At 39.1% G+C, this 144179-nt stretch overlaps 5 protein-coding genes across 19 annotated transcripts; 3 read left to right on the top strand and 2 right to left on the bottom strand.

Moving 5' to 3' along the window:
* Positions 1-34215: 34215 nt before the first annotated feature.
* Positions 34216-38537, top strand: LOC106498903 (pulmonary surfactant-associated protein A-like). The gene is made up of 4 exons (XM_013960229.2): positions 34216-34411; positions 35415-35534; positions 36405-36482; positions 38161-38537. The coding sequence occupies exons 1-4, from the start codon at positions 34243-34245 to the stop codon at positions 38535-38537; spliced, it is 744 nt and encodes a 247-aa protein (XP_013815683.1). The 5' UTR covers positions 34216-34242.
* A 7800-nt stretch (positions 38538-46337) lies between these two features.
* LOC106498890 (pulmonary surfactant-associated protein A-like) lies at positions 46338-48381 on the top strand. The gene is made up of 3 exons (XM_013960216.2): positions 46338-46532; positions 47070-47147; positions 47918-48381. The coding sequence occupies exons 1-3, from the start codon at positions 46385-46387 to the stop codon at positions 48292-48294; spliced, it is 603 nt and encodes a 200-aa protein (XP_013815670.2). The 5' UTR covers positions 46338-46384; the 3' UTR covers positions 48295-48381.
* Positions 48382-70941: 22560 nt separating this feature from the next.
* On the bottom strand, positions 70942-91042 carry MAT1A (methionine adenosyltransferase 1A). The gene is made up of 9 exons (XM_013953418.2): positions 90742-91042; positions 83466-83543; positions 82439-82561; positions 80459-80571; positions 78732-78875; positions 77982-78200; positions 74783-74965; positions 74172-74305; positions 70942-73498 (listed from the first exon to the last, which is right to left on the bottom strand). The coding sequence occupies exons 1-9, from the start codon at positions 90833-90835 to the stop codon at positions 73396-73398; spliced, it is 1191 nt and encodes a 396-aa protein (XP_013808872.1). The 5' UTR covers positions 90836-91042; the 3' UTR covers positions 70942-73395.
* Positions 91043-108108: 17066 nt separating this feature from the next.
* Positions 108109-118892, bottom strand: DYDC1 (DPY30 domain containing 1). 8 transcript variants are annotated; one of them, XM_067299838.1, is made up of 6 exons: positions 118489-118892; positions 113673-113828; positions 113424-113546; positions 111588-111680; positions 110650-110742; positions 108109-109002 (listed from the first exon to the last, which is right to left on the bottom strand). In XM_067299838.1, the coding sequence occupies exons 2-6, from the start codon at positions 113817-113819 to the stop codon at positions 108949-108951; spliced, it is 510 nt and encodes a 169-aa protein (XP_067155939.1). In that variant the 5' UTR covers positions 113820-113828; positions 118489-118892; the 3' UTR covers positions 108109-108948. The 8 variants fall into 8 exon arrangements, with proteins under 8 accessions (XP_067155939.1, XP_013808880.1, XP_067155940.1 ...); XM_013953426.2 differs by having other exon boundaries at positions 113673-113825; XM_067299839.1 differs by having other exon boundaries at positions 118561-118892.
* An 84-nt stretch (positions 118893-118976) lies between these two features.
* Positions 118977-143827, top strand: PRXL2A (peroxiredoxin like 2A). Of its 8 annotated transcripts, none has more exons than XM_013953423.2 (6): positions 119573-119650; positions 137383-137562; positions 138064-138155; positions 141869-142009; positions 143040-143204; positions 143355-143827. In XM_013953423.2, exons 2-6 carry the CDS (start codon positions 137385-137387, stop codon positions 143451-143453), a joined length of 675 nt encoding a protein of 224 aa, XP_013808877.1. In that variant the 5' UTR covers positions 119573-119650; positions 137383-137384; the 3' UTR covers positions 143454-143827. The 8 variants fall into 8 exon arrangements, 5 of the variants coding, with proteins under 5 accessions (XP_067155938.1, XP_067155935.1, XP_013808877.1 ...); XM_067299836.1 differs by lacking the exon at positions 119573-119650 and adding an exon at positions 131682-131749; XM_013953422.2 differs by lacking the exon at positions 119573-119650 and adding an exon at positions 134514-134602.
* The last annotated feature ends 352 nt before the right edge of the window (positions 143828-144179 follow it).

The following is a 144179-nucleotide window of genomic DNA, read 5'->3' as shown; positions in this document are numbered from 1 at the left end:
GCCAAAAGAAAGACTTAAAAAGCCACTCTGGCAATTATCGGAATTTATTCAAGAAGTATATAAATGCAAGTGTCTGAAATTTTTGAATATATTCATCTCTGGAATTCCAGTTAAGGTCCACAAAGATCAAATTTTGTCCTCTGCATCTGTTGTAGGGATGAAGCGAAAGATTAGGGTTTGCTTTAAATTGTGGCTAGTGGTTTCAAGAGCAATCTGCAAATGTTTACAGTGCTATGAAACTGAAGTAACGATTTGCTTCATTTGTACTGATTCTCTTCGTTCAGCTCATTGGATCGTGAAAGGTTAAGGATCATTTTAGATGATGTGGGCTGTTTGGGCCAAAAAGGACAATGTTCAAAGACTTTAGAAGGACTGAGCACAGTTGAGCCTTTTCTTAAAGTAAACAAAAGGCACATAAAAGTAGTAGCCTACAATTATAGAAAGAAATCTTGTATGATCAAAAAAAATTTCTTTAAGTAGGAAAAAAGTGCACGTTCTCTTTTCTGGATGAGAGAGACACATATATGGTCCTTGTTTAGATAGGAGAAGCTGGCACAGCATGGGTATGGCAGCTTCTGTTAGTCACTTCCCTCCTATAGATAGATACACTTTGGAAGATGAATCAGATGCAGAGTTTTGGTTTGCAAGTGATTTGGGCAGCTGAGAAATCACAGTTCTGCTTTATAAACAGCTGAGCCGTGCAGCCAAGCTCTTGCATGCCTGGTGGTGATGGGGACTGATGGCATAAACCAGGGCCAATTACTGCATGCAGGTAAACTCCTCCAAGAAATAACACTTCCAGAGTTACTGCAGTTTCCTCATTACACCTTTCTCAGAGATCAGAGTGAAGTCATTCACCAGGTTTGTAGTAACAACAGTGCAACGTAAAGGCCATCCCAAAGGGTTTCTGGTTCAGGACCCCTTTGATCCTGACTCTAGATCTTCCAGAGAAGAAGTACAGAGTTGGAAACACATTTAAACTTTTTGTTTGAAGATAGCAGTACTCAGCTGAATGGATATCAAAGTAAATTGGCAAATTAGCTATGCATTTGTATGCAGTGCTCTCACATTCAGGTCACTTAGGGAGATAGTGTGGCCTTGCTCAGCAGGCTCCTAAAAGCTGCTACTCTGCTGTGCTGTGCTGAAAATAATTTAGATATATTGTGTTCCTGGGTCCTCTTCATTCTCCTGTTCCCAAGAGGCTTGATTGATGGGGGAGAAATATTCAAAACTGATATTTGTGAAGGTGACTTAAGACTTCAGAAGCTCTTCATTGCCAAGTTCTGGGCTGCTGACTTCTCTGAGGGAGTCAGCAGAGAGCAGTGCCATAGAATAAGTAGCAACTAGGCATAAGAAGAGACCATTCCCTGAAATGAATGATATACAGGCAGAAATGTTTAGGCATGTAAGGAGTGAAATACAGAACCTCAAACTGGGAATCAATAGAAGCAAACGAGTCGTAGAAAAGAACAGTGGGCAAATGCATAAGTGAAAGGATGCATCCTGTTAATAATTTGTGACTCTAATCTATCTGTCCCAGGGTTATATGTCACTTGGTATAAATGTGCATCTTGCTTTATATGTGGTCAGTGTTTCAGATTTAAGTAACATTTTGGACCGTGTTGTATAAATGATGTTCCCATTATATTTGTACTGTATCACAGTAACAAACGTAGTGTTTTAACATTCCTGCTTGGATTTCGTACTGCAGTTTCTCAGCCACATGACTTTCTTCCTTCACTCGTTTCGTTATCAGTGAAAATTAATATTCTTGTATTCTGCCCTCCTTATCACTTTTAGAGAAACAGAATCCATCTGCTCTATGTAGTTACTCACTGAAAATAAATGAACATTCCTTCTTAGTGCAAGGTGATAATAGTGACAATAAATCTTCTCCTAACCTTATTTATCTTGCATGTACCAGTCTATTCACAGCTGTTTGTGAAGAGCTGTGAAGTATCCTGTGATTATCTAAACACAGGTTAGAAAATATTGGCAGAAAAAAGTGGTTAAGAGCTTCACCTGTATGCATGAAGCTGTTGCGACCTATTTCATATCCCTCAGAATATGTCTGTATTGACATGCCATTTAAACCAATATGTTAAAATTAGGCTTCTAAAAAGATGGATAGGTTTTCAGAAGTTCTGGAAACCTAACAGCTCTCACTGAGGTCCGTGAAGACTTGGAGGGTCCAGATTTTTCAAAAAGGAGACAGTCATCTGTGGGTTCTAGTGAAAGGGGCTATAGACACTGGTGGCTGTAATCATGTAGACAGTGGGTATAATAACGTAGACATTGCTCAGACTGGAGGAATTGCCAGCTTACTCCAGAGAAAAGTCTGTGCCAGAAGTTCGTAAGGAGTATCTTTCCTGGTCTAATGTAATACTTTGCATTAAAGATTATATTCAAATTAGTGGTCACACAGAAATTGCTCAGACTGGTAGTCATTCTTATTGCACCAGAGCTGCGAACCTCCCACTCGATGGGGCATGACTGAGAGGCAACTGAGAGCTAAGGAGCTCTGTCTTAACACATTGACAAATCCTTTCTTACATTTATCTCATCATATCAAGATATCTTTGGCTCAGTCTCATCGGAAAGATCTAGTGTTTCAAAATCCTGGTTTTGAAAAATCTTGACAACTTCTATATTTTTGGCAACTATCTTTTAAGAGCAGTAAGGATTCATTCCCTGCTATTTTTTTTAAGTAACAAGAGACATTATGCTGTGAGATATTATACAAATGCAATAACTTTGATTTCTAATGAGTAATAATGCTATCAAAGGTTAACGACAACAACTAATTGTGCCATAGATAAGCCAAATTGATTTTTTTTTTTAATGACAATTTTGGTTGTACATAATGTCGGGAAACTGTGCATGACATGTACGAAAGGCAAAACTTCATCTGCCTCTGCCTTCTCCGGAGGAGACACTAGGGAGAAATTGCTTGTTCTGCGTTACTGGCCATCCTTAATCTAAGAGCGTACAGATGTGTCTCAAAGAGCCAGTAAAGTTCTGAGCATTTGTCTAAGCAGGCTAAACCTGCAGCAGCATCTGCCTCCTGACCAAGCTGTGAAAATATTCCAAAACCTTTAAGAACCTTAAAAGTATTAATGAAATAAAGAGGATGAATAAGTGAAAACATAACAAGAAATTATCTGTACAGTTCATGTTTCTGTGTGCCAAAGTGAATACAAGAGAGCAGGTAAAATCTTAGTGGAAAGCAGGTGATGTGAGCTACTGTATTGCAGCAGCTATTGTAAGTCTTTCATTTCTGTGCAAATTTTGGGTGTTTGATTTGTTGTTTAGTTCAATATTATCTCTGACATATGCTTATATCCCCAAAAGTCAATGGGAAACTTTACAGTGCCTTAACTTTTGTCCAAGCCCCACATGTGCTTTAATTAACTCCATTTTCAAAAAGTCAGTTAACTGCTAAAGCCAGACTAGCTCTTCCCTCTGTTTGGGTAATAATTATTTTAGGTAATAATTATTGGCAGCAATAATTTGGGGGTTTTTTTCTTCATTTTTAGACATTCCCCTAATAATACCACCATTATCTCCAACAGTTCAAAAGCATCTGGTTTACAGTGTTAAACAAGCTGTAAACAAGCTAATACTCCCATTTACCAGATGGATAATTAACCAGGCTTCCTGTTACTTAATTTAAGTATTGAGCTAAATTGGAGCTAAATTATTCATCTTAAGGCTTTTGAGCTGTATCAGAAATTACATAATAACCGGATAGCATCTTGTAGAACACCAGAAAATAGTGAGTGATTACTGGAATGGCATGGAAATGGATTTGGCATGGCAATACACATATTTGAAAAGTACCTTAAAGTTTACAGATGTGGATTATTTGGTAACTTCTGTAAAGGTCATGCAATTCAATTTCAGTGCAAGAGTTAGCAAGGTCGCACATCATTGTGAGTGATGCTAGCTATTGTTTTATTGTATTGATTTTATTCAGGATTCATAAATACGGATTAGTTATTCACTAAATAAATCTTGTGTACTCTCAGCACAGCTTGTTTGTGTTTGACCTAATAATCTCCATAAATATACAAGCTTAGTCCAGAGTTAGTGCAGTTAGTGCAAATCAAGCCCAATCTTCATGCTTTTCTGCTAGCACTGAGTTCAGAGAAGCTGTGCATTGAGATGCAAGCACAGTTGCTTAGAGACCTGGGTACATGGGCACTCTTTTTCTGTGCCCGTACTGGAGATGGCTTGTCAGGCAGGAATGGGAAGGAGGAATCCAGAAGAAAAGGAGATCCTAGGTGCAGAAAAAAATTCCTTCTTTTGTACTTGTTCACATATCCATCTGACTGGTAATAATACCTAACTGTTTTCTTGTTAAAAAAAAATTTATTGAAAATTCCATTGTTCTGGTAGATCACATAGAAGAAGTTTTTGAGACAGATGACTAAAAGACCTGTGAAATCTGAAGTTCCCAATCGCTTATAGATAGTTACAGAAAGGCTTGATAAATAAAGCTGCCAGTATCGTACATCAACTTAAAATGAGCAGATACGCAACATTACTTTGCAGTGCTTCATAACTTGAGATGTCCATTTCTAAATCTGATGTCCAAAGAGTGCAGCAATGGAAGTGGCCTTGGTAGAGATGAAGTGCATTTCTCCTTCTCTTAATCTGTTGACTAAAAATTCTGAAAATATTGGTCCTAGAGAAGAAATGTAGTTGTTTAGAGTAAATATGCAGTTAGGTCATGTTGCTGCTGAACCTCAAACATTTTAAGAACTTCTCAAAAACAATACTTTTTGTATACTTTCCCCTTCCTCCAACCAGTCCTGTGTAGCAAGAGATTCATCAGGCTTAAACTGTTCGTTAGTATCCCAGCTATACAGCACTTAACTGTTAATAGAAATCTTGGAATGTGTGCTAAAGGAAACATATGTCTTTGCAAATCAGGGAGGGATTTATTTAGTATAAGAATTTTATTTAGAGATTGCTCATTAATTCTTTAAATCAGCGTTTGGTTACAAGTGTTTACTTAAGTTTATGCAATATAAATTGCGTAACTACAACTACTACTCAAATTATTCATTATGAATAATGTATTTCAACAAATATAGGCCTTTTATGTGTTTGCAGCTGATTTGCAATCAGTTCATAATTTTTATGTCTAAGCTCATTTTTTCAAGTTGTTTACTACTTTAGGTTATATGAAGTGGGATTTTACATATCTCCAAGTATTTATTATGCAATTTTCAGGGTCTGTGATTTATTGCCTGAGATGCTTTTTCCCCTCCTTGAAAGTCTCTGGGAGTCTACCTGTTGAACAGCCTTCTGAAATGTTTATTATGTTTGAGTTTACTGTGCAAGTAATGGAAAGAGAAGTGTAAACTGATGGCAAGCATTTTCTACTTCAAATCTTCTTGTGTAAATATTAATACATGCAATTGTTGTGCTATCTTCTAATAATTTTTTTTTCGTTCCTTCTAAATGAAAATGCACGAGTCCAAATATTCATGACCACATTAATAATAGTATGTGTAGATTGGCATCTTTTATATGAAAGAAGTAGAAAAAACTGTGAGAAAATAAGTTTATCGAAAAGCCACATTTTCTGAAACAGGAATGCTTCTTTCAGGTCAGATCAATTTCTGACAACCTGCTGAAAATCAGCTTTTTCAGAGCCAGATATTCTGATGCAGCCCTGCTCACACTGGCCCTTCTGAGCCTGTATGGACTCATATATTTGTCTTGTTTTTTCTAGCTGCCCGATTTCACATTGTGGCTGTTGGTTAAGTTTCTGCTCGTCACTGGTTTGATGTTCGTTCTTCAGTTGCCCAGAGTCTCCTGTCACATACGCCCTTTGCAAGAGACAGTTCGGGAATAACGATGACGTGGAAATGAAATGGCTGTTTTCTGTTTCGTTCCTTTGCCCGGGAGGTAGGATTTCCTGGCAGCGCAGGCTGAGGGCCCTCTGGGGAAGGCCAGAGCTGCAGCCGAAGGGAGAAGGGCTGCTCATCTTCCTCGTGAAGGAGCGGTAGCAATCCCTGCAGGCCCTGTCCTGGAACGGGCAGCGACTGCGTTTGTGTCGAAGTGAGGCCCATCTTGTGGAAGACTTCAGAAATTTCCAAAAGGCTTTGAGGCACACTGTTCTTGAGTCCCACAAAGGTGGGAGCATCATGAAAGAGCAGCACAGGAGGCTTTGTGCCCAGCATGCAGGTGGTCAAAATGGGATGTTTTGACTCCTGCATTGCTATCCATTTTAATCAGTGAGCGCCAGGCGTATGCTGTGCAGGGGAAGGAGCAGCAATTAATGTAGCATGTAATTTGTCCTGAAGTGACATTGATTTGTAGTAATGCTACTTAGCAGAAAGAGCAATCAAGTTGTTGCACAGAGTCAGGGAAAGCTGAACAGGGAACATTGTCCAAGGCAAAAAGTCGCAGTTCAAGCTCCCTGATGTATGCCGCAGGGTTCATTTAGCCTCAGGTCTGGGACTGCACCTTTACAAGTGCACGCACAGCCTTCTTGGAGCAGTACTGGCCCTGATGAATGCCTGTGTCGCCCTTATGTAAGATATGAAATTGAAAGCTGTACAGCTCTTCGAAGCTTTCACTCACCATCTTCTGAAGAGCTACTTAGACAGAAATATGCTATGCCATTTTTATCTGTGCTCTGCCTAGTACTGTCATGGCTGTGTTGACTTAAATTCTGATGTGATTTTCCGGTACAGTTTTCCTCTCCTGATAAAATGTCCTTAATGTGACTAGCTAAAATAAGTGTCTGTAAGGAGGCTACCTATTAATATGCCTTGTAATTAATATGTCCTAAATCTGTGTTCAGGAGGCAGAATTTCAGTTAGCCTCTCTGGCTCTTGGGAGTTCCCTTTTACCGTGAGCTAGGACAAAAGGCCAAATAGTCGGGGGCTCTGCATCTCTCTTCCGTAGCCCTCCAGTCTCTAAAAAAAATGACTCATGGATTGGTTTCCACAGATCGATGGCCATGATCCTGTGTGGGGAGACTTTGTTGCCAAGACAACTGTTGCCAAGACAGGCTAGTTTTCCTTGGGAACAATTTCCCTGTGTTATTTTTGTAGAGCGAACTATCTCCTTGGGTCTGTTGTTAGACCCCTGCAAGGAATTTCCCTGCTGGAATTTTAGCTCCAGTAGGCAGGCAGGAGCCAGAAGGAAGGGCAAGCAAGCCCCATGATCCAAAGGGAGTTTGCAGGCTTGCATGGATCCGCACAAATTCGTGATCTCTAAGACCAGACGCACTGTGCAGACATGGGCCCCAACACCTAGTGTGGTAAGCCTTTTCAGGCCATGAGATCAAAATGAGCTCTGAAGCTTACAGTTCTTTTCAAAGACATACAGTTGAGAATAGGATGAGGTCCGTAGGGATATTCTGTGTTTTAGTACGTTGCTATAAAGGTTCTTATGATTTAGTACGGGGGCTGATCAACAGCTTGTGTATGCTGAAAGCACTGGATTCCACCACCTCCCCCTATCTGCAATGAGCTTGTGCTTTTGGGGGTGACGGATAGGTGCTCAAAGGACCACTGTATTCCCTTTGAAATTGCTTGTGGGTTTTATATCACCTGACAAATTGAATTTCTTTCACTTTATTAATGGCATAATGTTAATACATGTAACGGTCAAGAATCTCTCATGTTACAAAGCCTTCTAAAGTTTATGATTCAACAACACATTACCATTCCCTTATTAGTTTCCAATCTTTGCATTAAAAAATCTGGTTCAGTGAAAATTTGCTTTGATTATTGTATAATATTAGATAAAAATTCAACTGAATGGATGTAAAGCATTTAATTGCTAAGCTACTCTCCTAAGAAATATAAAGCAAACAAATTTGACACTCTTCTTCTTGTCCACCAGAGGTCACTTACAGGCCACTTGATTCATTATCGACTGTGCTTTGACTTGCGTAGTTAGCATATTTCCCCTGTTGAGTACTTCTGGACCAGCGGTGCATGGTCCTGAAGACTCTATTGTTGACTTTGAATCTTGTCTTAGAATCATTAATATTCAATGCAGAAAGGCAAAATCCCACTGAAACATAAGGAAAATCATTAAAAAAAAGTTGGTATTTTATTGGCCCCATAATTTGAGTAGTTAATCTCAGTAACTACCCCATGCTTTGCAAGCTTCACTGAGTATATTAAAGAATTTTCAGAGCACAAAGACTCTATCTCGTATTACCAAATCTATGCAGGATTCTTATCAGGGTGCTTATCTGTTCAGTCTTCATAAAGTTTCTCCATGTGCGCTTTAATTGAGAAGCAAAGTGTCTTCTGATATTCTCATACTTCAACTATATGTGAATGTCAGCTTTTGCATGCTTGAGGAGGCCTGTACTTTACAAATTTATGTTGCAACATGAATAAAACTGTCTAGAATTCTTTAGTGACTGATCAATAAACAAACATGAACAATTCGTCCTATTTTGGCAAAAATGGCATTCTACATTTTCTTCCCTAGCTAAAGCAAAAAGCTTGAAATCAGAGATGGTGTTTTATGAGCCCCTAAGTATCAAGAAAAGACCTGTGTGTGAAGCACTCTGAACAGAAAATAAGCATAGAGTTATTTTGATTCTCTGCTGAACCAAAACCCCTTTCAGTACATGTTTCATTTAGGAGTGGCTGAAGGGAAAGCAAAAGAAAAGAGCAAGGAACGTTCCTGGTCCTCCCAGATGAATGAAGGGCAGGAATCCCACTTTGTTCAGTAGCCCAATAGTTAGCTTGTATGCTCTGAACTTGGCGTGGCTGACATTTATTTTTGTTTTGTGACTTTTTGATGGCAGGACTTAACCACTTCTTGCACAGAGCAAGATAGCACCAAACAGTTTGAAAGCCTATGCCCATGTAAGTACCTGATCTTAACAGTTTTAGTATGATGCAATTGATTTCTAGCAAATATCAGGATGTAAACTGTGGTTTTGCATGAAACACTGTAATTTTCTTTGTATGTGGGTGGGCTGGAGCAGAAGAAAAATGTGAAGTCTTGTGGTTCTCTGTCTTTCTAGCTCCCTCAGTCTTCTGATACTTGGGACAAGGTTGTAGCTGCTCTCTAATATTAAGATTTTTTAATATGCCATGGTTTTACACTGTTCTTAGTTTTCCAGTTTCACTAAGTAATGCATTTTTTTCAGAAGTCAAACAAAGTTGGGTAAAAAGTGGCCTGCTAGCTATATAAAAACTTTTCCTGAGCGATGGATCACCCACACGCAGACACATTACAAATGTATAAGGTGAGCCCCCTTACATCTCTGTGAGGGTGAAGACAGAAGTTGTTTGACTTTATTGTAAAATGTTATAATATAGGTAAAGCACAACAGCTGATTACAGAAATGCCAATCATTTTTCTCACATAGATAAACTTTTAGAGATGTGAATGAAGAAGTCCAACAGGTTTAACAGCGGAGGAGGAGACTGAGTAAGGGAGATGCAAACTTCCAAAGAGTATCTGGATGAAGAACAGAGAGATCGCTCAGTACATTCACCTTTCACCTCTGTCTGTCTCACTGCACATACATGTTTTTAGATTTCTAAAATATAATTAAATATTTAAAGACAACATTCCTTGGGTATAACAAAGTATTACAACTTATTGATAGTTTACCACTTCTATCAAAGTTGTGACAGGGGGTATTCATTTGAAATTAGATATCAAATCCTCTCTGGACACTCAGAAGTCAGAATTACTATCACTGCTATTAAGTCACAAAGGAGGTATTATTGGCTTGAGAGATGGAATTTTGCCTTTTTTAGCTCAGGATTGTTAATTGTTCTTATCTGATTCTCTTCTGTAAAGACTATATGCTCAGGCTTGCAAACTTCAAAGTATAGACTGGCACCTCTGCAGAGTCCATTTTTAATAATGAACAGAAAGAGCTGTTGGTTAATAAGCTTAAGTCCAGACTAGAGTGCAATCATTTAAAGTTTGCAGGAGAGGTAGGTGGTATAAAATAGCCTGAGCATATAGTCTTTATAGAAGCAGTAAGAGAGCTGTCTGGCATATGACAGAAAAATAAATAAAAGAATATCTGATTCTGATCTCATTAATGCACACTAGGAACTATTGCTGGAATCTGCTTGTTTAGATTGTAATTATATTTATAGATATACTCCAACAAAATGAGCTCAGAGTATTATACATGCTGATGCTTATGCTGTCATATCTGCCTTCTGCCGTGAAAAAAGGGTGAGACTGCATATTACAGTGCTATTCCTATTTATCTGTGTTATTGCTATGGCATTGCTCCTAGTGTGTCCTGCTGTATAAATCCTCTACTCCCTAATGAGCAGATGATACTCTCACCTTGCTCCTAACACATACAGTGGGCACAGGAGATCCAAAGTTACTTTTTATCATTAATGAGTATTGAATCAAGCTATCAGCCCAACACAGGAAGCAACTATTCAGCCACATAGTCTCTGGGGCAGGTTGACAAGTGAAAAGAAATAGATGAAGAGCTTCAGCTCTGCTCTATACTTGCTGTGCAGAAGGATGGATGCATGGTAGGTTACACAGGCAAGGAATAAATTACTACTCATTCAGAAGAAAAAGATCCTTCACAGGACAGCATCCGTGTCTGGCTATGGGCTCTAATTAAACTCACTATATGAACGCCTATTAACAATGTTGCCCCATAATGCCTGGTCTGAGATTTTTCTGAAACAAAGTTATTCCTAGGGTTTTGTTCTTCAAAGCTCTTTAATCCAACCTCTACTCGTCTCAATGAAAAGTCTGAAATACTTTTTAAACTCCTGGTTTGGAGATAAGAGCGCTCTGTTGATCTGACATCAAAGAGAATCCATGAGCTTGCTGTGCATCTCAATCCACTGCTTTAGCCATATATTCTTTTGCAAGCTTCTAGAAGCTGTCACCCTGCTATGCTGTGATGAAAATAATTGGATGTGGTTCCCACTTCTGTTTTTCACGTATGATATTGCTGCTGGTGAAGAATACTCAAAGCTGATGTCTCCAAAGGCAATGCTGACTTCAAAAGCCAAGTGTTCTCACGTGTTGGGCTACTCACTTCTCCGAGGGATTCTTCAGAGAGCTACACCATATAACAAAGAGCAGCCAGATGTAAGAAAAGACCGTTCCTCAGAATGAGTGGTGTGTAGACCGAAGGTATATTTAAAAATCTAAATAATGAGGAACTAAATACTCAAACTGGGAATAAGGAGAACCAAATAATTCTGGAGGAAGGGAAGGCTGCAATAAGGAGGTAGAAGATGGAATTACAAATCCAGTGAAGGGAAACATTTAATAATTTCTGAATACTATGCCACCTGCCCTTATGATTTTTATTTGTCATTTGATTCAGGAATTTACAGGAGCCCTGTGGTTTTAGATACTACATATAAACATGCTGCTTTAGCACAGATGAGTAAAATTTCTACCATGTGATAAACTACATTTCAATAAAATGCTTCCCACAATACTGTTTCATGTCTTGAGCTAGTGAGAACTAGGGACATGGAAATTGCTGATGTCCCCATATATTTTGTGCTTCCACATTTAAAGGCAAAGTACCTTCAGAGAAGTTCAGGAAGGAAATATAGACCAGACATTTTTGTGGGTTGCAAGGTTATAAGATGAGCCCTGCATGCCATGTGTTGACAACATATTGATACCATGTTCTGGTTCTTGGCCAAAATAGCAAGGGTCAGGTTCCTATTTAAAGAAATAGATCTCTAATTCTAAATCTGTATTTAATGATCTTGGCTCTACAATGTTTTTATCAAATCATGGCTGACAAATAATAACTGTTCTGAGCTGATTTTTTAATTTTATTTTACTGAGGTTAAACTCATTCTGTCTCCTGAAGGGAAGAGGTGTAGAGGCAGCCTGACCAGCTATAGCATCTCAGTCTGATTCCAAGTCAGAGAACAACAGCCCCAGAAGTAGGATGTTGGGAACAAAATCAGTCTTGCCTCTGCCACAGGGATGGAGAATTTGGATTGATTTTTGCAGCTGGAGCTGTCTAGCAGAGCTTTCTCTGGGTAAGAAAGTTTCCTGCTGGCAGAATTGTCAGAGTCACCTTCCTCAGCATTAAATTTTGTTATTCATTTCACAGAGCTACCCATGGCAATTTTCCCACACACACACTATTCCCGCCACTGTACTTTTTGTGTCCACACGATGGTACCTTAACCAGCTGTACAATACAAGCTGCACTGGAAAGTCTAGTCTAATCAGTAGCTGTGTGGCTAGCATTATAGGAAGACAAGCATTAAAAAATTTACTTAAAGGTTTAAAGTTTTATTCCTTCACCCCATGTTGTTTCTTTAAATCTCACCTCCTATTTTTAAAGATAAATGGGTAGGTTTGAGTTGGCCAAGGGTTTTCCAGGGATAATTCAGAGCACATTGCAGGGAAGGCAGTCACTGGGGTCAAGCAGGACCCCAGTCAAATAGCCTTCCCTCTCCTAGGTTATTCAAAAACGGATCCATTGACTGAATAAAGGGGAAGAATCTTACAGTCAAAATGTTCAGTGCCTGCAGGTGTTCTGATTTTTTGGTTGTTCAGTTATACTGTAACATAGCTAACATCTGTCCAAGGCTAGTCAAAGATCAAAGGGCTTTCTCCCAGAATGCCATATGCACATACCCATAAATAGTGGTGACAAGTTTGAGTTAGGCAATAGTTAGGATTGCGTAAGATAGAGAGAGATAAGGCAGTAAACCACCTCTTCCCAAAATAAAGCAGAGAATTACAAATTTTAGTAGAAATGTGGTCAGTTTGGTCTTTTTTTTTAATTTCTTCCCTTTTTGGGGAGGGGTCTCAGCAGGCTTGTCCTCAAGGTAAAAATCCAGCAAGTTTACATTTGTTTTCTACTACATTCTGTTATGCTGGCTGTCAGGAAAGCCAGTGGTGCAATGGAGTTTCTCTGTGTACTGATCAAGTAAAGGTGTTGGTAAGTAGTACTGTCTTTTGCAGTGTTAAGTATTTGACCATACTGAGGCCATGCAACTCTTTCAGGTGCAGATAAACAGGTTAGAAAGGACTTTTGATAGTTGCCCTACTGGAGCATTGCAAGTTTACAAGGAGGAATGCTAGCAAGATGTGATCTGTCAGTCTAATGGCATTCTGCCCCCTGGTATTCTCTGTATAAACATAATAATTGCTTTTGAGGAGCAGTCTCCCTAGTATTTGAATTTAGCAGGGTTGCCCTGTCCTGTCAGCTTCTTGGTCTCCAGGGTTAATGACTCAGAGCTGTCACCTCTAAGACTAGGTTTGGAACGAAGACTGCCTGATGCCCCTTCCAGGAGCCCTTCCCTGTTGTAATCTGCATTGGGTGAATCATGTCCTACAGCACTTTTTGTGGAGGAACAAAAGAAATTTGTGAGATTTATGTCTTGAAATAATAGCTCCTACATCACTTTCAGAACTAGCTACCTCCTAAATATAAAAGAAGTTTCATTGCATCTTTTAGAGTCTAATTCTGATCTCTCTGTTGATAAACTCCACAACTGTGTTAGTCTTGGGACACAAGGACTCTGTCATTGCATCTACAGTAATTCTCCATGTAGGTTTCTCAATCTCCTCTAAATATGCATATAGATTGCAAAATCTTTTTTTATATATTTCAGCTCCCTAAGATTTTGAGAAATTTGGAATATTTTGCTTTTTTATCAAAAACCATTGTTGTTGAAAATTATCATTGATCTCTTTGGAGAGTCATTTTGCTACTAGGAAACCCTGCTGCAAAATGTAATTGCAAAAAGTAATTTGCAAAAGGCAAACAGGCGGTTCACCTCTCCTAGAATAAAGGACTGGGGTGGTCAAGTTGGAAAACTTTGGAGGTACTTGCATATTACCCCCTGGAGGAGAGGAATGCAGGCAAAAACAAAGGTATGTGTGAAGGGGAATCTCTCCAGTGAGATGACTTCTCTGAGAGTTTAACATTTAGTTTTCAGGTTTTCTTTTATTGGGCCAATATTATGAGCGTTGTTTAGCTGCCTTCATGGGAGAGAGCAGAGACATCAACTTTCCTGCTACTCGGTAATTAGCATAATATTTTAAAAAATCCAGCAAAAAGAAACCATCAGAGGGATGGGAAGAACTGGCTTGAGTCCATAAAACTGAATAAGAAATATAAACTTGGATTCAGGTTTGTATTCAGGTTAATCTGGTTAGCTAAAAACCTTTCCTTATTTTATTTTACTATATACAGTTGATTTTGATGTGAATTTAAAGGAAGCAGCACAGAGAAGTATATAGAGAAGTGGCACTTTTTAAACTCTGCTTTTTAATGATAATGTTCTCCCAGTAATATGCTAGTGATTATACTTTTTATTGTACTTTATCAAATGGAACATGACAGGACAGGCTACTGTCCATGGGTAATCTTTTGTGAGGCTTAAAACAAAAAGAAGTAATTGAAGGGAGTTTCAAAATTCATGCTGGATTTGGTTTTCTCTCCTTACTCCAATGGACTCCTTGGACTTGTTTTTGATTTTAATTTGACTGGTGGAACTGGGAGAACATCAGGCCAATTGACTTAAGTGTGTGCCTCATTAACGCTAAAAATTTATGTCAGCTGATGTTTGTGGTAGTTTAATTTTGGTTTTTTTTTCAGTTAAACACAAGCTACATTAGACACGATTGTCTCAAATTTGACCCTCATATTAAAATCAAGGATAATTACTATGGTGCAAATTGTCAACATGTTGTACAGAGCTTTTACCTTGTGATGTTATTGCCTGTTATTGTTCTCCCGCTCAGAGAGGGCAGCAAAGTATTGCAGTTCTGGGATCCAAGAGTAATTCAGCTCCGAGGTGTAATACTGAGGAAGAAATGTATCTTATTAATATACAAGCTCTGAAAGGAATGGGAATGGGAAGCAGTCAGATCATGACTACTTAAAAGCACTTAAATCTTTTGTAATTCAAGATATGAGTGTTTGCTGCTAGTGGAGATGCTATCTTGAGAAATACTTTATCTAATTTTAGATACTCAGTAATCCTGATAGCTGTGGAGAGAAGAGTCCCAAGAGAGATGCAATAGCTGGAGGGTTTAGGATTTGTCTCAAACTGGAATTCTGTATGGTTCTTTCAGCATAAAGAGAAATCCTTTAAATTTCAACATACAAGGAAGAAAGCATTAAAATGGTTTTGCAGCATGATGAGGTAGATGACTGTTTCTGTTAGGTATTTTCATTACACCTTGAGATTTTCAAGTTCTTATAAGCTTGGTTGGTTCTCTTCTGATTTTCATACATCAGATGTACATGAGATACAGTCAGAGGCTGGATGAAGCTGTTCAGGCACTACTCCTTGTTCTTGCTGTTTTGACTGAAGAGAGGAGTGTATTTCACAAAAGAAGAGGAAATCTTTTTTGACAATCTATAAACATTGTTTGAAATACAGGAGATGCAGATAAGGATTTAAATGCAACACAAAAGAGAAATTAAACCCAAGAACCTGATGGTGAAATTTACTCCATGTACAATTTAGCTTATGCGAAAAAACAGCAAAAGGCCTTATTCATAGAAATAGGTCCTAAATGTGAGAGAAGTGATACCATAGGCTTTTATGATTTTCTTGATGGGAGCTACTTTCAACTAAAATGAACTACAAAGAGGTGAACTACGGATTGGATTAAGAAGGAACAGATGAATACCATGATAGTGATGCCAAATACCAGGATTTTTGTCTACATTCAAATTGCAAAGTTTGGCAACTGAGAAAGGTTTTCATGCAAACTTTAAGGTTTTGACTAGAGAACGACAAAAGATTTTCCATTCCTCTTTCACTTAGTTTAAGATGACTTTAAAGCTAAGCACCCCAACAGAGAGAAGGACTGTGTCTGCATTGGCAAGTAGTGTGGACTGATGGGAATATATCTGTACAGCAAAGCACTTGGTGCTGAGGACCTCATGTCTGCATTATACACTTCTTAAGCATATCACCCTGACAGGGTGCCAACCAGCATTTGAAATGTGTCTTCCTGTTCATGTGACCTAGTGCATGGTCTGGCCTATTGGCTTAAACTATAGTTCATGAGCTGTTGAAGTTAAAATATGAACCAAAGTAAATTTTATGCATTTAAAAACATGGAAATGTTTACTGAAGATAGGGCATTTTGAAATTAGTTTATGTAATATAATAGATAATTTTTAATAAATAAATACAGGCTGGGGGCCGACTGGCTGGAGAGCAGCTTTGCAGAAAAGGCCCTGGGGATCCTGGTGGACACCAAATTGACCATGAGGCAGCAATGTGCCCTTGCGACAAAGAAGGCCAATGGCATCCTGGTCTGCATTAGGAAGAGCATTGCTGGGAGGTCGAGGGAGGTGATCTTTCCCGTCTGCTTGGCACAGGTGAGACATGTCTGGAGTGCTGGGTCCAGTTCTGGGCTCCCCAGTAAAAGAAAGAGATGGAGGTACTGGAGCAAGTCCAGCAAAGGGCTGCTAAGATGATGAAGGCACTGGAGCATCTCTCATATGAGGAAAGGCCGAGAGAGCTGAGATTGCTTAGCCTGGAGAAGAAAACTCTCGGGGATCTTATCAATGTGTTTAAATATCTGAAGGGAGGGTGTAAGAAGGGCAGGGCCAAACTCTTTTCAGTGGTGCCCAGTGACAGGAGAAGAGGCTACAGGCACAAACTGAAACATAGGAAGGTCCATCTGAATCTAACTTTTCCACTCTTCGTGCTCCTGTGAGAGGTAGGTTGTGAGCCCCTCCTTCTCCTGAAGTGTTTCTGGAAGGCCTTGGCTGTGCTTCCAGCACACCTGCAAGTACACAAGCACAGGTAAGAGGCAAGTCGTCTTCTCATCCTTTTTCTCTTTCTTTGAGGCAAAGCTAAATGCTGTTGTATAAAATATCTAGACTACGTGATCAACTTCACAGCTAAAATAGAAAGGACACTGGCAGCATATTTGATGGTTGTCATGTCTGCTCACAATAAACAGTAGGGTTTTTACGTTTGGCCAGAGAGTAAGCTCTCACCTAACTCTACAAAGAGGCTGCATATGCAATGTGAAGAAACTGAGCCTTCGGTATATTCTCCAGGAGTAGTGTAAAGTGTAAAATGAAGTGTAAAATACAGTCTTGTCTTAGTTTAGTTTAAGACAGCTCTGAAGTTACAACAGTTTAATGCCATGTCACGAAAGAGACGTTTTAGGCAGTATCCATCTGCTTCATCTGCCCAACTTATCTGTTTTATAGCTGTTATTTTCACTGCCTAATACTGTGTCTACCTGTGTAAGTAATGACATTTCTTTTCTATACAGCAGGTCATACAGGTACAGTAGAAAAGTAATTATTGGAGTTGGTGGAGGGTATGAATTTTCTAGAGTATGATACATCTGCTGATCTGCATCATATTTACCTTGTCATTACTGGAAACACATCTGCAATTCTCAAGTGAACTGTATGCCTTTTCTTCAAAAATTGGTGTCCTGCAGCTATGAAAACAAGAGGTTTTAAAAGTTTGCCTGAGAGTTTTTAATGAATATTTATTATATGAAAATGCAGGATATGCTGCAATATTTAAAAGACAGATTTGGGTTGATTTAGGACATGAAAGAGACACTCTAGAGAGTAAGTACAGTCCTGTTGTGCTTCCAGGTTTAGGACTCAGTGGTAATTTAGTCTCCCGTACATTCATTTTGAATGAATGAAAACTTTAACTCTACTTTGAGACTGTCTCCAAAAACACTGTGCTATTTTTTGTGACCATTTAATTTGGAGCTGGACTAAGAGTGGTGATGTATTATGCCCACAGTGGGTCAGCCAGTAGATTGCAGTGACCTAGTTGCTGATTTGAACATGATTTGGAATAATATTTTGCAGATGTGAATGGTTCTGTTTCCCACTGTCAATCACCTGAACCATCCAGTTGTCCTGCATGAAGATCAGCTCAGCAGCACCCAATGACTGATGTTCAAAGGCCTTCACAGTGAGAAAAAAATTAGTATGTGCAAATTACATGTCCAGAACCACTACGCAAAGGAGCAGTGCCAGAATCTCTGAGCTCCAGCAACTCATTGCAGAAGGGCAAGCTGATCCTCTCAGACTGGACAAAAGTCCACAAGGCAGAAACAAAACCTGAAAGTAGGAAATTAATAAGTATTGCTACTTGAAACTTTTAAACTCAGACAGTGAGGTGCTATCAGATGTGCCCTAAGTTCTGACCTTCCTCACCACATGTTAGGGACGCGTTTCTTCTTCTTTGGAAGTGTTTTCTATTTGCTTCCAAGAGGCTTAAATCAGCTTCTCTGATGACCACTTCATTTTGCATGAACTACAAATTAATCTGTATTTGCTGTTATACCACTGATTAGAACTATCTCATTTGGTGCTAATATGACCTCCACAGAGCTTCGGAGTAATTCAGGGTGAGGGCAGCATTTGTTAATCAGCTGCTGGATTTATCTTTCTAAGACACAGCACAATTTCAGGCTTAGGAACAGCTATTCTGTCACATCCGAAAAAGCAGAATTCCTGAAAAGCTCTTTTCCTTCTCTTTATTTTTCATGTGGCATTTTTTATTTGGAACTACAAGGAGGAGACAGGAAGTGATTTCATTCAGTAGCAACTTCTGCTTGCTGCTTTACTTTTTATATGTTACATAAATATGGGGGGAAGGGGTGGTCAACTTATGCTCAGAGCAGAGGAGAAATGTGTCCTGTGTTCTGGCATGCTTCCTGCTTGTGGAAGGAGGCACTGCTTTCTTGGGTCTGTACTCCGGTCTCGTGTGAAGCGTGCAAGGGAAAAGTGTTACGCAAGGAAGTCTGTGGCTTCAGCACAACTACAGTGGCTGTACCCTCTGGCCCAGCACCTGGTGACATAAGGGAAGAAAAGTAATTCCCAGATTATAGCTTGGCCGGTAATCTCCAGGAAGAGAAAGGGTGCAGGAGAGCCTGGAAGCCTAAGTGCGGTCCCATGTCTCTTTTAAGCTCTCTGGCAAACCTCTGAGCATTTGCAGCATGACTGGATCCTCTGTATTAGCTCTAGGGAATGATTTTATCCTGAGGCACTTGCAGTTAATGTCGCTTGTTATGGTCTGTAACCCCAGTGGTGCTTCAGACATCAGTAGTTTGAGTTGTTCAGATCAGTGCTTCAGGGTAGACAGTGCGAGAGCTGTTTCCGGGCTGGCTCTTCGCTCTGTTTGGTTTGTGCATTCAGCTCGTGGCACAGTTCATCCTGTGGAGCTGAGCGTGCGCGTTAATCCTGCAAGAGGCTTCTGGCAGCGCTACAGTGGGAGGAAGATACTACTGCCTGTAACTGGCTGGCATCCTCTCCCAGCCCTGAAGAGTGTTTAAATAGAGATAAAACTTTAAGCAGCTGGAGTGTACTTGGGACTAAGTATACAAAATGTGAGAGAAATAGTCAACCCACATTTAGATGTCTGATTTCAGAGAGCCTGAACATGTTAACATTTTTTGGCTTCTTGGAAACGGGCTTGCATCAGCTCAGCAGTGCAGCAGAGACTGAATCTCTGTGTGTTTCATTGCAGCCTTAACAGAAATCAGTAGTACAGAGCTGCAAAAAACGTGTGAGTATATAAATTCTCTCACAGCATTCAAATCCCTGAAGCTGCCCTCTGTTCCTGGGTTGCTTTGCCTTTGGTCTCTCATTTGCCCAGTCATTTGGATTCGCCAAGCAACTTGGTCATGGTAGGTCTCAGTTATTTACATCCCTAATTCTCCCACTCCATCTTGCGGCTTGTATTTGAAAAAAAGTTCCAGAGACACTCAAAAGGGAGTGAGAAGGGGAAGGAGGGATTAAACTATCTGGTCCTGCAGCCACCTTCTCCATCTGCAGTGAAAAATGCTGAGCCATTCCTTTGCTTAAATCTTAGTTTTGGGGTAAAGTTCAATTTTAGGCACAAACCAATATGAGAGACTGGGGATCTCGTTTTGGCAGCTTTCGCTGTCAGGCTTGCCCAGCTGTCTTGGGGAAGATGTCTGGGCTGCATCCCTCCCCTTTCTGCCATCTGCACCACTGGACAATAACTTTTGGCCACCTTTGCCTTGTACTTGCAAATAGGCACAGGAAAAGGCTCTGTGCAGCCTTCACCCACCCCAAGAATTATTCCCAAGCATATTTTTTACGCTGAGACAGATGCCTGAGGATTATAAAAGAACAGAGGCTGCACTACTACAAGCCTATTTAGCTGAGATGGGCACGGCACTTCACCAAATTTAATTGGAAGTCCTGAAACCTCTTACGAAGCATCATAATTTCTAATAAATACTTTGGTCTTGATTATCTCCTACCTTGCACTTTAAGGGTTCAGTGATACCTGTGCAAGGGTGTCCCACTCAAAAGTAGTTGGGTCAATGCAGCTTTGCTTGTAGATCACAACCTTTTAACCCTTCTATCCTCCTCACACCCTCTCCATCCTCCCTGCACAGATATATGCATACATAGAAGCAAGATAAAGAGGGTAAATTTAGGAAGGAGAAAGGCAGGAGGAAGAAATTATGTATTTGCTTAAACCTTTTTACCTCTTTGACCTCTGTTTGTTTAGGGCCACCTGGCAGCTAAGTTGAAAAAGGGAGTACTAGCAGTGCTTCCTAAGCATGCTAAATAGATCTTATGTTTGTGCACCAAAGACTAGTAGAGCAAATATTACCCTGAAGCCTCAGGTTACCCTCTGTGTGCTGTCATTTTCTAATACCCAGTATTTAGCTTAAAAGTGCAATTGCCAGCATTTGGAGAATCTCAGCTTTCATTTTCAAGACCAAAGTGCATTTTGAGCTTTCATGATGAAGGTGGAAAAAAGCTTAAAAGGCTCTCAACTGAAAAGTCCTATACAAACAAATGGTTAGTTTCTTTTTTATCTCATGTTTTGAAGTCTATCTTAAGGCAGGACCTGTATTTTTTAACAAATGAGGATCAAGTGTCAGGAACAGTGCAGCAGGAGTCTGTATAGCAAGAAAAGTTGCAAGCTCATCACACAATAGCAGTTGTAAAAGCTATTTAAGAAATGTTTCAAATGTTGTCTACAATGCTTAAGTGTATTATATGTCAGTTCACTTAAAATCATATTCTGCCCTCTGTCTCATGTTACAGGCAGCTTTTTCAGTGCTTCTGAATACTGCTGCCCTGATGTTTATCTTTGTCTAATGCTGTTGGAAGAGTTCTGAATTTGGCCTTTATTCTAGCAAATTGTCTGAGTCGTTGGAAAGTATAATAGTTTACATCATTCATCTCTGTTATTTTGGCACAGTATGCTTACTTTGGGAAGGTAAAAGAAGAATAAAAAGTGGAAGTTTTTAGAGACTTGGGCCCTGTTTGTGTGGAAACATAGCTGGAAAAAATAGATGCTAGAGAAACAGGTTCTTGGGGAGATCAGTATTAAAAGCCCAAAAGAAAAGCAGAGTGGGAGAGCAGGGCTGAGTCACGTGATTTCATATACGTATTACAGCAATACACCATTTGTGGTAACACTAGTACTGCAACAGTCAGGAGCTTGATTATTTTCTGTAGGTTTTGAAAACTAATTTTTAAAAGTTAACACTTAAAATCCACTTCAGCTTTAGATGATTACCCAAGATAACTGGAAATGGGCTGACATTGCGAAAGGGGCGCTCTGTGCACTCAGCAGGCTGGGCTCTGTGCAGAGCTGAATCACAGGGAGGCAGCTAAACCCGTGCAAAGTGCCATTGAACCCTAACACTCATGGGCTGCACCCTCTCTTCACTCCTGAGGCATTTCTTCCATTGTGCAACTTGCACACAACTGCAGTTGCACAGTTCGGCCCTGTGGGCGGATGAAGACACTTCTGAAAGGGCACAGCTATGAAAGACCAGACCTGTGCTGTACTTATTTTCTGGCTTGAATCCCTGGGACACTCTGGTAAGACAGACAAGCCATGAGGCTACTTTAAGAACATTTGAAGCTCTCCTGTAAAGGCTGGCTCCCACTCGGCAGCAACACCTGACAAACAAGCATATTACCTCCTGTGAACCACTGGTGATCCAGATGTGAATCTCTGTCGCAGTTCATTCCCTCTGTGAACTGGGCATGGCAAGATACCATAGCTTTGATAGAGGCAGTGCTATGGCCTGTCTCCCTCCCATGAATGTAGGCAAGAATATTCAGGGAACAGGCAAGTATATGACTGGTGACAGACATGAGGAGCCACTGAAAGCTTCAGGAGACAGGAGAGAGGCAGAAAAAGTCAAAAGAATTGAGAAGATCATTAGCTTGGCAACAGCTACTCCTGTGACAGCATACTTATCTGAAACTATAGGTCTATGCCTTTAGATAAACCTAAGTGTACTTGTGGCACTTGAGCTACACCAGTGTGGTTTAGTTTGGTACTTGTTTGGAATCTCATGTGTCTGCTGAAGTGAATGAAAATACAGCAGTCAATACAATAAGGTATCTGTAATTGTGCTGTTGCTTATATTCCCAGGACAGCAGAGATAGGCCATCAGACTGTAATAGCTTCCTTAGGCACTGCTGCAGAGATAACACTGAGCAGAGGTAATGGGTATGCAGCTGCATGATGCATACGTATTTTGGGATCTGAGAGAAACTGGAAGGAAATTCCCATTTGTGCATTTGTGATGGAAAAAGTATGGAGATACACATAGTCTATCATACTGGTATGCATATAGTTATCATGGTTGTGCTTAGCAGAATGGATCTGAAATCTGTAGGCCAGGCTGTGGTTCAAATTGCCCCACTAACAGCAGAACAGATGTTCCTTAACCAGGCAGTGAGCTGCTTAGATATGCAAGGGCTGGGGTTTTGTGTGCCAAACTCATAAAATGATTGCTAAAATCAGAGCAGTGAATGCCAAACCAAAATACAAGCAAATCAAATCCAGCAGGGTAGTTGAAATGATTATTAATAATTTTCTAGTTTCTCTTGTCTTACTAAGGAAAAGAATTTTTAAGCTTCAAAACAGCATATAAAACCACTAGAAAGGCTATAAGGAGTGACCCCCATGGAATAATAAAATCATATTTTACTAGTTAAGTAGTTGGCATCCATGGTTATTAAATTTCTCAGGGTTATTAAACATTCTCTCTGATTTGTCATGCAATTCAAAATCAGTCTGCTGTGCTTTAATAACCTACTAAACAGTTTTATTTTGGATTGTACTGGCCTTAAGCAATATTCAAGATCTCCCGATTCTCTCCAGAGGGAATTTGAGGTTCTAGGGCTCTGTTTGTTCCCTTTTGTTTTCTTTCTATTTCTTTGGGTCTTTATCTGTCCCTTGCTTTTATCTGCTAGATGAACTCTAAGGGGTTTTAATCAGCTAGCTAAAAAAAGAAAATACACTGCAGAGTGGAAAGAAAACAGTTGGAAATGTTTCCTAATGCAGCTTGAACTAGAGGTTGCAATGGGCTGTGCCTCAGCATAAAGAAAGTATCAGTGTCTGTTATCCTGCTCCGAGAGTGGCTAGCCCACCTTTTCCCTTCTCAATATCTGATTAGAGAAAAGAACCTCTTCCCACTGGTTCCTCAGACCTTCTTCCTCTGAGTTTTCCCTTTCCTTATTCTCTTTTATCTTTCTTCTCAGCAGCTAAGGTGGTTTCCAAAGGACAGTTAAGTATCCAGTTCCCTTTGAAGGTCAGTTGAAATTAGAAGATTTGAGAGGCGCTGCTGTTACTTTTTAGACTTAAAGGAAGTTACATATTCCTGTCTTATGATATAGCATTCCCTGAATCATTCTCTTCAGCAAAAAAGTGTTCTAATGTTTTTAAAAAAAGTCCAAGAATTTGCCACTGTTTTGTTCTGTTTCCCGTGGATATTTTCCTGAAATACTCAAAGTAACAAACAAGGAAGACATGCTATCTGATGTAGCAGTGCTATTTAAAATGCCATAGTTTCAGCTGCTTGAATTTCAGTTATGTTGCAGCAGTCTTCTAATCCTCACAAATGAATGAAAATATATGGTACTTAGGTTCATTGTGTTAATCTTTCTGATTCAAGGTATCAATTTTCACATTTTATTATCAGAACAAAAGACATCAGTATAGCCCAGACTGGAACAGTAATAACGGTATAATAATACATATAATAAATATATATAATAATGTATAATAAAATAATAATGGAGTGTAGTTGTAGCAATGATGATCTAAGGAGATAAGCATAGCAAATGTTTGTGGGAGAGGTCATACTTTTTATTAGGGCACCAGGCATAGGCCCTAAGCTTCTGTTTTGGGCGTGAAGAATTTCTTTGCTCAAATATTGCCCTATTTACTATGTCAAGACGGTAGAAATATGAGTCCTTATTCTTCAATGAGCATCTCAAAATATAAGCTTGAAGCAATACATGGATTGCAAACAAAGCTACTTTGGTTTGAAATAGGCTGTACCTGTAATGAGGGAATTTTCTCACTTTTAACCTATTTAATTACCTGTGTGCTCACTATGAAATAAACTTTTTTCCAATTATATCCTCTGTATTATCTCTGTTAAGAGATGAGTAGCTTTGGTTCAATATTACTATTAACCATAAAGGAAAATACAAAAAATTTCAACAAGTCACGTGTATTTTCATTAAGAGTTTGGCTTGCAAAGTCTTTCAGAGAACTCAGTGAGGGAGTTGGCTTGTAATTGAAGAGTATAAGTATCATGACCTTTCAGAATATCGATAACCGTTTGAGTCTAAGGCTTTTGAAAACTTAGTTATTAGCAAAATTACAGCAATGCCCCACTTAGCTAGTTTGAAGCTCCCAGAAATTTATGCTCGGAAGCTGCAGATGCTTTTCATGGTGACTGAAAATAACAAAAAAAACATAATATCTTCCTAGTACCTGAAAGATCTAAAGTTCACCTCTATATTTGTGCACTAATTAGAATCTAAAATATGCCATTACAGAAGAAACAGATTCAGTATAATAAATACTATATTCTTCAACAGCATAATTAGCTAAAGCATACAGAATTCTGGTGTTCAATCTGCTGAAATGTTCTGTGCAAAATGAAAATCTATAATACCTATTTTGTCTTAATTTTCAGCTTATAACAGCAATAACAATCATAATATGTGGCGTTTCCTGGGAATTCATTACCAGTTGGGGTCCCTACAGTAAGATGCAAAGCAGCTTCATTTTATTGTGACCATCAGACCTGAACAGCAGCTTGGTGAGTTTATTATTTTGCTGTATAACTCTATTTTGTGCCATGTGTTTTCAATAATGAGTTTTTCCGAAGGACTTTGAATTTCAATCACAAATAAAATAAATGTTGACAATGCTTTTGGATATAAATGTTATAACACTTATCAGTGAGACATTAGATGGGCCATTTCCCAGCAATAATAACATAATAACAGCTTAGAAGGGTTTTTTGCTCTCTGCAGGCTAGATTATCTTTATTTTAAATTGACAGCAAGGGCCAGGTGGCTGTCTATAAGGGGAAAGATATGAATTACAAGCATATGTTTCCAAGGTAATTTTGGCCAGTGGCTGTTCAAGCATAAATTGCTTCCTGTTACCACTTTCAATAGGAGGGACACTGTACAGTTCATCTCCATGGGAACTACAACACAGCAGGATACCTCTGTAGTTACCCTTTGCATTATTTCTGGTAAAAAAGACAGCATTTGCCCCATTATGACACTACTCATTGACTTTGCAATGGGTGTTTTTGTTGTGTTGTTGAACAAGTTCCAGCAACTACCTCTATACTGTTGTGCAGTATTCCCATACCGGGTCTACATGCCTAGCAAGAAAGACAGAGGAAGAAATTTAAAAGTGGATAATATGGCCTACAGGATAGAAAACTGAACTGATGCTTTGGAAACCACCAGCTTCCTCAATGATCTTAGGAAAGCACTTTTCTAAGCTTTCATTTCCCTGGCTGTGAAACTAAGATACAGGTACAGACCTTTTGGAAATCATTTTGAGATTAATTAATTAAAAAGAGATCAAAATCCATAGGTTGTGAAGTTAGAATGAGATTGTTTCTGGATTTCTATTTGTTTCTTTCTAAAAGGATGAGACAGAAGCTGAATACAATTCAGTTTTTTGGGTTTTTTTCCCCTAAACCTGGAGACAGAATAGGGGAAGGGGGAGGGGAAGAGTAACTGTCCTGCCAGTCTTTAATGACACCATTTTGTCATAGTAACTGCAAAAGCTGAACCAAGTGATCACAAGTAAGGAAGGTGAGGCTGTGGCACAAAGGTGAGCAATGGCATTGTGGCAGGCTCTTTGCCTAGTCTATGTGCAGGACTTTAGATTTAACCATAAGGAGCTGTTGCTTCATTATTCTCCAGTTGTAAAATCTACATGCAAAAAAAAAAGTTATCCTCTGCTATTTAGATATGTGCTCCTTATAATATTTAATTACCTAAGTGTTAATGCTGGAGATTTTATATGTATCGATACGTTTCCACAAGCAATTTTTCAGAAAGTCAGGAGAGAAAATCAGTTTGGGATTCAAACACTTTTCTAACTAGAACACATCTCCAGGGGAGCTTGAGCTGTGATTTTTATGCTGGAAACATGAAGAGTAAAAGCACTGACAAGACATCTTGAAAAACAACCCATTCCCTTCCCCATTACATTTCCTTACCCCCATTTTTTTTAAATCCCTGATAATAACATGACACTTTAGAAATATTTGGAAAATTCTGTTTAATGAATTTTGTTCTATGAAATATATAATTTATAAAGTGTGTTTGACCTGCCTCGAACTGCAGGGAAAAGCTCAGAATGAAGGTCAGCCCTGCCATGCTAAGGAATTGCAGCAGCAACTATGGCCTGTAGTATGGCAGGTTATTTTAGAAACTCTGTAAGAAGACCAGGTTTTAAAACCTGCCATGTTACGCCGGAGCAGAGAGAGTGAAGGCAAGAAGAGCTTGCTGCTGTTGTAATGTGCTCTATTTGATTTCCTTTCATTGTTTTTTAAGGCATAGAAAAAAGGGTTCGGTTAAAGTGACTTGTCTGACAACATGCCTACCATTTTCATGTAATTCAAGAGATCACTCTGCAGTTTCACCTTTTTAGTCCAGACACTGAATGCAGGAGTGTTTGTGGTAGATCTTTGCTAAACAGTTCTAGGCCAGAAACAACATCAGAAAGGTCTCATATTTCAGGAGCTGGAAAAAAGAAGGAAATCCCACCTGTCAGGTTGAGCAGCAGGGCTATTTTTTCTAAATTCATTTTAACTGCACCTTTGACTTATGCCAATAAGTGGTCAATGAGGTTTCAGGATTTTTCATGCCAGTGATGATGGAGCTTAACATACCTTTTGCTCTGAACACTGTAGTTTAATTACTGATGGGGAAGGCTGAGCAGAAATTAAAGCAAAGTCACTATTCACATTCCCTTCTTTTTTCTTTCAGGCTGTCTTTGTGACAGGCCTTCCTTACATCTCACGTTCTTTCTGAATGTATGTCCCACAGTTTGGCTGCAGGAGGCTGCAAAAAGGATGTATGTGAGGTTGCAGTGAGCATGTATTCAGCATTCAAATATTATATTCTAAAACATAAGTCTGTACCTACTATGGACCTCTGCTTTTTCCTCAGGGAGATTCCTGTTGATGCCTATAGGAATTTGTCCAATTATAAGTCCTCAGGATCAGGATTGCTGTTCCACGAGTGGGGCTCCTCTCCAACCTTATCTAACGCCTTGATGGTAGGGACCTGTACTAACAGAGCTCAGCCTCACTGCCCTTGGTTCTTCATGATTTAGCTTTTTTGATCATCTCTTTAGTCTTGCACCTGGTTTCTTGGCACCTCAATCTCTACCATGTCAGATATGGTATCTGCTGTGGATTGAAATAAGAGGAATGCCTGCCACTCCCTCATTATTCTTAAATATTCTTTAACTATTCTTTCCAGTTCCACTAGCTAAAAAGCTGTAACTTTTGACCCATGTTATCTACCGCAGGTGTAAACTCAGTCAGTACTTTTCAACTTCTGCATTGACAGGAGCCTTTAGATATGTTCCTTCTAGAGACACAGGCAGTGTTAACTATCATCTCCCGTGTCACAAACTAAGAAATAAGCTCTAATAACACTGCAATATTCCTTTCCCTTAAACGATTCATTTTTTCAGTTGTTCAGCCCAGTTATTGTAACTTACAGAGACAATAAGCTCCTCAAGTTCTGTAGCATGCCACTATGTGAATCTGTGGTTTACAATAATTACTTCAAGTATATGAGAAAAAAGGAAACAGATATAATCTGAAAACAAAGGGCAAGTAGTTCTTCTGTTAAAATAGTTTTAAGGTTACGTATTTTTGGCAGGACAAAACCATACCTGCTCCTTTCACAAAAGCTCTGAAAAACATTGCCCCTCCTTTTCTTGATGAGTATAGTTGGAATTTGCCTTTCCTGTCACAGAAAATAGGAACAGAAAAAGAAAAAAAATTTTAATTGAATTGCTTAAAGGCTTCCTCTTCTTTTTTTCTCTTAAGCTTAAGTTTTCTGTTCTTTGCAAGCACAATGCTAGGCGAGGACAGTTCAGTATGGTCTGGTGGAACCAACCCTTAAAATCAGCTCCTCCAAACTCCGTTTCCTATCACTGCTGTCCTCTCTTTGGGAGTCTCATCACCTGTATTCAGCAGTTCCTCCTCCTCCTCCATCCACCTGCTTACACTTGGACCTAGAAGTCTCTGCCCTGGGATCCATCCCCAAAACTGACAGTGTATTAGTAAGCTGACAGCACCTCACTGGTACAGCGTTTGTTCATAAACATAAATATAGCTCAGTAGCCATTACATTCTCCCTGTTAGATGCTTATCCTCAAGTTAAAGTGGTATGAGTCTAGAAATTCATAGCAATAATGCATGTTTTAAGCCCTGCCCACAGCATAACTTGTATTCTTTCATTATTAACAGCATAAATAATGTGCTATCATCCCTACTTTTTTCACTCTATCAATGCACTTTAACTAGTATAAAAGTGATTTTATCAGTGTTTCGTATTTTCTAAAGGCAGAGAGACTGTTTACCTGCCCATGTGTTTTATTTTGATTTCTCTCAATAAAATTAACCCGGGGTGGTGAAGGGGGAGCACTCACCCATTTGATTGCTTCATTACTTAATAGGAGACAAAGTTTAGTTCCCTATGTTTCAGACAAAGGCTTAAGCTGGTGCTAATGAGTCTTTTTAAAACTGACTATAGGCCCCTAAATCTGGACTATTTTAATGCCAGTAGCAGCAGAGCAGATAGGTTACAGTGGAGATATTAGGCAAATATTGGAAATTACTGTCATTTTGAACAGGCAAACATGGAGAATCAACCATGCCTGCTTACCACACAAGTGCTGTGTCAAGGACAAACCTAGATAGCTGATATCAGGAACTTGCAGCAAAGTGACACATTTAAGATTAATGTCTCACAGACAGCTAAACTAAACTAGTGTGGCTATATAGCACTCTATTTTATGTGAAAGAGTACTATATAGCTTTATGCAGATTGGGTTATGATAAAGTTGTTAGTAATCAGCTTTTTCAAAACGGTGAGCTGAAGAAAATGGAGAGCTCACCTTGTTTTCAGAAAATTAGAGATTTGAAGGCTATATAAAAGAAATTGATTCCGGTTTTGAAACTACCTTGACAGTTATTAGTATTCAAACTACTTTTCTGAGGGCAGCATGCACAGCTGCTATTTAAAGAAGCAGTCTTTCTGGTACACTGAGTCTTTGAAAATCAGGTTCCATTTTTCCAAAATTCTCCTTTGCTCCTAGTTGAGGAGGCCATGGTGGGGTTTGGGTTTGGTTTGCTGGCACTGACAAAACAGTGTAATTCATGCTTTCTAGGTCATCAGAAGGAATCTTATTGTTCTACTTAATGGCCTTCCCACAAAAAGAAGGATCTGGATCCTGATGAAACACTGAAGTACCCTGGATGGTTTCTGCTGGTGCTGCCCCTCCCTAAAGGTCTTCAGGCGTTACCACAAAGGACTTACCTATAAATTTCAGAACATTGAGCCTCAGAGCTATTTAACAGTGATGCCAGCCTACAGAAAAAATATTTGCTTTTTTTCTTCCTCACTCTTTAGTATATTTGTTTCTCCTTAAACCTCTGCCACTTCACAAAGGAAAGTAAATCTAATGAATAAGTAATCTCTGATGTTGGATGATGTTTTAGATCTCTTATCAGCTTCTATTGTTCAAGTATAATCTGACTCATGGTAGAAAAATTGTGCTGAAATGTATGTTTCTTTGAAGGTTTGGATAAAAGATAATAATTTATAAAGCTTTTACACATCTTAAGCCATTACGGGCCATGTTTTCCTCATGCCACACTTCCCTGAATGGACAGAGATATGTAGCTGGTGGGGTTTTAGTAATTTCCCTGCTTAATGTTTGCAATACTTATATAATTTTTTTGAAGTATAAACTGTGTTAGCTGAAAGAAATAGTATAATTTACAAAGATATATAAAGTTGTTTGCATATTAAAGTTGCATGTATATGCATGAATTTATATATAAACAATGATATAACAAAATAGTATTAACCATTACAACTATTACAGACTTGTGTAGAAACTGGATCTATAGGACATCCTGTTCTGATAAGCTAAATTCACAAAAACTCGGACTACTAATCACTTAAAATACTCCTTCCTGAAATCTAGATTCATTAAGTTCATCTTGAAACGGCAGAAACTTCTCAGAACTGTAGACACCCTGGAGCTCTGCTGCCATTCAGAAACAGAATTACCTGTTTATTGATTGTGCTGAATTGTTTGGTGTCTGTGCCATTCCATAAGACGCAGCAAGATTCAGAACCAAGGTAGGGTACCTGCAGGGTACTATCTAACCCACATCTTGCATACTTAACACCAGTTCTTTTCATCTACTTCATCTGGACTGTAAAAGTAGATGTTTCAGCTGGTGTGATTAGAGGTTTTATAAAATGACTTAACCTTCATTAAAATCCTTGTTGCACATCAGGTGGAGGAATGATTTGAATCTATATCTTTTATAACAATTGTTAGAGCTAATCATTTGGTTAAAGGGACACTCAATTTGCTTACCCTGTTTTTTGTGACGAAGGACTGACCAGGCTGGGCACTTTTAACTCCAGCAAGAGGCTCACACTTGTGAATGGAAATGGAATTAGGTGACCAAGTTTAGGGGATCCTAAGCATACCTCTTTCTTTGGTAACTTCTCTTAGCTAGATCAGCCAGTTGATTTTAATTTATTGAACTAGGAGCCCAAAGATGTTTGCTTGCAGCTGTGAATTCTGCTAGGTAGAAAGAAACCATATAGTTAGGGGTCACGACACAAATTTATGTAGTTTCAGTCAAATGCAAATGAGTAGTATCTCCAAAATGACCACAGTGTAAATTGGCCAAACAGACAAAAACTGTGAAGTAGGAGCAGCAGTATTTCTATCTTGCAGGTGAGGGACTGATATGCTGACTTGCTGAAGTTCACAAAACAAACCTAGGCTAGAATCAAACCTGAATCCTTATGGCAGATGGCACAGGATCCAGAAGGGAATTAGTCACCTCATCCCAGTCTTTATCACTGGGAAACCAGAGGACCAAAGCATACGTCAGTCCTCTTTTTTCACTTGAAAATGTTGTCCATTTGAGGATTTTGTGCATATATCCAAATTTTCCTGGGATTTGTCTCTGAGCAAGTGAGTGCTACGCACAAAAGAGACCAGATGCTCGCAAAAACATCAGGCATACATACAGCTCTCTTTCTGGGAAATCATGGTAAGATAAGGCAACTAGGCTGGCTATAGAGATGGGAAGCAAAGTTTAGAATTCTGATTATCAGATCAGACTTTATCCAGAAGGCAACAGTGCTTTCCCTGATTTACAAGAGTACCTTTCCTTCTATGAAAGTCACTGGTGAGCACATGTCGTTTTTGCTCTTTTAAAACAAGAAAAATGTAGTTATAATATCAGTTAGATTTATTGATAGCATCTTTAAAATTCTGTATCTTTTGTGTGAGTATATAAACCTGGACTTGTGTGTTCTGTTCAAGATTGTTTTTTCTCCATTAAGAACAGAAATTAGAAATTTGGCTTTCTGTTCTTATAAAAGAAAAAAGAAATGTCTCAGCTCTTAATATTGTTCTCAGTATTTGCATAACAAGTGTGTAAGCAAATCAAATAGGACTCATTCCTGCCCTACTTATCCAGTTTCCATTTCAGCACAGTGGCATTTAACAAGTAGCACACTATGTAAAGAGGACTTCTGAGAACTTCTCTTTCATTTCACTTTGAAGCCGAAAGGTAAGTTGAATTTGCTTTTTATAAATAATGAGGAACTTCAGCTAGATGGCAAACCTGTTCCTTTTCATTTCGGCGGTCATATCTGCATTTTTTAATTACATTTTCTTTTATTACTGTTTTTTTTTACTTTGCTTATATTAATAATTTTACTAGATGAGGAGATGCCTGAAGGACACCAGACTGCAATGACTGATGAAGGTCATTAAAACTGGATTAAAACTGAAGAGCTGTTTTTCCATCTTACTATATGACCGATCAGGACTCTGACTCTGCATCATGATCCAATTATGAGTTGCATGCAGTAGTCATTCAAATGTAATCCACTGAATGATCAGCATCAGAGGAAGAGTACCTGATGTAATTGCATTTCCTTATCTCAGGGACACAAGTATTCCTAGCCACCTAAAGTAGGTTTCTGTTGGAGACTTTAATAGTCTGTTCTCTGGAGTCAGTGGCCAGCATTGTCAGATGCTTCAGGTTCAACACACAAAACTCCTTGATGCTTTCAGTACAGCATGTGTGTTCTGAGGTGTTTTTTATGTTCTCATAAAAAGTGAACATTCCTGACAATAGGGACAGAAATCGCTACTGCTTAAACAGATTCTATACACAGCTTACTGCTGAAATTTATGGCATAATTGAATAGTTTCATGTTCAAGAGTATTTCTGCTGAGTTCATTTCACTGAGACAAAACACAAGTGAACTTTGCCCTTACAAACAGTCAGTTTTAAGGCAGATTTAGAATGAAGCTAAAAGCCTTCTACAGTAGAGTCAATCTGGAAGATGAAACCACACTTCAATTTGTAAAGCACTGTCCAGTGTTAATGTATCCATGTAATAAATGGTGCTAATTATAAATATATGTTTAGATTCTGCTTGTCATATACGCTTTGAAACAAATTTCTTGTGTGTATTGGTGAACACCCATCTGTTAATAATCTTGCAGCATTCAAGCCAACCAACGTTTTATCCTGAACTTCAAGTGGAGCTGGATTTTGAACGTATTATGTGTCAATAAAAGTGATCTTGTCGATTCTGAATTTTATAAGGGTAGAAGTTTTAAAAGTTGGTATAGTACATGGTCATCTCTAATTCAGGCTAAAAGAAAAATGAAGTCTTGGGTATTAAGTCGTATGCTTTGTATGAGGGTCAACCCATCAGGGTCATCTCATTAAAATGAAATACTCATTCTGGCATCTTGAACCTGTCTTTCTTGGGGTTTTTTTAGCTGAATGATGCTAATAACTGGATATCTCCATGCACAGTGTCTTATAGTCCATCAGTTCAGGTTTTATAACAATGCAGCATTAGCTAATGCTTCATACTCACCAGCTTCATTGTGAACCCATGATCTACACCTTCAGAGTGCTTTTTACTCATGATATGTTGGCACCAAGGTTATAACCCAACTTAATATTATACCTGAAAGGATAAAATAAAATGGATGAGTCTATTGCCATTCAGCAAAAACGCTTTTTTTCTACAAGCCTAACTCTGATTTCAAGCTTGTGGAATTTGTTCAAAACAAGATAGGAATGTCAATTGATCTATAGAATTTTGGCCCTCATCAGTCTGCTTATTTCACATAAATGTGCTTAAATGGTAGTGCATTTAAAGAAATTGCTAACTAGCTCCATACCATCACAACAACTGCTGTAACAGATTGTGCCTTTTAGGTTGGTGGCATATACATCTGTGTTTCATTGAGTGATTATAGCCCTTAAAGTCATGTAATGGCTTAAGCTTTATCAGTTTTACACCTGAGCCTATTTCTCAGAGATTAAATCAACAAATGGTGATAGCATAAAGGATGATTTATCTCCCTTGCTCCCAAATGTGTAGTTGTCAGTCTGAAACAAGTATACCAATCTGTATTAGTCTGGAAACTTCTTTATGTATCAGCTGTGCAGCAGTGGCAAAAACAAAACTGGAAATATCTTATATCTAAACTATAGACTTAATTTGAACTAGGAAAGAATGTAATTTCAGAAAGGGAAGAATGAAAAAAAAAAAATTCAATTATTATCAGCCAATACCTACATTTCTTAGGGAATCATTTCCTGACAAGTATGTGGGTTGTGTTTTTTTTTTTACAGCTGCCCTGAGCAATCATGTTGTCCTATTCATTCTACATGGTCGCAGCAGTAGCTGCTTTTCTCGGGTCTTGCCATGCACAGGATAAGTGCACAGGAATACCTGGGCTACCTGGTAGTCCCGGAGCTAATGGGCTGCCTGGAAGGGATGGAAGGGACGGTCTAAGAGGAGAACCGGGTCCACCAGGTAACTGCAGTGATAATCTTCATTCTACTGCCCATGTCCTAATCATAAGTAAGACTACAGTAAGGAAACAAATGTCTTGTTGTACATTGTCTTTTCATTTAGACAAAATAAGGCAATAGTAGGTTTATTTAAATGTCTAGTGGTTGCCAGTTCCAGTAAATTCACACAGAGTGATTTTTTGCTCTGGAATCAATTGACCCATAGTTTCAGCCCACAGTGAACTTCCTTTTTTGCAACAAATCCTTGTCATGAAGGCTGCAAGAGGAAAAGATGTTAACATAGAGGAACAGGTGCCCTCTAGGAAGCTGCTGTGTTGAGCAAAAGAGGGAAGAACTGAATGGAGGAAGTGGTCAGCTTAATTTTTCTTTCTGAAAGATAAGCCTCTCTTCTTTTCTGGGAAAAGAGGGGAAATGAACAGTTTATCAATACTTAAATATATATATGTATGTATGTATGTGTGTATGTATGTGTATATATACACACACACACTTAAACTTATATACTTAGATATATACACTATATATTATAGTGTGTATATGTGCTATATATACATTATATATAAAGTGTGCATGTGTGTGTATACACACACACGTGTGTGTATATATATGTGTGTGCATATATATATATATATATATATACACACACACAGTGCTTTTCTATTCTTTCACAGCAGAAGGATTTTTTTTTTTAAGTATGAAGGTAATGTTATTCCAATAAGTATGAGTGTAATTAAAAGGCTTCTGATATGTTTCTCCAGTATTGGAAGGTAGTATGTGTGAAGGTAGTCTGGTAAGGAACACACTTTGCATTGTATAATTTTCTTTCTAGTAGAAGTGCTTTTTCCAGGTCCAGTATAAGGGCTAAAGCACTATCAAAATTGTTCATAGATATAACAATTTACAGTTTGAGATTAAGTTCTGTTGTGTCCTGAAGGTCCAAGAATATGCATTGATTGGAAAGAAAATTATATAAATCATTTTATTTTCATGCTTCTCTTGTCCAGGTCCCATAGGACCCTCTGGAGGTCTGATGGGGCCTCCTGGAAGAGATGGGCTTCCTGGACCTCAAGGACTCAAGGGAGAGCGAGGCGAGAAAGGAGAAAAAGGAGACATTGGACCACCAGGTGAAAAAGGCTGATCTGCATGTAAAGTTCTGTCAGTTGAATGCACTGTTTTTATTGGGTCAAATATGTTGTTTCTCACTGACAGTGAAGTGCAGTAAGTCAGAGTTGCAACACTGCAGCTCTGAGAGAGGGAGATGGAACAACATTTTGGGCATCTACATTCCCATCCATTTTAGTTATGAGTAGTGGCAACACAATCACGTGAGCACACTAGTAACTTCCTTCAACATGTAAGTCTGTTGTTACCAGTGGCAGTTTGTATGAAAAAAGTGTCTACCTTGGCAGTCAGTGCTGGATTAGCTGAGCATGTTTCACACAACCTATGTGGAAACCCTCCTATACCAGTGTTTACAGTTCACATTAAAGTAGGATCCCACTGTAAAAGCACAAAGGATCCATTTAGCTGACTAAAAGAAAATGGTATGAGCTGAATTCTGTTTGATGCCATAACACAAGTTCCCTCCCCAAAATCTCCTTTGCGCCTGTTCAGTAACAATCACTAGAATGAAACAAATTCTCTTTGTCAATAGGCAAATACACTGTCTTAGGATCTTTACACTTTCACAGGCATGACAGAAATGTAAGCCTTCAACCTAGAAATATGCATCCTATTTCTCTTACAGTTTTTCCTAGGCCTCTTCTACACAGAGGTGAATTATCAGCATTTTGGGGGTGGAGGGTGTTAGGCGTATAGATTAACTACAAGGTGAAAAAATAATGGGAAAATAATTACTTTACCCTAGGTGATGTAAGAGAAGTACATCATGCATCAGTTAATTTTGTAAAGTGATTAGTTTTATCCAATGAATTGTTCCTGTCAGCAGAGCCTGGTTTTGCTTGATTGTATAACTTATATTTTTATCTGTGTAGGTCTACCTGCTTCACTTGACACTGAATTACGAAATGTTTTAGTAAGTTTAAAACGTCGACTTGCCAGACTTGAAGGCGGTAATTTTTCTCTTTTTACTTTTTCAGCTCATAAACAATTTTAAATGCAATGAAAAAAAAACCTATTAGAGAATCATGACTTGCAAAATAAAATACCACTTGAAACCTAGTACTACATTTCAAAACTAGAGCTTTCTGTTAAACATCAGCAAGGTATCTTAGGAATTTTGTTGGATGTTAGCAGAAGAGGAAAAGTGGGCTAGTGCTTTTTCAGCAGGGGAAGGGGGTTGTTGGAAAAGAGCCTCTGTTTGTTTCCTGTACTGCCACAGACTGATTTTTGTCCTCAAATAAGTCAGCTAGACTAGATCTTCAAAGATAAGTAGGTGCATTATTCCCACTAATTTCAGTGGGAAATAAGACTTTGTTTGCTTCTCTATCATCCTTAAAGTGGAAATAATGCACTTACTTATCTATGTCTTAAAGCTGTTAAGAATTAATTAATTGAATTCACTTAGATGCTATAGTAATATTCAGTATAAATAGATGCCCAGTAAGTAATACAAAGGCTACTCCAACCTGGAGTGATGCTTTGCACTTTGCAAAGTCATGGATGTTTTAACTGTAAGGGAGGTTATACTTAGATATACTTCATTAGTGATCATGAGATAAGAACCAGAGTAAAGAAGAGTACTCTAAGGAGAGAATAAAATGGACTTGAGTATTTACAGGGAAGCTGCAATTTAAAAAACCTTGCTAAGGATAGGGAAGAGACTTGCTGATTGTTATGCTCAGCATACTGCTTTTGCAAAGGAAGTTTTCCCCCCCATTTTCATCTAATGAGTGTGAACTCTTACTCTATTTAATAGCGTCAGCAAGTCTAATTATTGCAGAAAATGTATCTCTCTAGTGACCAACTTCAGATGTGTTTCCTTGTGAGAAGTAAAATATGCCCCTGGTGGTCTGGATAGCCCCCTCTCTTGGACCACAGATCCTCTTGAGAGGATGGAGCAAGGACTGGAGAACTGTGGGTCTCTCATGAGAGGCAGCGCAAGGCCCATTGCGCCAGCAAGAAGTCATCTGTCTATAAGAGGTTACCCTATTTTCTCCTCCAAAGCAGAGGACATCACACAGGACTTGCCTTGCCTGGAGAAGCAGGTTTCTCAGGAACATTGAATGCATTTATTCAAATTTAATTTATATTTAAAAAAAAATCTCAGTTGATGTTGCATGTTCCACATTGATTCATGGAAATCCCTTGGCCACACACTTGTACATTGCTGGTATTTACATCTACCAGCAATGTAGTCATTAAAGGTGGTGGAAAGAATTGTTGGGTACTGAGAAGGACTTCACAAAACATTTATAATTTCTCTGTTTCCTTTGCTCAAAGTTGAAGCAAAACTGACACTCTTAGGAAGTACACACAGTAAAATAGGGCTGATATTGTAAGTAGCAAATGCTGGCAGGGCATCCTTGTCTTGGAGGAGGTGATGACAGATGGTTGCGTGCGACATAACAATGTACTTACTGAATAACGAGTGAATTCATAAAATTTTGAACAGCTTCATTCCTCTTCATCCTTTCTTTAACTCTCATTTTCTTGCCCTCATCCCTTTCCTCCTCCTTTCCTCTCACCAATTTTAATTTTCTCCTCTTCTCTTGATTTTTCTTGTTTCACTTTCCCATCAATATGCCAGAGGAAATAAAAAAAACTAACTCTTTCCTTTTTGTGTTTTAGTGCTTGCTTTGAATGCGAAAATAACAGAAGTAGGAGAGAAAATACTTGCCAGCAATGGGAAGGAAGTTAATTTTGCATCTGCACTAAAATACTGTGAAGAGGCTGGAGGAACTCTTGCAACTCCCATGAATGAGGAGGAGAATAAAGCTATTTTGGGTATTGTGAAACAGTATAACCGATATGCTTACTTAGGCATTAAAGAGAGTGAGATTTCAGGTCAGTTCAGCTATATGAATGGCATACCTCTGAATTATACCAAGTGGCGCCAATATGAGCCAAATGGCAAAGGGACAGAAAAATGTGTAGAGATGTACACAGATGGAAGCTGGAATGATAAAAAATGCAACCTATATCGCCTCACAATCTGTGAATTTTAAAGAATGGCCTTTCAGCCACCTGAGAATATGGAGACCATGAAATATTGTGTCTCAGCCTTAATACGGTATAATTTCTGCAATTTTTCTATGCCAGAAAATCTAAAATGAATCATATTATGGTATTTTTTATCCTTTAGAAAATTCCAAGTGTAGTAGATGATTAACTTAATTAAAATGTGCCTAATCTGATGCATTTATCTCTGTTTTAGAGGGTTAGAAATAACTCAGAATTGATTGTTCATGACAGACACTGTCTCAGTGCGCTGTGCCTATATAGAGATTAGAGGAAAATTCCAGGGTTTGACTTGGGATATTAGGAAAGTCAGAAGTTAAAATACTCTTTGGATTCATAGTGGAAATATTTCCAAGTATTTAATTATTTCTGCCTTAAGAGAGATGCACAGCAGTTGACTTCACTGTAGCAATTATGGGCTTGGGATTTGAACATCTCTGAAGTATAGGGCTTGTGTTATGTCGTATCGAAGTGTACATTAATAAATTCAGCATCCATATAGTAAAAGCACCAATTACAGTTCATTTTCTTAGTTAAATCAGAAGCTACTGTCTATAAAACATTAAGATAAACATTGCATTTTATCTATGTAAACATATGAACATGTATATAACATATTAAACATTGCATTTTGTCACTAAAACATCACATTCCCCTGTAAAAATATGACCTGTAGAACTTTGTGGTGTTAGAAAGGCCACTTTCATCTCACAAACCACCAAATAAGCACATACTGTTTTAGTGGAGCAGCTAAAGTTGAAAGTACTAATTCAAACACAAGCTAGTTCTCTACTGGTGTCATGCCAGCAACCACAAAGTCAGGCCACGATTCAAATCCACCAGGATCCAGAAGAGTCATTTCACTAAATCAGAAATATTTCTCACCCTGATTCAGTTTGAGTAGCTGGCTTGGGCTGTGAGAACTCAGGTAAGGACCACAAGTAGCAAATTCACACAATTACCCCGCATCAGGGAAGCCCTGTTAAATCCATTATTTTCCCACCAACTCAGGGAGAAAAGAAAGTACTGGAATTTAAACACATGGGTAGACACTTTTACTCCATTTTCCCCTTTTTCTTCTCCTCTTCTGCTGCATGTGTATGCATGGCTCTGTGCAGGGAGCCCATATAAAGTTAGACATCACTCTGAGCAGCGGGGGAACTCCAGGCAACCTAAGCCTGCATAGTGGAAAAGGTGGGATCTGTCCCCATGGCCGTTTCAAGCCCTGCTGAGCATGAAAGCTTTTGTGTGTTCAGACTGAGGAGGTGAGGGATGCTTTTGACAACAGAGGATTCATGTTCAGCATCACCCCCAGCACTTCAGTTTGTCTAGGATTGGGCAAAACTTGGAAAGACTATTCCCAGACCCACACATTGGACAGATTTCAAAGTGTGAAACTTCTTTACAAAATAGCTATCTTGAAGACCTATGACCATGATGCTGCTTTGCCACAAAATTACAAATGGAAAGGGGATAGATCATGCTGTGGCTGAAATTCTGACTCTCAGGTTACTTTGAGAGAAGATAAGGTTTAACTAATGCTTTTTGACTTTTCCTACATTTAGTTCTAACAAGTTGCATTACAGCTGCTAGAGAAAATTGCAAGTTTGCTTAAAACTACCTCTACCTCTTGAGTTTTAATTATTTAGTAACATCTAACAATCAAACCTTTTTTAATCAGTATTTATGTCTTTCAAACATACAGCCTCTTTGTTAGAGCAAGATGATTAACTAGTATAAGAAGGTATCATGTTGTAGAAAAAGCCCCAAAATTGCTATACTAACATGGCCTTTTATCATCCAAACCATTTTCATGTATTCATTTATGTAGATATCCAACAACATTTGGGGTATCCTGTTCAAGTGACTAAACACTGATGTATTTCAGTCACATCTGTGCTTACAAGATGACTATACAAATCTTTTATTAAAATCTTCAGTGTTTAAAATCTCACAAATGACTTATCAGAATATATCACCCATCTTTAAAAGGATTAACACTTCAAAACGCTTTGGTGCTTTTTACCCCATTAAGAAAAATCATGTTCTTTTTGAGTCAAAAGCTAATCTTTTATTACATCAGCAAGCAAAGGTCCTAAGCTAGGTCTCCAAGTCCAATTCTTTCTTCTTAAGCCATTACAATTAGAAAAAAACAAACCAAACACACACACACACTCCTTAAAAAATAAAAACTCCACAGTCCTCTTATACAGTCAAAGAACTTCTAGACAGCAATTTCATCTGTATGGTTCTCAGTGTGATTGGTAACATTTCAGGTAATGCAACTAAACTCCTCAGTTATTTTCATAAAATATCTCTCCTTATAGCATCATACTCATTTCTTCTTTTTCTATGCTTTAGCATTCCCCTTACACCATTCTGAAGTGGGCTTCCTTGTTCTGTGTCCAAATTCTTGACTATATCTCATGTATAAAACAGAAGAGATCAAAAGAATATCGATCAGTTCCCTGCCTTCTCTTCAAACAACTGTGCCAACTTTTTTTTTTTTTTTTTGGCATGGTCTTTTATCTCCTAACTTCAACAGGCTTCAGAAAAAAAGAAGTCCAGACTCAACTGTCATACATGGAAGAAATAAGTAATATTCCTAATAAAAGATACAGTACAGATACACTTGGAATTCATTTATATTTCATGGGATTTGTGTATGCTGTGACAATTAAGATCCTGGTGAGGATATAACAATTTTTAACTACCTGTGTACATACTGAGTACAATGCTATGTGCTTATTCTTTTCAGTTCCACAGAGGAGCAGCAAAAGTATCCTGAAATCATTATACATGAGAAAAATGCTAGCTAAAAGAATAACATAACTCAGTTTAAATGCTTAAATGCTGTTTAAAATACTTACTTGTAAGTATTCCAGTCTATTTTTTGTGAAAGAAAAAACTAACTTCTGAGTTTATACATTAATGAAGCCCTTTTTTGAAATGGAAAAAAAAAGGGCAGGTCAAATAGAAGCAGAACAAATTGTGTTTTTAAAGGCTAAATGAATTTGATAAAATCTTTCCTTAAAAATACAGCAAGCAAAAATAATTGCTGGTGCATAATGACCAGGCCAGGCAAAAGTCAATTTAGTCTTTTTTTTTTTTAATTTATAATACTTTGCTACAGAAAAACAACCTAACAGCAAGACCTTTCAATTCAAACAATAACTTCTCTTCTCAAATGTTATAGAAACAGATTTTGAGAAGTAAGGTCTTAGTGCAAGTAAAAAGTTCAGAAAAAATCAGTCCCTTGTGAAGTGGGTTGTGTATCACATTACAGGTCTAATACAATTGTTATTAATTAAAGTATATTTAATATTGGTGGACTTTGACTACAAATGATGGCTATTGATTTCAGAGGGAAATCTCTCTAGTCTAGAATGCTATCTTATAACTGTGTAATTTAATTGGGTGTTTTAGCTTAGAAATACTATGAGCAATTTTGGGCACTCAGAAAGCTCTCTTCCCCCTCACAATCCTGACTGCATGTAAAGAAATTGACCTTAGATAAAGCAGCTAAATATATTTCTTTTGGCTTTCTGATTTTTGTGGAAAAATGATGAAAACAAGCCCCACAGTTCTCGGGGAAAATTGTTTTCAAATTCAACCTTGAATGAACATAATAATTGATAGGATGTGATACAGGGTAGTAGGGCTACCCTATCTTTATAAATTATGATCAGTACCTCCTTTATATATGTGCGTGTGTGTGTGTGTGTGTGGTGGTGTGTATATATGTGTTTAATTTGGAAGCTAAGTATAAAAAAAAGACATTTATTCCTTTGTCCTTTTCCAGGAGACCATCTATGGTGAAAAAATATGAGTACTTGATGCCGCAGCATCCTAGCAGTGCTGCAAGTACCAAGCAGGGTAAAGGTTAGTCATGCAATTTACATTTATGTGTGGCTTTGCGTTAGCAAAACAATAAGTGGAAATGGGAGAAGAAATACTTGCCATCAGGAAATTTGTTAACTGGCTTTGAAACCGCAGTGAAAGGACTAATGGCCCTATTACAACTCTAAGGAACCGGTGGAAAACAATGTTTGCGGGAGTATTGTGCAGTGATTTAACAGACATGTTTATCTGGGCCTGAAAGAGAGTCAGATTGCAGATAAATTTCATTATCTGAAGTAGAAACCTATAGTTATAAAATTATATTAACCCACAGTTACACAAACAGGCCTGGTTTAAAGCGCGATCAATACAGGATGCTTGGAAATTAGAGTAGCCAGCATTCAAAATGATAAGAGACTAAAGCCCTGTTAGGAAACTTGTGTTTGATGGAATTTGGCTCCAGGTCATCAGGCAAGTGTGGTGCCCGGTGAAACGGGGAAGGCAGCGCTGGTGCGCCCCTGCCTTTGCAGCTCAGGATTTGGCAGGAACCACACAGCAAGTGACTGCAACCCTCGCAGGAGGATGCCGTGAGGGTAGTTATGGTAGTAAAGGCTACAGTGAGCAACTTAACCTTCCTCTGCAGTCAATTAATAATGGAGGACAACTGCAGAATATATAGAAAAAAGCATTTCATCTGGTTCATAAGCATGAGTTTTTTTTTTCCTCCCTCCCACTAGAATCCTGATTTGTTATTAAGAACCATTTAAGAGGTGAGACATTTTGTTACTTTCCACATGTTATAAACACAAAACTATTGTTTCTTTCTGTGTCTCCCAACTGAACTATACTGCGTGATGTACCAGGGACATCTGATGACCTTCACTTGGATCCTTCACATGTAACCTAAGTCAATGGAGCATGTGGAGATGGCAGTAGCATCAACATGCACTAATCACATGTCTACGGGTAAAATTAAGACTTTCTACTCTAAAATGCTGCTCATAACTTCAACAAAAAAGTCATGCTGAAGCTTGTCATATTGGATGTCCATCTCTTGCTGAATTCTTTACTTCCTGTTCTTAAAGCTTAACAAAAATAGCCTCGGTACTCCTCCTCTGAGACGTGCTGCCAGACACCAGAACTGAGGTGAGCGATGAGCATGCAGGAGGTCCCACGTGCTCTGTGCTCTTCCTGATACCCCCCAGGCATACAGGAGCTGTTGGGGGCAGTCTGACAAGAATTTGGAAGAGGACATGGTGAAAAGGGGATTGTGGAAAGCACAGGACAGTGTGGTAGAGAGGTAGGATGGAAACAGCAGCAGCAGAACAGCACAGAAACAGTGGAAACAGCAAATATAAATGGGGTCTGGTCCATTTAAATACAAGCTGAGAGAATAGGGAAAGAATTTGTAAGGTTATCTGAGGTGGGACCAGCACCGTGAAGGGAAAAATCAGCTTTCAGGAGGTTAAGTATACAGAGGAAAAGCTAACAAACAGGCTTGTAGAAGAAACACACACCCAATTCTATAAACTGAAATTAAACTCTAGGGTCTGTATTTCTTTAAGCAGCTAGGAAAGTAGTGTTGACTGACGTCTGTCCTTAGCATGTTTTGTATTTATCTACTTACATTGTGTAACACTGAACCTAATCTCAAAATCGCCTTAATTTGCTTCACTAGCATTGTAATTATAAAACCTCTCAATGATAGATGCAGAAACATGGAAGAAAGTTGCCTCAGTATTCAAAAATTTTGTCTTATATCAGTTTTGTCTAAAGTATCCTTGAGTCTTGCTGAGCTTCTGTGGTATGCTGCTCAAAGACAGATCAGCAAATAGTTTACAATAATTAATTATAATTATAGAGAATATTAATATCGGGCTATTGATCATAAACAAGTGTAATAGAAATATGAGTATGTAAAAATATCTATTTCTGCTTACAACATCTCATCAATATACTGATAAAATCAAGAGAAGTTGAGAATTTATCAAATAAACATCAGTTCTTCTTGGAAGGAGTCTATTGCACAAGAAAATGTGTCCAGCTTTCCTAAGCCATCAGTCAGTATGTGTGAAGCCCATTAACAGAGGCCATACCACATCCCATCTCACCCTTGCACAAACTGCAGTTTCTCCCAGACACAGTTCAAGTGCTAAAGTTCTCCTGACCATGGATGCAAAGGTCCAAGTTCTGCAGGTGACCTTTGCTAGGGCTCATCTGGACCCCAGGTAACAACATGTCCTCATGTTCTCCAGTTTTTTTTCATAAAACAGTTGTTAGTTAGAAAACATCAGCCAAAAGCAGTCAAAAGAATGTTAAGAGCATTAGGTCAAACACTCAGAAGTTAGGAAACTTTAAATTTAGTGGGAAACTTTAAACAAAAGTTACTCATGCAAATTTAAATTGGCCCTCTTCTATCAGGGACACACATGACTGGGTGCTGCTTATTTATTTTTCACAGGCTGGGTGCCCTTTGCAGCACACTCGCTAAACAGTGCTGTGGGAATCAATCAGGCTTGCGTGGGAGCAGTGCCAACGGCAAAGGCCTCCCCCTCGCGTGCTGTGGGAAGTGTGGAGGTGCAGGGTGCAGGCCTGCTGTGTCCGTGGAGGTGATCCAGGCTCGCCGCAGTCCAGCCGCAGCATCAGTGCGGGTGTGGCTGGTGTTCCCTGTCTTACTTCAAAATGCTCATCCCTGTACCTCTTATATTATACAGTTGAGATAGATCTGTGAGTTATGGACTTTCCTTAGAGGAATTCAGTAGGTTATGCAAGTATGGGCTTCTGTGGCTGTTACCTCTGCGTACGCCACAGATGTGCCATTGTCTTTTGGCTTTGTTTCTATTGTTATTAGGTTCTGTTTATTCACAAGATTTCAATAATTTTCACTTATGGTCCCTCAATCTCTAATGAAAGTAAGAGTATTGTAGAGATGCTCCTGATGCATATTATATTTCCTGTGAACTCCATGTTTTTGATTATCTTCAGTGACATTTACAATTTAACATTTACAAGGGAATTATGTAGCAACATTAAGTAAGTAAGTGTTTCAAACAAGCCTTGACAAATGGCTTTGTTTTACTCCAGCTTTTTTTTTTTAATGTGAAAGTGTTTCTACAAAACAGAAAAGTACTCTCAAATATTTTCCTTATATTTTAAGTGTGTTTACCTCTTGAAGAAAACAAATCCCTATCATCCAAGTTAAAGTTCTTGACATTTCTATTCATATGCAAATTCAATCAATCATGTTACGTGCTCCCATAGATAACAAAAAAAATCTCCAGTTACAGGCCCTATAAATTAGACCGTGTAATGAGCCTTTCTTATTTCATATTGGAGCTGCTAGGTAAGTTGAACATCTTTAAATAGACTTCAGTTTAAGTTATGCTGAACTCTACTTTAACTGTATCGCAAACCTTTCCATTTCAGATTTTTTCGTTGCCTTTTAACATTTTTCTTCACTGATGCTGTAGCCTACATTTATTGAGGATGTCACTTGAGATGTGGATACTTTAAAAGACAAATTATTGTCATAATGAAAGAATAAGCCTTAATAATTGTTTCCCTCTTAAAACAAACAATTAAGACAATGTGTTCCGTTTTATCTTAACATGGCTTTTCTCACAAAAGCAGATGTGTCTATTGCTCCTCTCTAAAATTAACAAAAACTATAGCTTTTCTCATCAGGAAAAATGGCATGCAGTAGTATTGACTGTACAAAAAAGAAAGGTTTTGAAGGGGGTGAGGGTTTTTTGCTCTGTAACTTAGACTCTTAAGTACACTGTAATATAGATTGCTTCTTTTGGAAAAAATATTTGAATTATTTGGAGTAACATAACTGTAGCTATATCAGTGATGTTCATTTCACCAAGGGCAAAGCTTGTGGTACAAAAAAAACTTCAAATCAAGAGAGCAAAATTTTGAAATGTGGCTATTTTTAAACACAGGAATCTACGCTGGAGAGTAAAACAGTTTGTTTTACAGTTGGCTTTAAATAATGCTGTCACCATCGTTGTTCCACAAGATCTTCGGAGCAGCTTTTTTCTTGCTCACCTGCTATGCTCAAGGTAACCTTGCAGGAATTCCTTCTGTGCCCGATTTCACACACTTGCCTGAAGATGGGGTGGATGAAGGCTTTCTACCAGGTATCTGCAGTTATCTTTATTTTTATCTAGATGTACTGTTGTATTCCATTTTTATGCTTCATGAACCAAATGTTATGTTGTATAATCTATCATAGGTTCTACCTGATAGAAAATAATCAGGTATTTATTAGTTCCTCTGTATAAAGAATCTATATCCCTCCCACCTAATGATATTGAATGGTTCATTCACAGAGGAAAGGATATCATTTTCCGTAATGTAGGGACACAGACTTTTTGCTAGTTCAGGTCCGAGTTGTGCTTCAGGTTGAAGCAAGAGTTTCAATAGCCTGAAGGACTCTGTCAGCAGTCCTAAGAAAGAATTAAAAATCAGCTAAGCCTATTGCACAGCTGCCGGTCTTTTGCCTGTCTTTACAAAGATCAGTGTGTGGAAAATGCCTTATTTAAAACAGAGAATAAAATGGATCAAACAGAACATTTTAAAAGTTCATATTAATTTCACAGAACTCTCTCTACTTTATCTTGAAATCTAAGATTGAAAAATTAAACAAAGTGTATAATAGTTGTTTCTGTTTTTAGATTTCCCATCATTTGTTGATAATGAAATGGAAGACATTATCCTTCAATTAGAATATCAAATTTCCAGACTTGAAGGAGGTAATTTATCTGCCTTTCCTTTCAGCTATAACTGTATTAGTGGGCATAAGCAAAATGTGCCAAAAAAAAAAGCTTCTTAGAAAAAGGCAGAATTTTCTGAGGTTTTCTTGCATTCCTTTTATGTTCTGTTCTTCAATAGACAGGAGAGTGATTAGTTACAAATGGTAGGAGGGAGGCGAGACAAATATTTTTCCATTACTAGTGAGAGATGCCTAGGTAACAGCAGCAAAATATGGATGAAAGCAAGTTAGAAATATTTATCAAACTAAAATTCCTGCCTATGTAGAGGTGCTCCATTGGCATCTCATGCTCCTAATAGGCACAAATAAACTGAATGCTAAAAAAAAATCATAATAATCACAACAGGATCATATCTAAGGTCCTACTCGCTGAAGTATTGGCATACCTTTGTACTCTGTAAGCCATCTCATAGAACTAGTACAGGGCTAGAGACAAAGAAAAAAATTATGCACTTTGTCTAAACTTAGAATTCCTCATTTCCTTCCCTCCTCTCGTACCTCTGTTGTGCTTCTCCTATTTCATTGTCTATCTTTCTATAAGTATTTCTTCCTTTTTTTCTCCTCTCATCTTTTCAGATTTCTTCTGGGTTTGGGTTTTTTTATCTTTGATTTCAAGTTTTCCTCTCCTTCCCTTTTTCATAGGTTAAATCTAAAGTTATGGAGGAATACAGACAGTGGGAATTACTATTGCTAGCAAAATGACCCCAAAACAATACATAAAAGATTATAATCTTTCACTTGATCTTGCAGTCCTCCGTTTGGAAGGGAAGATAACAGCATCTGGAGGAAAAATATTTGCTACCAATGGGAAAGCGGCTGACTTCTATACTACAGTGCAAAAATGCAAGCAGGCTGGGGGATCTATTGCCACCCCAAGGAACCAGGGCGAGAATACTGCCATCTTGTACTTTGTGAAACAGTTTAATAAGTATGCCTACCTGGGGATAAAGGAGTCTCTAATTCCAGGCAAATTCCATTCCCTCAACGGTGCAGAGCTGAATTATACAAACTGGTATTTAAGGGAACCTTCTGGCAAAGGGAAGGAGGAGTGTGTGGAGATGTACACTGATGGCACTTGGAATGACAAAAAGTGCAACCAGAATCACCTTATTGTCTGTCAGTTTTAGTGCTTCCTCCTCCTGCTCTTTCACAGTGTCTGGAATACTCTTTCCTATCCATTCTTTCTTCCTTCGTAGTTAGCGAACTGTCATAATGCAGCATGAAAAATAAAAGTCACTCTTGGCCGTCCAGACTTGGCTTTTAAACAAACACCAGCCACAAAGAGGAGATTACTTATAACAAAAGCAGTGCTCATTTTGTGGGATTTGTTGTTGAGTCTCCTGTGCCTGTTGAGTTTCTTGATAGGACTGCCCACATTCAGGTACATTTATGAGACACAAATCTCATGTGGTCAGTGCAAAGCTGCTGGGTCCCTACTGCTTTCTCTGTTAATCCGCTGACTTATTACAGCAACAGCAAAAAGGTGACTTGCTGGTACAAGAGTTTTCAACCCCCCTTTATCAGTGAGCCTCAAAGCTGAGTGTATTTTGATCCCTTTTCCTAAATTTCCCTCACCGAACCTGCGCGTACAGCTACTCCTGCCACCACTGCTGTTGCTCACCTTTCTCTGGCTCTTTTCACCTGCACCACAAACACCGACCCCCTGAAGGAAGAAATAAGCAGTGCTGCTAGTGTGGCCCAGAGCTATAAGCACGAGGAGGTCACACCCTTAGATTTCCTATGGGAAAGCTTCAGAGCCAGCAGGTCTTTGACCCTCTTACACCTGTGAAGTGGTGGTCAGGAACCACCTGGCTCAAGCCCCTCTAGCAACTCATAATCCCTTTCCTGACTCAGTGCAGTAGCAGCACGAGAAGCTCAAGGTCCCACACCACATGGATGTGCTGTGAGAGAAACAGGAGCAAAGACCCAAGTGGTGTGGGAAGATGAGTACAGCCAGGGTGAGGTCTTTTTTTTTTTTCTGCTAGATTGTAGAGGGTTTCAGATACTCACTGCTATTCTGTAGGCACCACTGGCATTTTCAGAGCTGCTCTGCAAAACCTGATTGATTGGGATTCCCATGAGGCTAAGCTCAATGGACACCTTTGTTTCTGAAGCAGGCGATATTCTGTGCTCATTACTGCTGCTCAAAACCTGCTGCCTCCAGTTCAGGCTGACAGCTTAAGACAAAATGTGAACAATTTTGTTACTGGGGTGCAATGCTCTCCTGAAGCTGAGTGTTCCTGAGGTTAGATGCACAACTGTGATGTGCAACAGGCACATCCAGAGATGTCAACGTATTTTTTTTTTCTCCTTTCTTTTGAGCAGTTCCCTCCAGCATAGCTTAGACAATGAGGGCTCTACATAGGCTCCATGACGACATGATATAAAAAGCTGATTCAGTCCCCAGGCCTGCCTCCTTTCCACATACGCTGAGCCAAATGTCTCCATGATCAGCCGTACTCACTCGTGTGAGTGTTGTCAGCTTCAGTGTGGTCACAGAGAGCTGAGCAAGGAAAAAACAAGCTCTAGAGCTAGACCAGCAGCTTTTGCCCTCCATTTGTCAGGGAGGCAGGACAGTTGTCAGCGTATAAAAGTAACTAGGGGTTGGCGAGGAAAGGAAGGTGAGCTTGCAGCTAGCGCAAACGCAGCAGCCATGGAAGGGGCCTGCTTGGAGCAAGATGCTTCAAGCCTCGTAGCTGTGCATGTCGCTGTAACTCTAGAGCAACAACTGGTTGTGTGCTACATTCCTGAGCTGGCTTAAATTCAATTAGTCAAATATTTTGAGTATACATTCTCACCACCTGTTCTGTGATAAGGCATAGGTCTTCCTGGCCAGAGTTCAGCCCTGTGCTTGATGTCGTAGCCTGTGAATCATTCTTGCTGTTATTCTGAGAAAATTAAACAACTTATCTTAGAAGTATTTATTTAGGATGATCAGTGCAACAGGACTAGTGTCGAATCCAGACATCTTTCTGTTTGAACAATATGGGGTCTGCAGGTTGCATACCTCCACAAGTTGCTTAATACATTCACTCTAGCAATATTCAGATCCTTCATCATGCTAATTTGTATTTAACAGGATTGTGTTTCCCTGTTCATGGATCTGTAAAGTTATCCCAACCTATACAAAGAAAAACTGTGAGCAAAATTCTCAGTTTATCCAGTGGATCTGTTTGGCATGTGAGGAGACTCACAAGCTGCTAACTAATGCCTTGTTTCTGGACAACCTAGCCTGAATATAAACCACTGCTGAATCCTATATCACATAAGGTCTATGTAGACTGTCATGTTGCTATGTTAACGCAGTTTGAAATAGGTATGTCGAGGGGAAATGGGAATCAAAAGTCCATAGGGACTTTTACTTTCAAACTATATTCTTACTCTTATTCACAAATGTTTGAGAGCTTACCAGGATCCATCTGCGCCCATCAGCTCCCCCGCCCACAGCCTCAGCCTTGCGTGACTCCTGTTGTGAAACGAGCCTTACCGCTGAGCACAAGGAAACAGGAACCCAGGCATCACCTCGTACAGTAGTTTTCCACTCACCATATTCCAGTAAAGTTTGAAAAGTTTACAATGATTAACATCAGCCTGAGAACAGCATGAAGCCCCCGAATGTTTAAAGCTATGCTAAATTTTTATTTTATGTCATCTATTTCGGAGGTTTAGGTCTCAGTGTCAGATCATCTCCCTGCTTATCTCTAGGGGTTACAGAGCCATGACAAAATTTGAGCTAATTGTGAGTATATAAAATGGCGTTACTGCCCTCAGCCTAGTTCAGACGAGCACGTGCTGCCGCAGCAGCAATGCGCCCCACTGCCCAGCGTTCAGGCGCTTCCCGCTGGGGACTCCCCAGCAGGGGGTGAAGCACTTGCTGTGCTACTCCACAGCTGAAGATGCTAACCCTGTTGCATCGCACTAAGGACTTGCGGTCCTCAATGAGGATCAAAACCTTGAATAGAAGTTGCTCTCTCACCCTGCCTGGAGTTCGTCCCTCCAGTGACCTGCCTGCAGCAGAAGGTCTGAACCAGCGGTCTGGGCCCTCCTCACCCAAAAGGCAGAAGTTGGGGTTTGGGCACCAACTTTCCTAAATCCGAATGGGAGGGCAGCATAGCATTATCTGACTTGTAAAGAGAGAGGATTCATCCAGGTCAGGCAACAATATCTTCTATGTTTACTTCTAAGTTATTTTCTGAAATGTTTATGAACTTATTTTGAAAGCCTGATCCACTCTCTATCCTAAACTTAAAGACTATTTGTACCTTATATGACTGCCACTCAGTTAACCAGGTATTTACCAGTACTTGCACAGGTGTTCACACCCCACCCAGCTTGCTGACAATCCAAACAGTGTAATTTGTTGTTCAATTTTCAGCCAGTGGAGAGCACCTCTTCTACGAAGGTCGTGGTAATGACACCACCACCAGGACTGTATAAGATTTAAAATCTTATTAATCTTATCCGCTTTTGGGAAAACAAGATAAGCAGATTTCCTGACAAGAAACTTGGAAAAAAGGAACACGTGTTTGGCAAGATCAGGCAATATCAGCAGTGAGATGAAAAGTTGCATGTCAGTTTTCCTCATTTATCCTTCTCTCCTTGTACAGTGGGGAAAAAAGTATTTCCCCCAAAGGCAAATCACTTTCAAAAAATTTTGTTTTGGAAATCTGTAAATACCCATTACATTCAAAAAATTATTTTTACTGGTCATTATTTCCTGTGAAAAATATCCTAGTTCACATTTTGTGCAGTTTCTAAGAGTTTTTTAAAAAATTGTCAGTTAGCTGGCTTTGAGTCCTGAAAAGAGGTGCTTGAAGACTGAACTTCAACAAGGTAACATCTGTATGGATTGGGTAGGTGCAAACGGAGGCCCCCCTCAAATACATATAACATATTAATTGCAAGAAGATAGTTGTGTAGACTTCAGTGTCCTCAAAGTGTTCTTTACCCAGGCTGCACTTTGGCCCTCACATCTTTCCTTGTTGTCAGACAAGCACCAGATGGAGTCCTGGGGACAGATAAGGTCGATTTAAGCCTGGTGTAATGCCACCTCTGTGAAAAAATGTGCTGGGACTAGAGCTGGCTTAGAAGAGCCTCTGAAAAGATTTCTATGGGTTTAGTGCTTTCCACTCAGTGTAATAGGTACTGCAGCAGCCTGACCATAGCCATGATTTTTTAAAGATTTAAATAAAGCTAAAAGTTTGTAAGAAACAAGCATGTTGAACCAAAATACATAGTTGGAGGAGGACTGGGCACATGAACCCCTTGGATCTGCAGTAATCTTTGGGGTACCAACCTTCATACTCTGAAGGCTGCATGTGCTGATCAGACTTCTGTGTAAATAAGATGATTTATAGAGAAAGCCAAAGTGGTTTCCTGGCAAAAAAAGGACCATCATTTATCATCTACAAGTAACTGTCTCCTAAAGCAGTTTTGGGGCATGTATAAACAGCAGACTATTGTTTTATTGGTCTTGAACAAACCATAAGTGTTTGTGGTCAAGGCAGGACTGCTTCATTATTTCTTTGAAAAGGATTGTGCCACTTTAAGAACCAAGTGGGAGGTGATACAGGCACTACTGTACAAACAGTTACCTGTGCGGTCTGCAGTGATCACCTCTGAGCCTCATGCCATCTGCAGAGCGTGCTACTCTCATCGACCTTGTTTTCTCCAGCAGGTCAAACACCACCTTCTAACACGTTCTTGCTGCCCAACAACAGCAGATGGAAACCCACGTGAAGCAACCCGATTTCATCTGCGAGACTTGCAAGACACCTCTAGGACACTAGGAAGGTAAGAATGGACAGGAAAGAGCAGAATTCCTACAGGGTCACTGAGATTCATCACCTTGCCTGCGTTAAGCATTAGAGAAAAGCAGAAGTTGCTTCAGATAGTCAAGTTGAGAAAGACAAACATTCAACTCAAATTCAACCACTTATTAACCATTCTGCAAAAACAAGGGGATAGTAAGTTGTTTCTAATTTGGTTAAGGGGTTGCTGGCAGGGGTGGGGGACAAGAAGACAATATCAAAGTTCCCATTTATGCAGTTTATATCAAGTAAGTTCACTAATAGCAAAGTAGCTGGTTGGCTAAAAAGGTTTGGAGTTGTGTCTGCAAGTGCATTGCATCTGACAAATCTTTATTTTCCCTTTAAAGTTAACAGACCTTCAGCTTGTGTAAGTTCATTCAAAAGTGTTTAAAGTCTAAACATTTCAGAATAGGAAAAGTCTGTTTTACTTACAGGTGTATATAGCCCCTCTCTGCAACACATTCAAGAGTCAGAATACTAACAAGCATGTGACAGAAACACTAAGATAATACATAAAGCCACCTTGTTAGATCAAATATGAGAAAAATCAGTCAGAATTTACATATCTATAAAAAGTGATTTGTGATACTGTGATATTTTAAACAGCACCAGAGAAGCACTTATCTGTTATATTTTAACTTTCATTGTGGTCACCTGCTTATGTGGAAAAGCAAGGCGAAGTATACTGCAACTAAAGACACTCAGTAAAATCCCAGTGTTCTACACTGCCTTTGCATTATTAACTATGCTGTATCTTCATCATACATTTCTTTTTAAATGTGTTCTAATTTTTTTTATACATCAGGCTACATTTCTGTACCCAAGCTTCGTATTGTTTTTAAAATTCCATAAGCTAGATTTGCATCCAGTTAGTGACTTTACTCACAGAATGCTAAATAGACAGAAATTTTACATAAAAGTAATCAAACTACAAGAGCCTTTAGAAAGAGGCTGAAATCCTTTAAAAGTGAATACTGAAATATTTGTTATAATTATCACTTTATTCAGTTGTGACTTGTAGATGGCATTTATAACACAAGCAACTTCAGTGAGACAACTTTGAATATTTTATGACTCAGTATTTTCAACCTCTGCATGACCTTTGTTATTCTATTTGAAAAGTTTTGCCCCTTGAGGGATCACTGCAGTCTGTTATTAGATCTTTTTGAGGTTTTACATAGTTGAAATATGGCTTTCTCTCTATGGAATTTAACTTAGGAGTTTGATTTCTGGTTTTTACAAGTTTTTTTGTTATTACATTTTGACTTATGGTAGTAAGTATTTCTTGACTGTCACCTTCCTTTTCAGTAAAATACTATGGAAGAACTCCAGATTTCAGAACTTTTCACATTCTTCCCATTTCCTACATCCAGTTCTAACATATATGGTCACAAAATTTATATAGGACTGCTGAGTTTCCTGGTTTATAGTAGTCCTGGTCTACAGTAGTTAGTAGTGGCACACTTGCTTATTACAAGTCACAGTGCAGACATCACAGCAGTGATTACCTCTTCAGAAGACAGGTCTAGGCGTGTGTAGTTATTTTTAAATATTAATAGGAAGTTGGTAGTTATATATGAGAACAGGTACACAGTAACACTTGTTTACCCTAAAGTCTAAAGACTCAAATCACTGCATTAGTGGAACAGGAAGCAGAACAAGTTGTTGCTGTTTTGGCCCTTTATTTGTTCTTCCATTAGAATAACTACATGCATGGGAGAAAAGATGTTTATATCTTTGCAAAATGGGAAGTGTTCTGCAGCCCTAGCTGTGCTAAAGCCACAAGGAGTCAATTTGTCTAACTGGGCAGCTCTCACATCTAGAAGATGAAGCCCCTCCTGCATAAAGAGCTATAAGCCCTGTTTGTATAAGATACCAGAAATTCAGTATCACATCTGTTTTGTCTGGATGCAGTTAATTAGTATATTTTAGTAGGACTGATGACCTACTAAAACATCAAAAATGTTTGTGTAAGAAGGTAACTAATATTTGGACTCTTTAAAATTTCAGATATTTATTTTTGGTTAGCACTATCAATGTCATATTTTACCACCCAATCTGACCGTATTTATCTCTACCAGGAAGGCAGGCTAGTGATCAAGCACCGCAGACACCAAGTCCCACACTTTGTTTACTCAAAGTCTGGTCTGTGACCAAGATCCAGCATTCTCAAAAGTCCCAAGTTATACAGAAGTTATTTGTACTGTCTGCTTTGGATTTAGTCTGTTTCCATAATAACACAAGTCAAGCTCATACTAAAGGCTCATGCCTTTAGGGAGGGAGGGAGAAGGAAGATGGGAGGACTGATTCTCAGCAAAGTATTGCTGAATGGTGCAGCAACCGTGCTAGAGCTCTTGTAGAAACCTGCCATAGCTGGCTGGTCCTTTGTAAAGCCCCCATCATTTTCTTCAGTGCAAGAGTAGTTTGTCTCCCCTTCCAGCCCAAAGCAGAAGGAGGAAAAGAGGCCAGCAGACAAACTGGAGCTTCTTAATGAGGCGCATGACAAATAGCACCCCTGCTACCTGCCTGAGGGACAGCAAAGTCAAACCTCCCAGCTAACAGGTGTTCCCAGCCACGTCCTCGTAAATGATGCTTTTATTAATGGGATCCATATGCCTGCATGTGTCTGTCAGTGTTTTCTTCCTTAGCAGTAACAGCACATCTAAGGAAAGAGCCCAGTGCTGTTGCTAAGCATTTCAAGTGACATTAGAAACAGAATCTTAGGGCAGGCCACTCAGCACAAAATTAAACACCATATTCACCTGTTTGGACATTAGTCAAGAGTCCACTAATTTCCTTGGTATGCTTCTATAAATACTCGGTCACACAAGCCTACAAGCAAGTGTCAAAGCTTAATGTATGTTTCTGCTTGCTTTACAGACACTTAGCAAAAGGTTTTTTACTCAGTAAAAAGAGCACTAAGTAGTTCACCACTTGGGAATTTGTTCTAGTGTTGCAAGTGCTGAGGTTCCCACCAGCCTGAAATTATCCATCTGCAGAAATCATTTAAGAGTCACAGGACTCGCACAGATTCTTTTCTTTCCAAAACCATGTAAATATGGGTATAAACCTGAAATACTGCATTGGGGAAGATGAAGGAATTGAAGTTTTTATGCCAGAACTGAAAAAGAGGAAAGGCAGATAGTCTTTATCCACATTTCTTGTTTGTTTCCAACCGAGTCTTTTGCTCTCAGGTGCTTTCATTGACATTAAATGCTGATTAACAAGAAGGAAGTTACTAATGAGAAGGATATCCTGAGACAAGAGAAGATATAATTAAATTTGCTGTTATGAAATGGGCCTTGTGGACTTCAATCCATTCCGCATTTTGGTGACTGCATTTAGGAATTTACTAGGCTCCCAAAGGAATCTTTAAAAAATTTTTCTATTCCCAGGCACTAGTCAGCTGTGCTAGATTTGTGCCCTCTCCAAGTGGAGAGAAAAAAATTATTACAAGATAGTCAAGTACTTTGAAGTCTGAAGGAAGACAGCTTATATAAATAGATATTTCTGAAGCTGAGGCCAAATCAGATACCAGATCATCTTTATGCCCCATGCAAAGGATCTTCAGAGGAATCGCTACTGAGAGCAAGTAACATAGTCTGGCAGACCACCACTTCCCACAAGCATCTCACTCAGGGACCTTTTCACATTCCAGTACCCCTATGAGCATAGGAAGGCTGTCTTTTAATGCTTTACAGTACTTCTGTAGACTGCAAATCAGCCTATTTTGCATTATTGCAACACCTTTAGCATTTGACCTCGTTGCAACACTGAGGAAATAAAGCTATATTTTTCCAGTTGTGGCAGGGGGAAACTTGGATGGAAATACAGCTGGGTTTTCATAAAGATTTTCCTTTTGTTCTCTAAAATTGAAAAATATTCACAAGTAACTTGGGAAAAATGCAAGGTCAGCAGAAAAAAAATAAGTGGCATTTTTTAACACAGGGCTAGAATCAAAGATAATAGTCAATACAGCAGTGCCTGCAGAAGGCATGGCACATGCTCTTGAATAGCATCAACTGGTGGGGAAAGACTGGACTAAATTTCCTGCAGGGCAGAAGCCATGAGGCAGCTGTCTCCTCTGCACCCTGCCCACCCAGTTTGCTGGAAGAGGGCTGCCTAAGTCAAAGAGTAAATCACCCCTTCTGTTTACAGCTGCTGTTTTCTGCTAATCAAAAATTAAAGCTTCAGATCAAATGGCCCAAACAGAGCATTTCCTGGCTTTTCTGTGTTGTGACAGATGGGGGTTGGCAGACAAATACACCTCTTAAATATACTATAAAGCAAGTCTGTTTCCTGTTTCCTCCTTCCGTAGTCCTTGGAAACAGTTGTGTGCCATGATGTTAAAGACATTACAATTCATAAATGGATCTGTGGTAAGATGAGAGGAGCAGTGAAGTAATCCACAATCATCAAGACATGCATTTTTACATGGTCTAATTTAGATTAAACATATGCAGTTAATCAAGCATGCAGCTTCATTTCCAGAAGTCTGTCACAGGGTTATAATTTTATTCTCTGTGGAGGGTGAAAGGTAGAATCATGATTGTTTTGAGGATTCTGTCCACCTCTTGCTATGAAAATCTCTTATTTAGAGTCCAAACAAATAGGTCTTCATCAACCATAGTCCAGAAAGAAAGTCTTTAATCTGTGTAGCTTCAGGCAAATCCAAAGTATTGAATGTGGGACATAGAGCCAGAAACCACACACTTTTCTCCAATAGGCCTCTACTTTTTCCTCCCTAAATGCCTTCATTATCACATAATTCTCTAAAGTCATCATTTATTGCCTTCATCTCCAATCCTTGCAAAGACCTTTACTCTTCTACCCAGTAGTTAAATTTGGGGGATAGATCTAGAGCATCCTTCACTGCAAAGTATTTTGCTTATGTGGTTTAGAGACCAGATTTGATGTGCTCACACACTGATAAGGATTTTCACTGAGGTGAATGTACAAAGATCCAGTGACTGTGTGTTTATTCTAAAAGAAACACTGCTGCTTTTATGTTTCCAGAGCAATATTCTGGTTGACTACCATTTTGAATCATTCAATCATACCCTCCTGTAACCAAACCTTAGAGGTTTGGAAAGATGGAGGGGCTGCTGGCTGTCTGAAAAGATTATTAACCCCATACCAGGACAGCCTGTGCACACCAAACACTGCCACAAAGCAAGAAGTGTCTCATTAACTGAACAGCAATTCCAGATCTTTCACATGAAAGAAACAGAGGCTGGCTGATGCAGGTAAACATTTAAAATGGTAATTTGAGTTGTGGCTTCCAACCTCTGTATCTACTAATTGCACAGCACCACAGTTTAGCAGAATCGCATGTAAGCGCATTTATTTCCATTTGGGATAGATTCCACTGTCACAAATTCACCTTATTTCTAAGACATCTAAGACAAATTAGTAATACTGATACATGACACAACCCTCTTGTCATATGCAATGTAGCAGTTTTGGTCATGAAGAGTTCCTAACATATTCAATACCCACAAGACTAGCAAAGCAAGCTGCATCATCTGAGTCCCTTGGCTGTGTGGTACTTCATCACCAGCCAAGAGCCCAAAGCCTTAAAACAGGAGAACCACCTGAGACACATAAGTGGGTGAAGGACAAATTAACAGTTCAAGAACATTAGATAAGACTTACTACCAGAGTTATTAGCCATCAGCTGCAGCCATGAACCAAATGACTCCTATGACTGACTGATGAAATAAATACCCACAGCACTCCCCATTCCTCTTGCTATAATTCACTCTCATGTCATCCAGAATAAGCAGCATCTGTATTTTAAGCAGACCCACCTCAATGTCAAGAAAAGGTGCTGTTCTGCCTGTTTGCTAGCTAAAGCTCGTGTACCTGACAGTCCTGATATAGGGTTACAAGGCCCTAAGTAAACTACTACTCTTGACAGCCTTGGACCACACAGCCTTGACTCCTTGAAGCTGGCTCCATGCTATCACAGATCCTCTCATTGCTTCCAAATTGTGTCTGCAATATCCTCAATGCTATTTTCTGACTGCAAAGCATTTCTCGCACAGATGCACATAGGGCTGTTGTCTGACCTTTAATTTACTGCCAATGGTGCTGCTGTCAGTGCAGCAACCCTTTATCCAAGCATACTGACCTGTTATGTCTTGTTGTCTTCACCAAGGAAGAAAGCAGAGGGGTCCTGTCCCTGTGGTGCCCACCTATCCGGCTTGAGCACACCTCGCCTTCATTGCTTCAAACCACTGCGCTCACTTATTCAGTAGAGGAGGAAAACAGAGCCTACATCTTCCTTCCTTCCTTCTCAGTGCCCAGGATGTCTTAGGCTCTCTGTTTCCAGCTTGACATGGTATAGTCCAACTGAAGGTCACTGGAAGTTCATTTTGTGGAGGTTTGACAGGTATGTCCTTTTTTCACAGCCAGAATTTAAGGAAAGGAGGCAATGCTGCTCTCATTCTCACTGTTATCGGGCTGCTGTGGGTAACAGGTATCAGGCTCACTAGATTTTTTTCACTTAGCCAACTGCTAATGAGGGATCGACAAAACAAAATGAGGAGAGTGATTTCCCATGGGAACAATAACTGTGAGTAACTGTCTGCCTGAACAGGAGAACAGCAACAAACTAAAATAGGAGAATGAGGAAGAAGATTAAATGTAATGAACAAGAACATAAATTAAAACTGGAAAAGGAAACAAAAGTAGCAGCAGCAAGAGGTTAACAGAAGATACCTGAGAGAAACAAAGGCCAGAACAAGAGACCACAAATTAGGCCAGAAATGAAGATAAAGGAATGCATTGATGAACAAAGAAAACTGAATAGAGGAGCAAGGACAAGAGGCCCATGTCTGATATTCTTCATGCAGCCTTTCTAAATCTGTTTAGTGTGTCACAGCTATGAAGCTGTATGAGGCAGCTCCCTGAGGACAAATATTCCTTCTCCCACAGCTGCCTTCCCCAGGGATAAGTGACAGGCCTCACACTTACCTTTATATACCAACAGAGGAAAGAGGAGAAAAAAGAATGCCCTAAGTAAGGTCAAAATATCACATAGCCTACTGAGCTCCAAAACACAGCCTGCATTAGTTAGAGCTGGTAAAGAAAAAAGTGCAGGTCTGAACAGATGAAAAATGAGCAAAACCAAGCAACTATGTTATAGGTCGAATGACATGAGGGGACAAACCCGGCAGGTGACATTCCAGCCCCAGTGCCTGGCCAGCCTCAGGTATGCAGCTCAGCTGGCCAGGCAGCAGCCCTCACCTGCAGGCTTCAGGCTCTGAGCAAAGCAGGTTTCACCTGCACCTTCCTTACTATTCCACAGTTGGCTAGAGTTGACATTAATCTGTACTTTAAAACTTGACATGAGCTTGCAAGAGCCGAGGCTTCTAGGGAGGTTTCTGCATTTTTGCAGACAGACTCAGACCCCAGACACAGCCAAGTCCAGAGAGAAAATGTGTTTTCCACTGTCAAAGTTTCTCTCTCAAAAAAAAGGCTGAATTGGTACCCCAACACAAAGAGGAGAGGGTAAACCTACTCAGAAGGTTGGCACTAGAGTCAAGATTTGACTCTAAGTAGCAGAGTCAAATTCATTTAGCAGCCAAGACAAGCTCTGTCTAGAGTCTGCCTAACAGATTTCCAGTCTTCATTAAGGAGTATCATCACCAAAACCTTCCAGGATTTATCATGGACCAAAACAAAAAGCTCTTTGTTGACAGCAATTTTAACAATTTTAAGCCAGGTGGAAAAATGCTGGTAGCTCACCAGTTTTCCATACATACTCCAGTTCTTCTATTCTCTTCCCAAATAAGCACATTCTGTCAATCCTGTTTCACACTTCTTCTTATAAGGGTCAGCATTTAATGACAAAAACATATTATACCACCCACTTCAAGTAGCAATGGACAAACCTGAAATATTCTCCTGTGAAAGCTAGGCCAGATTCCTAGGCTGAGGGGAGTGATGCCATCCTTCAGGAAACCTCCTTACTGCCATGCTGGAAGGGGCTGTGGGGAAAAAACCCTACTCAGCCCCTGGCCACAACCTTTTATACATTCACCCATTGGCTTCGTTACGGTGCTCAGGTGTGTGGCTCTCATGCTGGAGGAGTCCCACCTTGCCCTCCGTTAGCGAGGCCATATCTATTACTGGTCCTTTCTCCTTGCATCACAACCCAGCACAATTTAACTCCTACCTAGCTGGGCTGCTTTTTCTACTTCACGCAGCTCAAGACACAGGACTTACTTACTAGTGCTGCTTCTGCTCTGCAAGTGCACTCCACTCACTGGCTGCTAAACTCCTTTTGCATCTTAAGCTCACACATGTTTCACTAAACTGTTTCAAATAGAAATCAGCTTTAGAAAGATTTAACAGTTTCATTAAAATATATTTGTAGTCATTCTCAAAGCACGTAATTCTTTATTGAGTGTCCACTGCAGCTCTTTGGCAAGCACAAAGTTTCTAAAGCATATTTTTTAGGAAAAGACAAAAAACAGAGAGAGAGAAATATTCATTCTGTTGGCAGATGATTCACAGTTTTCTCTTCTTTCCAGCATATACTTTATCTGTGATAGTTATCAGTATAATTTTGTTTTGTGTAACCATGCACAAGTAACCTTGCTGTCCAAGACTGAGTGGGTCCCAATTTTGCTTAATTGATGAGTTATGCTGAGTTATTAATTAAGGACTTAGAAACTATCCTGATATAAACTAGTCCTTAACTTTGGGAAAAACAGTTTGCCTCCTGCTTACTTTCAATCTCCCTTCTTCCTCTCCCAAGACATTCTATCAGCTCTGCTCATTATCTGTTTTATGTGCCTACTTGGTAGGCAGTTTACTTATTAGACAAATGCTAAAAAGTTATTAAGCATATTCATTTTTAAAACAAAAACCTCTTTAATCTGATAACTGTGGGTCCTATGTGCAAGATGATATTGGTAACTGCAACTGGGCAATTCAAACTCAGATAAAAATTGAAGCCTTTGACCCCTGCTGACCCCCCCCACTGACGCACTTTGGCTTTGCCCGTGCAGATGAGAAAAGCCAACAGAACAAGCTAGTGTCCCACTGTGAGAAATGAAGTCGGAAAAAACTGAAAAGTGCTAGCTTTAGTAACTATTTTGAAGTGTCAGAAAACAGTGACTCTTGCTCCTCAGCCTGACCTGTGCTCTTCTCTTTCATGGCCCTAAGTAAAACAAACAAGCATATCTATACATTCATAATGCCTTTGCAAGAAAGTAATGAAGTATATATTTTTCGTTTTACAGCTTCAAACTCTTGACATTGAGGAAATCATGGTGGGAACAATCTTGGCACCATGGGAAATACTGCTGGTCATTTTTGCTGCAGTGCTGATAATGAGTTTTCTTATGTTTCTGCCCCCTGCTGCCGTGGTGCTCTGGAGAATGAAGTATATTCCTCAGATCTCATTGCATGGATATGTGTAAGCCAACCCTAAAACACAAGGTAATACCATGGATCCCTTTAAGGGATGGTTCAAAGCAATAAAAATCTCTCAAGACCACTTTTACTGCTTAGGATCCATCCAAAAGTGATGTTTTTCCCAGTCTATTGCTGCCAAGTTCCTGCAAAAAGAGAATGTGTATAATTTTTTCTTCATTTACTACAGTTTTCAGCACTTTGCTTTCTGTTTGTTGGCTATATTGCAATTACTATTATTTGCTTAGTACCTAGACTGACTTCTTCTCTTGCATTATAATGGACTGAAGACTAAAAGAGAAGATAGTACAGTATTCTGTTCCAGTATCTAATTTCAGTAAAGCGTGCCTATTTATAGTTACACTGTAAATAATACCAAAAAGTTTAACTGAGATGACTGACAGTTATGCAGGTGGACATAGTAAAAGCAAATAGTATACTCTGGGGAGCGAGCAGTTTAGCATAGTTTTACTGTGAAACCTAAAAGAAAAAAAAAAAAAAAAAAAAAAGAAAGGTGCAATAAATAGGCATCTTGTACCTTGTTTTGTCCAATTTAAAATGTGCTGACCTAAAATGTTTTTCATTTTTCTTTCCTACTCTATGATTTCTTCTCTTTGCTTATCGTAAGTGTAAGGACACAAAGCCACCCCCCATCCCAGGGTGCAAACAGCAGCGTGAAGGATAGCCTGATGCTGAGATGCGCCAGCTTAGCCACCAGCTCTCAGTTAATGCAAACATACTGCAATTATTTGCCTGAATTACATTATGCAAATTTACTCTGGGAAATAATGTGATTAAGTATACTTTAGTTTTAACTGTATTGTGTAGGCTTATTGGTTCAACTGCCCTTTCTCATATATAAATAATAACTTGGGAGGTGAAAATAGAACAGAAGTCCTTATCTGTAAGTATATAACAAAAGCAATCTTTAGCTCAAAATATATGCAATATTAAATTAAGAGCCTTACAGCCTAATTCTTCCATATTATATGAAGCTCATTAGTAGGATTTCTGATGCACAGATTAAATCGTTTCTCTTACTTTACAAGACCAATGGGCTTGATTTTTCTCTTAAAAAACAGTAGTGGGTCTCTTTTGTTTTGTTGGTTGGTTTTGGAAGGTCACTAGAATACGTGAATATACCTGGGAGAAAAATGTTTCTTTTAGTAGCAGTAGAAAAATGATAATGGAAAGTGCTTAGTGCTCCAGGATTGTTATTTGAGCAATGGCTGATAATGTATTGGCTGGAAATGAAAGACTCAAAGACATTGTAACTTCATTAGATATGGGTTATAGGTCTGCCAAAAATGAACGAACTCACCAAGGATTGAAAAACAGTTGCTTTTCTTTAAGACTGCGACACTTTTCTTGCCAACACTGACTTGAGTTCCTGCCTGAACGGTAAGGAGCCGAAGCAGGCAGCTCATCCCTTCTGCTGGTGCAACTCTCCACTACATTAATAAAGAGGCCTATGACCATCTGGTCAGGTACTGGGCCTGAAAGCAACTTTTCATGATTATGATTTTTATAATCATTTTTATGATTTTTATGATCATTTTTATGATTTTAATGACTAGATTCTAGACCTTTAATTTTGAATACCTGAAAGATAGTTTGTAATTTTCCTAAATAATGTTACATATATCTGAATCATGTAAATGATTAATGATGCGGTAAAAGTCAATTAAATACCATGTACAGTGTAACTATGCTGCCTATGTCTCTGTACTACTCACAAGGATAGGAAAGAGGTGAAGAAGAGAGAGAAAACACAAACAGATGAGCTGGCTGTCATCAGATCCATGGCTTTGCTGTTTGGTCAACAGAAGAAAATTACACCAAAGCCCCAAGGCTGGGTTCCACTGAAACCCAAGCAAGCAAGAACACAGCTTTCTGTGCAGATTTCGTAATAATTCACATGTGCTTCTGTTCTGTAGCTCTGGCGCCACAAATGGGCCAGGCTTTCTGCTCTTCACACGTCTCAGTTTGTGACTTTGGTTTTGCAGAGTGCATGCGTGTGTGTGCGTGTGTGCACATGCCTGTGTGTGTGCATGCGTGCATGTGTGTAAAAGAGCACGCACCAGACGGGATTTCAGCAGAAACAGGGGGTTATATTTCAGGAAAACAATCAGCAACAACACCAACAATCGCTGGGATATTTGTTCGTGTTTAAAACTGTTACGAATTTAGATGACCAGCTAGAAGTTTGCTGAACGTGCCAGCAGCCAGGGCTGCCCCGGTCCTGGACGGTGCTTGGCGGGGGAGTGACACGGGGAAGGGGAGGACGACCAGCCCGAAGCTGGGGCAGCCTGGGGCCGGTTCCCAGAGCTGCCCGGGCACCGTGCACGGACACCAGCACTGCTGAGCCGTCAGCCCTGAGCTCGGTCCAAAACCCCGGAGCTTCGCCCTAAACCTGGCCTTGTCCCTGCTCTGTTACCAGCCTGCTCTGACTTGCTTGTGCGCTTTCCCTCTGAGGCTTAGCTGGAGGCGGCAGCCGCAGTATCCGGCAGCCACAACTTCCTTCCAGAACCATCACGGTTTTGCCCGTGGGGACTGATCAAAGGAGCCTGAAGCTGGTCCCAGTGCCCCGATCACAGAACTTCTCACCAAGATCCCGCAGCAGCTGCCTCCTCCCTCCTCCTGGCAAGGAGGACATGATGCAAATATCTGCTATTTTAGGGCAATTCCATTTCTCACATTTTGTGCTGAGCCAAAATGTTACTTTTTTTTTTTTTTTCCAGCAGTTTTGCTAAGTTACAGGATATACAGGGCACTTTCTGAGTAGAAGTGCAATGAGCTGTACCTAAAGGGTCCCTTTCTCTGTGGGATGTTCTCGAGCTGATAGATACAGATGGAGAGCTGCTGCAAACAAACTGTAGAGCTTCCATTGTAGCTCATGAGAAAGACAGCACCTTTAACAGCTGTATGTACAGTCTGATTAAACCCCAACCAAGGAAACAGCACGTGAATAAAGCGTTATATCCCTGCAGCCAGGAATTGTCATGAGTTGCATTGCTTTAGCAGCCATCCCAGCAACAACGGCGCCTCTAGAAGCAGCTCAGAGCATCGCCCTTTCCCAGCAAAGATGGCCCTGGCAGAAGAAAATTTCTGATACCAGTTATTGCATTCAGCTAAAGACTGCATCCATTAAACAACCATCATTCTTAATTCCAGTTAGACAAATTTAAGCCATGAAAAGGTGATCCTTTTCTTTGAACCATCTCCATGAGTTATGTGATTAGGTTTAGCCTATATATCTATAGCCAAGAGCTGCAGTCAAATGATGACTATGATCTTTAATCTTTTAATTAAATAAAAGCTGTACATTTAAATGTCTTAGCAGTGATTTCACTGCTCTATTATTCATGTCAAACTACCCATGTCAAATATTGCAACAGCCGGTTGGTCTGTGGCACAAGCGTTTTTGGCCCTGCCTGCCCCTGGCGCTAGTAACCGCACGTCACGCAGTCAGCCTTGTGGTCGTGCCCGGAGACGTCTATCCCTTGCTCGCGAAGCTCTTGGAGGAAGATATTTATCTGCTCTTTCTCGGTTTCAGCGAAGGCTATCGTGTGCTGGCAGGTGCTGTTTGTGGGGAAATAGGCAGATTTGGCTCCACTGATGGCCACCTCCGAGGCTGGAAAGATATAAGCCAAAAAAAAAAAGAAGAAGAAGCCGCTGAATTACTTAGCTATGTCCCAATTTTCAGGCAAGCGCCACCACTCCCACCACCCAGACTAAAGGCTTCAAGCTGGAATAAAACTTCCTGGACAGCTGGTTTTGTTAAGCCTCAGGAAACACAGCTCTCTAGCAGCAACAAAACACTGTCAGCAGTGGCATATTTTTCACTAACTATCGCAGAGAGAGAGAGAGAGAGAGAGAGAGAGAGAGAGAGGTTGGTCTTTCTGTATATGTATATGCATGTTTATTGTAAAATTAAGGCAATAACAACAACAGCTCCAGAAACCCTGATTGAGGTCACAGGTTGCTCCCTGGCACCAGCGGGAGCAGCCTGAAGCCCCTGGGGCTGCCACGTGAAGAAGGTAATGCGGCCGACTGGGGGGGGGGCGAGCTGCCGGGCTTGGTTAGGTGGCCCTGCGGGGGACAGCGCGCGTGTCCTCGCACCGTCACGCACAGGCAGAGGGTTTCTCCTTCTGTTTTAAAGGAACCAGCCGGGGCCTCCCTCCCGGGGCATGGGCGCGTTTCGGCCGCACTCACGGTTACAAGCAGCCAGCGCGTTTCCCCCGACGAGCTGCGTCGTCCAGGCAAAGCCGGTGGCGTTTCCGCACACCTCGTACAGCCTCGTGCTCCGGAGGAACTGGAAGTCGTAGCCCTGGGGAGAGAAAGGTGGTGACAGGCCCCGTCTCAGGCTGCAGCACGGTAGCGCTAGACCCCGAAGGGCAATACAGAGAGAGATGCAAACGCCTCTGCGGTGCGTTGCATTTGCTTTGGTTTCCAGAAGCGGGGGCCTGAAACGCGCCTGCAAGCAGCACTCACGACAGACGCGGCCGCGAGTGCAGGCACCAGGAGGACGCGGCGCTTCCCGGGGAGCCGGCCCGCACCGGCACTGGCAGCGCCTGCTGGTGGCTTGAGCCGCCAGCTCCCGCAGCAAGGAAAATTATGCATTATACAGTGAACGCTTGTAAGTTAGTGAATTGAGGCAGCGATCTGGTAGCATTGAAGCATGCCTCTTACCTCGTTGCACATGGGTTTGCAGTACTGAAGGCGACCAAGGGTGACGCACACCAGCCCACCGTTGCTGGGGGCTAGTGGGAGTGGGCATGGGGGTAGCTGCTTGCAAACTTCTCAGTGGATTTGGAGGAAAAAAAGGAAAAAAAAAAAACAACCAAAACAGTGAAAAATGAGCATAAGTGGTCCCCCCCGCCCAGAGTAGACCATGCGCATACTCACTGACCTGGTAATGGGTGACAACTGCCCCTGCCACTATTTGAAGTTGACAAAGTGAGAAATTTCGGTGGTTTAAAACATTTTTTTTTTGGCAATACCCAATTTTTCCATCGCAGGTCCCTGTGATAGCAAAGTCCCAGCCAGCCCCAGATGGGCTTTAAAAAACTCTCAGCGCCTGCGTGAATCGAGGCAGCGGTTGTGCTCCCAGCACAGACATGCAGCCCTATGGGGGTTAAACTGAGCCAAGTATTTCCTGGGACGAACGGGACTGAGGTGCCCTTCCCAGGCACCAAAGAGCCGCTAGAGCTGCCGGCCTGCCTTTTCTGCCATGGGCCACTGCTGCATATTTTATATATGTGTATAGAGCATTGGGCACTTCTCACTTTCTTGTTTTCTTGTTACCAAGATATTTTCCTCAAGAAATGCAGACAATTAAGTCTCACTTATTGGTGGGGGTTTTTTTGTTTCTTTGCTTTTTTTCCCCCTCCTTTTCCTCATGGCTTCTCCCCTGCTGGTTTGTTAAGCAGTCGGAAAAGGTGAACATAGTTTCAAGCTTGGGGGGGGGGGAGCTCACATTTTTCTTGAATAGGTCGCAGAAGATCCAGCATTTCTTGCAGTCTCCACGCAAGCAAATTGACTGACGTTGTTTCCCCTTCCGTGATCATTTTATGGAAGCATTTTGAGTATTTCTATGGAGTTAGGGGGAAACAAAAAAAAAGCTAAGTTGTAGAGGAAAAACCATTGGCATTCCTTTAGAAAACTTTATATAACCACTTTATAAAAAGTGGTTAGATAGAGTTCTTCATTATATTTGGATTGAGAGGGAAGACTGGTATTTTTTTTTCTTTCTATATATGAAAAGACATCTTTAAAAACATGTATATATTCTTTCTATACAAATTATTGGTTTGTTATTCCTTCTGAATGCTGGCATCTCTCACAGACAGTTTTGTGTGTGTGGTTGTAAATGTATATATTTGTGAGTATAAATGAAGAGGTTCCTGGGTTTTTTTATCTAGTTATTGCTGTATAGCCCTATAAATAAATATAAATACCTTCTTCTCTGTACATATGTGCATATGCACATACATGGATATGACGAGCTGTGATAACCTCCGCACCCAAAATGCCAGGGCCTGCCAGCATTGTAATAAACACTGCTCACGCTGAACTTGCTTGCTTACACAAAAGCAAGGAAATGCACAAGACCAGTTTTCGGTACCATAAGAAGTTGAAGCGGTGGCCAGCAATGGGGAGCTCTGGTCCCCAGTATAAGCACTTCCAGAGACATTGTTGAAAATGATGAATATCAAACATCATCGAAATAAAATAATATAATTCAAATCCTGGGGGAAAGAGCCCTGGCTCCGGGCGACCCCCCCCCCCCCCTTCCCCGGCGGGTGCTGCAGGCTGCGCTGCCTGGGCCCGCGGCCGCTTCGTGCCCCCCCCCCCCCCCCGCAAGGAGCCGACGCTGCAGGCAGCGCAGCCGAGGCGCTACTGCGCCGGGGGCCCGCTGCAGCTCCGAGGCTGTGCTGCCGTGCCACGCACAGGTGTCTCCGCAGGGTGTGAAAAAAACGTCGTCTTTACACGCCCTGCCCTGCTATGTCTGTCCCACTTCGCCTGCCACCAGGGCTCCCGGCCTGATCCCTCCGTCGCGCTGCACCGGCCCCCAAGGCAGCCGCGCGGCGCGTGAGTGAGGCAGGGGCTCGCCATTAGCTGCAGCTGCCCCTGCGTGCATTTAACTATTTAGCCCTTTATATTTGAAGGTGGGATTGAAGACACTATTTTACTATGTATGTGGGGCAAAAGAGATGGTTTATATGCAAACCAGCCAGAAGGAATGGCAAGGCACCAGCTAGTTTATGAAATATAACTCACGCTTGTAAATGTGGCGCAAAACAGAACTGGGAAATACATCTCAGGGCTTTTTGACTAGCAGTAGCAGTCCTAACGTCACGGCATGTCAAATGCTGCAGGCAGCCGCTTACCTCGAGCGTCTCAGTCACGTCAGCTATGGTTGCACCTTTACAGTCACTGTGACTGGCAAAAGCACCAGTTTCGGTAAAATCTAAAAGACAAACAGAGGCGCATGTACATAGCTGGTTAATAATCCCTATCACGATACCAAAACAAAAACAAAAAAAAAAAAAAACCACTTGCATAATTGTGCCACTATTTTATGGTGCTAGTGCTACTTTGTATATGAGGTTATCAAGTCTCAAATGTGAATAAACTGGGCAGCTATTGATTTATTTTAAACAGTCAGTAATTTGCCTGCTTGTGGCTACCTGGGGCTAGGTTCCCAAGCGGGATGCTTGATTTCTCTAAGGTAATCATTATTTAAGTAATCGTTATTCCTACGCAAGCACAGCAGTATCTTACCTTTAAGAAGCCCTGCTAACCCTATAAAGACGAGCGTCCTCCCGAGCGGGCAGGAGCTGAGCAGCATTTTGCTGCAGGTGCTCAGGGACCAGTTACCTGTTGCTGGTGGCCTCTGGGAGCCCAAGTGCCGGCGTCGGGGCTGCAGCTGCGTTTCTATGGGCCACCGGTGTTTACACAGCTCCTCGCGCCAGCGCAGCAGCATGATAAGCCACGGCACGATAAGGCAGATATTGCCTAATGTGCTGGGAAGCTGCTGGACAGTTTGCCCAAACGCTGGCGGGGGGGTTTCTCGTGAGGGCGCTGAGCAGGGCTGGCTGCCTGGCTGCTGCCAAACCCGCCAGGAAATTTTCAGATTAATTGTTTTACTGTAAACATTTTTCGGTGTATACACATGCTCACTCTCTGGCTCGCTCTGTCTGTCTCTCTCATATAGAAGGCATAAATATGCCCAAGGGCTCAACCCGGTATCTCACTCTCCAAGCAAAAGTCCAGCTCAGTGTGCACCCAGGGGCTGGGCCGTGGGCTGTGCAGCAGCTACTTGGTACGGAGGGTAAGTTATGATCACCAGGTTATTAAACACAAATTAAACAAAGCAGCAACAGTAGCAGAAGGGGAAAATGTCATGGAGGACAAGAACCTACTTTCAGTGTATATATTATACCCTTTGCATGGTATTTCCATGGGGGGGGGGGTGTTTTTGCTAACGGGACCATGAACCTTGTATACTTATGGCCATTTAGGGGAAGAGCTGACTAGCTACCAAAATTGTCACAAAAATTTGGTCATTTCTGCTCTAAACATTTATTATTGGATTAATTCATCCTGATAATGTTCATCTGCTAGAGATGCGACCAACGCCATCTGCAAAATGCAGGGTTTGGTGGCCAGCTGTGGCCTTTTGGCCAGTTCCCTGCAGGCTGCTGCACGCACACATGCCCCGTTTGCAAGCCTCGTACTGCTCCTGCCTGCCCCAAATCAGTGCGACATCGTCGGCACCTCCGGTGATGAGGCTGTTCCTTAGACTCCTGTATCACGTATAGCCAATGGTAACGTTTTGCATCTCTCGCTCACACACACATACACACGTGCGCGTGCGCCCATGCACAGAGGTGTTACTGTTAGAGTGGACCTGTTCACTTTGTCTGCAGCTGCTTGTTTCTGTTGAGATAGGACCATGCTGCTTTCACGTTGTTACCCAATATATTTATCTATACAACACTCTTTCAGCTTGCTTTTTTATTTAGTTTTGTTTGTTTGCTGCTGCTAGTTGACATATAAAGCATCAGGCCCAGGAGCTCCAAGCAGGTGAAGGCACTGAGAGGTGTCCCCCCGCGGAAACCAAGCCGAGCTTTGCTTCCTGTGCCAGCCCCGGGCCCTCGTGGTAAACACAGCTCTGCACAACTGTCACGCACTTCCGCAAAGCAATTCTGCAGCAGTGCAAATGGTGACTTTCTTCTTATTCTTCTTCTTACTATTATTAAGATGTCCTGTATACATTACTGACAGGTAAAAGTTCATTAGCAAAACAAGGCTTTAATAATGAATGCCAAAATTTACGTTTCATGGCAAACCAATAGGCCTTGGCTTCAAACAGTTTACATTTTGGAGGCTGGCAGTTACACACAACAATCTTCCTTGCATGATGAGCAACATTCAGCTGGAAAAAACAGCCTTGGGCAATTTTTGCCAATTCATTCTTTAAGATGCAGCTGCACACTACGATATTGTCCTGCCAAACTGTATCCAGGTGTTTGATGAAGGCCACTGATGAATGCATTACGTCCTCAGGAGATCAGGAGCTACACATGGAACTACTTATTCTTCCCAACTCATATAGTACATATATTTACTGTACATATATATGTACATATATAGACACACACACGCATATACATATGCACATTAGCATAATTAATAACAAGGAGAAGCTTCTGGTTTGCACAGCATTATATTTGTGACATACTGGAAGAAGAGACTGAATGACAGCTTTTCTTTAATGATCAGCAAAGCCAGGTGCTCTGTTTCTGGCTCCATACCTGTTTGGGAGACGCTATGCAAAGAAATTGGGTTTGGTGGAAAAACATGGGGCGGAAGCATTTCTCCAGTGCCGAAGAGCTAACAAAATGCTGCTTAAAGCGTAAAGCTAGGATTAAATGACTCTTTGTGGTGTGTGGGTGGGGGGTGTGTGCGTGTATATTTTTATTTCAGGGGAGCCTTCTATTGCAGGATTAATTTCATCCTTGTTGCCTACTGACAAACAAAACCAGTCACAGAGGATTAAAACTGATCCTACACCCTCCCGATTTAAATAAACCTAGGGTCATCCCACAGTCCTTTCCAAAAATAGAGTCTCTTTCTTGATGGGAACTAGCATATGAACGTTATCAGGATAATTGAATTAATCCAATAATAAGTGTTTAGAATAGAAATGACCGAATTTTTGTGGCAATTCTGGTAGCTAGTCAGCTCTTCCCATCAAGAAACGCCATCCTTATGCTCCGTCTAGCCCCATGCACCGGCAGAGGCGGTAAACAGCGCAGCAGCCGCCGCTCCAGCACCGGGCGCCGGTACCAGGCGACTCGCTTTCCACACAGGCCTGCTCCCTCGGCCATCTAGAGGCTAGTTCCTCAGGGAGACACTGCTGGACAGTTTAGCAGCCCAGATTTTAACCTCACACTATATATATTTTTGTTGATGTCTTGCAGCTATTTCTATGCATTTTATTTTATTCCAAAATTACATCAAGCCTAGTAAGCCATGCAATAAACTTAAAATTTGGGAGCAAAAATTACAGTGAGAGGGTCCTGTCAAGCACAAAACCTAAGAGTTAAAAATAAAAATTGAATATATTTTCACCAAGCTTCTATTAATTACAAGGAGTAAACAACAATCACATTTACTGAAAAATATCTTTGTAGCACTATTCCAAAATCTACTAAAATTCGGTTATTAACTGCACTTTGATTTCCAGGCTTTAGTGTTTTACTCATGTTGATAGCTCCTAAAATCCAACAACAGTGTAACAGGCTGAGTTGAGATGGAACATTATGCTGTAACACCCACCCCCCAGCGCCTTTAAATACATGGTAGGAAAAAGCATTTTATTGAATGATTGTTGTTTTCTAGGAGAACACGTTTCAAAAACACAGGTAATTGAAACACAGAAGTAACAGCACATACCCAGTGAAGAAGATTTAAATATTATGTATATGATAAAACCTTATACAGAAAAGGCTGAGATGATACAGTTATGTGATATTCAGCCTTCTTCCACTAAAATGACCCACAGATGTATGCAATGCTAATACCAGTAAGGAAATTGGACCCCAGAATTTCCCACTGTGTAATCAGAAGCAAGAGATCTACTGATCTGTTACCCATGCAAGATTTGAGGTTCAGCCATTGGTTTGTGTACCTGAGTCATATTTTGCCTTTATCACAGAACCAACAGAGCAGCAATAAAAAATAAACTATTTCATTGCATTATACTGATAAAAAACCCAGACTCTGCCTTTTATATCTTAGATAATGAAAGACATTGAGGGTTAAAAAAATCAATTTCCAAGAAAATAACCTTTTCTTTCTTTCCTTTAAAATCTGAAATTCTTTTTGTTGAATACACAGTCATAAAATTTGATTTTTGGAAGTATCCTCATCATTAGTGGACTTCTCTTCCCTTCTGTTTTTAAAGGTAGACTGTTATTGTCAAAATACAAGTTTCTTTGGTACCTCCCATGGAAATTCATTTCTTCCAAAGTGACCGTAACATGCAGTCTTTTGGTAAATGGGTTTTTTTAGGTCCAAATCCCTGTGTGTATAATAAAAAGAAAATTCTTCATGTTAAGATACCTCAGGACATATACCATTAAAATCCTGATGACGATGCCTATTTCATGCCCTCAATCTAGCAACCATATTCTTGAGATGCAAACATATCAGTGAATATGCCCAATAGGAGAACCATAAAAGTGGCAACAAAACTTAAATCTGAAGTACTTTAGGCTACAGAGGAAGTTCTTAGTTATTGAGAATTACGAATTTTAGCAGAAAAGAAGGAATATCTTCAATTAATTTTTGAAAATAAAAAATTTCTATTTTTCACAGCACTGTAAAGGTAAGTTAACATTCTTGGAAGCCAAAAATTAATTCATTCTATTTTATTTCAATTCCATATACTATAGAAGGCCAAATGCTGAAAGTTTCATACTCCATATGAAACTTGAGAACTACATCTGTCATCTTAGAAGATATAGCACACTGGTAGATCCATAAAAAGTTACAGCTGTGAAGACTGATTAACAAAAACAAACAAACAAACAAACAACCCCACCCTTTCATCCTACATGGAGTAATCTCACGTGCGCTCAAGAGGCTGATCTATCACTGCGGCTTCATTGTAACATCTAACAGTTTTGCAAGGAATCAGTTCTGGGATGTGATCACACAGTTATTTCCCTACCTGCGCCTTCCTATTACTCTACCTGACAATGACTCCAGGCCGAAGGTCGAAGTTTTTGTGCACGATGTCCAGGAGCTCTTTCTCTGTTTTTTGGGAAGTTCCGTAAGTGAATAGTGAAATGGACAGTGGCTGAGCTACTCCGATGGCGTAAGAAACCTATGGCAAAAAAGACACTCTAGCTCATAAACAAGGATGGAGCCTCAGTCAGCAACAGAACAAACTATTCATTTATGAACCATCCTAGGAAAAGTAAGGCCTCTCCTTCACTTCCTATATTTGCGCAACCTGTATTCATAGAAAAAAAGAGAAACCTTTGAAAATTCTGACCTCTCTGGATAATTTTCGTCCCCTTTATCCAGTCATCCAATGCTCACCTCCATGACAGTAAGTGTCAGAGAGGTGAGGGCTCAGTAAATGTCCAATAAAATGAAAGCTAAATGAAGAGCTCCAGCTTCAAGGAGCTCGTGTGCTGTTAGTCACATTACCGAGCACATCAAGGTCTTCCTTTCCCCAACCCTAATTCATTCCCAGGACTACGTCTAGTATTCTAATACTGCGTCTAGCTACGCTTATTCAAGGAAAAGCCGAAAAGGAAACCCTTCTGAGAACAGCAAAATTCAGGCTAAACCGTACCTGAACCAGAACACGGCGACAGAGCCCAGCCTTCACAAGGGATTTGGCCACCCAGCGGGCTGCGTACGCTGCTGACCGGTCCACTTTGGTATAGTCTTTGCCAGAAAAGGCCCCACCTCCATGGGCTCCCCATCCACCGTAAGTATCCACGATGATCTTTCGACCAGTAACACCAGCATCACCCTGCATCAGGAAAATAATTCTGCCATTTTACAATCCATTTTGTTGTAATTCTCAAACACAGATGTAAATCCTACTGAAGAAGGCACCAACCTGTAAGGAAACCAGGCACTTGCAGATTCTTGTGGGTAGCTGCAGGAATGAACTTGTCTCACTGAGCTACGACAGTGGCTTTAAATGTTCTTTAAAGCCATATTCGTAACATAAGCTATTCACAAATAGTATTTGGTAGTCAAGCAAAAAGGTCTACACCTGGATAGCCTGAGCTTCCAGTGCCTGTTTCAAATGTAAATATTTCAAGCAACATGGGAATTTTGGTGGTGCCCATACCTGTTTTAAAAAGGTGACCTGTCTACTGCATCCTAATTGAATACAGAATACTTGCTAACAAAACAACATGCCATATTGGAACTACTAAGAGATTTTATGCTGGGTTAAAGAAAGCTGGAGCAGGCTGTTGTATCCTTTGGCCAAAATCTGAAGTTATGTGAATATTTGATGTTAAAGAATAGACATGATTTTTTTTTTTACATTTACCATTGAAAGGTATGCTGGTGCTAGTCCATACACCATTAGAAAGAGGCTAGCATCCAGTACTTCCAGTCCAATATTATTACGGAGACTGTCATACAAATATGTGTGAAAACAAACTTTCAACCCCCAAATATTTATATTCCAATTTAAACAATATACAGCAGGTAGGGAGTGATAGGCAGTTAAAGGTAACTGAGAAAGAGGAATCAAAACAGATACTTACAGATGAATATTCTAAGATGTTAAATATGGAAATAGAGATGACCTTCTGGCTGGCCACACAGCTACCTTGATTGATACTTTCAAGTACTTGATATTTTCATTGGATCTTGACTAGCTGAGCGATACCTGAGCAATTATCTGATCCCCAATTTCCTAAGTGCTTAAGCATTCTCGTGTGAATGGAAACATGATCAAATTTGAAATTCAGTCTCCACCTGTGCAAGCAACTTTGAAAGTCTTTCTACAGAATATTATTCCAGTAAAACTCAACTGCTGGAATGTTTGCATAGCAAACACAAACGTAGAGCCAAAGCTTTTCTTAGAAAGACTGAATACAGAAGAAAACCTTTAGCATTGTTTGTCCAGTTCTGCTAAAAAGACTCCATGAGATGGAAACATGAATTGCAGACAGCTGAGCTTGTCTAAAGGATTCTCTCCTCCTGTGGTTCACCTGTTTGATTCAAACCTCAATTTCTCATGGCACGGACAGTTGCAATGAGAACAACTTTTATGCCATTATGACTTGACTGTAGACATGAATAAGAGGAAGAGGAATGGACAGGTGAAAAAAAAAAAACAGCTCTTTTTAAAGAGGTTGAAAGAGCACAAATGCATTTGTAAAGTGTGTGGAAGTGACTTTTGCAATGAGCTGTAACATCTTCACAGTACCAGCAGGTGCTGCTGTTGGGAAAACGGTGTTTGAGTGCTGCAAAATTACTAATTTTGGCACAGACAGAATTCAAGGTATCACTGTGCTTGAAAACATAAGGTGAAAATCCCAAAATAATATGTGTGTCCTCCTTAAATGATATGAGCTGGAGTTTGAGACAGACTTCCATTAGCCAGCTTAGTTAAAAAGAAAATTTAGTAATACTCTTACGAAAAGTAATCAGAAAGTTCAATGGACAAGAAAAAAAAGTTTAATGGACAAGAAACTAAATAGTTATTTTTTGGTTGCCACAATACTCACGTAAATTGCATAAGTCCAGTGATGATAGCACTTGTAAGGCCACGGACACACAAGCAGATTGACCCATACTAAGTAAACTTACCCCAGTTTTAAAAAGCCGCAAACATATGCTGCAACCTGTGCTTGTACATGCAAACATAGGCTATACAATTCCACTGCAAGAGCAGAAAAGGTATTGTTGGTTGGCTTACAGCTAATTATATTACATTTTTAAATGAATGCAGTTCAGTGCACCCCTGAAAACTTTCCTATGTGTAGCCTTCTTCTTGGCACGTAGCTATGATTGATACATGGGTTGATTTGCTCCAAGTTACAGCTCAAGTTTGCCACTCCAGTGATTTGCCCATATTCTAGAATGCCAATGATGCATGAAATTATAGTGATACCACCAATTTGACTACACACAGATATGTTTTTAGGGCAATAATGATTAGCTTCAGCACTTTCCTATGTATTCCATGGCACTAATGTAAAGGTACAGCACCTTGGAAATAATTCTGGCAAATTCCAGGAAAATTGATTAATTTGAACAGTAAAGAAAAAACAATGTCTGCTTGGATTTGCTGTAAAATCAGGCCTAATTTCAGGAAGGAGCTTTGAAATTTTGCTAGTTTGCTAATTTTGATAGTTCTGGAGGGAATTGGAAGCAAAAATATAAAGAACTGAACTTATTTACAAAAACTGAATCTCTGCTAAGGTCCTGACCCTACAGACAGAGCAAATTCTGTCTGACTTCTGAGTGCAGGATCACATTATAAATCCTAGCTCCTCCATTGCCTAGATAAAGCAGAAGCAACATTCCTTTTCTTACCCGGAGAAGCCTATTAGGGGCAGATTTTCAGAACTGATGAGCACCTTCAGCTCTCACTGCTGTTAGACAGAACTGCGGGAGCTGTACAGATCTGAAAATCAGGCTCACTGGAACAGAAGTTAACCTTCAGCTGTCCATCTCTCTGCAGGTGTACTTTTCCTGAGAAATGATTGCATGTTTTGTTCAGTGTTGGACTCAATAAGGTTTGAGGAAACCCAGAGCCAGGCTGTACATTATGCATATAAGATCGGGCTCAACTTGCATGCCAAAGTCATGATGCATGTATGATATAACCATGCCCTCAAATTTACTTTGGAATCTAGCACATGAGACCCTGGGTGCTTCTCCCACTTACAACTAGGCAAGTTGCATCTCACACCTTAGGACAGCCATGCCAGAAAAGCTGAACATTCCTATAAAAACATGCTTATGCCCAGTGACAAAGACAGGCTGATAAAGCATCAGAATAATAAAATACAAACCTGAGGCCCTCCAATAACAAAACGTCCACTAGGCTGAAGGTGATAAATGGTCTTCTCATCTAAGTATTTTGCAGGAACAACAGCTCGAATCACACTGTCCTTCAGGGTTTTGCGCATAGTCTCTAGCGAAATGGTTTCATCGTGCTGAACAGATATCACGATGGTGTGAACGCGCACTGGGATGACCGCTCCATTCTCTTGGATATACTGAACAGTGACCTGAGCAGAATAGGGAGAAGCAGGAAGAAAAAAACGAAGATGCTATAAAATGTATTACTGGTCTACATCAAACTCCGTGCCGTGCCATCCCAAGAGTTCGCTGTAGCAAAATGTTAGAAGATCACTGCTTACGTTGTTTCTTCAAAAAGGTCAGCCCAAATCACTACATGCAAATACACCCTTTGGATTTCCTGACACTTTTTCAACCAACACTGAGCATTTAGCTCTGAAGGGTTAAATGTTTCTTCACTGCTATGTAGTTAAGTGCTTTTTGCACTCTGATACAGGTTAACCATCTTGCAACAGACAAGGAGACAGTACCACAAGCACTGGAAATGTTTTATCTGCTACTTCTAGGTTATATAGTAGGAATCCCGATATTCTGAACACCATCAATTGCCCTCTTTAAAAATACTTAAGACTTTTGGAAAGCAAAAAGTGATAATTTCCAACTATTTGGACTACCTAAAAGTGATTGGAATGCTACTGTGTTGGCAAAAAGAGAGGAACTGGAATGAAAGTGATATTTACCTGTGTCTTAGAGTCAGGTCTCAGCCAAGGAAGTTCTCCACTGCGCCTCAGCTCTGCTAACTTGGCATTCAGTTTATGAGCAAGAATAATTGTTAGAGGCATACATTCTTCTGTCTCATCTGTTGCATATCCAAACATCAAACCCTACAATGGGAGGAGAAGAGACACTTCAATCAACGTTTAAAAGCACTAAAACCAAAGACCACAAGATTTCATCTGAGACAAAAAGTAAACAGCCCTCAGGTTTACTTTCCACTATTTTACATTACTGTCCAAAAAGCCAAAACTCCAATCAGGCTGTAACTTGTAACAGTGTAACGAGCAACAAACCATGTTCCAAGAAGTTTTCATTGAGGGCCTGAACATTTACATGTAGACAGAAACACGGACAAAAACTCAGAATTTTCTCTGAAAAGGCAGTCTTTTTTTCATAGAAAAAAGATCTGTTTAAGCAAAATAGAATTCCAGGACTATTTTGTGTTACAAAAGGTGTTCTCATTAGTGTGGAAAGGTTGTAGAGAGTTTAATGTATGAATATAGACACATTTATACTGCAGCCTGCATCTGATATTTCTGGTACTTCTCCAGTGGAACAGAATTTGAATACTACATCAAGGAAGTACAGTTCAACAGTTAAGGTACCTGCCTCAGATTTGCAATGCCACACGCTTCTAGCCTGTCCTTGGGGAAGTCATGGCTTCCACTATTATTCAGTCACACTCTCTACATCAGATTCTCATTTATTAGATAGAGTTAGCAGCACTTCCTTTCACCTCACTCAGTGGATGTTGTGATACAAAAGCAATAAAGGCAGGAAGCTATTCAGATACAATGGGAAGGAAGGCCATGAAAGTGCCAAAGAAAGTAAGATACCTTTTTACTTGATGTAGCATTATGTCCCCATGACAGCATAAAAGCATTTTAATTTAGTCCTCCAGGGTTTTTTGAACAATATTAGCTTGGCTCCTAGACTATGATATCTCCATTTATGGTTCTCAACAGCACTGCTATAAAGTAGATATTAATACTAATGAGAACGACTGTAAATGTTAAACACATTCATACTAGCATCAGTCGGATTATGGAGTTTTTATGTTAGCATCCTTCTCTTCGGAACACACTGTAATTATCTACATGTGTTATTTAGCTCACAGAAATGCAGCTTGGACAGCCTTAATTATGTGGAACACCTATTATAATAAAACAGATCTCTGCCTCTGGGAAATAAGTAAGAATTAAAAGTATTCTGGCATATTTGCCTTCATTTTACTAATGCTGCAGACAGTTGAAACATCACCTCTAATTTTTTGCTGTGTAAAATCTCAAGAGCTCTGTGAAAGTGATAAGATCCTTTGTTTATTCCATCTTACAAGACAAGTCTGGCTTCAAGATGAATGGTCTGATAAATCTAAAGCTACTCAAACAAAAACATGAAATACGTTAGCAAAAAACCTCTGCTAAGTTCTAAGGGCCACGTCCTCAGCTACCACAAACAGCCAGAGCTCTCCTGGTGTGTCTGCAGTGCCACTGCAAACACCAGCAACTGTCTGCCCTCAAAGAACTGGCAACTGTTTTCATAAAAACATGTTTTTGTTTTCTGGGCTACTCCAAGATGGAAGCATGCAAATCTTCAGATGGGTTTTGATTTAGAAAATAAGGCAATGAGCTGGGGTAAGCTCTTTCCATTCAAACAACTTTGGTGTTTAGATGTGATAAGTCTTGTCCACCTGATCTCCAGCACCAACATCCTCTTCATTCCTGTGTAGATGAACACCCTGGGCAATATCAGGTGACTGCTGTTCCAGTGCCACTAAAACATTACAAGTCTTGTAGTCAAAGCCTATTCAGAAGGAAGCATAGTGGTGAATTAGTGTTGTCTGTCACAATTAAGGAAAGTAATATGGAACCTTATGCCGAAATTTTCATCCTGAAGGACACAACATTCAGAATTCATAACCTAACTGCTATTTTTGGTTAAATTTTTGTCAGTACAATACTTCAGATCTTTTTGTGAGGGGATAGGTGTATACAGGCTGACTTTGATTGATTGCTTTTTGAATATTCAAAACCAGAAGGAAGCTTTACCTCACTAGGTATTTGGCCAGAACCTATAAATCCAGGAACGAAGCTAAACATTATAGTTTTAGCTTAACTAACAAATCACCACCAAAAAGGGGGGTGCCCTGCTCTCCCTTCCATCTCTCCATTACAGCTTGTCTTCTCTTGCTTTGACATCCTGTGCCAAGCCAATTCAGCTTATGAATTGCTAAATGCAGAAAACTAACTAGTCAGAAAAAATAAACATAAAGCCTCTCCCAAATAAACAGTATTAAAAAGATCTATAAAAATTCCTGTGAGCTGATGTTTTCAGTAACTGGAGGCTATGATCTCTGATATGCTATTTGTAATACAGGTACAAGCAGTGTATGCACCTAAATTTCTCACAGGAGTTTGTGTGAGAACCACAGAGGATCCAAGACCTGCAGCAGATCTTGACATGGAACTTTACTTTACATTACTCTCAAAGAGGAAGATTTTAAAATGGAATTCAAGGACTTCCAGATGATTATGGCAAAATTTTCCACCTCTTTCCCTAGGTATATGAAGAGTAACTTACTTCTCTCCAAATCCTATGTTTCCCAAAACTGTAGCTACTGGCAGCTGCTGACTGAACTCATGTACAGCCAATACAACATATATACACATTCATATGCATATGATCCACTTGAATAATGCTCTTCATCCTCTCTTAAGAAGGTTATATACAGAAGGAAACCACAGGTCTGTGTGCAATTTTTTTTTTTTTTTCTGCAAAGCTGTTGGTTTTTACTGGGTCACTAGTGGCATCTCCTCTTATAATTTTCGGTGGCTAGGATAAAAAGGAAATTTATGAACTATTACATTTGCCAGTATTTTCTGAAAGCACTGCTGTTATGTCATACTGGAGGTAACCTGCAGATGAGCCGCTTTAATATTCTCCCATCACAATCCCCCTGGAAAATTTACAGCAATTAAAGGATTGCAGGAAACAAATGTTGTTAACCAAAAGCTCTTAAAAGATACACTTCATGGTAACAGTGTTATATTTGGAAGGTATAAATAATGAGATACATCACAAATCAGAAGGTGAAACGTGTCTGGGCTATAAATTATTTTGTCTTTTTCATCACTTGTACAATCCACAAACTTGACCTGCACTGCAAACTCCTCAGTGCAGGAGTTTGTTCCAAATTTACAAAGCATCTTGCACAGTGAGGACCTGCTTTATGCCTGAGAATCCTAGGGGCTACCACAGTACAAATATATAATGAGAAAATAAAATTAAGCGAGTTTCTTCTTCCCTCTCTTTCTCACCAAGATGCATCAATCAGCTTGCCAAATGAATAGCAGAGATTCAAGCGCTGGCAAGTTTGAACAAGTGGTAAATTCTGTGGCTTAAATTTGCAATTAACTCTATTCTGGCCTAACAATACAGTTCAAAGTATATCCTGCCCGCTCCATTTAAGTTTTAACTAATACATGATGTTTTTTCTACCTAATGGGATAAACCCAGGATATGTATCACATGGCAATGTGTAAGAAGCTTTCATACAGGATATTGAATTTTTATCACGCTTGCTCAAGTCCAGATATGGAAGTGGTGACAGACCTGTTACGCAGCTGTCAACTGCCTGCTATTCAAGGATTTGTCGAATTTTTCCACCAACCTTTAGCTGAATCGTCATAGCCAATATGTCTAATTGCATCTCGGACAACTCGTTGATAATCCACAATAGCAACAGATGTGATCTCCCCACAGAGCAACACCATCCCTGTCTTGCACACTGTCTCTGAAAAGGGAGATGAACACAGGATTACAGAAGCAGAACAACCCAACCCCCTATTAGGAATAAGTATGTTTGTGATGGTGGTGATCTAGAGAGATCTACTGGGTATTTAAATTATAAGTACCTTTTGCCCATATTTTTAGCAGTCTTAGCTCCTTCTACAACAAAATCTTTTCATATTCACCACACGTCTGAAAGTAAGGAAAATACAAATATGCCCAATTTACAACTGGGGAAATCAAAACACTGAGCATGACTCAGTGATATGCACAGATGTTTAGGGAAACATAGCACTCAGCCGTGATTTCTAAATCCACTGCAGTGCCTTAATCACTCTCAGCTGCATACTTGGGCCAAATAATCCTCATGAGTAATCAACTATTTTGCAAACTTGTGTCCAGTATGAGGAAGAAGAATCTGAAGAAGGGATATAGTCATGCAGTGAATGAACCAGGCTGATGAGCCCAGGGTTGATGGTACAATTTCTTCTGCAGAGATGTCAGGAAAAAAAAAAAGCAGTTATGTGCAAGTAAGACTGAAAAATTAGGCCTTCACTAAATACAGTAAATGTAATTTTTTAACAAAACATTCAAATTGTCCTTGAAAAATCCACTGTAATGAAATTCTGTCTATTTCTCCTAGGAATATTATATCCACATAACATATTAACTATCCTACTTTTACAGTATACTACCTTTCTGTAGGCTGCTCAAAATTCAATCTTCAGAAAAACTTTTATTGTTTCTTCTCATCTCTCCTCTTGAAGATTACAATTTTTACATAATTATTTGAGAGTAAAATGAGTTGTTAGCATATGACAGTTTCAAGCTCTTTGCAAATTCATCACAAAAAGAACAGTGACTGGGTGATGGTGTCATGACCTAAAACAAAGCAGCAAACAACTTACCACAAGCAACCTTGGCATCTGGGTCCTGTTTGAGATGGGCGTCTAGTACAGCATCACTGATTTGATCACAGATTTTATCTGCAAGACATCAAAGTTGTGTGACTCAAAACCAGAGCACTCAATACAAAATATGGACTGTTAGGGAGGGGTTTCAGCAAGGAACTCTTTAATGCTTATTACTAAAGTATTTAAGGTAATTAAATGAAGACAAAAGTCTCATGAAACATCCTGAAGGCAAAAAAAAAAAAAAAAAGATAAATACAATAGGGAATGGGGAATTACTGTAAATTAATACTGAGTACAGCTTCACCTGTAGTTTTCCATACATAAGTGTGAAACGAGTATGTTATGCATAGATTTACCTGAGAGGCTAAGAGGCTTTACTCCCAGCCTTCTTCTTCTCTAACAGCACAAGATAATGCAGCATGCACTCCACAACAGGGGTTCTCTAACAACAAGGCTATATTTAGCCATTAACCATCTCCCCAGCAGAAAGTTAGAATGTACCTGAATAGGTAAAGCCTAAAAGGTAAAGCCTAAAAAAAGTTTTAATCATTATAGATAATGCACAGTGTAGATAGGCAGAACCAGCTCAAATACCTGTTTCAGGTCTGCATTGTCCTGCAGTGCCATCTCCTACTGATCCCTGCTACCCACCTGAGACAGAGTGAGTAGCACATGCAGAAGCAAGAAGGGCTTACAAATCAAAGTTGCCTGAGGTCAGTCTTAAATATATATTCAGCTACATCCCAAATACAAAAATTTCAGCCAAGGCTTCTGATAATAGATTTTTTCTTTTTTTCCTTCTTTACTTCTTACCTTTTCAAATGCATAATGCATCTTAATCAAATAATGTAGCTAATCTAGTGATCACAAAAGGGCAGCATCCATAACAATGCCTTCCACCTGAAAATGGTAATTTTTCTCATATATTTTCATTTTATTGTACTAAAAAAAAGTCTTCTATTGTATACAATGCTTAGATGTTGCTGTAACATGATGCATGGCAAAACAAATGGGTGCAACATTTGAGACTTCTAACACATTTATTCTCAAGTCAAAATAAATTCTCATTTAGTTTCAAGAGAAAGGTGCATGTTTAGCTAACAGGGACAAATGAGAGATTAGACAACTAATGTGATTCTGACACTCCTATCTCCCTTATTAACCACTTGAACACAGAAGAAAATAACACAAAATATTATTAGAAAATTTAGGCTAGATTGGAGCTTTCAGTCTCTTGGGAACTGTATATGGATTACTAAATTTGGGACAGTTACTACAAAATAGGAATCAGATGCCATTCTTGAAATTTAGTTAGAAGTCCAAATGAACCTTGTTTAGCAAAGTCAGAACTCTGATTAAGACGTATCTCTACTTGCTCTCTTGAAATTTTCCATTTTTACAAGGAAGAATAGCCATATTTTCAAGTATAAAACCAAAAATTATAGATGCAAATATGTAGTTTTTGATTAACTGGGTTGGATAACAGAGCAGCTGGGATAGGATAGCCTTCCTAGTGCAGCTCCAGTGCCCTACAGCAAACTGCAAGTGATCAGGACTGCTGTACAGTCTTTTTTTCCACCACCCAGAGTTTCTACACCAGTAACAATCTTTATCCCTGCTCATGCGACACCCAAAGCATGTCTCACCCACACTAGATGCCAGTGGCTCCAAATCTGTGCAAGTTCTCTGTTGGCACATACAGGGATACTATATGTATTTTTTTCCAAAACACCCAAGAGGGTACAGACAATCCCACATGACTAATTCATCCTCAGTTCTCTTTGTGACACTTACCTGGTACAAAGAACCTTATGTTGGCTTTGCATGCTGTGGTTAAATCTAATTTATGGACTAAAGCTTTCCTGAAATGTCCCCAGGGAGCATTAGCTCTAGTAGGCAGTAAAATCAATGAGTGAGGATGTAGCAGGAGGTTTTCATGGTGGTTTTTTTTCATGAAATATATCATATTAGTATCTACAGTATTTCATGGATATTGACAGATAAAAAAACAGCTCTTTGGTTTCCCTTTCAGAAGTGAAATAACACAGCAAACATTTATGAACAAAGAACATAGCCTGCATTTACAGAATGGAAGACTTTGTCCTGGGAAAGCGTCACTTTGAAAAGTCATGGTAGAAAACTAGATGAACACCCACCCATGGAAGTGAAATTATCTCAGTATATAGCATTAGTGAGGCTGCTACAGAAATACTAAATTGTTGTGGTAGTATTTCAAGGACAATGTTAAGAAGCTGTGGGAAGGTTTCAGACAGACAGAAGAATGACCCAAGATCAGAAAGCAGATCTTACAGGATAAAATTAATCAAGCTCAATCTAGTTCTGAAAGGCTGAAGGAAAACCTACCAGAGGAAATACTAATAGGTATTGGGATCACAATCCCTAAGTACCTAAATGATGATATGTTTTTTGATGAAAGAAGGGTTCTTATCTGATAGACAATAATGTAACTACCTTGATAGCTGGAAATTAAAGAGATACAGATAAAGATTCAAAAAGCAAAATCTTAGAAGTGTGAGAGTTAAAACCATTCATCCAAAGGTATGCAGGATTCTTTATCTCTTCAGATCCCTGAATGAAAATTGGGTATCTTTTTAAAAGCTTTTTCATTACCTGTGTATGAAGGAAGGTCAGATTATATCAGGGGTCTTTTTTGGCCTTTAAAAACTAAGTGAGGATTTTCATAGGAAAATAATCAGAATAATTCAATCTACTGTGCTGATAGCATTTCTTTGAATTAAAATAGGCTAAGACAAATCAGGCCGACAATTTGTGCCATATCAGATCGTTAATATTGCTAGTGTATCTAGATGCATTTATTGACAAATACAGATACAACTATCAAAACCTGAAAGTGAAATCTAGCTGGATGATCTGCTGATTAATGCATTAAATTGAAGGAAATTCAGCTGTCTATTAGTCAAGGTCTCTAATGTAAAATAGAACCAGGCATTTCTATTTTTAGCAATTTTTAGCAGGCTTTGTACACCCTTCATTCTGTTATTTAAATTTCTAATCTCAGCTGTTCAAGTTCGCTTATTAGCTGCTAAATATGACAAGATATGTTTGTCCATTATCTCCTTTTTTTTTTAATTTTGAAACAGGTAAAGCATAAGGGACCACCATCTAAGAAGCTGATGGAAAAACACCAGGAACTTTTTATATGTAATAGATCCAAATCCTGTTGATGCGCACTTTCATGTAGTGAATTACTATACAATAGGATAAGGATTAGAAAAGGGATGTCTAATCTAAGGATTTCTTGACTGAGCAGGGAAGTATCAGACACACATGAATTCTTATCAAGAAATCCAATCATCCCATATAGACTCTTACAGCAGAGATGCCAGTTGGCCGTACAAACAGCTCTTGCTAACTGTAAGGAGAATGCATCAGTCTAGGAGAGCCGATGACAAACCATATTCAAACGCCCAGCTGTCAAAGTATGAAGCAAAGCAGACATTCAACAACAAAGGCGATCTCCACTAATTAGGGGGATCTTCACATTATACGTTTTCCATACAGTTGGACATAAATTTATGTGAATCCAGACTATGTTAAACAAATAAGAGCCTAACACTCAGAAATGCTATATCCTTAAAAATTAACCACTCTGTAAACAAAAATCAATGGCAACTGCAAGTTCTCAGGACATCCCCAAGACTTTGGTTTCACAGAGTCAAAAAAAAATATCTATGAACAACCCTAACAACTAAAAATCTAATTCAAAAAAGCTCTGCCCTTTGAAGCAGAGCAAACACGTTCAGCCACGCTTCTGGCTTTAATTGTGTAGTAAATGTAACAAACATCAGACATTTCAAAAGGTATGATTAATTTTCTTAAAAACCTTTGATCATCAGAATAACATTGGGTAGCTATGTCTTTAATGATACCTTATTTACATCAACCAAAACCAATCATTTTAAACTAGAAGGTGGAATTGTACGTTCAAAATATGATAAACTGAGCAATTCACGGTATTCTGATGAAAAAACAAAGCTTTCAAGAAATGCAGATACTTATCATGAGCACTTCATCAAAAATAAGCTTTTCACCAAAAAAAATTTCACGAGAAAGACTTTGAATAACTGACTTTTCCCTCTATTATACTTTTCGTATTTTATATTTTAAAGACTCTTGAGTAGTGTTAATTGAAAAAGGCAGGGGTAGTTCAATATTAACACCATGCTGTTTAAAGAAAAGACGTCAGGGTATATGCAAGATAAGCTTGTACATCTGTTCTTTTTGTTCAATAAATAGTTTACTTAAGCATTATGTATATTGTTAAGTATATATAACGTTGTTGGGTGTAAGACATACAAGTATCAACTTGCTGGAAAAAATCTGCATTTTCTGTTTTTTTGTGTTTTTTATTCTGCGAAAATCCCCCAAAAGTATACATTTTTAATACAGATGAAAAGCTGAGGGTGCTTTTAGCAGATATTTTCTCTCATGTTTTTAAAGACTCCTTGATACCTACTAGAGAATGGAATGACGTGTTTGCAGGCAATTCCACCTGAAGTTACATCAGAAAAGGGGAGGAATTAATCCTAAGTGGTTTGGCACCTGTGAGACACTGTGGGTCAGAGTAACACACAACATCTTCCAAAGCACAGTGAGGCCATTGTGCAGCATGGACAGACACCTCTCCTGAACAATGCAAAATGGAGCAGGGACAAAACAGAGTTATCGAAGAAAAAAAAAATCTCTCTTCCCCATCTGTTATCTATGTGCTTTTATTTTATTAATAAGAGGCAAGCTACATGTAAGGCGTCTGGGAGTTTGGAACTGGCTCCACTAAATACCAGAGTTAAAGACCTTCTGGAAGGACGTGCCAAACTATACATACATGATTTTGAAGAAGCTGGACTGAGAAGATGAGATAAGCAGGGTCTTGTATAAAGTTTCTTTGCTGAGCATGAGTAATATCAGTATATTAATTATTGCCTACCATTAATTGCTTCTATGGAATCTGGGCTTCTTAGTTACATGGAACGCTTAAGCATTGCATAGGCATGTGGCAGTTGTCTATACCTAAATAAGTATGTACGTAACTTCTCCCTCTTCATTTCTTAAGCATGAGGTCTACATGACAGCATACAATCCCCAACTAATATAATCAGAACAATTCAAAATTCCACCAGACAAGGATCTGGGTCAGGATTTTTACTTTACATAATGCCCTCTAACAAAATTACACTATCACATATAAAAGCGAAGCAATTAGAAACAGGCAAATTATCCATTTGGTATCAATCAGAGGAACTCAAAACTCACAGTAAAATTGTAGCTCTACTGACAACATCAAAAGCCCAAGTACAGCCTCAGATACTGGCACCACTTTTGAGAAACAACCAAGATTTTCCTGGCTAATGAAAAGCTAATGGCAATGTTCTACACGTTTAGTGTAAAACCATAGACAGGAAAAAGGGGGGTTGGCCAGGATATAAGGGTGATCAATTTGGACCTACCACTGAGACCCTTAAAACCTATCGCAGGGCTGTGTTCGGGAACAAGAATTCACACGGCCACCCAGAGAGACTTACTGTCAGCCTCCCTTCATCTGGAAAATCTGGATCTTTCTTTTCTAGTGGGTGTCTGGTTTAATGTTGCTTAGGAAAGTATAAGCATCATAGCTTTGAAAAAGTCCCAGTAAATTACAACATTCACTTTCCACTCCCTCATCTACCGTAAGCCTCTTGCCTCTTGAAGTACCCAGAGATCTGGCAATCTCAGCCAGATGAGATACTGTACACAAATCTAACAAGTGATAACGTTTTCCCAATGGCCTGCTGAGTATTTCAGAACAGGAGAAGGATAATGGTCTTGGGGGAGAGTCTATAGAGGGCCAACAGAATTTTTAGAAGTAAAGAAAGGAATGTGAGTAAGAAATGAAAAACAGGTTCAAATTCTAAAACAAGAAGCCAGACAAAAAGAGAACTGGTAAAGGAAGGAAGCTAATGGACAAAGCTAAATCTGTGGGGACTAATCTGAATTAGATCGCTTCCTGTTCCGAGACTTACCTATTATTGCCCCAAGGAAATTAAAAAATAATGATTAAGGTAGCATAAATTGTGACCTGCCATCTTTGGAAATATCAATTTAAAATTACCACACATGACAACATTATTTTTTCCTATGCAATTATATTTCCCTACAGACACTAGCTGTAATTAAATATAAATCCGAGATGGGACCTCTGTCCCAGGGACTGAATTTTCTGATCTTGTTACAACAGAAAGAACCCCAACTGGCTTAACCTGATGTAGTTGCCTTGAAATCAAAGAGAGGTACACAGTTGCATCAGCTGTGGACCTGTCCTGCAGTAATACAGGTAACCTTGTAGAGATGTATCAGAATTATAGACATAAAAGTGGTTTACTTTTGGCTTACTGCTGATCTTTTTCTTCTCTTCTATGTCATCACACCCATTTATGATTTATGCACATAACATGAGTACAGACCTGAAAAAGCCTTGTCATGGCAAAAGGTACAGGATGCCAAATGGTCTCGTAAAATAAATACACTTTTGGGGACATCAAACAGCCTATTGTCCCCTGGCCTCATTTGGGGGAACACTTCTGCTGACATAAGGTACATATATGTGGCAAATGAACATTTGTTTTCCATAAAACTGAACTAAACTCTGCTGACCACACTGTTTAACAAGTAACTGTCCACCAGTTGCTTAAGCAATTCCATATATTGCAGCAATAGACAGATGATGGAATGGAGAAAAAATATCAGCGACTCTGCCATGTACAGCTGCTGAGACCATTGAATTTAAAGGCTTTAAAATAGCCTGCTTAAGAGATGGGTGACAGACAGTTTTAGAGCATAGCATGTATGCAGGAGAGTCTCACAGAGCCCATAAGGATATGGAACTTGAGAAGCAAGTAATGCATTCCTGTCCATATGTGAAACTTGAGCCTCTCAGAGATACAGTAGTGTCTCCACAGTAACACTGAGAAAAATTCAGATGAAAAGGAAGGAGCAGCAAGCATGAACCCCACTGCCCTCCCTGGTGTAACACACACCCAGCAAAGGCACAGGAACTCCTGTTGGAAACACCCTTGTTATCACGGCTCTACAGTCTTTACCAACAAGGTCCAATGGAAATAACACAAGAAGCGCCCTTTTATGAATACCTTCTATAATAAAACTAAGAGTGGATGAATTGTCATGCTTTTAAAAACAGATTTTAAATAAAAATATTATGCCTCTTACGTGCTTGCCACAGCTGGTTTCTTACCTGGATGTCCTTCTCCTACAGACTCTGATGTGAACATGAAAGCCCCTTCATCATCCAGCGTGTGATCACATAAGCCATCCACCGGCCCATTCATGATTTTGATGCTTTTCCTGATGGATTATTCAACAGTAGTTGAAGAGTTCTAACTTTAGTGCCTTCTTCTTTTAAGGCAGAAAGTTCTTTACCAGCAGGACTGCCACTGCCTTCAGTTACTACCTCTTACACTAACTTGAATTTCAGTGTGTGAAATCAGCATGCGCTTGTATCTGTGTATGTGTGCAGGGAGTATGCATGTGCCTTAGGTCTGTATCCCTACCTGGTTTGATCTGTCAGTCCTTGTGTTGCTCCTATATATGGAAAAGTGAAAGTGCCTAGATAATCATGTGAGAAAAATGGAAGAGCCCATTTCCTAGCAGGGGAGTTAGTTAACTTTGGGATATTTCACTAATTAACTCAGCTCTTGGAAACAATCTGGATTCAAACCATGCAAGACTGGTAAGCCTGAGAATTCAAGTGAGCACGAAATAATGCAGGAGTACTGGTTGCATTTCAGTTCAGCTGCTCCTTTAGTTTGGCCCTCCCCTAATTCAGGGATCTATGTTGTATTTCCAACCATTTGTTGTGGTTTTAGAGGGATAAACGCGTGCCTTTCCTCGCAAAAGACTGGAAGAAATTTGTTCTGCATCATATGACTATATTTTCCTTTTTCTTTTTCATCTCTTTAAATGTAGAATTCTCTCCTGAGATATTTTTTTCATTTTCATTCATTCTACATGCACATTTGACTAACATCTGATAAGATCTAGTATATGAGCAGTTTCTCGTTTATGCAGACCTCTCCCTTCAGTCTTTGCCTTTCTTTTTCTCTGTCCTCTCTTTCATTAGTTAAGATCCATCCTAATTCTTTTTTATATCATCTTATATTCCATAATCATGCACTAACTGCCACAACTTTCAATAAAGGTGGCTGAAACATCACAAATTTCTTTGTGGATGGGGAGAGACTGAGGCTGATTCATTTTTGGAATACAGCTTGCTTCAGCTTGAGGGAAAGAATCAACACATTTGTAGCTGAGACACAGACATCCAATTGCAAAATCCATCAAATCCAAGGAAGCTGTTGCTCAGTTTGGCTACTGAATATTTCTTCTACAGCCAGATGGCTAGTGTCTAGAATATGCTGTTGGAGTGACAGGCATAAAGACAGGTGGCGTTTTGTGGATATACACATCTGTAAGTTAGTATTAAAAATCACAAGTAAACATACCTATGAAGCAGGCTCAGAAAATCCCCGGCACTACTGAACCATTACAAAAAAAGTGTAATTATTCTTAATTCATTTACAGAAATTATTCTGGTGTCAATTTCAGACCAAATTATTGGTCTACCAAAATCAAAGAGAAGATTTACCTTTACTTCAATAACCATTGAATCATACTCCTTTAATTATTTACTCAGATGTACAAGTGAAGTACCAATACTTGGACTGGAACAAACAACATACTGCTTGTTCCACAACCCTTGCAATTTTGACAGCAATGAAATTCTTACCACTCTTCTGTTTAGAAACTGAGCTAGTTTACTTCAAACTCTTGGTCAGTATTATTTAAAAGATCACTTCATATAGCCCCTTGAGTTCAAATCTCTGCATTGCTACAAATTTATGCAAGACTTCAAGAAAATTTTCACTTTCTGCCTACATTCCTGAAAACGATAACCAATTCCTGTGAATGTTCACCAGTAATCTGCTGTAGCATTGGCCCATCTCTAATTATCATTGACATGGAATAGTTCATTTCAAAGAACATTCTGTTGGTTTTCTACTGCACAGAAGCCATTTCATGGGAGTAAACAAAACAAAAAGCACTGGTTGCACTTGATGCAAAATTCACAAATTGAATACATGCTGTAAGGCATAGCTTTCTTTGGAGTAAACTGTCATCACCTCACTGACACTAAGATTCTACCCCAGTCTGAATAAATAATGCATTAACAGCACCTACAAATCTGGAATATTACAAAAAATGAGAAGACCAAAGAGTAACTAATTATATTAACCCCAGTTAATGGATAACATTTAAAAATATTAACTTTTAAAGTAAAATAACACCAGTGAAAATCATTCCTTCTTAAATGCAAATGTTTTTCTTTACAGAAGCACAGAAAGGCATGATGGGGATGGATAAAGCACCTGTGACGAAAGTACTTTTTGTACACATAAGAGTTTGCATTCTAGTTCTACACGTTATCCTCCAGCAAAAGCAGACAAGACTGAATATTCTTGTTTAAAGTGACACTTAGGCAAAATGCAGAAACATAATTCTCTTAATCTCTCATATTCTCTTATTCTCTCATAATTCTCTTATCCAATGGAAATGCTCTTAAAATGCTGAAGAGTGCAATTAATTTGACACACAAGTAATCAACTTGTAGGCCTGCTGTTTATTTTGCCTTTGCAACTCCTCTCTTAGGACTTGTATTTCTGGCTAGTTAAATGCACTGGTCCTACCTTTGGAAGGTCACCCTTCATTAAAATAGCCTCTCTGTTAACAGTATTCTAGAAATGCTGCACAGCTGCATTTCATGTAACTTGTGTAAAATCTCCTGTTTGAACTGCTTTCAGGTGTGGTCTTACTATCAAGAACAACACATTTGCTTCATGGTCATGAAGCATCTCAGTATGTTCTTTTCCAGGATATCTGTGACCAACTCTAAACCACTGTAGGGTTAGGTAATGTTTAATTTGGCTTCTCTTCCCAGACAATTTGATTTGTTAAATATTTGTAAAAAGGTAAGACTGTGCTCTACCATCATGTGCTATTGGCACAGATCTTCTGCCTATGCAAAAAATATAATAATAATAGCAAAATAATGATTGATATCAGTATTTTTCTCTATTACATACTACTGATAATGACTCATCTATCAATGTAACAGGCTCCCAAAATTTCTATTAACTTTATTGTAAAATTCAGCAGCTTTGTGACTGAGCCCAAAGAAAGTCAGTTTCTTTGCTAATCTCTTTATAACTCCTACAGTGCCCATCACTGTATGAAGAATCTTTATACTACATTCCAAGGCATTCAGTCAGAATATGCTTAATGGGAAAATCCTCTCAATCAGTATGTTTCCTGTGCGTTGAAATGATGCTAAACACAGGAAAATCATGACGTAAAAATAGCGCTGCCCTTCTGAATATTTCTCTAAGTATTTATTCATATCAACATAATGTTGACCCCAACCATTGGAATAGCAATGTGAATCTTTCTAAATGTAAGAGGCAGCATCCCATGTTTTTGCTCCTTTTAGCTCCTAGTAGTTCTGCAAAAATAACCTTCTTCTAGTTCATAGAACAACAGACTTGTCAGCTGTCAGAATATATAGTTTTACTGCAGCCTTGAGAAAGCCCTGAAGATAATGAAGTGAAAAAACATGTAGCTGAGAAAAGAATTTTATGAATGGCTGCTATTGATGCTGCTGATTCTCTAGACAGATATGTCTGATAAATTGTCTTGACCCTAGACCTCTCAGGACATATTCTCATCAGTTTGTTTTACTTGCTCACCTTCTCCTTTCCTGCCTATATCTGCTTTTCTGCCCCATTCCCCTCCCCTCATCTTGTATTGTTTATATCCTTTGGGCTATTTAAGACATATTGCCCTTTCTTTTTGTTTTCTTTTACTTAATTTTTTTACTTCTTCCATTTCTCTACCTGTTTCTACTGATGTCCTATTTATATTATAATTATAAACTACTGAGAATGGAGCCTGCATAGATAAATGGTATCTGTAGAAATGAGACAATACGCTTGAGCTAATAGCTTCCAGATAAAATGCTTGAGAACTATCACAGTGGACAGGGAAGGAAGGGGACAGGTTATCCTTAAAACCTGGTCATCCTCACTTCAATTGCAAAAGAATCGTGTTTTCACTGAAATTAGTACAGATTTAGACTTATTCACTCATACTGTTTCACTGTTTTGGTTAACTCTTAGGTGACTTATTTTATGAAAAGAAGAGAAGGTATGAAGACACTCTAAGAACTTCTACTTGATTACAATCACAGCCTGGGAAAACCATTGCTTAAACTAAGTAATTTGGATCCCTGACCACAACTTTCAAATGCAAAGGAAAATGGCTTGATTTGTAAGGAACATGCATTTACATAATAAAACATAAAAATTCCATTATCATTAAAGGACCCAAACTCATGTTAACTTTAACAATATAAAGAAATATGTCATGCACATGAATAACACACATATAGGAAAGTGTTTTCCTAAATTAGTCTGCTTTTTTCCTCTCATCTTCATTATCAGATAAGATAGTATTACACTGAAGCTAATGGTTTAACAGGCTAACAGTTTAAGTTTCTTATCTTGCTATTTTATTCTCAGTTTACAAAATCATGCAAGAAATTCATTCCTGATTTATGCCTATGGAAGTAAAAGACTCTTCCAAGTGTTGTCAAAAAAAACCTTTATAAAGTCAATACTTATTTTATTTGTGCCATTTACTAATAGTTCGTGCAGTATAAATAGAGTGTTTTCAAGGAGTTACTGCAGTTCATCCTTTTTCCTATTATAAATAAGCACTAAATTATGGAAGCCCTCACAGGGACATCTTTGAGGGTTTTTTGATTTGTTGGTAAAAAAAAATCTGATTTAGCCTGTATGCTTGGTTTTGGGGAGGGGTGTTGGGGGGGGGTTATTTTGTTTTGTTTTTAAAGTTATCATAAGGAAGCTTTGTTTGATTGGGTTTCTTTTGCATGAAGAATGACAAGCCTGGTCAGAGCAATAGAGTTTGAATATGAGGAACTCAACACAGAACTCCCACCTGTTTCAGAGCAGTCACCTCTATCATTACCTGAAAAATCTAAGTGGCTCAAGGCCTCTCAGACGTGCAGGTGTAGAATTTCACTGAACCATAGACATTCATGGCAAAATCAAATATTATGGGATAGAAAAACAGATTCTGATTGTAGAGGGAAAGGAGGCAGCAAGTATGGGAATCACAGATGAGTGTTAATCTTCTATCACCCAGCATTTCTCCTTTCATATAATCTTTCTCCTTCTCTAGAGTACAGGACATCCTGCAACCTCTGCATACTACCATGAGCAATTTAGCTATTTCATCCTTGAGTTTTCTTGGAACTTTTTGGATGAATGTAAATTCCAGCCATAACAATTTCTTAGTGTTTATTCTATCTAACTTATTCAGCAGTTACTTCAGCTTCAGAGAGAGTCTCTGGTGAGTCTGCCATCTGCCTTACCCTCCACTCCTCCGAAAGTCTTTCCAGGTTCTTCCAATATAAACATCAAAGAAAATAATTCATTTTGCTCCTCTCCTATGTGCTTGTCCTCTTTGCACCTCTTTGACCTCAGGTTCTCTATTGCAGACACATCATGGAATCACAGAACAGTTGAGGTTGAAAGGTCTCTAGTCAACAGCCTGCTCAAAGCAGGGTCAACTAGAGCAGGTTGCTCAGGGCCTTGTCATGAAGTAACATGTGCCAGGGCCTTGTACATGAAATAATCACTTTGAGTTGCTTCTTAGGATATAATTGAAGAATATAATATATATACACTTTATATAATACATAAAACAATTATAATAAAAGAAAATACTTTTAAGACCAAATCCTGCTTTCATTAAAGTCAGCAGTAGTCTTCATACTAATTTCATAGGGAACATTTTTTTCCTTTGAATTGGAACACAACATGGAATTCAATACTATTTTTTTTTTTTAATTCACTTGATAAGACATCTAGCTGTTTATATTTAAACCAACTCTGTGATCATTCCCCAAGGCTCTGTGTATTAAATACCTGTTTACAAAGGCAGGTATTGTTAACACATTATAGATGGATACCTCAGTTTCATGCATGATAATGATAAATAAAATAGTGTCTCTGTTTTCTAAATCAGTCTTCATTAATTAGAATTGGTATACCAGAAAGGGTGGAAAAATAGCAATGTTAGTTAAGCACAGTTTCACTTATAAGGAAATATTTGTTAATTTTTGTTGCTTTCTATAAACAGCATTAAACCATCCTGGTATAAAATTAGTTACACCTTTAGTCTTTGTCAGTTTTTCCTGTTTAAGTTGCAAGCTCTACAGAGCAATGTACAAACACTTGCTTGTATGGTGCCCTATTATAACAGCATCACAAATTCTGTGGGTCCTCCATAAATGATAAGGAGGTGGATGACAGAGTAGAGCCCTATTCCATCTTCACCTCAAACAGCAAAAGGCTTTTCTTTAGTAAACATAACAAGTGTGTAACTTACACAGCTTTAGCATTTAGGTAATGATTTTTTTTTTTCATAAATTCACCCAGTCATTGTTTAAGTTATGCTTTGGACAGGAAGGGAAAAAATCTTCAATTAGAAATGTCTCCCTCTAACCTTACAGAAAGCAATCCACACCTTTTTCCTGGATGTCTTTTCCAGTTTCCGTGGTCAGTTGTTTGGTTAAGGACAGACTGCCATCTGACGTGTAGCTTAAAGTGCAGCCCTTAGTTTCAGTTACAAGGGGTGTAATCACACCTAAGATATTCACACAGCCACAGTTCCTTGCTGAGGGAATAGTTAGGACTCCTTACTGTTAATGATAGGTCCGATCACCTGTGCAAACTATGCCGCTATGACCAAACTAAGCTCCAGTACAGCCATAGATCTATAAATCAATTTGGCTAGGGAACCTTGGCAGTTTCCTAGCAGCTTAGGATCTTCTGCATTCACATGGCTCGTTACATTACTAGTGTACATACGTAAAACATTAGGACTTCCTCAGTGCCTTAGGAAACAGTCTTTACCTAAGAGAGTTTTTGCTGGAGTGGTTCATAGATGTTTACAGTACAGGTGGTCTTTAGACTTTGAAACAAATATTGACTCTAGTACATGAAGTCAGGTTTCAGGAACCTATCTGCAGGAACACAGCTGTGGAATCCGTAAGTTCTGGCTTCCTGACAAGGAACATTAGGTTAAATTCAGACACTTTGGACACTTCCAAGATATGGATTGCCAGAAGACTTTTCTTTCATGAGGTATAGGACTATAATTTCTTGCTATGAATTGTGTATGATGTGAAACAACAATCAATATTTGCAGATGTACCTCATTTATTTTCCCAATGAAAATATTTACATGCTTATATATTCAACTGCTTGATATAGGCAAACACATCTACTTGCACAATCAGTTTTGGAATGCTGTATACACATATGGCTTGTTTCACAAGGGGTACTGTGAACAGTGCTTGAAAAGCTGAATTTGCTAATCACATTCTATTCTGATGCAAGTGACCTACAGGGTACTACTTTATGTTAACAAAATAGCAGGGAGGCAATTTTAAGCTGATATTGTAGGTTTGAATAACTCCAACTTTTTAGCTTAAAGAGGAAGCCTAGTTTTAAGAATCCTGGACTTATTTAGACTGACTCTTTAGAATTTAGAAATACCGACTATGATTAGATCTTAGGAGAATCTAATGACATTTTTAATAGCATTTTCTATGAACATCATTTTCTCTCTTTCTCTTCAGCCTCTTAGAGGAAAAGACTTATTCCTCACCTATTCTACACAACCTGTTCTGGATTAGTTGCAAAATAGAGCCCTTCATATTCCAATAGGGGACATTATCAAGTATTTCATTGAAACATTCCATAGTTCGTTCCATGAGAAATCTGGTATCTCAGGGAAGCGTTAGCAAAGTTCTACAAGGCATTTCAAATAGAGTGGTCTAAAAGTGCTTCTCTGAATAAATTAAAGGAAATATTTCATAGTGTTTCTACTTGTCTAAGTCATAGTAGCAAGGTTTTAAGGAGAGACACTGTAAATGTTGCAGCTTTGAGTAAAATTCCCATCTCATTTTAGAGACATGAATGAAGTGAATTTGTTGGTTTCTGTTCAGATTTTAGAGGAAAATTGGCCCCAAGGCTATCAAAAGAGAAAGGCAAAACAATAGGCAATGAATAATTTGTCCAGGCCTTCTGTTTTGAATTGTTAATGGGGGACTCATTCATTAAATTGTTATATCTCTAATATTTAGACAGACTTAACTTTTGTCCCCCACCTCCCGGAGTTTGTGTACAATTCTTAAAAATAATATAGTTGTCATCAATAGTATCTTTGCTAGCAGACTGAGCAGTAAGGCCAGTAAAGAAAAAACTTGAAAACTTAAAAATTGTAAAGGCAGAACCCCTAGAAATGGTTAAGGCACAGAGATGAGGTGTGTAAAAAAAACAAGCAAACAAAACAAAACCAAAAAACCTACCAACACCCAACCTTACGGTCACTATACTGGTAGATAATACAGAGTAGAATTTTACATTCATTTTGCATGACTGAAAATGACTGCACAATGCTGTGCAATCCAGAATTAGGCTTGTATTGCTATTTGGAGAGAAAGATATAATGCATATCTTGCAACTGTGTTATTCCTTATTCCTATCCATGGATTATTCACAGCCTTTTCGGAAATGCTCCTACCATCACTGCTGCAGAGTCCAAATGGACTACTGGTGCTCTGAGATCTGCAGTGAACTGGTAACAGCATCATCTGATTAGTGATGTTTTTCAGATTCCTCTCCCCCCCCCAACTTGACCTTGTTACCAAAGTTCGTTAAACCAGGGAAGGCTGCCATTCAAGTAGCAATTTCACATACTTGAGCTTGACAAATATATTAGCAAACAGCAATTACCTTTCATCTATGTTTGAAAGATTTCACTGCCACTAGTAGTTTAGCAGTTTCAAATAAACTCTTCTGAAATAAAACACAGCCAAAGCATTCTTAGATGTCTGTCTAACCAGAGGACATTAGATAATGGATGAAGGGTATGTAGCATCAACACTGGGGCATAAATGATACTAGGCAAAAATACATACAGTAACCAGAGCACACACAAATTTCTACAGATTACCATTCATAGATGGAATACAGGAAGGAAAAGTATTACCCTTCCATACCACCAAAAGATCTTCAGGCTTATATACATAGTTGCAATCCTGAAACAAACTAAAAGTCTCAGTATTTTTTTTTTTTCAGTGTATTTCAAATTCGTGAAGAAATAAATTTGGCTTCTCAAGACAAGGCAAATAGTAGGAGTCCAACATTTCCTACTGTATGCTATTAACATTTTAAATCGCAATCTAGAAAGGCTGACAGTTTTCTGAATTAGGTTGCAAACTTGGTATCCAGAGGAAACTCTGAGAAATGTCAGCAAAAACTCACAAACTGTGCAGTTGAGGATAATGCCCCCTCTCTATCTTTGTTTTGGCTTCATTTTCCAAAAATGATTAAAATCATTAGGCTAAGAATTGATTCATAAACAACTAAAAACGAACAATAAGAGTTTTTAAAGTGCTCTCTGCAAACATTTTTCCATATGCATGAATATAAATATATATATATATGTACACACACTTTTTCTACAGCATGAGGAATTTTTTCCAATTATTTTCTCCATTTCTAAACAAGTGTTTTGACAGCACAGGCTGCTTGAAAGCACTTAAATCACCACCTGAACACCACCTACATCATGATGATGCCTTGAAATGAGATGGAGGAGTTGTTGTTTAGAATAATTAGGCTTTGAACTTTTACCATAGTATCATGGAGCTTGTTAAAATTACTGTTATAAATTTTCATATGTACTGTGCTGAGTGCACAACTGAGTCAGGTTCTCTTTGTTATTACAACAGAATGCTTATCATGAGAGAGAAATGCAAGTAATACCATTTCAAAAGGAAAAAAACAAGTCATATGCAGGATTACAGAAGTTTAACAAGTATAAAAATAGAGAGAAATAAGATAATTTTTTAATGATCCTTCCAAAATGATTAGTAATAAAAACATATGTATGTAGTGGTTTCTCTTTCCTCATGTTCTTGGTATTTCTGTGATTGACAGACAATTGACTTTCTACCGGAAAATACAAAAGAACCACCAAAGAATGCTATACTAACCCACATGCTTCTCCTAGAAGTAGATGTATAACAATTTTGTCTCTTCTGTGAAGGCAAATTTTTGCCCTTCTGCCAAATGGCACTAGAAGAACTAAAGGGGGATTTGTGAGGTGTAATGATCTTTTTGACTACCAGCAACAGGAACACTTTTAACAAAGAGAAATATCAGGACCAAGAATGTCACCTTTCTTATTGCTAATGAAACAGGCAAAAAGGACCAAAACTAACACAAATAAACCTGAATACAATCTGGTAACATTGTTTGCAAAATGAATGAAGACTGCAAACTTCAGAATTTAGTTCTTACGAATTAAGATTGAAAATTTTCCATTTCTGCAATGCAGAGTATTCAAGTAAGTTATGCTCATCTCAAAAATCACATTACTCCAGGAAATGGACCAATGACGCTAGGTTAGTTTCCTCAAGAAAGCATATCCCAGTTCAGTTCTATAAAGGGAAACTGTGAAGCCTGCAGCTCTACTAGGCAGGGAAGGAGAAGGACAGAACTATAGCAACTACTCTCTTTACATCTTGAACCCTACCATACCTGGTAGCTCATGACACTAAACAAGTGCAAGAACTTCTCCTCAGGTATATCTCCTCCTACTTCCACTCATATTTTCCCATCCCTTGGCTTTTTCTTTTTTATCTTTTTCAACTGTTCCTACTAATGGATTTTTACTATAAGTGCCTTAATGTCCTAAATTCATACCTATCATTTATTCTTTGTTTCCTAGGCAGAGGGTTGTTTCTTGTTTCTGAGGCTGACAGCTCACTGGGTTCCTGCTAATGCTTCTTTCTTATGTCCACAATCCATGTTGCTTGTAATTAGACACGAGTGTTACCTTTGGCCTCTCAATAGTTCTGCTACGAAGTCAACCTGAAGATAGAGAAGAGAGTAGACTTCACAATGCCATGACCAAAACCATTCCTACCAAGACTTTTAAAAGATAAAAAGAAGCATTTGACTCATATGTATTAGAGGGTATGGAAAATTCAAACCAGAGAAGTTTCATCCTCAGAAGTAGGTTTGTATTTTGACAGCTATTATTCTGAAGTGAAAGCTCATATTTTCTGCTTTTGAAAATTAAGGTTGAATTTGGCACCCATCATAAACCAACATTCCTCTAAGACATCCTGTCTTTTCTATGCCTTTAGAAATCTTAGTTAATGAGAGAACTATGTCTATAACTGCAGTTTATTATTAACCACTTCCCAGTTGCTACCAATGGCTTAGCATCTCAACAGCAGTGGTCAGAGCACAAGGCATTTGGAGATTTTGGCATGGGCGATCAGTTCTGTTTCATTACCTCTCTGCCTCTACAATACTACAAAAAAATGTTACTGGGATTCTGTAAGTCTTTAGAAGTAAGGTCAACAAAGTGACTGCAAGGTATAATTATTTTTAAGACACATACCCACACATTCCCACACAGTTGTCATGAATGTTTTGCCAGGACTCAGGAGTCCTACCAGTAAGTTCAGTAGGAACAAACCTGGCCTCCTTAGAAACTAAAATATCCTCTGCACAGAGAGAAAGCTAGAATACAAAATTCCTTTCCAGATTTTGAATTCACAAATATTTGAACCTATTCAAAACTGAAGGTTTAATTTGGACAATGTTTATAACATTGAAATACTTTAAGCAATAAAATTTTATTTTACTAAATAGCAAGAATTTATTTATCTTCCCAAACAAAGCAATGTACAAAATAGTCAATGGATTTTATAAAAAAAAGTTAGACAGTCCTTCGATTTAAAGAAGTGTGAAAACTAACAGTAGTATATTGCTTCCAGCTGCAAGAACTTCTATACATTTAGGTAGCAACTTTCTTGTAGTCACAGAGTAGTGAGACAAGAGCTGTAGCTGCTGGAACAGACATTTGAAGAAACTGCAGGAAAAAAGGAAAACTGCCTTGACGATACTGTATTTTATGTCAAGAGTCAGGCCAAGTATATAGGAATATAAAGGTCTGGCTGTACTCTTGTGATTTTCTGTGCCAAGAAAAGCTTGGGTGAATTCTAAGACAGATTCTTATTGCACGTAACTATGCTGAGTTTCTGTATGATAGTGTTAAAAAAAGCTGGAAAAGTCATATGACTCAAATGGAACTTACTCTGCTAGCAAAAGCCTAGGTTTGAGCAATGGTGAATACTTTTATCCTAAATATCCTATATTAAGAGATCACTGTCTAAAAAACATGATCTATTGAGATAACATTGCAGTGTTGTAGTGTTCCAGAGGGATAATTGATTATAATTCTTGCTGAGAAACTTCCTTAAATAGTTTTTAAATACAGCTAAATACATACAGTCACACTTAGCTCAAGTGAGAAAAAGAATAGTAATGGTGCACTTTTTTCTGTAGGCTCCACTTGCACAGATACATATGCTCACTGAAAAAATGTTGAAGAACAGCTGCCTCAGAACTTCATAGGAGTCCAAGCCCTGGAAATTTTCAGCTGTCAGTGCCTAGGGGTAACTGTTCAGTGCAGCTAGGTTTACAATGAAACAAACAACAGCTCTAGTTTCCAGGGTAACAATTATCAACTAAATAAATAGCATTTTTTAAACTTATCTACTAAACACATCAGTGGCAAAACCAAAATTGCTTAAGATAATGAACCAAATACAGGTGTGTCTGCATTCAGCCAGTTATTTCTGGAAGAAAGTCCATTCAGGAGGTGGGGTAGAAATGAAGCAGAATGATTGGAGAAGCCCACAACACACTCCCAGGAATGTGACTTGAAACTGAGCAAAGGGGAGCTGCAGTGCCCCTCTGCTGCAATGGGAATGATTTATTATCTGAGTGTTTCCTCTCTCCCACCCTCCCTGCAACAATTAATCTCTTTTTTTCTTCTGTAGTATCTTTCCCTCCATGTAGTTTGAGTCAATCAACTCTCCCATATTTTAATATTAAGTACATTAGAAGTTTAATTAATCCGAAATGGGTTCTCAGAAGTAGAACTTGTGTGAATAGAAAGCTCAGTCCTGTTACTAATGATTTCAACAAGAGCTCTTTCAGCAGCTTCAACAAGAACAAAATTGAGATCCTTAGAAGACTATTTCCTCAGTGCACCAAAAATATTTTTTGCTTCAAACTCTTTTTTAAAAATAAGAACAACAAAATCAACTCTATTACAGAACTGAAAAATTGATTCAGTTCACTAAGAAAAGCAAACCAACCAGGATATTTGATCAACTTTGGACATACGTCATTCTCCTCCCACAGAAAAGGCTGTCATCTTTATCTGAAATCTGCTAGACGACATGTAAATTAGAGGAAGCACTGATTAAAATCATCTGTTTTGTCCAGAAAACAACCTGCTGAATTCAAACCACCAAATTAAAATCACATATTTTTCCCACCCACTTTCACAAGATTATGGGAAAAAATCCTCTAGAACAGCAGCTCCTGTTGTAGATCTAGAAATGAATACAAGCAAAAAGTGACAAAATATCCTTCAAGAGTTTGTTAAAAACATTCCCAAACCTTCTATATATTCCTTAGGAAGAGTAGGACAATTCAGATAACATTGGTGATATTCCTAACTATTGAATGTTTTTTATAAATCAAATTCAAGCTTCTCATCTTAGTTTAAAATAAGTTTGAAATTTTTAAACAGTTTAAAATAGGCCAGACACAAAACAATGGGGAAGAAGGGGTTTGATTTTTAGTGAAATACACATTTCTGTGTAACTACAGAGACAGCAACAAGGCCTTTTTCATAACTTACGGCTCAAATAAGAATAACCAGCAAGAAGCAAATGGTGAACCTTCTCTGTCTGTTACATTATTTGAACCTTTGCCTGTGGATTTACCTTCAATGAATAAAACATGATATTTATTATAAATTGGTTTAATAAAAGGACTTTTTTTTTGTTTATCTGACCCTCAATGAACTCATGACCAAATAGTTAAAACACTAACATAAGAACTGATGGTCTGAAGTTCTTTTCAAAATGGCCACTGATTTGGGGTGCCCTAAAACTACGGATAAAATGGAAGCACTCAGCATTTCTAATAAAAGGCCCTAACGGACATAATTTTTCATTACCTAGCATCTGCTAGAATAACTTAGCTCAAAGAAAACTTAGTATAAACCCCAACAATTCTCATCTAAGGTGAACACTGACACTGACTTTGCTTTGTAAAAACGATTCACTGAGGTACAGGTCAACTGAGAGACAAATCCACAGCATTTAGGTTGGATATCCAACTGAGAGCTCTCAAATTCTGTGAATCAGAGTCCTCTCCTTCTTAAGAACTTTGCTACACTGTGACAGCTCAGTTAAATGGCGCCTTTCTCTATCTTACCTTTCTCCCAACACTATTAGCCAAATAATACCTATAAACATATAAACAATATAAATTCTTCCATCATATGAAATGAAACAAATATGCAAATATAAAGCATAAAGATTGCTCGAGGTCTTATAATGGTAATGCCAGAAAACCAATAAACAAACAAAAAACCCTCCAAACAATTGTACTGGTAAGATATTTAATAACATGCATCAGTCCTTATCAGCAAAAAACAGGATTAGGATGCCATTTTCTAGCTGTAGTTACTAGACAACATTGTTAAAGTAAAGAAAGTAAAGTAACGTACTGTTAAGTAAAAGAACTGATAGGTGACTACAAATATAAGTAATCTGTAATAGTAAAATTCAGAGGAATTCAATTTTACATTTAATCCAGACTAATCATTATCAGTTTCATACATCTGGCAGAGTTTTCATCTATATCCATAAGCCTTCCATTGCTGCAGTTCATGCATCCAACTCTCATTGCCATTAGCAAGCTGACATACTAAGCTTCTGCTTACAAAAGGATAAATTAGTTCATTTAGACTATGAAGGAAAATCATCCATCATAGGAAAGAGGCAGTAGGCTTACTCTGTTAAAAACTAACATTAAAACGTGCTTGCTGCAATGTGTATTTCTTCTAGGAGAAAAGCTTCTCACACAGCAGAGCTGAGGTTCCATCTTTGTGAGCAGCCTGGTAGTTAAACTGATTCATTTTGACCTATTCTGGGCTTGATATCCCTTTTCATCCTTGCACCTCAGTGCTGCTGGAATAAGAACAGCTGTGAATGGGCACATTACTATCAGCACATTCTTTAAAGGATCTGTACGGTCTTAAAGCAGCCTAAATAAGTCTGTTCCTGTTCTGAAGAAAGGAAAAGGGACAATTTGATAATTCTTCTGTCAGTATTTAGCATTGTATTTTCAGCAACATTCTCCATTGCCTGCCTCTGAGTTCCATCTTCTTTATTCCACAAAAATGCCTTCAAAGGGAAAGCAAACTGTAGCTTAAGTTACATTAGCTAATTTCATATTTTTCCAATAAACTACCTTAGATTTATGCAAAGGTTAAATTGTACTAATGCTTCTGGAATCACATCGCATACATTAACAACAAAATAGCATCTTTTCCTCTGTCCTCTTCATGTTCCAGGCCCTAAAACCAGATTTACTCCATAGGAGACTGCAGTTCAGAAGAAGGCAAAGATTATTTTAAGATGCCTTTATTTCCCTCCATTTAAGACTCCCAAGCAGATGTCATCTTTTTTTGTAAATTATAGTAACATTTCCAAGTTACCTATAGGCTGCTTTGCATCCTAAGAAAATACTAAACCAACAACTGTTTACCCTCTGGTCCCATACCTGACATAAGAATTCCTACACAGAAAGCGGTAGGAGGAGATCAATGCAGTAGATCCATGCACATCATATTCTGTAAACTGGGAATTCCCATTAAGACATCTGAACACCTTATATCTTCTGTACATGAACAGATTAATATAAAACATGAAAGCAATAAGTAAATCAGAATCTGCCATTCTATTTTGACCCCTGCTAAGTAATTTTCTGATAAAAGAAAATTCAATTCCTATCTAAAAAGAGGATGAGAAATAGCAACTGCAAGATGACAGAGAAAATTCAAAGTTAAACTAAGCAAAACAAAGAAAAGACAAACAAAGGTTGCAATATTCATAGTTTGTGACTGACACAGACACCGGTGCGTTTTTTTTAGGATGCACTCTAGTGGATGCATATAACAAAACCGAAACCAAAACAGGAATATTATGAAATTATAGACAATGAAAGCCACTTGTGGGAAATAGTAGTTAGAATTATTTACTAGGAGGTTTTAAAATAGTCTTATAAGTTAAACGGAATTCCTAATCAAATATGAAGTCTGAAATCTGCAGTCAATATGATGACATAAAATGTAAATGAGCATGAGTTATTCACCAATTTTTGAACTGTTTTTGAAATTCTTAATCTAAAAACAAGTTTGCAGTATACATATTGGTTCAAAAGACAAACTCCATGTATTTATGCAGTTACTCTATCCATCTGAGATACGCATAAGAAGCTGCGGTGCACACAGTGTTTATAGATGTAATTCAAACTGTAGTATCTTAAAGTGCGGCCTTAAAGAATTACTATTTTAACTGTTGCTAATAAACATAATCATAAGCTGTGACAAAACCTGTTTACTGGAATATCAACCATAAGGACACATTCATTCCACAGAAAAGGTTCTTGACGCTTTGATTTTTAAGGAAATTGCATACCTACACCAATACAAAATAAATGTAGATACCAAAGCCAGACCACCTGGTCACACGAGTAGTCCCATTGTTCATTGCTTAAAAAGAGCTGCACAAATATTCATCAATATTTATGCCTGGGAAATGTTGTTCTTTTGTTCTAATAAAAAAGTTCATATCCAACATGCAAATTAATAGTGTCTACAGTAAAAGTGATATGTCAATAAAGAGGACAACAGCTTTTTTAATAGATGGGCAGCGGCCTTATTATTTTTAAGGGGAAAACAATATATTACTATATTATAAATCAACAGTGATCTCCTTTAAAAAAAGGACAGGATTTTGCCTAGCATAAGCTACATGAACAGAATCAATTATTTAGAGCAGAAAAATATTTATTACATGATTGACCTTTGCCTGTCGGGTGTTTTAGTAGTTTGCTAAAGACAGCAAAAACTTTAAAAGCCAGCTATAGTATAAATGAAGTAGCAAAGTGAAACTATCACCAAAATCTCTTTCATCCCAAAACTAAAGAATGCCGAACAAATTAACTTTGCACTGAATTTGTAATGAAGAGTATTTCATTACACAATACTGGCAATAAGTTAACGTTAATTGTCCAACTAACCTGTACTAAGATGGAAAGGCACTTTTTAGCCAAGAAGCATAGGATTTCGTAATGCTGGTATGTTTTCCATTTATAATGAACAGACATTAAACATTCTTGACAACCTGTACCAAGATATCAGTGATTACAGAAATTTGTTCTTATAAAAATTAATGGAATCTTTAAGTATTATAAAAATGATTTTTATAGGTAAATATGGATCAGCATAAATATTAATCCAAAATTTTACAAAATGAAGTTCTGAAAACCAATAATGGTATTTAGTTTTAAAAAATGCAACACAGACGTAATATATTGATTTGGAAATTCAAAAGAAATGCAGAATAGATTATTTTAAGACTTTACTAACTGAAAGTGGTATGTAGATAATTCTTGTAAGGCATTTGCAGCTAACCTATATCACATAATGAGCAAAAAAGGCTATAAAGCATAGAGTAAGCCCCTAATGTTACAAAACATACCTCATGATTTTTAAGTTAGACAAGATCTTTTAGTATGTCTGTCTATAAGCCACAGAGAGCTCAATTTACCTCTTCCAGATAGCATAAATCTTGTGATTAAATTTTTGGGTTGAGCTAGTTGTGTAGAACTTTAAAACATTCCCTCTCCAAATCAGAAACCATTCAAATCCTTGGAAAATTCTGTTTCAGTGTTTTTTTATTCTTTTAATTTTGACTCAAATTTTCATATTGATGCCTCTACCCCAAGATAATCTTGATAGATTACTTATGTATAAAAAAATACATACTTATATTAAGTTCAACAATTCAGGAATCAATAGGTAATAAGTAGAAAATATATTTACTGCTTTCATATCAGTTACAATTTTCCTCCGAGTCAGCCATGCTAGCTATTATGGTTTAAGAACAACAAGGAAGCACTGCATGCTTTAACATGCATTAACAGACTTTATACAAATGCCTGGAAAGCATGGCAAACAGAAACAGCAGGTATATAAATCAATTCTCTCTATAAAATACATAATTTAAATTAAGTCATCACACTTCAGGATCAGCAGGTAACGTGTAGAAAATAATTTACTGCTTTCAGATCAGTTGGGACCTTTCTTGTTCCGATTCTGCCATGAGACCTGTTATACTCTAAAATCAGAAAAGAAGTTCTGTCAGTTGCTCAGTATTAACTCAACTTTGAATAAAAATAACAACAATAAAAAAAACACACATGATAAACAGACACAGCAAGTAGGTATTCATCAATATAATAATGCATTCTTCCATTCAGTGAAATATGACTAGTAAGTTTAATAAGTTAATAATAAGTTTAGCACCAGATTTTTATTCTAAAATCCAGTAAGTCTGGATGCAGACAAGTATTATGATTCTGATAAAAGAACTGTCTCAATAATACAGGTGTACATATTTTCATTTTAGTGATCTAACCTTGAAGTTGGTATTAATTCAACAAACATATCACTGCAAAAATTGAAATAATGTCACCAAATGCCAATGAGATTCAACTTCAAACCACTTCAGGCATGAAAACTTGAAAGATGACATGTATGAATTAGGAAGCAAATAAGATTACTACTTATTTTCACATCTGGTTTTGTAATTCGCTTATTTAAGGATTGATAAAATATGCCTGAAACCTCATGAATATTTTTTAATATGCAATTATCAGGAAATTATAAAAATCAGGACTAGAAAAGACCTTGAGAGCTCATCTGATCTGTCTCTCAGCAGAAAATTTAACTGTGAAAACCTGACCCTAAGTATAGTCATAAATATATTCATAAATATATTTGGAGAACACTTATAAAACAGGCTGTTATTAAACCATACTAAGCTTAAGCATAAAGCATATTAATATCACAGTATAAATTCTGAGCTAGAATTACACTATTAATGACGGAAATTAAGTGAGCAAATTAGTAATGCTAATAAAAGGATTCTGAAAATGACATACTAAAACTAGGCTATCAATATCTCAAGTCACACCAACTGAAAAATGTCAGACAAATACTGATATTTTTATGTCCACTGAATATACATAAAACTGAATGTTTGATTTCACAGGAGTTGGCATTATGCGTTAAATATACTGCCATGTCTTACAATAAATGAAAGCCGATTCATGTCCTCTCATTTCCCTGGGCTGTCAGGTACAAAGATTAAAAAATCTGAGCATAAAAGATGCTTGTATTTCTCAGTACAGCACCATAGTTCTAACAGTCATGTTAGCATGGAGCTCAGATAACTTGATTCTCAGCAGCCTTAATAAGCACTACGTGTTCTTAGTATCTGATCTTGTATGTTAAAGGTTTGCCCAGATATCGCTGTGCAAGACTGCATTCTGGTGTACAAACAATATACTTCAGACCATCAGAAAATATAAATATGTTCAGTCACTTGAAAGCAAATCACCTTTCATGATTTAGTATGTATTCTGTATGAATATCTGTTCATAGGGGAAAGGAAGGCTGCCACCTCTCTGAGAATACTCATATGCTCATTTGTATCGCATCTGAATACAAAAGTGCATTTTAATACTTGAGAATTTAATCAGCTAATACCAGACAGACAGTCTTTTAGACAGTCTTAACTTGTAGCAGACAGCAATCTAAGGACAGTTTGGCAATTATAGCCAAAATACCTTCCCTTAAAGCCATAGGTGAGAACCAGCACAGTCTTAACTGTGACAGTTCTAGCCTTTGATATGTTAGTACAGATAAGCAAATCTTTAAGAACTGATATTTTATAATCTCACTGTAGTTTCTAAACACTTACCTCAGACTGTCCATTCTCATCTAGCTCCTCAACTCGGGTCAGATTAGGTGCTCCAAATCTATCTGTAAGTTCAGCTATTGTCTTTTCTTGTCCCTATAGTAACGAAAATGAGTTTTCAATTAAAGGCACTTCATGTCATGAGTAATTATTTATAGAGAACCCTTCAAATATCTTTAAATGACTTTATGTGTTAATATAAAGAGAATACTATAGATGCATGCTACACAAATGTGTTAATATGTAAATAAGGTCTTTGTACTTTCATTAAAACTATTTTATTAGTTTTTTTTTTTTAAACAGGACACATCTTTAAACTATGATGTGCTCCACGTAAATTTAAGAAGTATTCACATTTGAAAGCTTTATTGAGATAAACATGTCAATTAGCAGTTTATATTTTTATTGAAGTATCAGTAAAAGCCCATATATTTACATGGATCTGTGTAAGCACTTTTCCGCTAGTATAAATTCCTGTGCACCAGGAGGATTATACATCTTATAATTAAGCGACATCCCATTTCGTAATCAAAATTCTTTTTCCAGGTACAGCAAATGGAATTTGCACTGACACATGGTCAAACATTACTGAATAGACTCTTAAATTAGACCTAAGTTAGAACACTTTTTCATAAAAATTGAGAAGGACAGCATCAACTAAACTGACCTTAAGCTAAACTGTGGAATAAATTTATACTTTGTTCTGAATATAAACTAAACAAATCTAATAGAACAGACCAAAACTCAAGTATAAAACTCAGCCTGGAAGTAAACGGTTAGACATTCTTCCTCCATTTTTACACAATTTTTTTAAATTATTCTTGATGTGTTAGTTCAACACCTATGGGCTTCTGCATTGCATTTTGTATTTAATGCCTGCATCTGAAAAAGATAGCTGATAAACAGTATTTTCAAATCCCTGACTAAGCTTTGGCTTAAACCTCTTGATTTTTCTGCTGCAACAGCCATTTGTCTGCTTTCTCCTTTTCTATCCTCTGCAGTTCCAACTCCTCACGTTCTCGTTCCAACTGCTCCTGCGGTCATTTCACGAAAGGACAAATTAGAAGGAAAAAAAAACCCTACAACAAAGCATGCACCACCCTCCCACACACACATATATATACACATTTATCTTCCCCATCACATTACTTAAAATATATTTCATGACTGAAATCTTAAAAAAATACAAAACATAAAACATAACTGCAATGTTAATAAGATGAAGTCCTTTCAGTGGAGAAAGCAAAGAAAGGTTTTAATACCAAGAGGAAGAAGAAATAGACAAGTGAAGATCTTAAAATATTGTCTCATTCCTCAAGCCCTTTATCATCCTATTTCCATTATCTCCTATAATGGGGATTAAGCTCTCTGATACTTTGCATAGTATCGAGCATAGAAAGATGAATCCATATACAATCAAATCTATGGAAAAGATTGATAAGCTATGTCATTAATATGAATTTTCATTATCAACCTTTACAATTTCCAATCAAAAATATGTAATAGAAAGTTTATGCTACATGAGCCCAAAGTCCTGTTACTTCAAAACATCAGGAACTACATAGTCTAAGCGTTCACATTCAACAACACTAGCGGCTAGAGAATAGTGTTTGCTGTAGCATTTTGTGAACAGTTACTACAAACACTGTCATATTGTAATAACTGTTTTTCACATTCCCTTTTGGTATGTACAATCAAAGCAAGCCTGAGTACATGACTAAAGCCACTACTGCGAGTTAGGTTAAAAAAAAAAAAGTCTAAGTCTACTGTGAGTATTGCTCAACTTCTTTCCCACAATTTATAAGAAATAATATATTAAATTTTCTGTGATTTATCACTAGACACAACCTCATATTCTTGATTCTACTTACTCTTTTAAACGATTCATGAAATCCTTAAAGCAAATGACTTTTGGTCTGCAAATTAGTAAATCCCAAATAAAAAAAAAAGCGCAAGTGAAATAGAATGAATGCAACTTACACTAGAGTTGGGCCTAATGAGATTAGCATGTACTGAAAATTATACTTTTGTCCTTAATGTCATGTGAAAGTCAGCTGTGTTAAAAAAAGACCAGTAAGAGAGCTTCTCTCCATTACCAAAGCAACATACATAACTGAGGCTGTTACACATGTGGCCAAATTCATGAGACTCCTCTATAAAGGATAGTTAGAAATGCAGACATATCTTTATTTCTCATATTTCAAGCCCACACAGTACAGGATTCAAGTTGCCTTATGCCAACAGAATGCTCCAGTAGCCCAAGACACCTCACTGGATAAGGCTATACCTTAAATAGGCAATGTTCATTCACTGATTCCCAACTATTTTCAGGAATCTGTAATTGTGCATACATTCTCATTACCTTTTTTGCCATACTGATATTACAATGAAGTAGCTTGAGACAACAGTCAGTTATAAATCCCACACCACCTAGCAGGGGCCTGTCAAAAAATTTTGCAATGATTTCTAGCTTTACTTGCACCAGCTCTCGTGCAAAGTAAAGAAGACAGTTCACTAATTTTATATTACTTTTCACTGAAGTCTTAAATTGGTTGCTCTTTACCTTAGGCTCCTTCATCTTTTTAATAATATCTTACCGCGCAGTCTGTAAGTTTTCTTTCCCATCTGTTGACTAATCATTTCATTTATTATTTCAAATGGTTAAAATATTTCTTTTATGCCACCTTCTTTCAAAATCATTACATAGAAATTAAAAGTATACAGAGTACTATGAGATGCCACAGCATCATATACTATTATAATTAACTATTATTAACCTGACGTTCTTCTTCGAGTTTCTGCTGGATTATAAATTCTTCTTCCTTCATTTTTTCTAACATTTGGAGTTCTACCAGGGCTGCCTCCCGTTCTTGTTCCAGCTCAGTCCTCTCCAACATTCTCTATTATCAAATAGGTAACACAAAAATCAATTTAAAAAAAAAGAAAGAGAAAGAGAAAGAGAGAGAGAGAGATTAACTAATATTGATTATATTGTCATGAAAGTTTTTGCCCAAGATAAAATCCACCTTTTGTTCTTCATCTAAGATTCTCCTGTAATTATAAATCCAGTGTGCCAGGTACTCTATTGGGTCTGCTGGCCGATGCTCTACAACCTCTGCCAGTCCCTTTATTAAGCAACTTCCCAGGCATCTCTTCAGGTACTGAGACTCCATTTACACCTGCTAACAACAAACAGACATACATTAACCACCAAGTCAGATTTAATCTAAAGTTTTTAAGAATTGACTCAGGCACCAAATACTGAATATGGCATTACTCTTTTTGTTTATTTTATTAATGCTGATTTATCTGATGGGTATGGTCCAAGGATGCAAGTTAAAATTTCCAGACATGCTGCTGACCCATTGTATGAATTTTGCTTCTATTTCCCCTTTTACACATTTGTCTTGCTAGACAGTTATCTCTTCAAAATAGGAACTAACTTTGTATGTGAACAATACATGGAGGTTACAATTTCACAGAGCTACAATCCAGCTAAAGCATTGCTATTAACTTTTCCATTTGTTCTTTTAAGAAAGTGTTTCATAAGCAACACCTCTGAGAACATTCTTTCAAATAGATTGTGAACTGACTGAAATCAATTCTTGTGCATATAAATAAAAAAACTAGTATGACCAGCAAAATGAATGGGAAACTTTTTATCCACCAACTCTCCTTCTTTGTTATTGACAAAGAATAGATGTACATAAGTTAGAAGACAGAAATTAAAAGTACTATAAAGTTCAAGGTTGGCACTTAAAGTGACATACAAACTATGCAAGTTTGCAAATCAGAAAGCCTAAGTATCTCAGCTGTTATGGAATGGCAGTGTAATTGATATAGGCAAAAGGCATACTTGGAAAGGAGAACTTTGTATATTCTGTGCCATCATTTAAATCAATTAGTTTAGATCAATTAAGAAGTGCAACCTCCTCACAACTGAGAATGGATCAATTTACATAGAAGAGTAATAGGACCAGCAATTCAGTTTTAGTTAAAAATAACCATTATAAGGGATTTTGCATGAAAGAGCTGGAATGCTGTCTTCTTTCACAAAGGGAAAATCGAAGCAAGTGGGTGGGGTAAAAAAGATTCTCTGCCTCAGTTCAAGCTTGGCTGTCATTCACACCACATTCACAGAGATGGCCAGAAGGAATCACTGTTGTTACACTGTGCTTGTTTACTGACATATATTCTCTCCCTTCTCTACAGCAATAGTCAAATAGGCTGGTATGAGGAAAAGGGACTTTGCTGCATAGATGACTAACTTGTTTGCCACTGGATGATCAAGTAGTCGGAGAACAAGTGAAGCAGGCAGCTTAACACAGACTATTCAAAACAGGATTTGCAGGTTCTGCTTTACATCAGCCATGAAAGGGATATACAAAATAGGGTTGAAGTCTCAGAAACATCTATATAGCATTTGAAAGTATATGTTTTATGCATCCTTAGTCCATATACACATAAACCTTGGATATAAATCCAGCATACCCACAGGAAATACTGCTACATCCAGAGAACATCCCAGTAACTCATCCATATTTTGCTAACAGAGCGCACAGCATGTGCAGCTAGCTCCCTTAATATTTTATAATTTCCTCAATCTTCAAGTGATCTTGCCATTCACTTTTTAAGTATATTTACATTCCAGATCTGTTTTATGGACCTGTTTTGGGGGAAGACTGGCTTAATGATTTCATCCATTTGTACAACAAAACAACAGATATGTACAGAGCAGATATAAATAACATCTAATTATTCTGCTATACATGAAACTTAAAATACGATGAGTTGGAAAGCCTCTTTTCTGTTTTCCTGAAACTCATAATTAATATATGAAAGTTATTTAAATTTAATATTGTTTTAGTTCTTAAAAGCTCCAGTGATGGATAAATTATACTATGTACTACAGAAGAACAAATGCTCAAAAACCCCCTTACAGTCTAGGCATGCAGTATTCCAAAACTGCTTGGAAATAAGCAGGTAATGCTAGGTCAACATGATAGCAAAAACCTCAAAACAGCAACAGGACATAAAAAAACTTCGATACAGGTATTTGAAGAACAGTGAAGTGGTTCCATCAATGTTTAAGGACAGATTTTAATTTGAACTAACAAAGCAAACTTTGAGGTTTAAGATCCGTGAAGCAGCACAGCCTTTCAACCCGCCGCGCAGCTCTGCGCCCCGCGGGCCGCCGGCAGCACAGAGCCAGGGCGTTTCATGCTGGCGCAAACAGCGCGGCGACGGCCCCGAGGAGAGCCGCGGATGTAAAGCCTCCCTCACCCTTCACCTTCACACCGGCTCCCAAGGGGGCAGGCCCGGGGCTAGCTCGCGGGGCCCCGAGAGCCCCCCGGGTGAAGGCAGCCCCCCTCCCCGCTGCTACCGACCGTCCCTCAGGCCCAACGGCTCCCCGCCCGCTCCAGCGCCGTAACGGACGTAACGGCCACAACGGCGGCGGCCACAGGACGCGCTGCGTTGCTAAGCGACGCCGCTCGCGAGCGCACGCGCCCGGCAGGAGGCGCGCGATTGGCGGAAGGGCCCGGCGTAGCGGCACCACGTGGGCAGGGGACGCGGCCCCCCCACAGAGCTGTGCCCTCCCCGGGGTGACTGTTCTTAAAGGTGTTAGGAGCGCCGTGGGCAGCCCAAATATCAAAGCAAGTCTGACTGTGAAGGCAGGCTTATCTCTGGGTATGGCATTAATGAGACAAATAACAGAGTACTACATGCCGTGTTGGTGCCTGACATCAGAAATGATTTCTAAGTCAAAAAATATGTTAGCAAGGAGGCACAAATATCTTTTTAAGGTCTACTTTGCAAAAAAGATTTGAGGATTTCCATATGTTTAGTTTATTACGTTTGAGAGGCAAGGATTATAGCATAGAACTGCTTTCATGGAGCCAAGGAATGAATGTTAAAAATTCTGCTAATTAGTTCAAAAGACCTAACAAGAACCAAATGAGTGGGAGATGAAGCTAGAAAAATCCAACTAGGTAATTAGGTAGAGATTTTTACAGGGGTTCCACTAACCAATGGAGCAAACTGCAAAATGTCCATTAAGCATCTCATCTTCAGATCAGAACCTCATCTTCTTAAAGATACATTTTAGCAAATGTGCTGTTGAGCTCACCCTTCAGTAAAAGCTAACCAGGCAGAAGAGCTCAGGCAAAATGATCTAATGGTCCCATTTGGGCTCCAAGTTGTGAATCTAGCTGGCCCATGCTTTAAAACATTGGTCTATTGACTTTGCAGGTCCCAAAGTCACCATCAGCAGCAAACAATACAAAGGAGGTTGCAGAGGCTGGCTCTGCCCTGACTGACGCTACAAACAAACGGGACAACAACAACATGGGAGTAGCTGGAAATAACGAACTTGGAGATGAGCTATGAGGTGACAATGTGCTTAGTGTTCTCTGGCATCTGAAGCTGCTCACACTATGGTCAATGGCAAAAATCTCATGGACTTTACTAGAAACTAGTTGCCTCTGTCTTGGCTACCCTTACAGAGCTTGAGGAATCTTCATCAAAATAAGTATAAACCTAGTCATATAAATTAATCAGCATTTTCATTACAATACTACAGTCAATGTTCTTGATATTTTTCTGCCCCAGTCACTTAAGTGCATTACATGCATACCTTATAAAAGATTTGTAGCATACACCTACAGGACAATGCATCAATGTAACTACTGTTACCCCTTGGAGATGCTGTGGGGTTTCCTTTTGGAAAACTCATTTAAATGCATTTAACTACATCTCTCTGTGAACATTTTCTTTTTATAACAGAAGAGATCTTCCACCAAAAAAGTAAAACATCCCATCTTTAATCAGTTTTGGATCTCGCAACAAACAGATCCTTCCTGGTTAATCTGGAGACAAGTCATTCTTTATATGTACAGATATATAGATATAATAAACTAGAAAACTATATTAGATATAATTAAACTAGAAACCAGTTTGGGAAAGAAAATATTCTTGGAATTTTAGCATAAGGAACTTGAGCTAAAACTGAGTAAGGATTTTGTAGCCAAGTACAGGGTATCTTTTTAAATAAAGCTGTGATGCCACATGCTTAAAATTAGGCTTTCAGCATTAAAGCAGACTGATCTTTTCTCCTAATTGACAAACTTCTTGGCTGACGTTCATTCACCTTCTTGGCCAGTTATTTGTTTTACTGGTAACTTTTAACCAGGTAATAAAAAAGCTCAGATAATTTTCAGTTTAAAGAACAAATAGAGTGTCTGTCCTGTTATTTCTGAAGCTTAATTGTACTAGCACTATCTTGAAGTCTTTCCATAGCAACATTTTCCAGAATGAAAGAATGCACCAGAATAATGAAGCATACCTTCCAAAAATCGGTTTTAACAGCTGTAAGAAGCTGGCTTTGATATTTGTTATATAATACATAATAGGTATAAAAGATATACTAGGAACAGATGTTGCCGTAAAACACATTACTAACAAGGCATAATTGTATTGTAGAAATTGATAAGGGAGAAGAGGAAGGTCGTGGCCTGGATAAAGGACAATTCAGTGAAGTATTGAGAAAAAAGCTTGAGATTCTGATAGCGTGCAACAACTCTCATAGTCAAACTTACAAAACTTCCTCTATTCTGCAACATCTAATTGAGACTTCAGTTTTGATAATTTATTACCTTTACATAATACCCTTCAACAGCATACATGCCTGAGCAATATAACTTTAGGATTCTTTAAAATTAATGCCACTGTAAAATGATCTTTCCTGACATGATTTGACATGCAAGTCGCAGTATCTTTTGGCCAGATGATGTCGCCGCAGCTCAACAAGCAAGTTTCACAAGCCTGCACTGAAGTAGCACTCACCCTGGTAGAGCTTAGCTTCTCATCATAACTCCCAACTTCCTCAGCTAACGTTAAGAGTTCAGCAACACTTACACGAGCGGCAACCAAGCATCTGAGAGGCGCTTTTCGTACACTTTCAAGGAGGAACAGCTACGCCTATCTTACAGCAAGCGGAAACAGCCAAGGCAGCGTAGAAGCTGCCCCCTCACGGGGCGGACCCAGGGCACGGGCAGCCTGCCGGGCCCCCCGGCGCCCGTTAACCGGCAGTCAGTTCCCTGCGGGCCCACAGGCTCATCAGGGGGCCCCTCACAGCGCCAGGCCTGGCGGCCCGACGCTGCTCTCCCCTGCGCTCGCTCCTGAGGAAGGCAACGGACAGAGGCAGCAAGGAGAGGAAACGACCCCCGGGGCCTCTCCAACCGCCGCCACCCCCGCCTCCCGCAGTGCGCAGGCGCACGGCGCCCCCGCCCCGCGGCGCTCGCCCCACGGCGCATGCGCCCCCGCCCCGCGCATGCGCGAGGAGGGCGCGGGCCATGGCGGCGCGCGGCGTGCCCGCCGAGGCCTGCGTGGGGCAGGTGGTGCTGCCAGGGGACGTGTTGCTCCTCCCCGCCCACCCCGACGAGGACGCAGAACGGCTGCGGCTGGGCGCCAGCGCGGCCCCGCGGGGCCGGCTGCTGTGCGGGCCGGGCCTGAGGCGCAGCGGGGCCGGGTTGCTGGTCACCAAGTGCGGGTTGCTGCGGCACCGCCAGGCGGGCGGCGGCGCGGCGGCGGGCGGCGCCTTCTGGGTGGATTCGCAGCAGAAGCGGGTAGGAGTGCGCGGCGGGGGCGGGCCCGGCCGGGGCACCATGGCAACGGGGGCGGGCCCGCGGCAGGGCGGCCGTTAGGCGCCCCGCGGTGCGCGGCCATGTTGTCGCGGAGCCCCCCGGCGGGAGGGAGGGGTCCAGCCCGCGGGCGGTGCGGAGGGAGCTCCCCTGCGTGCTTGCAAACGTACCCGTTTTTCCTGCCTGACCTCTGTTATCAACAACTTCCTTTGCAGTATGTTCCAGTCAAGGGAGATCATGTAATAGGAATAGTGACGGCCAAAGCAGGAGACGTGTTTAAAGTAGATGTGGGTGGAAGTGAGCAAGCGTCTCTGTCGTACCTGGCATTTGAAGGTGCAACTAAAAGAAACAGGCCAAATGTGCAGGTAATGCTGTTATTTATTGGTGATAGCACTCCAACGGTGTCACTTATTCTCGATAGTCGTGCTTCTAATAAGCTTTGATAGTTTCTCTTGGTAATAGGTTTTTTATAAACTGTACTTAAAAAGAAGAATGTGGCTTATTTGTAACGGTTTTATCTTGGACCTCTGTTGAGATCTTTACATGATTGGGCCATGGGTTTTCTTAGTTTTCTGTTTTTAAGAGAACATGTAACTGGTGGGTTTTTGTTATCTGTCAGATGGCAGTTTTCTTCACCTCTCACAGTTCAGCCTTCCCATAATATTCACAGCAGCAGTTTAAATTCGTGCAGTAGTGTGCATCCAGGAGAGCACTCTGAAGTTGAGGTTTTAAAACAAGATTTTATGCTGTCTGATACTGGTAGAAAACAGTTTTTTGTAACACTGCTATGAAAACAGTTTTGTGGTATATGCATGCTAGTGTTTCTGCATTCAGCTGAAATACCATCACCAGAATGTAAAATGGACTGTAAAGAGAAATGAAATGGACTAGTATGCTTTTTTTTATAGTTCTGATAAATTATTAGAAGAGTGGGTTGCTTAGACTTGACTTTTAACACTCTTGAAGTCTGAAGACAGGAAGGAATTCACACTTGGTATTTTAAAAAGAGAGCAATAAAGAGGGAATACTTCCATGAAAGAAAACTCTGTACTTTTTTTTTTTTTAATAAGTTTCCTTCAGATTTTAGCAGTGATACAGAATAATTGTTCCTACAGAACATTGTCTTTAGTGGAAGAAAAAGAAATATTATTATACCAGTTCATTTTTCTACCACTACTATTGTAAAACTATTTTGTGTCCTCTTGGGAGGATCTTTATCAATTGAGTATTTCTTAGAGACATGGAGTGTTGTCATCTTCTCTAATTCTTTTCACTTCTGGACACTGCTTGTTTCAGGTGGGAGATCTTATTTATGGTCAGTTTCTTGTAGCAAATAAAGACATGGAACCAGAGATGGTCTGTATAGACAGCAGCGGAAGAGCAAGTGGAATGGGAGTAATTGGACAAGATGGCTTCCTCTTTAAAGTTTCCTTAGGTCTAATAAGAAAGTAAGTATTGAGGAAAATCAGTAGCCACTCTTATCATGTAATGTTGTAGTTCTAGGTAGGATAACCACAGCTTGTTCCTCTGAGTGGTGTAAGCCATTCAGTGATCAAGGTGTGTAATTGTTTTAGTGCATTTATATCAGTTTTACCAAATACAGGATAAATGGGTATTGACCTAGAAGTAGCACTGTTCTATTTTGCATTTCATGACCTTTTTAAAAAAATTTTGAGTGACATGCTCTCAAAGCAGTAAATAAAACCATTGACCTGGGGAAATCAAACTTTCAAACTGTGGTTTCAGGTATATATATACTAGCTTGGAATTTAAAAATCAGAAATGCTTACTGCCCTTTTTCTGCTTAGTTAGGTAGTGGGTGGTGTCAGTTTGGCTGAAGCTAATTAAACACATCTTTTTCTTATCAGTACAAATGATTTTCTTCCTGAGAAAAGTACATGACACTATTTAAAGATTCTGTAGCTAAAAGTAAAATAAATAATGTACAGATAAATGAAAATCCTTCATTTTTTTGCAAAACTAGCATGTTAATCCAGAAACCATTTCACAAACTTTTAAAGTGACTCCAAAGTTTGTGTTACATTATGTTAACATAAGAACAAGACCTTTGTGATTATCAAAGAGTACCAGATGATATGGATAATTGATAACAAAGCTTTCTGTAGGAAAAACAACATAGAAATGCAAAACAGGATTCATCTTAATATTTTAATTGGATATTTCATATCTGTTTTTTGTTAATAATTATTTTTCTGCCTACTATTACTTGTCCCATCAGCAGTCAGTGCAAACTAACGAACTATTTTGCAGCCTTGTGCTTGTTTTTCATATTTTTATCTGTATGTGAGTTTAAAAACATTGCAGTATATTACAAAATGAGAAAATTACTCTTGGTATGTTTGTTTCTTCCTAGAGAAAGCTTATTGTAGCTTGATACAAACCTAGATGTATTACAGTATTTTTGATGCTTGTCTTTTTCAGTATGCTGTCACCTAATAAGCTCAAAATACTCTGCATTTATTGCTGTGTTAGTATTCTGAAGCAGCAGAAGGGAAGCCTTGTTTTGAAAGATGCATCTTTAACCCTGGGGTCAAATTCATAAATAGCAACACTCTAAAAATGTCACTTTGTCAAACAGTTTAGTTTTAGAATTTATTAAATTCTAGAACAACTATGAAAGTATCAATGCACTGTGAATTTGTGAGGTATTACTTCTGAATATAAGTAATCAGAAAAATAACTATAAACTCACCGGTGCTGTATTTATTTAAGTGCACGGATGTTTTATATGAAGGGAAAATTAAAAATCACTGCTCTGGGTGCATATGCAAATTGATCATCTTAGCTTTTGGAATTGCTATAAAAGCTTCTATAATACCAGTGGTGTGGTTTGGTTATTGACTGTTAATACTGCAGTGTTTATTAAATGTGCACATTTATTTCTTCTCTGACTTTTTTTCAATCTTGATTACAGACTTTTGGCTCCCAAATGTGAAATAATTCAGGAGTTGTCACAGTTGTACCCTTTTGAGCTGGTGCTGGGCATGAATGGAAGAATATGGGTAAAAGCAAAAACAGTTCAACAGACTTTAATTATAGTAAATATTTTGGAAGCCTGTGAGTACATGACAGCAGAACAGAGAAAACAAGCGCTTGCCAAACTGTCAGGGAATTGACTGAAGAAAACCTTGAGGATTTGTTTCAGATAACTGTAGGGTGGGCTATTTTTGTATTCAGCTTTATATTAAAATCCATTTTTTAAATGAAGTCCTAGACTTTTGTTGTTGTTGTTCTCTAGCTCCCTTCTTTATCCACTCACCCTGTTCTGCCTTATTTAGGAACTTTGCTTTTACCCACTTTTGTAATTCTGAAACCTTGTTCATGGTTATGAATTTTTTTGACTGATGTGGAGGCAGTTTCTAAAAGCTTCCAATAGCTCTGAGTTTTGAGGAGTAACTACCAAGTCTTTCTTAAGAAAATAACTGGTCAATTTATAAACTGCATATATATGCTTTTACTAGACATTATTTATTAGTAATATTAAAACTTCAAACAATGAATACTTACTGACAAAGCTTTAAAGGAAGTCAAGCTACTAAGTATAGTTACTCTGCTGCTTTGTTTGCTTTTTAATTCCAGTTGGGTAAGTATCCTAAAACAGTATGTCTGGTGAAAACATAAGGGGACAGATAAAAATTTGCTTCAACAGATTGCATAGAGTGTGAGGTGCTAGAGGTTACAAAAACTAGTTAATTTAAAATTAAGCAAAAAGTTGGCAGGATATAATTATATAGCATTTTATGTTGCATTTCCTTATAATGTTACACTGTTTAGCATTATATGATGCATTTCCTTACATACATTCTAAACTTGCTTAACATAGACTGCCCAGCTATCTTATATTATCTGGTTGTCATGAAAAGCCTTTTTCATGCCATTTTAAATGCTCAAAGCAGAGCACAGTGCAGAGTAGGCTGTTTTCAGTGCAATTTTTGATGCTTTTGTATATTCTCCTTTGCTAAAATGCAAAGTACTAGTGTTGGCAGTGATTTTAATCTTCACCTTTGTCCACATCATTACTCATCTCACTCTGTGTGAGGACATCTGTGACAGTTGATGTGTCTGATAGTTGTTTTTGGAGAGTAATGCAGATAAAACCTATGGACAAGAAGGGCTAGACCAGACCTCACTAGCTATGAACAACTTGCAATGGAACTGAACAGCATAAGGATTTGGGATAGTTCCAGAACTCGATGCATTTTAGCAAGGTCAGGTGAGTAGTGGGCAGTAACTTACTGCAGACAGGTTTCTAGCATACAGAAAACAAATAATTCCATTGCTTGTTAATACACACTAACCAGTTAATGGTTTGGGAAAAATATTTTGCTTGCTTTTCTTATTCCCTTAGACCATCAGTGTGGAATAAAGTTTTGGGGAATTGTAATTTCCAGATAAGTGGGGTGAAATAATAGAGTAAATGCTAATTAACAACGGATTGTTAATAGAATTTTTATCTGAGTCACTGAAGTATGCATGAGAGTCTGTACCTCATCACAAGAACCTTTAAAAGTCCCACTTGAGTATAATGAGGAGAGGCTGCTGAAGGCTCCTGGAGTGCCTGCAAAGAGTTCACTGGAAAGCCATTGCTGTTCCAGCTGCAAAGAAAAGTTCACATAATAGATCTGACAGCAAAGCAAACAGCAGGCTAGCAGGATTATTCTAAAGACTGCTTTGTTGTTACTGATCTAGCCAGTCCCTAGGGTAACTGAAAGTATCCTGCTGGTCATTTGTTCTGGTCAGGTGCTCTATATTTATACAGTGACAGGAAGTGACTATTTAATATTTAAAAAAAATATCTGGAAATGGAAACGCAGGTGGAGAGTACCAGAAAATAATTGTTAAGGCAAATGATCAGATAATAAGACCCAACCTACTGTTGCGGTAGATAGCACTTAGAACTTTCCGTAAAAGATAACCTGTCTAATAGTCCTAAGGAGGTAGTGATTAGGATGTGATTTCAGTTCAAACATTCAGGAAACCTGATGACTCACTGGAGGTAATGATATACTTACAACAATGCCATTTGAAACCACTTGTGCCTCCTTCAGAGGTGTATTTTAACTAGACATTAGATAAAGACCACTTTTTTTTGCTTAACTACGCCACAGAGTTTCTGAGTAGTTTTGCTTCAACAAAATCAGCATATGTGAAAAGAGCTATGTTAGGTTTCATTGTGTAGTAGTTCACATGCCTTTGGAGGAAATGCAGTCCTAGGAAGGATAAGCTATCAGTCTATTTAGTATGTGAATGGTTTGCTTCCATTTTGAGAGAGAAAAACGGATCACTGGAGTAATGGTAGGGGAATTACTGACATCTCCTTCCTGTGGGAGGAAAGTTTGTCTATGTGCACCCAAGGAACTCCATCAGAGAAGGTAGCTGTTTACAGAAATCTTTATTTTAAGAGGAAACAAAATTCTTCCCACTTATTCTGTATTGCATCCAAGGTTCAGACCGTGGTATTTGACTATACTGTTTTCTTTGGCATCTCTAATTTGGAAATTGCTTCAACTCAGAGCCACTCCTCTGACTCATCTTTAATATGCTTACCTAGGGATTCCCCTGATTCAAGAAAAACACAACTTTAATAGTTTCCATATGAGCCTAATGATTCCAATTCAGAATTCTCTCAGGATTTCACTTACCCTCTGTGCTTATCATTTAGGTACTGCTCTTCAGGCTTGGTAGATCTTCAGATGTCAGCTTTTATTTTCACCTGTGTCCTTTCCTCCTAATTGAGGCATTTTTCATTCATTTTCCATAAATCCTTTTAGGCCTATTATCTCTCATACTACACATGGAAAAGAGGCTATAATTTAATAAGAATTTCACTAGCCTTGCTATTCTCTGGTGTTTTCTCAACTTTATCTAGCCAAAGCCCTGGTAGGTTGTCTATACCATTAGAAAAATTGCAGGTGTAAAAAAAACTACGCTTGCTGAGTCACATTTCAGGGGGCTAGCTCTTCTGTTTTCTGTGAATGTTCTTGGGTCACAGTGATTTAAAAAAAAAAATCAACACTGGAATGGATTACATCCTGAGGAGTTGGGGCTTGAAATGCAATTAGTCCTACCTCTCCCACTTTTACTTGTCTAAGCAGCCTGCTTTCCTTGCCTCTGAAAAGTCTGAATTTTAAGTATAACTGCAGCATAAATACAGAGTCCCCAATTTAAAAATGCTGCTTTGGTAGCCCAGCATAGCAAACAGTGACTTTGAAAGTTTTCAACATCGTTAGTGCCCTGTTTCACACCACTCGTTATTCTGTCCTATTGCCAACTGCTTATTGCCCACATAGAACCTTAGTTAAGAGTAGCAAACAAAAGCACCCATTAAAATTATGCCTCTTTTTAATTATCAATAAACGATGTGTTCACATAGCAACTGAGTTTTACCCCATACATAATTAGTTTGAATGGTTACTACAATTTTAAGTTTCTGATTGACAATACAAGCAGTGACAAAAATGAAGGTGGATGTGAACAAAATGGATGTGGGGAAAAAATACTTTATGGCAAATATATTTACACGCATTGCTAAAAGCAGGCAATACTGGCATTTATTTCTCTTAGCTGGAGGAAAGAAAGCTATCTACATTCCTGCAAGCTTTGACAAGCTTTACCTTATCAACAAAATATTCAGGCAAAAGCTATACTGTGTCTTTGTGAACTTTTATGTTCTAGCTCAGGGACTAAGCCAATATCACCAAAAAGAGTGATATAGACTATAACTTGGTTCTAGGAAGAAAGCATGATGATAAATTAATTATTTATTCTGATGAAGATTTTGTTGCAGGAAGTCCTTCACATTCCCATTGAAGGCACATAAGTGCATGTTTTTCAGGAAATGGAACCTGCAGAATTCATGCTCTGGACTTGAAATGTATCTTACTGAATGGAGTATCTTTCTGTCATATTTATTTGCACAATATACTTCCTTTTAAATTTAAGTCATTACTTATCATTCACTTAAGATACCTGATGATTGTGTTTTGGGTGTTTTGTTATATTGCTTTTCTCTCAGGTTGTCATAATGAAAGCTAACAAAAGAAATAAGTAACAATTGTAAATGTCAAAATGGAAACAGTCTGTATTCCCAAAGATGAGCACCACCCCTTAAGAAGAAGTTCACAGGGAATGAAATGGAAATCCTACATTGGAAATATGAAATATAGGTTGTGGCCTTGCCTAGGCAGATGTGTTGTATTGAGGCCAAGAATAAATGCAAGCATAAAGTACAGTCATGCAGCATGCAAACAGAAAGTGTGATAGTAAAACACTTGTATTTGAGCTGAAGAAGGTTGCACAGACATACTGTTCAATGTAATAAGATTAAGAGTTTAAGGCTGTGGTCAGGGTTTGGCTGTAGCTCTGCTGGATGAAAAGTTTACTGTGCCCAACTACTCATTATCACCTTACCACCGGAAGTTACAGCTGAGGTTTCTGCCAGAATTGCATGTGCATTTGATTCCTAACCAAGTTCTGTGAAAATGACCCAGACTGGCTTCAACAGTTTTGATAGTAGGGTTGTTTTGTTTTTCTAACACTGTTTTTATTTTTTTAGCAGAAGTAGTTACGGAATTTTTCGCTCAGATTTCAAATATTAAGAGCGGCTCATCTGCTGCAAGGAAAGCCTAAATTTGTTAGAGAATTCCTCATTCTCTTCCTTAGTTCTTGAACAGTTCATTCTGAGAAGCAACTAAATCAGCTGGTATATCAGCAGGCTATTGTAAGCCTAATAAATTAGCCACCTCCATGAGAAGCTTTGCATATAATATTTAAAATATATATATATTTTAATATATACCAGTATATATTACCAGTATTGCTACCCATATGCAACTAGCTTAGTGGGATTTGCTGTTTGACTGATTCAGTATAGAAACTAGCTATCTTAAGCATAATGTAGGGCACCTTATTTCAGTTGTGTTAGTAATACAAGCAGCCTTGTGCTTATTAAGGACTTGTATAGATTGCAAGATGCAAAGCTACTGTATTGAGGTCTATAGCAAGGAATTAAACCTGTCAGCATTGCCCCAATAGCTAGAAAAGAAAATAACCAGGAAACACTTTGGGGGCCTGGATTTTAATAGGAACTATGTAGCATTTGCTGGCAGTTAAACAGGACTGCTACCAGAATGACTATTTTCTCTTGATATACTGTTCTCTCACAAGTACAGTGCTATTGCCTTGCCAGTGCTATCAAGGTGGGCGTTCCGCGATGCTCAAAAGCTTGTGTTTTGCTCGTGGAGCATGAAGCTTCATCACTTAGCCTGTAGCACTGGGCTAGAATAGTCTTATAACTCTTCTTACTAGGCCTCAGTGTCTTATCTGCTATGAGAAAACCTTAAGAGGTGGAGTCAAATACCAATATAGGTAGCAGTGTAGTAAATAGGACAAATAAAAACTATAGGCCACCCACATTTAATTTTGCTGTAAAAATAAGGGTGGTTTTTTTTCCTTAGTAGGTGTGTTTTGGAAGTGACACTAACTACTGGTGTTTCCTGAGGTGTCAATTTAAGTTTAAATCCTTTTTTTTCTCAGTCATAAATTCCATCATTCCTTATTGCTGTATTATATAACCTTTGCAACTGCATGTGTACCTCACTTTCTTAGTGATGCATTGGACTGATTGCACGTTCATGTCTGTTCCCATGAGAGCCTGCTTTCTTGAGAGCTGACTCCTGTAACTCCCTTGGTTCTGAGCTCGTGTCTGGGAGGTTTGCATCTGTGTATGGGGCCAAGATTAGTAACAGTGAAGCAGAGGATACTGGTACTCTTAGAGCCTGTTGAAGTCACAACAAGATTAGTAGAAAACGGAGGGAGCTGCATGGGCAATAATTCTGTAAAACACCAAATACCTTAAAGAAAAATTACTTTAGAAGAAAGATGATAGGAGTTCAAAGCAGAGCCTGGCATAAAGATGTTGAAGACTGAAGCATGCACAAGAGGTCTAATGACCTTATCAGTTCTTTCCAAGGCCTTGGTGACCTATTACATTGTTGTAACTGACAGGCTTTTGTGTGATTCAGAGCATTTACTAGGCTACTGCCAAAAGAGATTTGTATAAGCATCTGTACACCAGTTAAGAAGACTTACTAATTCCTTGTTTCCTGTTCTTGTCCAGATGGAGGGTGTTGCACCAATCTGTTCTTGGTGTTTCTCTGTGAACTGCTCATGTGGGTGAAACTGATTGCAAAAGTCCTGTAGATCCTTTGGTTTATTCAGTGACTGCTACATCCTAATCTTATTTAAGATAAATCTAAGATCCTGTGTCTAGAATGTCTGCAGACAGACTGGTGCTTTTATTCCTGAGAATCAAGATGAGGTTGAACACAAGACAACACCACATGAATACATATGGCCATACAGCTTCCAAAGAGGAGATGACTTTTGCTTGGTCTTTTTGAAACCTAGGTCAGTCTGCCTCTTTCTAGATACACCTCTAGAAGCAAATGACATGAAGAGTTCAAGCTGTATTTTTCTATGTCCATGTGCATCCAATCTTACTGGTACAATACAGAAAAATCATTTGTCTAACAACGCCCTTGATCTAAAGCTGATCTATAGAAGCATGATTCAACAAGACAGAGAAATAATTAACTTCTGAAATAACATGTAGGTTTGTCATTCTGTACGTGAATTGAAAGTTTTGTAACACTAGAATCATGTTTTACCATAGATACTGATACAGTACATGCTGGGTGAATTATGCACTGGCATGCTATGGAAATTTAATTAACTGATATACAAACAGTTTGCAGAATGATACTCTTCTTTATGGCTGCTATGTAACTGAATTATGAAAACAGGAAGAGAAAGGCTCAAAGTGCTTTTTAAGAACACTATTAAAAACCTGAGAACTGGAAAATAAACTGTTGGCGCCTGTTGCTCTGTGAAATGTCCTTTTAGTGTGTGTCAGGGACTTTATCTATTACTCTCTTTTTCAGCAGGCAAGATGTGTGAATAACGGATCTGAATAGGTATGTGGAAGAAACTATTATAGAATGTGATTTTCTCCAGAGGGAAAAACAGAAAAAGAATTTAACTCCCCATTCAGCTTTCCTGCCAAAATCTTGCTACCTTTCCGAAGGACTGACCACAGTGGCAGCCTAATGAGGTCAAACTAATTGCTACTGGGACTCCACTCACAACACAGTAGCTTTTCATGGCAAGTGAGCGTGTCTGGAGACTTAAGCAGAAGAGATTTGCTTCCAGTATTTTCATGATGCAATTTTTCTTAGAGATCTGTGTCTATTAAAATTGCGCATGCATTCAAGGGATTTCACTGCCTTATAAAATAAGAAAATAGTCTTGGATGACATCCAGATGTGCGTGCTCACATTTTTCTGCATGAAGTTTTCTTGTTACAGTAAGAAGAAATGAAGTCAGAACCACTTCATAGATTAACTGCTCATTGTTCTTGCCTGATGCCTTGTAATGCACTCCTACTAGGAGAAAGGAAGAAATAAAAATATGTTTTCATCTTGTGATAGTTTTCTTCTTCAAGAACACTGGCTACCCTTGAATTTTGAAGTCCTAAGTAGCTGAAGGCCAGCTGCCAGATTGTTAGAGGTGTAACGTGCAGAAATACCATTAAGAAAAAGGGTTGTTTTTTTGTTTTGTGCACTCACCATGGCAACAAAAATAATGGAGTTAAAATTCTACCATTGCCAAATGTTGACAGCCAAAACCATTGTAAAATTCAGAAGGAAGGAATGTTGACAGCCTGCAGAAATTAAGTTTTTAATTACATGATGGTGGATGACAAAATTTGTCAATCACATGTTGTTGCCATAATGTTGTTTTTGGTAAAGTTGCTATGTCACAGTGGCAAAGATGCATATAGGCTAATGCTGACTGTGTTTCAAAACAGGGAGAAAGCCATTTCTATATATTATGTTTAGTGTTTATAGAAAGCATTCCACCCACTAGATAGGGAGACAGTTAAAGTGGAGATAGTGTTTTCTTTCCTCAGTTCTTTATATTTCCCAGGAAAAAAAAGCCACCCCAAACTCTGCAGTTCTGCCAGATTCCCCAGCTCTTTCAGATAGTCCGGTGATGCCATTACTGCCATGAAGTTTCCTTGGGTTCTTTTTTAATTGATGATAAACATGTCTGCGTGACTTTAGTGCTTATTGCAATCCATATGATTTCCGGAAGTGTGTAAATGGATAAAAGCATAACTACCACAAACAATATTTGGCAAAAAAAGACCCCAAATCTCTTCCCTGCAACTGCTTGAAATGGTGCCGTTCCGGTATGTGTTAAGCATACGGTGCATGGGATACGGTGGGGCTGCCTCTTGCGGGAACGCTGTTCGGTGTCAGGGCCAGCAGCACGGGTGTGCGGGGGTACTTGCTGCGGGAACGGCGCAGAGCGAGCCATCACTGCAGTCAGCCTCTGCGGCGTGATCTTGTGCGCCGAGGCACCTGCTGGTTTGCCACCGCAGGTGTCCAGGTGACGTTTTCTGGTGAATCCAGTGAACGTGGCTTGCTGCCCCCAGGTACGATCCTCGCTAGATCACAACCTTGGGAGTGGTGGTGGCCTCCAGTTAGCTGAGAGCTTGTGGTGAGGTTCTGCAAGAAATTAAGCTTTGTGCAAAATACACTCGCCCATATTAGAAACTACAAGTAAAAGGTAAACTAGGCAGGTCTAATTTGAGTAGCTGGTGACCGCTAGTCAGGAGAGAGAGCAGAAAGGCCGCTTGGTCTGGATGACTGTGGGAGATGTCAACAAAAGCTGCTTGCCCATCGCTGGGCACGTAGAGAGAGCCTCCAGCGCCAGGCTCTCAGTGAGGTTTGTTTGTACCTTGGCCTGCGTTACCGGCCAGATTGTGCTCTCACTGCTATTCTTCTTTTTAATCCTATAAGTACCAGATTAATGGGAGCCCTCAGGAAAGAGTCCTGAGGTAGCAAAGACGAGTCCTTTGAGTTTCTGACTGGAGCAGCACCTAACGACCACGAGCAACTGAAAAGCGTGTTTATTAAATGATGTGGCATGTTTTTGGCTGGTTTATCTGAGCAAGTATATTCTTGAATATAATAGATACGTAAGCGTTTTTAAGTGCCTGCCGTTAATCACACTGCTTGAGTGATAAACTCCCTGCATTCCTGGACTTCAGCCATTATGTTTTTGCTGCCTTAAATGTATTTAAATACAGGGCCTGAAATACGTTTCTTTCTGTGCCGAGCCAGAAGCCGATAAAACTGCACGGCGGGGAGCGGGGAGGGCCGAGGTTTCCCGCGTTTCCGAGGGCAGCAGGTGCCCCCCGGCAGCGCCGCGGCCCTGCGCAGCGCAGCGCGGCACGCCGGTGCAAAGGGCGCCCGGCGGCGGCGGCGGCTGCGCGGGGGCTGCGCGGGGCGGTGCCTGCGCGCCGCCTGCCCTGCGGCGGCCCGGGGCCGGCGGCGGAGCGGCGCGGCGGGGCGCGGAGCGGCGCGGCGGGGCGCGCTGTGAGTGCGGGCGCGGGGGAGCGGCGCGGCGCGGTGCGGTGCGGTGCCGGCGGCGCGGGCGGGCGGGCGCGGATGCGGATGCGGATGCGGATGCGGGCGCGGGCGCGGGCGGAGCGCGCTGCTGTTGCCGCCGGCCTTTCCCCGTCGGCAGCGGTGCTTGCGGCGGCAGTGCCTTGCGCGGTCCTTGTGGCTGAACGTTTTGAGCCGTCCTGGTTTTATCTCGGCGGGGTAGTGTCCCTGCCCTGTAGATGGGACTGGAAACTCTTATCGCTTGTCCCCTGTTTTTGCTTTTAACACAGAATTGTTTTGCAGAATGTGATGGACCTGAAGGTTAAAATGAGCAAGGCATATGAATCAAAAAAAAAAGGGGGGGGGGAGAATAAATCTCGATTTGAGCTTGTATCTATAGTAGTTGCTCCTGGGTCTGAAGAGCAGAGACCGTTTGCTGCGCTGGCTATGGCGGCAGGGTGATCTGTGGCTTGTTGGGGTTTTTTGGTGAACAGTGACTGGCGTTATTAGTGGGTCTCTTGGTACTCCTCTTCCTCCCCCGTCTCTGCAAACGGCCGCAGTACGCAGCTTTCCAGCTTTGGCTCCCCAGCAGACGCCACGACTTTAGTCTATAGTGTCCTCACATAAGGACTTTTTGCAGTTTTGTACTTCCGTACTTCCTCCCATTTGCATGATATTTCCATTTTTTTGATTGAGCAGAGGTTTAAATTTTCCCAGGTACAAGATCTAGCTGCTTTTTTCCCTCTGAAAACACACAGTTGGAAGCTTTCCTGAGTTTTGCGCAAGAGCTCTTTGCCTTCCCTTGCTCAGAAGGAAAGGGCAGTTGCAGTGCTGGGTTTCTTTAAAACATTCTCAGAATGGGGCAGATCATATGCTTTAACAACAAACTTCCTTCATCCTTTCAAAGGAAGGAGTACGGTTTGCTTGCTTGACACAGCAGCTTTCACTTGAACTAGAGCTGGGCACAATATTGCACCGAGTTAAATAATGAAACAAATGCAGACTTGGAACAAAACCAAAACAGATGGCTGTTGTTCTTGACACAAGGAATGATTTGTTACAGAATCTTTACATGACAAAAAAAGAAGAAAAAGGACAAAAATATCCTTTGTGCTATGAGAACTACTTACATTCATGGCTTCAAAAATGCTAGGAGACTTTTGAATCGGTGTATTGATTTTGGTATTCGTGGGATGACTGAGTTTGGGAGGGACCACTGAAGGCACTCTAGTCAGACCTTCACTTAAAGCAGGGCCAACTTTGAAGTTAGATCAGGATGTTGTATTTCATCATCCTGAAGGGTATGTAAGGCCTCATCAAATCTTGCTGCATGTCACTAGATCATTGTGAATTGTAAATATTCTTTCTAAGAGATTTACAAAGATAATTGTAATCTGATGACTCATTTCTGGGGGGAATGTCTCATAAAAACTAATCAGCTCAGTTTGTGTTTTGGGTGTGCAAGTCGTGACAAAGCTCTGAAGGATTTTTAGGCTCAATACGGAATGTCTTGGGAAAGTTGGAAGAGGGAGGGGAGAGAAGGGAAGGGAAAGCAATGGTCAAAACCAACCGATGAACAAAAATTTCAGACTGGGGGATATTGCTGGTGCCATCCAGCTTGTGAAAATGCCCACTGACTGTTTCCACTTTTGCTCAGCAGTACTCTTATGAAAAGTATCTAACTAACTCCATGTGCTACTGTGACGTTTATTGACACTCAAAAACAGACTTTCCAGCATTTTTTTTTGACACAGCTGTGATGTCTCCTGTTTACACTGATAAAATAAATGTTTAAGGATAGCTATCCTCTTAATTACATTTTTTCTCTAGTTGTGGGTGGGAGAGAAATGAGACATCTACAAAACCATGTTTTAATTGATCTTCTTGACATAAAGACCATCAAATGACATTTACAGAAGAATTAAGACTAAGCTTTTTTAAATACAGGTTAGCTGAGTACTGACAAACCATAAAACAACTCACTACCCTCTTGGGGTCTTGTGGTCACCACAAAAAGATGTTTTTCCTATTTTTGTTTTGTTGTTTTTTTTCATTTCAGCTTGTTCTCTGTAAAGAGAAGTGTTCGCTCACTTTTGGAGGTTTGAAGGAGTGGAGATTTTAGCAGAGTTGAGAGCTTGCAAATCTGGTAGTTCCAGAGAAAATAATGCCCTTTAGTGAAGGGATGTTATCAGTAAAGCTGGTGACCTAGCATATAAATGCTGGGTTAATTCAGGCAGTCTTCCACCAGTACAGCTCTCTAATTTGAAACTTTTTTCCAACATTGTGATGGCTTCTTAATTGTTTCCAGGATTGTGTACATTGTTTTGGCATACAGTGGTGGGGAGGTTAGAAGTAGAATGGACTGAAACACAGGGAAAATTTTTATTATAAAAATGCACAGCTCTACAGAAAAACACACAGAACTTAAGGTTTAGTGCCGTGTTCTCAGCTTCATGAATGTTTTCCATAGTTCCTGCTCCTTATACCTCCTCCTCCCCCAGCACAAAGAGGGTAACCATGTGGTTAATTAAAAAAAAAAAAAACTGACTAATTAAGATACCTTTAAAACAATCCTGCTGTGGATTGGGCAGCTGCTCGTTCATAACGCCCCTGCGGGGAGCCCATGGCACGTATTGCTCAAAAATGCTGCGAGCCATGTTCTGACCGCAAGCAAAGGTTGCAGCGCTGGCCTCCTGCCTAGCCCTGCCCCTGGCTGCTTGCGCTGCCGCGCTCGCTGGGCCGCGCTCGCTCAGCTCTCCGCACTGCTCTCGCAGGCGCGGGCACAGGCGCGGGCACGGCGCGCTCCGACTGCCTCCTGTCAACGGGCGGGCTGCATGGGTGCTGGTGAGTGCACTGACCCAAGTGGTGAGCGCTTACGGGATGCTGTGTCGTGTCTTTCGTTGTGGATGTATCACTTGATGTTTAAAAACTCATAGGCTTTGATCAAAAAGCAGTAGTGCTTGTATTTTAAGGAAGGGTGTGGAGGGTTTTTTTTTTGGGGGGGAGCTTTTTTTTTTTGGAGATTGCCTTCATAAACAGCACCTAAAAAGAAGTGAAGCTGCTAGTTGCAAATGCTCTGCTGTTTTCTCTTTAGTCTCTTCACTTGCATTTCAATGAACCAAACGTGTCAGGGCTCAGCGTAGGTTGTTAGTGATCGTTTGAATAATCCTGGCTGCTGTTTCCCACATGTATCGTTCAGAGTGGCTCGCTGTATGGCGTTTGCTTAGCAGGGGAGGAATTTCGGTACCACTGTGCAGAACTGCTTTTTTCATGCCCGTATTTACTTAAATAGCAGAACATGCACACTTTTGAGCCGTCTTCTGTCACTGAGCAGAGATCAAAGAATCCAGTCAAACTGAAGAGTTCTGTTGACTAAGCTTGGTGATCTCCTATCAACACTAAAACTGAGTGGGGTGAAATATTAGAGTGACACTGGCCTGTAGCAATGCTAATAATAATAATAAAGCTATGTGAGAACTTGCTCATTAATCAGTCAAAACTTTCTTTAGACAAACTAAATGCACAAGGCATTAATACTTGGGTTTTGCCCCCCTCTCTTGTAACTAAGAATTAGGAGAAAAACAGGTCTGGACCAGACAAGACTCAAGCCCAAAGAATGGCTGGATAATAGCTGGAAGTGCTGGGAGGGAACAGGGCTATAGCCTTTAGGTATGCTGAAGGAGATTTTAAGTCTTAACACAAGGATATTGCTGCATTACAGCAATACATTTTGAGTTACATTTTGGTCATTCCAAAGGCTGGGGTCAGGATGGTCTCTGATATGAGTCAGAAGCAGATATCAAAAAATTGTCATTATAATATGACTTTGTGTTTAAAAAGTATGTAGAGAAAGCAGATAATGACAAGGAATTTCCCTATGTTAGAAATAAGCAGGGAAACTGGTTAGATTCTGTTCTCTTATCTGCATTATGTTTATGTAAACTGACCTTGTTTCCTGTTCAGGTTCTTGGATTATGCATGTTTCCAGATACTAAGATACTGTCTTCCTTGGAACTAAATATGGTGCTAAAAGAATAAAACAATCTGGTTTTCAAAAATTTTCCAACTATTTCTGCAGATGGGTAGTTGGTTATATTTGTTCATCAGTAGTGTTCTGGAGCTAGTTTCAAGGATGGAAGTGGAAAGGGGTTTCCTCCCTGAAAGTTTGGGGCAATGTAGCTCTGACACAAAAGCTATTTTTTACTAGTTTTTACTTTCTGAATTCTAACAACAGCTGATTGTGAGGATAAAGAGTGTGTGTGTCCATGGTTTGTTGCCAGTCATAGTTCAAAAAAGTTGTATTTTTCCTGTATATATGGAAAAAACATTCTCTTGTGTACAAAAGTATACACAGATGGCAATACCTACCAAAATAGCATATCAAGGAACAGGGTTTTGCAGATGGCTCTGGAAAAAATTCAATTCTTGATGTTGCCTAACCCGAAAGTTGGGTCACTTTGCAAATCTGCAGCCCTTTGTAACACATAATTGTTGTGGTGTAAATGCATAGTGACTTTTTTTACTGCCAAAACTCCAATGACTCTTATACCAAATATTGCTCACAGTTCAATCTTGAAATTTGCCTGTTATGCAGGGCTAAGCTTGCTTTCCTGCATCCTCATAAGTGATACTACCTCACAGGAATGTGGCTGTCAGCCCTTTCCAGGTTTGTGAAACATGCACAAGGGTCAGGATAGGGCTTTGGGAGCTTTCTCAGGAGAGCATGGCTGGTATTTAATAAAACTGCTACTGAACTAGAGTCACTGGTCACAACAAGCGATATTAAGACTTGAGCCAGTATATGTAATAGCTTCCATTGCAATGTTATTTGTTCTGACTGGTGGGTGTGAGTTAGTGGTTTGTTCCTGATGTGATTTCTGCAAGATCTGCTTTAGTACAAGTGGAAACTGCCCAGCATACAGAAGGTGCTGTCCAGGGTATGTCTGTAATGTTGGATCACTGTGCCTAATGAAATGGTTGAAAGTCTACATTATTTCTGTCTGCAGGGTTGAATGCTGCTTAGATTTTGGCTCCATGCCTGTTTTGGTTCTAATGTGGAACTGTAAGGAAAAATATTACCTGTTTCACTAATATTTTTCCTTACAGTTCTACATTAGATATATATATATATATTTTAAAAAAAAATATATATATATATACACACACACACTTTTTAAAGTCTTCTGCAGTATATTTGTAAAATTCACTGTGTATTGTAAATTAGAAAAAAAACTTTTACTCTACAAACACTTCTTTTTTTGAAATGAACCACTGTCTTAGTGTAATAATTTAAGGTAGTGGCTAACAAGGAGGTCATCTTGTTAGAGGCTCTGTATTATAAACATATACTTCTATCCCCTTCCTCCCCATTGCATTTGAGCACTTAAGTCATGAATGTTTTTATCGGTCCAGTAGCAGCTATCTTGTGATATTCTTGATGTAGGTCAGGAGCAGAACTGGAATGTAATCTACATCTTCCCAGTTCCCAGTTCAGTGCAGAGGTATACAGATCACCTCCAGCCAACCCAACAAGGTCCATTTACTGTGTGGATTTAAGCCAGTTCTTCCTTGTCTGCCTTCATCAATGTTCAATAGTTAGAGCTGCTTTCTTCTTTACTTTCCAGAAATGTCCTTCCTGCCTGACATTGGGCTCTTCACTATGGGCATGTGGTCTGTTGGCCTCGGAGCTATTGGTGCAGCTGTAACAGGGATCGTCCTTGCTAACACTGACTTGTTTTTGTCCAAGCCAGAGAAGGCTACGCTGGAGTTTTTAGAGGAGATAGAGCTAAAAACTTTGGTACCAGGTAAGATTCTGGACATTTGAGCCCTCATTCTTTGATGATTGGGTTTATTTAAGAACCTCTGTAAGAGTAGGGTTGGAAACTCTGAAGAAGAGTGAAGTATGTTTAGAAGGATTAATTTTCTCTATGTGAGGGTTATCTGTAAGGGAGACAATTTCATGCAGACCACACTGGTTGTCTCAAAGGTTTTTCTGAGTCTTTCCCAGTAATAGTAAGTAGGTGAGTGTCCTTGATAGGAGATGTTTCTGGTAAAGGAAAAGCCACTAAAACTGTTATTTCTGGAAGGTCCTTGTTTTACATAGAAATACAGTTGGTGAAACATGACACACTCCTAAAAATCAATAAAGCAATTAATACCCTGTTATGCATATAAAAATTTCTCTGATAGAACTTTATTTGAATGTGGAATTCTCTGCAATGCTTTGTGTTCATCCTTAAAGCATTAATCACTGTAAGCAAGAGTGGCTGGTATTATTGTTCATGATGTTTCTCCTGTATAAACAGAACAAAGAACATTCAAAGCTGGTGAACTATGGAAGAAGAATGGTGCAGTGATCATGGCTGTGCGAAGACCTGGATGATTTTTGTGCAGAGAGGTACTTGGTGGGCTTGGGGATTAGTTAGGAAGAGTTGAGCTCTACTTACATAGTTTCCCTTTAGATAAAGACAGGGGGTAAATAGGACAGTCATCAAATACATCTGAAGTATCTGAAGGATCTTGTTTCCTAGCCCAAACTGGATTCCAGCTAACAACATACTTAGTTTTAGTTTTCTTTGCAGCTGGTCTAGGTCCTGAGCATTTTCCTACTGAAGGCAATTGATATCTGATTTTTACATCTGCCAGGGATTTTTACATCTGCCCATGATAATTTGGGACGGAGACTACACAATTCAAATTGGTGGTGAGTCATATGAGCTAGTTGTATTCCATATGTTCAAAATAAAACTCTGTGAGCCAGGTAGTCTCTGGTCAAAAGCAGCCCAAAATTGGACTGGCAGAAATTCATCAGACAAAGCTTATCAGCAAAACTCTGCAGAGAGGTGAGCATAAAGCGGAGTCCCTCACTCTTCTTGATGCTAGATGGGAGGCAGGAATGGAAGGAGTCAGAAGACAAGGAGAATGTGTTACAGAAACTCACTGATTCCTCCCAGACAGTCTCTGCAAACTGTTACTGCTCTGCCACAAGGCAGGTTGGGAAGCAAAGTTTGATTCTTAAATTGGTATTGGGCTTCTTTGGTGTAGGTAGGAAGAGGCACTTAAAATATGATTTGAATGTAAAATGTTCTTGGGAACAGCCATAACTTGCACCTTGGCCTTTATTTTTTTCATAGCTATGGGGGAAAGTAGCTATTATCTTGTTATTCACTACTCCATAATATGGAGTAATTAATATGACAATCGCTTAATTAAGTGATCTGTTCCCATCAGTAATAATTCCTTAACTATGTGTAAAACCCATGGAAGGTGAAAGATTAAATTTCTCTGCTTATTTGAACAGGTATAGCATAGGCAGGAAGAGAATGTGCTACCTACCTGTCTGACTGCCTTTTGGATACAGTCAGACAGGAATTAGTTAATGATTTTTTTTAATGCTAGCTTCCTAAGTAGTAGTAAAGAGTCTATTTGAAATAAATATTTCTTTCAGGAAAAAAATGGAGAGGAAGAAATTTAATTTTCAGCATCTTACTTCTGGTTCAAAACCAAATATTTAACAGAGGCAGTCACTCTGCTGTTCAGCTAATTATGACAAAGAATTGTTCTGTGTTTTAATGGTGAAAGCTTTTAAAATGTCTAAACTGAAGTTATATTGGATTGTTAAATCCTCAAACATTTTTGTGACTTGGCTCTTTCCCCTCATCCAAGGAATAGTCACCTTTTATTGTCCATTAGTGTTTCTCTGCAGTAGGAAAGCTGCTCCTATCCCAGCTGTCGCTGGTTCTGAGCTGGCAGAATGCTTCAGTACAGGTGACTTATTATGTCTGTCAATCTGTGGGCAGTAGGTTTTTATTTTTCCACAAGAGACAAAGTACACTTGGTTCCCACTATCTTACACCTTGGAAAGGATGTTGAACTTTGTCGTTGTTGAAAGCACCAAGAAAGTATATATACTTCCCTGGCCACAGTGATGGGGTTGAAAAGTGGCCATTTTACCTCATAGACCACCAAGCTGATAGTGATGGTGGGGAAGTTTCCATTATTCACTGCAAGGGATGTCACAAATCCTGCTGAAATTACAGCTTTGCACCCTTGAAAATTGAGGCCTGTAGACCTAAGAAATATGGAGTCTTTTATCTTCTGTATCCTAAATCATCAGATTTCTTTTTCATTATTTAAGATTAGTCCTGTTGAACACAGTCAAACTTCTACTTCTCATAGTTTGGATCCAGCCATGTAGTGATCCAGTACTCTAGCCATTGTGAAAGTGCCGTGGACTTGCCAAATATTGTAGATGAAACTAAACTCAAGCAGTCTAATGTGGCAGAAGAACCATAGTTGACCTACGAAAGGGACAAACTGAGCTGGGAATTGTTCTTTTGGGTTGTACCTGCCTTGGTGGAGAAAGTAAATATTCTGCTAGGGTATTCTGCTAGTAAGTATTCTGCTTGTTTGTTTTTTACAAAAGCAAGAAAAACAATTTCACTTGACTAGATGAAACGGTCAGAGCCTTCTATTACCCATCTCAATGAGAAGGCAAGTAACTGTACAGCTGTTATTGTGTGCAATAATTTGCCCATGAAAAGAGGTTGCTTTGCTTTCTGTTACTGTATCATTTTAAAATAGCAGTAAGGAAAAACAAGTCAGGTCTAGTCCCAGGATGCTGTTTGAAGTCTAATCTCTTGAGAATTTTAAATGTAAGTGTGCTCTTACTTCATTCCTGCTGTATACCCTCCCAAAAGCCAAGCAAGGAGACACAACCTCAAACTGCTCAAACCCCCCTCAAACTGCTGGAATGTCTTTTTCCAAAAGGCTACTCAAGGTTACATGGTATCCCTGTCTCTGGAGAGCTTTCTGGTCTTACAGAGGACCCCACAGCACTAGCCTGGAACACCCTTTCTCAGACATGTAGATTGTCACAATACTTTTTTTTTTAATTGATTATGAGAGTTTTGAACCTTAAAAAAAATCCAGGACAAAATTGCAGTTAAAACCTTTAAAAAAAGATCATAAAGCATTTTGTTCAGGGAAAACTGAAAATAATTAGCAGATCTATATAACCAGAAAGGAAAGAAAAAATTTAGTAAGCTATGATCCTCGAAGGCTCACATTCACTACTCACTGGTTGCTTATGATGCTGATTCATCCTTTTCCATTTCCTCTAGAAAAAGTCATCAGTGTTGGAATGCTGCTTTTACCCTTTCACCTATTGATGTCTTTCTCTAATGTCTTTTCTCTTATCTGTTAGCCCCTATGTGTGTGCTACCTGTACTCAGTAAATTCTAGATACCTAGCAAGCCTTTGTTAAGGCATTTCAGTTACCTGACTGAGAGCATGCATGTAAACTGTGTCCTTTTTTGTGTGTCTGTGGAGTTCTCTGTGGGAATTTTGTCCAGTAAAAATGACCTGTTTCCATTTAAGATGAGAAGAAACATATTTACCATGGGCACTCTTTGATTTATTGGAAATTTCAGAGGCCTCCTGGTTTGTACAAAGTTGGGCAGTTGGGTTTCCTTCAGGAGAACAAAAAAGCTAACAGTTGAGTGGTGACACCTTATACTCCCACACACCAGAAAAGCAGTATTGTTTCTGGGATACTGAAGATGTGTAAAGAAATTCTTTGATCATTTTCACTGGGCGATCTTGGAAGGAAAATGCATCTTCACTCCATTATCTATTTTAAATTTGTATAGCGTGCTCTGGCATAGAGCCCTCAAAGTGCTTTGCAAAAAGTCTGATAATGATGTATTTTTACTTGGAGAAAAAGGATGTGAAATTCTGGCCTGGCAATGTTAAATGATATGCAGGCAGTATCTTTCACTGTCTTGTAAACACTTAAAAACAGTTGAAGTTCCAGCACAGGCGAGGTAAATCTAGAGCTTTGAGTTAAAACTGTTTTCTCCAGGATTTTACTATTATCAAGTAAATGCTCAAAAATTATTCTTCCTCTTTGCCTAATGAAGAAAATTCCAGTAAATCTGATGAAGATCTGCCTAGGAGCAGAGCTAGCTTGAATATCTGATTTACAGGTCTGTTTCTGTTTTGCACCTCAAACTAGAACTTACATATATTTCTGACACTCAGAAATTCAAGGTGAAACTTTCTAACTTCCATCCATCGCCTGAAATGTTTTGGGTTTTTTTCCTTTCTTAGGAGGCTTCTGAGCTCTCCTCTCTGAAACCTCAGCTGTCCAAGCTGGGTGTCCCTCTCTATGCTGTTGTGAAAGAGAAGATAGGGACCGAAGTGGAGGATTTTCAACATTATTTCAAAGGAGAAATCTTTCTGGATGAAAAGGTATAATGAAGTCAGTGTTCTATCTCTTTTTGTTTAAAAAAAAGCTTATGGATGTTCTCTTTGAAGAGCTTGTATAATATAGATAGAGTGTGGTCTGAATGGAAAAGGATTTAGTAGCATTGTAGTTTAAGAAGTTAATAAGCTTTGCTTTTCTATATATATCATACTCAGCTTACAAGCTGTTCTCTAGCTGTGCACTGATAACATGTTGCAGGATTATTCTTCCCCTCCCCTTTGATAGGTAAACAGTATGACCTCTTAATAAATATTCCTTGCTTCCACTGGCTGTGTGACTTGCTGATGTTTATGATGTGTGAGCCAAGGTCTAAAGGTGGAAGGCATAAATAATTCATCGTGTACAGCCCAAATTGCAGTGATGTGGCTTGTCCCAGCACACAGGCATATGCTGTATTGCCAGTCTCATGTCCTACAAAACCTTGGGCCTGCTTCACTCCTTAAATCAGAAGGGAGGTTTAGAAATCATTTGGCTTCTGAAGGAAAAAGAATATCTAATATTTAAAAGCAACTGGAAAGAACTTTTGTTTTCCTTCCCTACTCTGCATGTTTGAAAGAAACAGGCTGATTAAAAAAAAAAAAAAGGTTGATAGTTGCAGAACTTGGCACCACTGTATCTCTTTACCAGCATTGTTATGTCCATGCTGCTGCTGCTGCTTCTTCTTCAACAAAGCCGTTTATCCCAAAGCACCCTTGTTGTCAGCAGCATGGATGTAGATGTGTACAATACTAAGATACCTATGGATCAGTTTAAAAAACATATGAATGGTGGCAATAACAATAGTGTGGAGAGTAAGGCTGTGGCTGTGTGGAAAGTAAGTTGTCCTGTAGCGTGTTAAAGAAATCAGTTCAGATGCAATTTATTTTCAGCTCTCTGCCTATTCAGCTTTTCTGTGTTGGAACCCTTCTTGGATATAGGGTTGGCTGGTTTCCTGAATTTAATTTGGGAGGAAAAGTCCTTTTAATTTGCTTTGTTTGTTTGCTTGCTTGCTGAGACTTTTCTGTTTCACTGTAGAAAAGCTTCTATGGTCCTCGCAGACGAAAAATGATGATGTCAGGCTTCTTCCGCTTTGGAGTCTGGCAGAATTTCTTCCGTGCTTGGAAAAATGGATTTAGTGGTAACCTGGAAGGAGAAGGATTCATGCTGGGAGGAGTATATGTGATTGGGGCAGGAAGACAGGTACTGCAGGCCTTTTAGAAGACTTTCATGTCTCCTGAGAGCCCAAAGGCTTCTTTTGTGGAGTTGTTCAGCTGTTGATCATTTGAACTCCTTCTGCTGTGGGGAGACTAGGATCAGTGTATGAATTTCCTTCTTTTTGTCTCTGACTAGGGTGTTCTACTGGAGCATCGTGAGAAGGAATTTGGAGACAAAGTCAGCCTTCCATCTGTTCTTGAAGCTGCTGAGAAGATAAAACCACAAGCTTCATAAGCTGGAAAATAGTTGCATGTTTCTGATCACAGCTTGAAATGTAGAATGCATCTGTTTCTTGAACATGCAGTTTAATTGCTTCTTAACTGTTTAGTGATCAATGCAGAGGAAAGATTCTCCATTCAAATGTTATAACTAATGAAAACACTTCTGGATTTTTTTGTTATTTTGTCGCCCTTCAGGTGGTCAGGGTTTCAACTTGTCTTTTGGATCTGACTGTATTAATGAAAGGCTAGGTCTAAAATCTGATGTAGCCTAGATGTTTTCAGTCAGAGACAGTCAATTGAAACCTGTCTATCTAGGGGAGCAAAACCCTGCTAAGGCTGGAGTAACCGACTGAGGTTGAAGGATAATAAAAATTTATGTAAATGAAATGTCGTCGCTTTTCACTTGTTCATGAATCTGTAAACACATTTACGTTTCTAGGAAACTAAATTCCGTCAGCCTAGATTATTCTGAGATTCTGCATTTGAGACATTGCCACTGTATCCACCCAGTAAGTTTCATGGTAGCTAACTTCTAGCTCTGGGTCTTTCTGTTCTTTGTGTGATTCCCTGTAAGGAAGACTAAAGACATCTAATGTTGACTCCAAAAGCTAATTGTGATATCAGGGCAAGTTCCTTCTTGTAGTTAAGATTCTAAAAGCAAAGGGAACAATATGAGAGACCACATGAGGTAGTGTTTCCATCCTAGCTTAATTTCTGTAATACAATGGCTGGGGTGTTG

This window comes from Apteryx mantelli, chromosome 7 (genome assembly GCF_036417845.1).
Source record: "Apteryx mantelli isolate bAptMan1 chromosome 7, bAptMan1.hap1, whole genome shotgun sequence".
Classification (NCBI taxonomy): Eukaryota; Metazoa; Chordata; class Aves; order Apterygiformes; family Apterygidae; genus Apteryx; species Apteryx mantelli.
This window is presented reverse-complemented; position numbering and strand designations above follow the sequence as displayed.

What these genes read in the sequence shown, in the direction of transcription:
- LOC106498903 (XM_013960229.2), top strand. Translation starts at nt 34,243, where the DNA reads ATGTTGTCCTATTCATTCTACATGGTCGCAGCAGTAGCTGCTTTTCTC. An exon ending in AGGAGAACCGGGTCCACCAG is followed by an intron (nt 34,412 to 35,414) that starts GTAACTGCAGTG and finishes TCTCTTGTCCAG; the next exon opens with GTCCCATAGGACCCTCTGGA. An exon ending in AGGAGACATTGGACCACCAG is followed by an intron (nt 35,535 to 36,404) that starts GTGAAAAAGGCT and finishes TTATCTGTGTAG; the next exon opens with GTCTACCTGCTTCACTTGAC.
- LOC106498890 (XM_013960216.2), top strand. Translation starts at nt 46,385, where the DNA reads ATGCTGTCACCATCGTTGTTCCACAAGATCTTCGGAGCAGCTTTTTTC. An exon ending in GGATGAAGGCTTTCTACCAG is followed by an intron (nt 46,533 to 47,069) that starts GTATCTGCAGTT and finishes TTCTGTTTTTAG; the next exon opens with ATTTCCCATCATTTGTTGAT. An exon ending in AATTTCCAGACTTGAAGGAG is followed by an intron (nt 47,148 to 47,917) that starts GTAATTTATCTG and finishes TTGATCTTGCAG; the next exon opens with TCCTCCGTTTGGAAGGGAAG.
- MAT1A (XM_013953418.2), bottom strand. Translation starts at nt 90,835, where the DNA reads ATGAATGGGCCGGTGGATGGCTTATGTGATCACACGCTGGATGATGAA. An exon ending in GACCTGACTCTAAGACACAG is followed by an intron (nt 78,201 to 78,731) that starts GTAAATATCACT and finishes TATTCTGCTCAG; the next exon opens with GTCACTGTTCAGTATATCCA. An exon ending in GTCGCCGTGTTCTGGTTCAG is followed by an intron (nt 74,306 to 74,782) that starts GTACGGTTTAGC and finishes TTTTTGCCATAG; the next exon opens with GTTTCTTACGCCATCGGAGT.
- DYDC1 (XM_067299838.1), bottom strand. Translation starts at nt 113,819, where the DNA reads ATGGAGTCTCAGTACCTGAAGAGATGCCTGGGAAGTTGCTTAATAAAG. An exon ending in TGCAGCAGAAAAATCAAGAG is followed by an intron (nt 110,743 to 111,587) that starts GTTTAAGCCAAA and finishes TCGTTACTATAG; the next exon opens with GGACAAGAAAAGACAATAGC. An exon ending in ATGAGAATGGACAGTCTGAG is followed by an intron (nt 109,003 to 110,649) that starts GTAAGTGTTTAG and finishes TTCTGATTTTAG; the next exon opens with AGTATAACAGGTCTCATGGC.
- PRXL2A (XM_067299834.1), top strand. Translation starts at nt 118,998, where the DNA reads ATGGCGGCGCGCGGCGTGCCCGCCGAGGCCTGCGTGGGGCAGGTGGTG. An exon ending in TGGATTCGCAGCAGAAGCGG is followed by an intron (nt 119,271 to 119,500) that starts GTAGGAGTGCGC and finishes CTTCCTTTGCAG; the next exon opens with TATGTTCCAGTCAAGGGAGA. An exon ending in TCCTTAGGTCTAATAAGAAA is followed by an intron (nt 120,734 to 122,220) that starts GTAAGTATTGAG and finishes TCTTGATTACAG; the next exon opens with ACTTTTGGCTCCCAAATGTG.